General features: G+C 35.0%; 8 protein-coding genes, 1 long non-coding RNA gene, 1 other non-coding gene and 1 pseudogene across 12 annotated transcripts; 8 read left to right on the top strand and 3 right to left on the bottom strand.

The window, feature by feature from the left end:
* Positions 1-25,723: 25,723 nt before the first annotated feature.
* LOC133284843 (uncharacterized) lies at positions 25,724-26,809 on the top strand. Its single transcript, XM_061481954.1, has 2 exons — positions 25,724-26,022; positions 26,572-26,809. The coding sequence occupies exons 1-2, from the start codon at positions 25,724-25,726 to the stop codon at positions 26,807-26,809; spliced, it is 537 nt and encodes a 178-aa protein (XP_061337938.1).
* A 12,022-nt stretch (positions 26,810-38,831) lies between these two features.
* Positions 38,832-40,970, bottom strand: LOC133284852 (transcription factor MYB83-like). The gene is made up of 3 exons (XM_061481961.1): positions 40,699-40,970; positions 39,039-39,495; positions 38,832-39,002 (listed from the first exon to the last, which is right to left on the bottom strand). Exons 1-3 carry the CDS (start codon positions 40,968-40,970, stop codon positions 38,832-38,834), a joined length of 900 nt encoding a protein of 299 aa, XP_061337945.1.
* An 11,081-nt stretch (positions 40,971-52,051) lies between these two features.
* On the top strand, positions 52,052-65,468 carry LOC133284844 (origin of replication complex subunit 1A-like). Its single transcript, XM_061481955.1, has 16 exons — positions 52,052-53,013; positions 53,131-53,266; positions 54,084-54,236; positions 54,342-54,485; positions 54,571-54,722; positions 54,800-54,899; positions 55,021-55,143; positions 55,226-55,387; positions 55,477-55,534; positions 55,709-55,887; positions 56,015-56,129; positions 56,845-56,915; positions 57,489-57,584; positions 63,014-63,090; positions 63,284-63,367; positions 65,402-65,468. Exons 1-16 carry the CDS (start codon positions 52,091-52,093, stop codon positions 65,466-65,468), a joined length of 2,640 nt encoding a protein of 879 aa, XP_061337939.1. The 5' UTR covers positions 52,052-52,090.
* LOC133284869 (small nucleolar RNA snoR28) lies at positions 54,144-54,221 on the top strand. The gene has a single exon (XR_009747943.1). It is a non-coding gene; the product is annotated as a small nucleolar RNA snoR28 (small nucleolar RNA).
* A 2,172-nt stretch (positions 65,469-67,640) lies between the features above and the next one.
* LOC133284816 (polyadenylate-binding protein RBP47B') lies at positions 67,641-71,232 on the bottom strand. Of its 2 annotated transcripts, none has more exons than XM_061481920.1 (6): positions 70,430-71,232; positions 70,137-70,299; positions 69,849-69,945; positions 68,324-68,479; positions 68,132-68,226; positions 67,641-68,028 (listed from the first exon to the last, which is right to left on the bottom strand). In XM_061481920.1, exons 1-6 carry the CDS (start codon positions 71,085-71,087, stop codon positions 67,935-67,937), a joined length of 1,263 nt encoding a protein of 420 aa, XP_061337904.1. In that variant the 5' UTR covers positions 71,088-71,232; the 3' UTR covers positions 67,641-67,934. The 2 variants fall into 2 exon arrangements, with proteins under 2 accessions (XP_061337904.1, XP_061337902.1); XM_061481918.1 differs by having other exon boundaries at positions 67,642-68,028; positions 70,137-70,341.
* A 4,879-nt stretch (positions 71,233-76,111) lies between these two features.
* LOC133284868 (uncharacterized) lies at positions 76,112-76,951 on the top strand. Its single transcript, XR_009747942.1, has 3 exons — positions 76,112-76,137; positions 76,294-76,393; positions 76,685-76,951. It is a non-coding gene; the product is annotated as an uncharacterized LOC133284868 (long non-coding RNA).
* Positions 76,952-82,359: 5,408 nt separating this feature from the next.
* On the top strand, positions 82,360-83,524 carry LOC133284847 (uncharacterized). The gene is made up of 3 exons (XM_061481956.1): positions 82,360-82,470; positions 82,578-82,691; positions 82,793-83,524. The coding sequence occupies exons 1-3, from the start codon at positions 82,360-82,362 to the stop codon at positions 83,258-83,260; spliced, it is 693 nt and encodes a 230-aa protein (XP_061337940.1). The 3' UTR covers positions 83,261-83,524.
* Positions 83,525-88,472: 4,948 nt separating this feature from the next.
* On the top strand, positions 88,473-93,876 carry LOC133284848 (1-acyl-sn-glycerol-3-phosphate acyltransferase 3-like). The gene is made up of 11 exons (XM_061481957.1): positions 88,473-88,553; positions 88,893-89,015; positions 89,772-89,811; positions 89,941-90,014; positions 90,866-90,925; positions 91,479-91,556; positions 91,684-91,842; positions 92,017-92,142; positions 92,793-92,885; positions 93,031-93,117; positions 93,655-93,876. Exons 1-11 carry the CDS (start codon positions 88,473-88,475, stop codon positions 93,874-93,876), a joined length of 1,143 nt encoding a protein of 380 aa, XP_061337941.1.
* Positions 93,877-95,622: 1,746 nt separating this feature from the next.
* On the top strand, positions 95,623-112,067 carry LOC133284826 (xanthine dehydrogenase 1-like). 2 transcript variants are annotated; one of them, XM_061481935.1, is made up of 14 exons: positions 95,623-95,932; positions 96,230-96,329; positions 96,441-96,549; positions 96,754-98,238; positions 99,024-99,266; positions 100,632-100,946; positions 101,803-102,042; positions 103,505-103,789; positions 103,878-104,099; positions 105,271-105,432; positions 106,129-106,263; positions 106,727-106,963; positions 110,621-110,794; positions 111,553-112,067. In XM_061481935.1, the coding sequence occupies exons 1-14, from the start codon at positions 95,794-95,796 to the stop codon at positions 111,793-111,795; spliced, it is 4,089 nt and encodes a 1,362-aa protein (XP_061337919.1). In that variant the 5' UTR covers positions 95,623-95,793; the 3' UTR covers positions 111,796-112,067. The 2 variants fall into 2 exon arrangements, with proteins under 2 accessions (XP_061337919.1, XP_061337920.1); XM_061481936.1 differs by having other exon boundaries at positions 96,236-96,329.
* Positions 112,068-118,546: 6,479 nt separating this feature from the next.
* LOC133284849 (extensin-2-like) lies at positions 118,547-120,577 on the bottom strand. Its single transcript, XM_061481959.1, has one exon. The coding sequence runs from the start codon at positions 120,575-120,577 to the stop codon at positions 118,547-118,549; it is 2,031 nt and encodes a 676-aa protein (XP_061337943.1).
* A 16,909-nt stretch (positions 120,578-137,486) lies between these two features.
* Positions 137,487-140,713, top strand: LOC133284850 (factor of DNA methylation 4-like; annotated as a pseudogene).
* The last annotated feature ends 3,466 nt before the right edge of the window (positions 140,714-144,179 follow it).

A 144,179-nucleotide genomic window follows, 5' to 3' on the forward strand; every position in this document is an offset into this window, starting at 1 on the left:
CAATTAGATGATTTGCGTAGAAAACAACATTGTTTGTTTGTTTCCTTTTCTTTTCTTTTTTCTTTTTGGACTTTGTTACACCTTTAATAGGTGTTATCTCTCCTCATGCTATTTTGGCTAAATGTATCTGAAAGTTAGGACTATATTCATGACAAAACTTGGATCCATAGATGTTAAGGCCTAACATTTTTCAAGTCAATACTGGATACCAATTTTTAGAAGGTGAGATTTCAGCAAGAACATACCTAACATTTTTTAAGTGTACGGAGAAATTTTTTATTATTGAGAAAAAAAAAACTCGGAATATGGTGAATTTTTTTTTGCTCAAATAAGTTACAAAAAAGTGTTTGGTAGGCAAAAAACTTTTCGAGAAAGTTGGGTTATTTTTACTAATATTATGTTTGGTTGATGATAAAATAATAATAGGAATGTGTAGTGAAATTACTCTTATGTTAAAATATTGAAATTACACCGTCATGTTTAAGGCCACAAATTTTTTTATCACATCTATCATGTTTCACACAAGTTGTACCAAAAAGTAGACTTTTTCAGGAAAATACGTTTCTTCATTCATGGGATTAAAACAATAATGGTTCAAATGGCATTTTTTTTTTGTCATAGCCTAGTTCAAAACGATTTTCACATGAAAAATAATATACTAGTATTTTCTAACTTCAACTCATATCAAACATAGTAAACATATTTTACCTACCCCACTTTCCCAAGATTTTTATCAGATTCTCCATACCGAACACCACCTTAGTTTCTTAAGTGGGAAATATGTTTCTCGTGACATAAAAAAATGAATGAGACCCACTAAAAAGAAGAAGAAAAGAAAAAGAAAAATAAGTTTCACTCACTTTTTTATGTGTTGTACGAGACAAATTGTTTCATTAGAAATATATTCCCCTTTTTAAATATTAGTTATCCATAGAGCGTTTAGCTTTAGGCTTTAGCATGACTTCGATACGCCACATACGGATTTTTTAACATGGTCCCGAACCATGATAAATTTGGTGGTCCTTTACCAAAAAAGAAAATATTTTCTTCCATTTATACCCCTATTTTCCTTCTAAATTTCCTCCCAATCTTTTTTCTCTCCTATTTTTGGAAAGGGAGCACAAGCTCCTGGTCCACCGAAAATAAGCTCGCCACATACAGCTCGAAAGCCAGCAGTATTTGCAATTGTTTGTAGGATACTATGAGTCATCTCATGTTTGTTGATGGCATTATCTTGTTTGTAGAAGCTTCTATGAGTCATCTGAATTCTGTTATTCATTGCCTTGATACCTTCTCCAAAATGTTCGATCAATCCGTGGGTATTGAAAAATCTTGTATCTACTTTTCCAAGAATGTCCTTGCTGACCTAGCTGTTGAAGTCCATGATATTAGTGGTTTCAAGAAAGTTAATAACCTTGGTCGCTACTTAGGCTCTTTGATGAAACATGGCAAAACGAAAAAAGACCATTATGCTGAAGTTATTGTTGCAAATACGCCAAGTATACCGGTCGTACAAGTAATAAAGTGAATGAGTAGAGTATCGTTCTCACGAGGACTAATTACAAGAAATAGTTTCATCGTTTTTATCTAAGTTAGACAATTCAAAAGTGATTCCAACAGGTAATCAATATCTAATTAAAAATTCAATTAAAGATGCAGACTAAAGAAATTGATTTAAAAGATGAACTTGAAATTATGTATAAAAACGCAGTTAGATTTACTTAACCTTCGATCCCCCTTAATTGGTTTAATTCAATTCAATAATATTCTATCTCAATTATTTCAAACAATTCATCATCTAAAATTAATTGGTTAAATCCTAATGTCTCAGTTCTTTAACCCTTTAACTCAATCAGAATCCTATGTCTTAGAAATCCCTTTTAGATTAAGCTTTAAGCATGATGAACTATAAAAGTTCGAAATTCCTACAAACCTATGTTTAGATCATGTATGAATTGGTGTTCTACCCCTGTCTAGATAAAGATCACAATATGTCTATTGTAAATCCTAACCCTCTTTATTCCTATACAATTGTCCAAATCATACAAGAATTTAAACATGCAAATTAAGGTAAACACAAATAATTGGAGACAGTTTATTAATGAAAATAATTAAAACAAGGATTCAGGTCAGATCAATATTCTTAACCATTAAGAGAAATTAGTCAGACATATCTGGCTTAAAAGAAATAATAAAAGAAATTAAAATAAATAAAGTGAGTAAAAAAAGAATAACGGTTGATCGCCAATGCAAAACTTTAATCTTCCTTTAATCTTCGACTTGAGCTCTAAAAAATAGGATTCTCCTCTGGTCTCTATGTTCCTCTCTTTCAGAATGTGCAAGCCTCTGTTTCCAAGAATTCCCTTTTAATAGTGATGAAACCATATCTTTTAATTTCTCATAAGATCTTCAATGGAATCTTCACTAGAATCTCTAATCATGTCTTCAATCAAACCGTTAAAATCTTCCCTTTTATCTTTAAAGGAAAACTTTCCTTAAAAATATTCAAGAGAGTATTCAATAAGATCTTCAATCAATTATATGATTCAGAAATCCTGAAACAAATCCACTTGAACTCTCTAATTTATATTTTTATTGAGCTTAAAATATACGAATTTTTATGAGAATATTACAGAGAATAAAATAACACTTTAATTATAATGCTCATAACTTTTAATTATTTTTAAATCAATTTCATGCTCAAATTAACCCTTAATTAGCAATAAATTGGAGACTCATCAATTATCAAATTACCTCTCTATGGCTTGTAGAATTACTCTGGCGAAGAGTGTTATATCTGCCATTCTTAGCTTTCACATGCAGAATAATGTCCTCCCAACCCATGTCTTTTAGGATATTGAGCTATGATGCACGGACACGGACACGGGACACGACACGACACGACACGACACGCCGACACGTTAATTCTAAAAAATGTCATATTTGGACACGTTGGGACACGTTTTGATATTAAATAAATTTTTAATATATATAATATAATTTATATTTAAGACATATAAGAGTCCATAATAAGTCATATAACCAATCAAATATTTAAATTTCATAACATAAATATAAATATAAATAATTTTTCGTACTTTGTTAATTTTTCATGTCAAATTTCATAACAGAAAAAAATTAATTTATAAATTATTTCTTTTATATTTAGTTAACAAAATAAAATTAAGATTTAAAAAAAAAAAAAACGTGTCCGAGCGTGTCCTAGCGTTGACTGCGTGTCCAAAAAAGTTGACTGCGTGTCCAAAAAACGTGTCGGAACGTGTCGGAGAGTTGACCGCGTGTCCCCAAATGTTGACCACGTGTCGGACGCGTGTCCGAGCGTGTCGGAGCGTGTCCGTGTCGGACACGTGTCCGACACGCAAAATTTTGTTTGATCAGCGTGTCCGTGCTTTAGTGATATTGAGAAGCTCTAGTGTGATTTCATTTGGGGTTATACGGAAACTGCCCGTGTAATATCCTAGAAAAATAGTAATAATAATAATAATAATAATAATAATAGTGTGTACCCTTATGTATAGTGTTATAGGCATTGATTGCTAATAGTGTGTCATAATTTTACTTTAAAATTGTAACCTTAATTAGTGGTGGTTTTAGTTGTAACGTTCAGCAGTTATGGTAAATGACAATAATTATTTTTATTTAATTTTGTAACCATTGAGATATTATAATTAAAATAATTATGATGACCTTTGATTTTACTTGCAGTTTTTATAACTAAAATAATGTGATGACCGTTGATATTACCTGTAGTTAATGTCTCGGTTTCAAAACTACAACTATAAATAGGAGCTTAACCTAACCAAACCAAGTCAATTCCAATCCTCAGTATTTCTCCATTTCTCTTTTCCTCTACTTTCTCTCTTCTTACTTCAAATTTGTTTATTTTATTTTATTATTATTTTCCTTTGGTTAACAACTGATTTTCTTCCCCAAATCACTTTCCCAAATCACTTTTTTTCTAGAAGGTAGCCAACACGGAGAGCAGGTAATCCTAATCTCTAGGTATTTGTAGTTTATCTCTTTTATATGAAATTTGGGCATAATCCTTATATGTAATCCTAATCCCTAGAGAGTCAAGGGTTAGCTTTATATGATTTTTGATGTAATCCTAATCTCTAGGTATTTGTAGGTTGTCTCTTTTATATGAAATTTGAGCATAATCCTTATATGTAATCCTAATCCCTAGAGAGTCGAGAATTAGCTTTATATGAATTTTTGATGTAATCTCGATGCTTAGGGCACTATAGTTATGTTTTCTATTAAATTTATTAGATGTGATTCTAATCTCCATGGAATAATCAATTAATTTATTTGAAATTTATGTAATCCTAATCCCTTGGTATCCTAATCCCTAGATGCTCTTAGGTTAGTTTTACATGAAATTTGTTGGGTATAATCCTAATGCTTTAGAAATAATAGATCAGCTTTTATAATAAATTTTGTCTAATGTAATCCTGATTCTTATGTCATCTTAAATTATTTTTAGATAAAATTTGGTATATGTAATCCTCTAGGTGATCGTAGGATAATTTTATATTAAATTTGTTAAATTTAATCTTAATCTTTGGGAAATTTTAGCATGTTTCATATATTATATGTAACCCTTAGGATATTTAAATTAAATTATTTTAACCTCTAGAAATAATTGGATTAATTATTGGATTTTGGCTTTACTCTAATAGATGTGAATATTTGAATTATGATTTGGAAAATTATGATAAAATTATGAATATGAAAATTATGATATTCTTGGATAATGGATTTGAAAATTATGATGGATTTAGAAATTATGAAATTTTTGAAAGATTGAATTTGGAAATTATACTCTTAATTAAATTGATCTGGAAATTATGAAAATTGTTTGAGGAAATTTCCAATTATAAGGATTGTGACAAGATTGAATTTTATTGATTATGTGTGATCGAAATAAATAATAGTGGGAAGATAGCTTTTGGGATGGTACCTCCTGAAAGTGATGAACACAACCTTTGGGCTTTATGCCTTTGATATTTATTTGATGTGACAATGATGTTTCCGTTCTTCCCAAAGTGGTATTTGCCAACAGAGTTTTCCGGGGTACTAGTAACAACTTTGGGAAGAGGTGTGCACACTAGGATTTGATATTTTGATGATGGCCAATTTTGATTATATGTGGCGGGCAACAGGGTTTCCCGGGTCACAGGGTAGACTGGCAACCGGGTTTCCCGGGTCTACGATGGTTCTCTTCCCACTACATACACTAAATAAACTTAATGAAGATAATGAATAATATTTGATTCGATGTGAATATATATTAAAGTTGATAATTTGATGTAATTATGATGGGAATATATATGATGAAAATTGAAGTTGATATTTGATTCAATTGTTATGTAATTATATATTTAATTTGATTACTATATTTGAGTTATGTAAATTGTGTTTTTGATTAGGATTACCAGCTTTGCTGACTGTTTGTGTTTGTGGCCGTGATTGTTTGTGTTTGTGGCCGCAATGATCTTATTGGGGAGCAGATTTTAGATTAGCTTTAGATTAGCTTTAGATTAGCTTTAGATTTAGATTAGCTTCCGCAATATTTCTATGATCATAAATAAATAAAACGTGAATTTTGGAAATTTCTTTATTATAATGTTTCATAAATTGTTAGAAATCTGGGATGTTACAGCACGCTATTATATTACTTGGGACAAACTTTGCCTTCCAAAAAATTATGGGGGCTTAGGGACCATTAACTTGAGAAGGCAAAATAAGGCTTTTACGCAAAAAAAAATTGCGTGGAATTTTATCCATAATCAACAAAGCCTTTGGGCCCAAGTCCTTTATGGAAAATATGGGAAGAATTGTGATCCTACGCAGAATATTTCAGAAAAAAATAGCGATTCAACCTTATGGAAGAATCTTTGTAAGGCCTGGCATAACATGTATCCCCATCTTGAATGGGACATAGGAAATGGTAGCTCTGTTATCTTTTGGACAGATACTTTGGGTGGTTTTAATAATAATCTAGTTTAGACTGCTATAATAAGGCCCCCTGATTCTAATTTGAATATGAAAGTTTGTGATTTAGTGAACTATGTGACTGGTGAGTGTAACTGGCATTACCTTTCCCAATTCCTTGGCCATGAGACTATTCAGAGATTGAGAGCTATTATTGCCCCTCTTCCATTTGATAGCTCTGCTTGTCTGAAGCAGAAAAATGCACGCCCAGATCAATCTATTGTAAAAAATGCTTATTGCAACACCATGGGTTTTTCTTCAGGTGGAGATAGATTTTGGAACTCTCTTTGGAATTGGAAGGGACCTTATATAGTTATAGTTTTCATGTGGATGGATACTCTCAATAAACTCCATGTTCGTGATAGAACCTGCCACTGGAGTGGTGGCTAGCAATTCTGCCCTTTTTGCCTCAATCATTCTGAAACTATTATACATGTTCTTCGTGAATGTGGCTATGCTAAATCTGTTTGGCTAAACTGGTTTGCTGGAGTTGTGCCTCTAAACTTTTTTACTCTTGATGGGGAAAGCTGGTTTAGACACAATATTTTTAGGTATTTTCATTTTAGCAGGTTGGCTAAGTGGAAGGATATTTTTTATGTTACTTGTTGGTATCTTTAGCAATGGAGAAACTCTTCTATTCATGATAGTTGTTTCTCCAAACGTACATACTGTTTAGCTACTATTCTTGTTTTCTTACAGGGTATGGAAACAACTAGTAGTTGTCTACATAATATTGTTTGCTCTCTTGACTCTAATCTGAATAGGGAAACAAAATCCTTTTCTCAACAAATGGATGCCTTCTTATTTATAGATGGAACAACTTGTGTTTCTAGTTCTAAAAGTGCTTGTGGAGGTTTTATCTGTGACTCTAATGGTAACTGGTTGGCTAGATTTGCTTATAATATTGGGTATTGTTTAGCGTTAGAAGCAGAGTTGTAGGATTGTATGCATGGCCTCTTTTTAGCTTGGAAGCTTGAATGCTTTAATCTGGTTGCTGCTTGTGATTCCAAAGAAGCCTTATTGTGTATATCTGGTGAAACAGAGACTGGTGGCTCATTAGCTTTGGTGTGTTATATTACAATTATAACGTAAAAGGTCCAATCTGTCCATCTGGTTTATATGCCTCATGACAATAATCTTTGTGTTGAACTTTTAGCAAAAAATGATTTTGATGTTGCGCTTCAATGCTCCCCCTTGTAATATTTTGCCTGCTTGGAATGTCTTTATTTCCATTTTTCTTGCTAAAAGTGCTGCTTTAAAGCTGCAGCAACTTTCTCTGTAGTTGCTTTGTTTGTTTTTTGGGCTTTGTCCCTCTACTATTATCAAAAGTAAAATAAAATTATGTTCACGTTCGATGAATTTTTTTTATTAAAAAAATTAATTTTGTATAATAGAAAACTTCTTTTACGGAAAGGCAGAAAATTGAAATTTTTTATTTTTTATTTTGTAGATAAAAGGGGCCAAGCCCCAAAGAAAACAAATAGAAAAAATAAAAGAACCTAAGACATCAAACAATGCCTATGTCTACTAACTATAGCCATATCTTCATGAATTAAGTGTGCAAGACTAGGAGGAGGGGACTCAAACTAAATAAGGCTGACTTCCTGGTTTTGCTCCACAACATAGTTCGCAAGCCAGTCTACGCAAGCATTCCCTCGCGGTATGTGTGAGACAAGTGAATTGTCCAATCTTTTGCAAGCCATGCCCGTATCCGAGTCGTAAAATGAGACTCATAGGCTATGGTACCTTTATTAGTAAACAAAGTGATTACGCTACTAGAATCACTTTTCAAGATTAATTGCCTCTAACCTTTATTCCAAGCTTCTTCCAACCCTTTGAGAATTCCCTTCATTTCAGCACGGAAGGCATTGTAGGCCCCAAAACTGTATGCGAAACCACCAAGCCAGCCACCATTATCATTCCTCAAAATACCACCACATCCAGCTTTGCCATGACTACCCCTGGCTGCACCATCCGTATGAATCAACTTGATCCATCCTACACGAGGCACATTCCACCTGATGAGTTTCACTCCATATTTTGCAATAGGTCTAGTTCCAGTATCCCTCATCCAGCACTGATGCACCTCCTGAACTGGCTTCATGATCATATTGAGTTTCCCATGCTCATCCATTATGAACTACTTGATTGCGCCACCACCGGACCAACCAGCAAGTACAAAGGAAAATGGTTATCCATGGGATACTAGGACTACCCCCTTGCCTCTTGCTGATATTATCAACAATCCATTCATCCAAATTAGATGAGAAAAAAATGTTCCAATCATTGTTGGCTATGAGTTGTCTCCAAAGGCTGTTGGTCGAGCAGCAATCCCGAAGAGCATAAATAATTGATTCGCTAGATCCATTGCAAATAAGACAAACCATACTTTGATCACTCCACTTTGACGTCTACTCTTTAGTTGGGAGCCTTCCATGAAGCACTTTCCAAGCAAAAATCTTAGTTTTTTGGGGGCCTCTCCACTGCCACACTTTCCAAGCATCATTCATAGTCGAGAGGTTTCTTAACCCAAACCCACCTACTTCCTTCGAACTAGTAATTACATCTCATTTGATTAGATGACATGATATTTTATTCCCCAGGTCTCCCCATATAAATCTTCTTTGAATGCACACAACCTCCTCACAAATTGATCTTGGGATCTTTCTACTTTGCGAATGAAAAAATGGAATGGATGCTGTTATGGACCCATACTTGAGGCCCACTATTGTTAATTTCAACAAGGAGCAATCCAAGCATAAATCAGACATAATTAAGGAAAGATATCCATCAAGGATACCAATCCTAATACGACATCGTAATACATGGGCTTGGGCCGTTAGCAGAAGCACTCAAGATCCAACACCCAATACCCACAGGTAAACTCTATAAATAAGAGGTAAAACCTACAGGTACACACTCTCTCTTACTTACTGTTATGTTGTCACTGTGCATACACACACCCCTTTGACAAAGCTGTATATTATCCTTTGGTGCACATGATCTGCTTGACTCATGGGCATCTAACTCATAGATATCTTAGAGATGGCATCTAAATTCAAAAGTAACATATTAGTCTATTAGGTTAGACATCTCTGTCTTTAAGACACAACATGTGCCAAAATAAATAAACAAATAAATTATCTAAATGCATACAAAATTTATATGTTGAGGATTTTCAAATAAACACCGTACGTAATTTGGAAAAAGTTAAACCACCCAAAAAGTGATATTTGATTGATGATATATATATTTTTTTTTATTCTTTTATGAAGTTTTTGAGTCTTATTCCTATGCTGATTGTAACATTCAAACTTTTAAGAACCACATACTAATAACAAGGGCAAATTAAAACCGTTCATGATCACGAATAATCTCATTCTAAATAATCTCATTCTAAATAATGCGGAAATCCAATAAGCCAAGTATCTCAGGTGGGCCATTAAAATTTGGGTTTGGTGTTTCTCATTTTAAATGACATAAGTTATGTCATTTTAGGAGAGAGATAAACAACTTAAAAACGGAAATCATGGGAGAGAGAAAGTGAGTGATTTTTTTTAATTTAAAATTCTAATTTTCTGTGTCTGTATCTCTCTTAAAATAACATAACTTTCTATCATTTAAAATGACAAATATTTTTCCCTTAAAACTTAATAGGGTTTGCCTTGCGCTTTCCTTTCATTCATTTTAGTTATCATCGCTATAAATATTGGCTGAACTGATAATTAAAAATGAAGTTTTATTGTTGTATATAAATTATGGGATTTATATACAACTATGTGCAAAAGTATAATTTCCTGCCATAGACTCATTAAACTATATGCCTAATTTTTTTTATTTTAAAAAAACGTGGGAGAATGTCTCTCTTGCAGAATCTCAACCTCTATTGTCACCACAGATAAAACCCCTAAATTATTTGCTGAAATTATTGTAAGTGTTTCTTGAAGCTCATAACATGGAGCGCATTTTCTGTGCTTCAGGAATACATACTCTTGCCATAAAATGAAAAAATATGAGATATGAGTGAAAATAAATATAAAGACAAGGATATTATAAAAATATTATTTTTTTACTATATTTGATAAAATGAGTACCAAGTACTTTATGTTTATGAAGTATCGAAAATATTTTCTATACATGCTCCGACTTTAAACAAGTCAACCTTTTTTTCCTTAATTTTTATCATCTAAAAAAATAAAAACCTCATTTAGTTAATGTCTCTTGTATATTATATTACATTAAATTTATTTTTAAAATATTAAAAAACAATACAATTTACTCATTCTTTCTTGTAAAATTTGTACCTCTTGTGCGTATTCAGTTATTTATGAGAAGTGGTTTTTTTTAATGTTATTTGTTCTACAATTCGTTTATTTATATAAACATTAACTTTAATGTAAGGCCCGGATAAGTACGACACCTTTTTCATAAAAGGGTAATCTATACATAAATATTTAAATTTAAAATTTTCTATAATAACCTCTAACGATAATTTTTTATTATATAATAAGTCTTTTTCACCATAAAATACGGTAGCTTTATTTAAAAAAGGCGCAATGTCCATAAAAAAAAAAAATGTACGTTACACTTTTACCGCTTTATCAATTTTAAGACTTTAATCGCTGATATGGGAAGGAGCGGTAGAATATTATCGTTTCCGAACGATTTTATTTTTTAATTGTCGAGATTGGAAATTGCATGTTTAAAAAAAAATACATTTTTATTATGGCATAAGAAATTGTATTTATTTTTTTCATGCCTAGAGTCAGAATTCCAAGAGGAGAAATAAAGAATGAAAATTAATTAAGATTCTAATATAATAATATTAAAATTAAATAAATAATGTAGACATAAAAAATAAATAAAATATCTTATCTCTTATCTCACAGCTTTTAAAAAGTAAGTAACTTTTCAAGAGTTATGTATATACAAATAATAAGCTTATATAAAAAAGAAAACAAGTGGGAATAAAAGTAAGAGAAAAATGATTCTGCAGTTAATGTAGATAAGTTATCTACATTTATTCTCAAAACGACGTCGTTCTGGTATTAAAATCTTAAAAAATTATAAAAATATGTTATCAAAAAAAAAAAAAAATTATAAAAATAAAGACTATTATAATCCTGAAATAAATTAAAATTACAAAAATACTATTATTTTCGTCCCAAAACGACGTCATATTAACTTACTGCAAATAACTTATATGCAGTAACTACAGAAAAAAACGAACCCTAAAAATAATCAAGTGGCACTTCTCTTCCCAATGACGCGACTTTTTGACTTATTTAGTTTTAAAATTAAAATGTTTGACCTATCTAAGCTTATAGTTAAACTATTTGTCATCCTAATACATGGCAACACGGTGTGTCAGCAACCGTTTTCAGACAGGGAAAGATGATCAACGTTTACCAAAACATCACCATGTGTAACGTGTTAAATTTGCAGAGAACACATGAGTGACCCAAACGTTTTCATTCTCCTAAAAAATACCGTGTTTATGGACATTAATTTTATGTGCTTTTCTGCTTCCTGAAAACGTCACTGCAGCTGCCGTTTTTTATTCAACAAGAAAACGGTACAATGCATACCGTTTTTATTGATGTCAAATATAATAAATTTGGCAACAAGAAATTATAGTCAGTTTTGTTCTAAATTATTATATTGCAAATAGATTTCACATTTACATAAAATATAGATTAATATAAATTTCTAATATAACATGTACCGTACTATTAATATTTAATGAATATAATTTTTTTAATACAAAAAATTTCAAAAACTTAATGATATGACTAATAAACCAGGTTTAAAAAATGGATACCAAAAAAGGAAAAAATTGGCAAAAATTGTACAAAAGTGATCCGAATAGAATACGAAATCTTATTAATACAATTACAACATTAATATAATTTGTAGATTTACTGTAATTTTAACCCAATGTCCATATATATATATATGACAATATACCACATTTCTAATATTTAGTATAGATTTTTTTTAAAAAAAAAATTTGTCTTCAATATGCATATAAATGTAAAGTTTTATAAAATTCTAAATTTTTTGGGCTACTCTACGTTAACCAAATAAAATAATTATCATTATTATATTTACTTTATCATGTTATGAATAAATTTTTTTCATATGATTTTAAGGCCAGCAGCATTCTAATTTTTTAATATTATTAACATAACATTCTAGACCTACTTCTCCCTAAACCCAAACTTAATAAATCATTTAGAAAAATTAGCAATGTCATGAGGGTCCATAAAATAAGCTTATGAAAAAAAAAATTATAAAAATGGATCAAATAGGAGATGGCAAACTATGAAAATTTTGACTTCTACGTAAAAGATCAACAAATAAAATATACATGCAGCTAACACTACTTACTTGGATTGGAGGATTAAGCTCACGTGATGGGAAAATGTTGATTTTGCTATATGTCCACAAACTTCCAACTTGATATAAAAAATGGACAATGGTAATTAAATTGACAATGAAAACTCACACACCCATTGAAGCAATTAGTGAACTCACCAGCGTGTAAGAGAGAGAGAGAGCTGAGCTCCAAAAATATGACTGAGACAAAATAACTGTGGAGCAGGTACCGTTTTAAGCTTGCGTGGGACACTGCCGGTCAACTGGATGGACCTGAACGCATCACTTCACCTGCCGTTTTCCAGTTGCATTGTCACTTCGGGCTGACAATTTCAGTTGAACAGGAACGCGCCACTGCAACTGCCGTTTTCCAACTGCATTGTCATTCAGTGAACAGGGACACGTCAGTTTAATCACCGTGTTCTTTGCAAACTAAACAGGTTACACATGGTGATGTTTTGGTAAACGTTGATCACACTTCCGCGTCTGAAAACGGTTGTTGACACACCGCGTTGCCATGCATTAGGATGGCAAATAGTTTGACCATAAGCTTAGATAGGTCAAACATTTTAATTTTAGAACCAAATAGGTCAAAAAGCCCAATGACACAAACTCAAATCCGACCACCCTGTTAGAAATATTGTAATTAGGTTTTCCTTATTTTGTAATTAGGGTTTCCTTATTTTGTATTAGGTCAGATTACATTAGGTTTGGGCTTAGCTCATTAGTTTGCTTATATATTGTGCATCCCTCATTCGTTAAATACACACAGTATTATTTCAAATGTTCCTCTCTTCTCTCTCGTTATTTAACATGGTATCAAGAGCCTAAGGAACGTTTGAAATTTTTTTTTTTCCGGTGAACCTACTGTTCATCGTCTTTTAAATTTTTCCGGAACTGTCTCGCTGTCAGTTTCCGGTACGCTTTTTCTTCCGCTTTCACGTTCAGGCTGCTGTCTTCGTCAACCACCACCGTCCGGTGGAGTTTTCCGGCAAACCATATACCGACGTTCTCGTCTTGGAAGCGCGATCCCAACCGCACCGGTCGTACCTCCATCGAAGCCCTCGCTCGCCCACACGCGCGCGTACAATCTCCGGTCATCCTCTCCCTAAGGCGGCGCGTGGGACCTCCTCTCCGGCCGCGGCTGGTGGCGTTCTCCTCGTCTCCCTGTGACGGTTCTAGATCTGGTCTTGGTTCTGTGTTTGGACTTCGTTTTGTGTTGACGTCAGATCCCTCTTCTACCGGTTAGTTGTGTGATATGTCCTTTTTTGATTATTTTTTCTCTTAATTATGGACCCTCCTGTCTCAAATGACTCTGGTACTCCGGCTGAGGAAAAAGTCGGACTCTGCTATTTTTTCAAATTATATCCTTGCTCCGTTGAGTGTGGATAAATTGGATGGGTCCAACTATGACACTTGGTCTTCCGATCTGCGACTTTGGTTGGATGGGCAGAATTATACATCTCATCTCACCACTAAGGCTGAATCTGTGGCGGAAAAGGAGCGCACTCGGTGGAAGATGATTGATGCTCAGTTGTGTAGTCTCATTAAAGTTACTCTTCATCCGTCTATCAAGCAGATTTTTCGACCTGCTGTTACTTGTGAAGCCATTTGGAGTCAGGCAAAAGCTTTTGTGACTTGGTGGTCTGAGAAGCAAACATCAGGTCCTACTGCATCCATTGCTCCCATTGGTAATTCTGGTAATTCTTTTGCTGGCATATCTCAGTTGCACTCTATTGGCCCTTGGACTCTAGATTCTGGGGCTTCTGATCACATTTCTGGTAATAAGTCCTTATTCACTTCCTTTTGTACTACTGGTTCTTTTCCCACTATTACTATGGCCAATGGGTCTCTGGTTCAATCAAGGGGGATTGGCACGGTTCTTCTTTTACCTAATTTATCTCTGGATCATGTTCTATATGTTCCCGATTCTCCTTTTAACTTACTTTCTATTAGTCGGTTGACCAAATCCATTGACAATATTGTTTCTTTTACTAAAACCTCTGTCATCTTTCAGGATCGGAGTTCGGGGAAGGAGATTACCAAAGGATGTGAGTCTCAGGGCCTCTATCAACTAGTTCCCTCTTCTTCAGCCTGCTCCACTGTGGATTCTCCTCTTACTATCCATGCTCGTCTGGGCCATCCTAGTCTTGCAAAGCTTCAAAAGATGGTTCCATATTTATCGTCTCTTTCTACTTTAAATTGTGAGTCTTGTCAGTTTGGGAAACATACTCGTAGTACGTTTCCGAGTCGTCTTAGTCGTCAAGTTGTTTCTCCTTTTTCTGTGGTCCACTTTGATGTTTGGGGACCAAGTCGTCATTCTTCTACTTTGGGTTTTAAGTACTTTGTTACTTTTATTGATGATTATTCCAGATGTACTTGGTTATTTTTAATGAAAAAGAGATCTGATTTGTTTTCTATTTTTCAGTTATTTTATAATGAAATAAAAACTCAGTTTGGTATTCCTATTCGTACTTTTCGTAGCGATAATGCATGTGAATACATATATCATCAATTTCAACAATTCTTTTCATCTCATGGCATTCTTCATCAAACATCTTGCCCTCATACACCTCAACAAAATGGTGTAGCTGAGCGCAAGAATCGCCATCTGGTTGAAACCACTCGTGCCTTGTTAATTGATGGTAATGTTCCATACACATTTTGGGGTGATGCTATACTTACTGCATGCTATCTCATTAATCGCATGCCATCATCTGTTCTCAATCATAAGGTACCTCACTCTATTTTATTCCCCCATCACACTTTATATCCTTTAGCTCCACATGTGTTTGGTTCTACGTGTTTTGTTCATCATCTTGGTCCAGGTTTGGATAAATTGGCTCCCAAGTCTCATAAATGTGTTTTTCTGGGTTATCCTCGGTCTCAGAAGGGTTACCGTTGCTACTCTCCCACTTTACGTCGGTACTTTATCTCGGCGGATGTCTCCTTCTTTGAATCAGTTCCCTTTTTTGGACCATCTACTACTCCTGTGGATACTGATTTTGTGCAGTCGTCCTTCCCGGGTGATCTTCTTTACCTTCCGCCTTTACCCGTCCATGTTCATGACTCTCCTTCTATCACCTCTCCTGCTGATGAGATCGAGCATAGTTCGTCAGATGTCTCTGTGGACTCACATTCACTTGCATCTCCTCCCACGGCTTCGGTCCACCTTCAGATAGTGACCTTCCCATTGCTCTTCGGAAGGATACTCGTGATACTCGCCCTCCGGCCAGGTATACAGTCAATATTAGTTATCATCGTCTTTCTCCATCATATTTTGCTTGCATTTCCTCTTTGTCCTCTGTCTCTGTTCCTAAGACTACAGGTGATGCACTTTCACATTCGGGATGGAGACAAGCTATGATTGATGAGATGAGTGCTCTTCATCATAATGGCACATGGGATCTGGTGCCTCTTCCTTCTGGCAAATTTGTTGTTGGTTGCAGATGGATTTATGCTGTTAAGGTTGGACCTGATGGTCAAGTGGATCGTCTTAAAGCTCGCTTGGTAGCGAAGGGTTTTACTCAGGTCTTTGGCTTAGATTTCATTGATACTTTTTCTCCTGTGGCGGAAATGTCTACTGTCCTCCTTTTTATTGCTATGGCTGCTATTCGCCATTGGCCTCTCTACCAACTGGATATCAAGAATGCTTTTCTCCATGGTGATCTTGAGGAAGAAATTTATATGGAGCAACCTCCTGGATTTGTTGCTCAGGGGGAGTCAGGTCTTGTTTGTCGTCTTCGGAAGTCTCTCTATGGCCTCAAACAATCTCCAAGAGCATGGTTTGGAAAATTTAGCAGTGTTGTTCAACAATTTGGCATGTCTCAGAGTGCAGCTGATCATTCTCTCTTTTATCAGTATTCTGCTTCTGGATCTATTTATCTGGTGGTATATGTGGATGATATTGTCATCACAGGCAGTGATCGGCATGGGATCACTCGATTGAAACAACACTTATGTCATCACTTTCAGACTAAGGATCTTGGGAAACTTCGATACTTCTTAGGAATCGAGGTGGCCCAATCTAAAACTGGTGTTGTAATATCTCAGAGGAAATATGCTCTGGATATTCTTGAAGAAACTGCTCTGTTAAATTCAAAATCTATTGATACTCCTATGGATCCAAGTATCAACCTTCTACCAAATCAGGGGGAGCCCTTTTCAGATCCTGAGCAGTATAGAAGATTAGTTGGAAAATTGAACTACCTCACAGTCACTCGGCCTGATATTTCCTTTGCAGTTAGTGTTGTCAGTCAATTTCTCAATTCTCCATGTTAAGAACATTGGAATGCAGTCATTCGTATTCTTAAGTATATTAAGGCATCTCCAAGAAAAGGCCTTGAATATGAAGATAAAGGTCATGATAAAGTGGTTGGGTACTGTGATGCTGATTGGGCTGGTTGTCCAGCTGATAGAAGATCTACTTCCGGGTACTATGTCTTTGTTGGAGGCAACTTGATTTCCTGGAAGAGTAAGAAACAAAGCGTAGTTGCCAGGTCAAGTGCTGAAGCAGAATACCACTACATGGCGACTACTACTTGTGAGCTCATATGGCTTAAACAGCTTCTCAAAGAGCTTAAGTTTGGAGACACTGGAGAGGCAACTCTCATTTGTGATAATCAAGCAGCTCTTCACATTTCATCAAATCCAGTGTTTCATGAAAGAACCAAGCATATAGAAATAGATTGTCATTTTATTTGAGAAAAGGTTCTTGCTGGTGAAATTAAAACTAGCTTTGTACCCTCTAATGAGCAATTAGCAGATGTGTTTACAAAATCTTTGAGGGGCCCTCGAATAGAGTTTATATGTACCAAGTTTGGTGCATATGACCTATACACTCCAGCTTGAGGGGGAGTGTTAGAAATATTGTAATTAGGTTTTCCTTATTTTGTAATTAGGATTTCCTTATTTTGTATTAGGTCAGATTACATTAAATTTGGGCTTAGCCCATTAGTTTACTTATATATTGTACATCCCTCATTCGTTAAATACACATAGTATTATTTCAAATGTTAGTCTCTTCTCTGTCTTCTCTCTCTTATTTAACACAGCCATTCCCATATTAGTTTCAGAATCAACATAATGTTTTAGTGAGTGATATTGCACCAACGACCAACCAGCGTCTGCCAGTTAAATGTTTTAGTAAACATTTAATTTACTCTTTAAAAGGTATATATTAGTTAAGTTAGTTTTCAACGTCATTAACTTAAATATTTCTTAACAACCAACTAAATACATATCTTAAATATTTATTTATAATTTAATTTTTAAATTAATATAACTTACATTATATGTTTAAAATTTTAATTTGATTATTTATTCAAAGTAATGGTAAAAAAAAAATGTAGTCCTATCTATTCCATGTTGGATTCCAGAAACATCCTTGAAACTCGAGCATGGTGGATCCCAGTTTACCACTTGCTCTATAACAAAACATTTCTGGCGTCACATCTTTGATTTAAACTATGGTAAATAGTATATAGGTTTTGAAAAAAACAATAAAATAAAATTTGCCACTAGAAAAATACAGTTACATATTTTCTTTTAATGAAGAAATTAGTAGAAAATACTTTCCCTAATTCAAGAACATGACAAACACTTACTTAAATAAGGATTCACAGTGAGTTTTTATAACATTCCTAAAGGTGACGACAATTTTCAACATGATTTGTTAATATTTACAAAAAAAAAAAAAAAAAACTCTCAAAATAGCTCAGTTGGCAACTGAGTTTCAAAGAGTTCCTTTAAATCAAGCAAATTTTTAGAAAATTTTTAAAGATCATAGAACGCTTTCTTCGAATGAGAGATTGATCTTATCCTTTCTTCGATGACAAAACTCAATGCATCTACCCTTCCAATAAAGGGAAAACCTTTGAGCCCGCACTCTTAAAAATGAATCAAAAGAAATTATATTGTGTTACGTGTAAACTCATAAAACATGTCAACTTGAATTATCGCCCTTATTAACTTTTTTAAATGAAACATTTTTATATAACATTCTTTTGTAATTTGTTATTTATTTGCTTAGATTTTTCAATTCTACTGCTAACCAAATGAACTAACATTCTAATGAATTATGTCATCTTCCTAACTTGAGTTATATACCCATGCCTGCTATATCTGCGCCTAATGGGTAGGTGTCTAGGTGATATCATCATTGTTATTGCACCGATTAATGTATCATAAATTAAGTGTAAGCATGATTATAACTTCCAAAAAATCAAAATGGATACTTATAACTATTTAAATCATAAAAGTTTCGTAAATACAAATTTTGATATCTTTAATTGTGATAAAAAAAACTTTGAAGCCTTAAATTAAATAGAAAGAAATATAGTGCAATAGATTGAAGAATTTGTTTCCTCAGGACATATTAGATGATCCAATTTTGTTTTAATAAGAGTTAACTCGGAGAAAGTTGAAAGATTATTTTATAATCATGACAAATACGTATACCACAAGATCTTACTAAACTCGGCTTGGTTATTGATCCAATTAAAGTACTGAGCTATTAAGTTACTGATTTAATTAGTGGGTTACTGATTCAATCGTATGACCCGATAAATATATGTGAATCTATAATTTATATTAAAAAATTATAAATATATTTAAAAACATGTAAAAAATATACCAATTTCAAATATTTTAATAGGAAAAATAGGAAAAACTTCATTTTCACCCATTGTGATTTTGTGATTTATTATTTGACCCCTTGTGATTTTAAACTTATCGCTTAGACTCATTGTGCTTAAAAAATTTATCGTTTAACCCCTCGTGGTTTTAAACTTTCACTTAAATACCTTGTGGTTAAAAAAATTTCACTTAAATCCCTTGTGGTTACGAAAATAAAAAATTTAAAAATAAAATTTAAAATAAATATTCTCTTTTTTTATTTTATATACTCACCTGATGCATTTAGGGTTTAAAAAATAGTTTTTTAGGGTTTAAAAAATAGTTTTTTTTTAAAAAAAAAATCACTTATTTTTATCAAGAAAATAAATTCAAATCAAATATTATTTTATTTTATCTATTTTTTACCCGATATCGCTATAAAATTATCTAAAGAAAATAAATATCTTATTTTGATAATACATATTTAATTTGTCTTAAATAATATTTTTTTAATTTCAAATATATTTTAAAAAATTAAGATAATTTATAAATTAATTTTAGAATAAATAACATGAAATATTTTTTAAATCATAAATACATTCATTACATAAGGATATAAAATAAAAAAGAGAGGAAATTTATTTTAAAATATTTATTTTTTAAACCACAAGGTGTCTAAGTGAAATTTTTTGTAACCAGAAAGAGTCTAAGTAAAAATTTGAAACCATAGGGGGTTGAATGACAAAATATCTCAGCACAGTGGGTCTAATTGATAAGTTTAAAATCACAGGGAGTCAAATGATAAATCACAAAATCACAGGGGGTGAAAATGAAGTTTTTCCTAAAAAATAATAAATTACATGTCATTGTCCAACAAAAAAACAATCAAACATATAATACTTCTGATACTGGTATTTCAGGTTCAGTAGATGACTTTTCTAACTATAAATTAAATCAAAATTCCCTGCATATTGCATAACCAATATAATATTAGTATTGTAGATACATAATCTATGCAACTTAATAAGCTACAGATTACTCAAATATCTCAAAAGAAAACAAACCATTTGTGTGTGTGAGTGAAAAAAATAAAGGCACCAAATGATGAGAATAAATCATTTTTTTATGAACCGGGTCGGGTCATCGATTTTTACAAAAACCAATCGGGTCACATCAATTCTATGACATGACTGATCCAATATAAAAATCGGACTGATTACATAACAGGGTCGACCCGATTTTTATAACATTGATTTTAACATGATTATATAAATTGAGGAAAGTGTATATATATGGGACGTTGATATAATAAAGAGAAATATTTTTCACATGTTACATAAAAAAGCTTATTTTATGTTACACACTTATCAAAATCTAAGCCAACATTTCTTTTTTTCTTTTTCTTTTTTTTAGTTGTGAGACCTACTTAATTATGTCTCTACGTAAGAAAATATGACAATGTTATGTAACATGAGAAAAACATAATTATAATAAAATGGAAAATTTTACTCTGATATGTGTTCTTCTTTTTTTTGCTTATTTGATACGTGTTCTTTTACTTTATCTTTTTATGAAATCGTAATGTATATTTTTTTTAACTCTGTATTTAATACTATTTTATTTTAAATAAAAAAAATATAAAAAAAACTCATATGCTGTTTTCTATACCGTCTTAATTTTGTAAAACAATACTTAATTTTACAATATTTTCTTCCATTTCTGTTGTCATAACCAATGGGCTGGGCTGCGTTGCTGTTGTTTGAAGCTTTAGCTTATGGCAACCAACCAGCGACCAATATAAATAAGAAAAAATGTGTATTATTTTGAAAGATATAAAGTTGTGTCATTTTAAATAAGAGAAATAGATAAATTATGAGAAAGAAAATAAATGAATTTTTTTTTAAATGTGTGAATGTCATCTCTTTGTGAAAATGAAATGATATAAGGTGTGTCATTTAAAATGACACACCTTTTTCCCTATACATAATAAACAGACTCCGTCGCTAGTTAATTGACACTCATTTAGCTCGTTATTATAAATTTCTTTCTTTCACAATGGGCCGTGGCTAATGTTATTGATGCTCCAAAATTATGAATAATATTTTCATATTTTTCTTATTTAAAAAATAGAGAAAAATAAAAAATGATGTAAGAATTCGGGAAATAAATATAAAAATAATGTCATCTCTTTAACTGATCAAACAAACAAAAACATTTTGTGTGTGGTAACAGAACGAACAAAAAATTATATCTCTATTACAATTCCACCGAATTTAATTCAGGTTTAATTACACCCTTTTCTACCATAAACTAGTTTTTTTAACAAACTAAACATTTTTCTTAGTAAACTCGCAAACCATAACACTGTTGGGACTAGGTTCCTCAAATGATTCGTGCGGAACCATTTGCCGCTTGGCACAACTAGCACGACAATTCAATCTTACCGCTCGGTACAACTACTCGCTCAGCACCATGGCAGTTAAAAGGCAGAGATTGAGTTTAGATGTTTGAGGGAAAAAAAACTAATCTGCATTTGTGATTGTTGAAGCTGTCTAAACACGTAACGGGAATTTCTTTAGCATTCAACTTTGACTGGTTCATAATATACTAATCTATTTATTGGGCTATGACAAGTGGGCCTAAGTCCAGCAATGCAAAAGAGTTCATAATAGTTAGTTAGAGTAGAGAGATGTTGTTATATAAAGTGATTTAGGGGTGGGGTTTTCTTTATGCATGTATTCAGAATATTTGGAGTGGGGTTTTGGGAAAGAATCTCTTGGGATCTCTTTGGCCTAGGTATATTGACTTTAGAGTGAGTGAGGTCTTTTGGTGTTTATTTGCTGAATTTAATCTTGAATTAGTGTTTGCAATTTCTTGATTTAATAAATACATAGTTATAATTGTTTGGGTTCCATCAATTAGGTATCAAAGCACTACAATCCTGGGAGTGCTCTTTTAAACACAGATCTAAAAAAAAAAAATACAGATTTACAGCTGTTCCAAAATTCTTTGGAGAAGGAAGAGATCACGAAGCTTGGGGATGGCTAATCGATTCAGAACAATATTTCCAGATCGAAGGAATCAATGAAGATAAAAAATATAGGGAAGCTGTGAGAGGCATTGTACGATAGCTTGGGCATTAGTGGAGTTTTAGTACAACAACAGTTTTCAGTGGTGGAGTTTTCGTACAACAACAGTTTTCATGCTAGCTGGGCATGGCACCCTACGAGGCGTTGTACGGTAGGAGGTGTCAGACTCCTACTTGTTGGTCGGAGATTGGAGACAAGGAGTTGTTTGGCTTGGACTTTGTCCAAGATACTACCCAGCAAATTCAGTTGATCAGAGAGAAGCTGAAACAGGCGCAGAATCGTCAGAAGAGCTATTATGATGTTAAGCATCATCCGCTGGAGTTCAGTGAGGGTGAGCACGTGTTTGTGAGACTTTCACCTGTCACTGGTGTTGGTCGGGCCCTCGGAGTGAGGAAGCTGAGCCCGAGATTCATTGGGTCATACCAGATTCTTGGTAGAGTAGGACCTGTTGCCTACCGGCTTGCCTTGCCTCCGAACTTGGCCAACGTCCACAACGTGTTTCACGTGTCTCAACTTCAAAAGTACATAGCAGATCTGTCGCACGTGGTGCAACCGGATGATCTGGAAGTTCGGGAGAACTTGAAAACTCACGTTGGACCACTCAAGATTCTCGACCAAGGCGAGAAGAAGCTTAGGAGCAAGATCATTCCAATGGTCAAAGTGCAGTGGACAGGAAGAACTCCTGAGGAGTGTACTTGGGAGCGAGAGGACGAGCTTCTCGAAAGTACCCGAGTTTCGGGACATGTATTTTTCTAATTTTGCGGACAAAATTCTTAAAAGGTGGGGTGAATGTAAGAAACCCGCACCGTTAATTTAGGAAATTAATTAATTAATTATGAGATTAATGAAATAATTCCATAATTGACCCTAATAATTATGATAAGGATTAAATAATTAAGGTAAGTGATTAATAATGTTGAAATTCGCTTTTCTGACGAAAAGTGCAGATACCGGTTCTGCTCCTCGGTATAAATGTCTACCGATGAAGTATCCCGAAAAATTATGAAAAGTATGTATATGTTACTAGAATAATATATAGGACTAGCATAACAAGTTTCAAGTCAAAATAATGAGGATTAGTGTCAGAACTGATACTGCCTTCGTAAAAGCGCGTACCGGCAAAGTGCTGCGAAAAATAAAATAAAAATATGAAAAATTCTATAAAAATGGCTAGGTTCAGAATCCCAAATTTTAGATTAAAATGATAAACGTAGCTATTAGAGCTAATACAGTGTGATTAAAGTTAATGAGCCTATAAATACTAAAAGGCACAAAGCCTTAGGCTGATACTCAGCCATTTTCTACGTGACCCTTGTGCCTCCCTTTTCTGACTTGGTGTCTTCTCCTCTTACCACCACCATTCTCTCCATTGAAACCTTTAAAGTGATCACCTTTGTTCACTCTTCCTCCATCAAAGTGGTATAGGTGAGTGAGAGCAAGCTTGTGAGAGTGTGTGGTCTCACATTCAGAGTTGTGTGGTTGCTGTTTGGGTGAGTTGGGGGCTGTATTTCTGAGTTTGGTTGAGTGGAGCCTTGTTCTTGTCATTTAAGGCTTTAAGAAGCCACCTTTTGGTGTAAAGGACCAATCTTGTAGTGCATTTTTGTGCCCTTGCATGGTCAGCACCTTGGGACTGTGTTAGGAGCTCCAAGGAGAAGTCTTTTTCTGAGTTTGAGACACTTGAGGTATTCCATGATCACCTCTTTGTCATTTTCATGATTTGAGCTTGTTTAATCAATTAAAAAGTGTAACTTTGATCATTTGAGCTAAGGACTGAGATTATGAGTCTAAAATATGTTAATGAATATCTGTTGTTGGAGTTATTGGACTCCAGATCGAGTTTGGATCATTAAAATAGGACTTATGCAGAGAATGCACGAATTACTGCATTCTGTCTAATAAGTATTCAAATACTTTTTGTGTATTATTCGAATACTTATCCCTTGGTAGTTGAATACTACTTGGAGGAGTATTGGGATACTTTTCTGGGAAGAAAAGTATTCGTATACCGTTGAATAAGTATTCGGATACTGATTAGTATTCGAATACTGTGGTATTTGTATTCGGATACTTGGTGGTATTGGGATACTTGAGGAAAAGTATTTGGATACCTTGTGGTATTCGAATACTTAAGTGAAAGTATTCAGATACTTTCTGGAGACATGGAGTATTCGAATACTCATCGAGGAGTATTCGAATACCTCCTGCAGATTTAGTCTTAAATCACTTAAAATGAGTTGGAAAGCCTTAATCACTTAATGGAACCCTTGGCAATGATTATTGATGATTAATCATTGTATAAACAGACTGTGATTGTGCTGTTTGGTGATATTGAGCTTGTGTGGACTTGGCTTGGATTGATTGCTTAAGAGGTAAGCTTTCATGTCCTCGGTTTAGCCATTATTGGTTCCACCATACCCCATGGGGGGTTGGTTTATATGCATGATGTGTTTTCATGTATTGTTTTGGAAATGCTGTTGAGCTGTTATGTGCAAGTGCCTTATAATATGCATGTGTTGTTCCACCTAGAAGGTAAGCCTATGTATGTAGGAGACATGTCATAGGGTGATTCTGTGGGTGGGTGCAAGTGGTGTCTTGCACTAATGTAGGTAATAGACGTATGCAAATCCTGCATTTCTCTGGCCAGTAGAATAGTTGACACACATGACATGATTATTCTGTTGCATTGCACTGATTTTGGAACTTATATTATATTACTGCTTTTGAACTTATATTGCACATGTAAGTGAGCTTGGGGTGGAGAAATCCTTGAGGACCCCTTGTCTTACTGAGATTTCTGTTTAGAGATCTCACCCCACGTTTGGGGCACATATTTCAGGTTCAGGTAACTCGGGGGTTGAGACCTCGGGCGGCAGGAGGCCGGAGCTGAGTTAGATGTCTGCTGTTATGATGATATGTTGGTTGCTGACTTGTTATTTATTTGATATTATGTTTTTTGATTTGAGACTCTGTTGGGCCTTGTTGCCTTATTTGGTGAGTATGAGGGTTGTCCATGCCACATTGATTGACTATGTCTTATTTTAGATTCGAGTTGTTTTAATGTATCAGGATGTTGATCCAGACTACGTGTTGAAGTTTCGTGACTTAGATACTCACTCATTTATACATGAGGTTATTCAGTGTCTTAAGTTTTATTGCAATTTACATACAGACAATGTTTTATTATAAATGATTAAATAATCAACTTGGTAATGTTAATGACGTCATAATTGAAAAGAAAAAGTTATTCCGTAATTTTAATTAAGCGTAGCTTAATACGATGACATGATAACAAATCGGGTATACACGGGGTGTTACATTTTATGGTATCAGAGCAATTTATAGGGAGAAGCCTGTATGTATTGCAATAACTTAGGATGTATTGCTGGGTATCTTGTCTTGTGTGTTTTCTCAGTTGGGTTTTGCTATAATGATGCACGTGTGACCACATTGCGTGGGCCTGATGAACTCATTCTTTGTGTAACTTGTGCAGAGTCATGGTAATGCCTAGGAGAAACCGAGAGACGAACGAGGATCAACCTGATCCTGTCCTGACTGCATTAGCTGAGATGCAGGCGGCTAGACTAGCCGATCAGGAGGCTGCTAAATTGGCCAACCAGGCGATGATGGACGCCGTCCGACAGGAGAACCGGAACGCCAGGGAAGATGTTCTTGAGGCAAACAGGCTGACGAACATGACCATGATGAGGGTCATGTTGGAGGAAATGAGGGCTGGCCGCAATAAGGGTCAGTTTCCTCCACCACCACCTCCACCCAATCTTCATGACGATAGTCAGAGTCACACTGAGGGTTCCAGTCAGCGTACTGGGGTGATAGAACCCTACCATGAGCCTGTTGAGGATCGTGATGTGATTGATCGCCGGCTTAATGCTTTCTGCAAGGATAAGCCACTTTCTTTTGATGGGTCCTATGATCCTATTGCTGCTGCGAGATGGCTTCAGGCGTTGGATAAGATCTTCCGAGTCATGCAGTGCACTGATCCGCAAAAGTTGATGTTTGCGACGTATATTCTGGAGGACGATGCACATGAGTGGTGGATGAACACCTCTCACGCCTATGAGATGCAGGGTCATGTCATGACATGGCCATTCTTCGAGGATTGCTTTTTGGGAAGATATTTTCCTTATGATGCTCAGGAGAGGAAGCAGGGAAAGTTTGACAGATTGGTGTAGGGCTCGTTGTCTGTTGACGAATACTTGGCTAAATTCAATGAACTGGTAAAGTTTGCACATTTCAGGATCGTTATGCCTACTCCGACATTCTTGGCTGCTAAGTTCCGTAGGGGACTTAATGAGGAGATAGCTGATCGCATTGCTGGAGCTGCTTCGAGAGACTTTGGGACACTGGTACATCAGTATCGGGACATCGAGGATGTATGTATTGTGAGCACGGCCAAGAGGGCCAAAGTTGCTGAAGTTAAGGGAACTGGTGGTTCCACTTCCTGAAAGGACAGGAAGTTTGCTGGTAAGGGAAAGAGAAAACAGTTGGCTGCTAGGCAGGCGCCTAGTCAGTTCAAGAGGACTTCTACTCCAGGAAGTACAACTAGACCTTCTACTCCCAGATGCTCGGGATGTGGGAAGTTCCATGTGGGGTCGTGTGCTACCGGAAAGTTGATTTCTTTTCAGAGTGGCCAGGCGGGCCACTATTCCAGAGATTGTCCGTCATCGACCGCAAGAGCTGCAGCGGTTTAGGCAGTTTCACTTCAGATGGTTCCCCTACCACCTACAACGGCACCTATAATGCCACCTGCCACGGGTCGTGTTTACACCTTGGAACGGCAGCAGTCGGACCGAGCTCCAAACCTTGTCAGAGGTACTGTTTCCATTGGTGGATCTGATGTTGATGTCTTGTTTGATTTCGGGGCTACGCATTCCTTTATTGCAACCCTGATTGCTGTGGGGCTTAAGTTGCCCAGTGCTGTGCTTTCTCCACCATTGCGGGTGACTACCGCCATCGTAGAAAAGTGTGATACCTCCACTATACATCGAGATTTCGTGTTTCAGTGAGATTGTCGTGATTTTTTGGTGGATCTGATAGGATTTCTGATGGCCTATTTGGAGATCATCCTTGGCATGGATTGGTTGTCCAAGAATTGTGTGATGATTGATTGTTGTGCCAAGCGAGTGGTGATGTCTCTGTGTGATTCCACCGCCAGTTCCTCGCCTTATATTTCAGTGTTGCAGGCTAGGAGAGCCTTGAGAGCAGGGGCATTTGGATATGTCATGTTGGGAGGTTTGGTGAGGGGGACACAGGAGGATATCGCTGACATTCCTGTGGTGAAGAAATTCCTCGAGGTGTTTCCTAAGGAGATTCCTGAGTTTCCGCCACAACGAGAGATAGAGTTCTTCATAGACTTGTTGCCTAGTGTGGGGCCCATTTCATTAGCTCCATACCAGATGTCGCCACCAGAGTTGGCGGAGCTGAAGAAACACATTGAGGATCTTTCGGCAAAAGACTTCATTCGATCGAGCGTGTCTCCATAGGGAGCACCAGTTATTTTTGTGAAAAAGAAAGATGGGACTATGCGATTGTGCACTGACTACAGGCAGTTGAACAAGGTGACAATCAAGAACAAGTATCCACTTCCTCATATTGACGATCTGTTGGAGCAGCTGAAGGGCGCTTGTGGGTATTCAAAGATTAATCTCCGATCCAGATACCATCAGATTCGGGTTAAGCCGGAGGATGTCCCGAAGACCGCGTTTCGCTCGAGATACGGTCACTATGAGTATTTGGTGATCCTGTTTGGTCTCACCAATGCACCCGCAAAGTTTATAGATTACATGAACCGGATTTTCCAGCCGTATCTGGATCAGTTTATGATCGTCTTCATTGACGATATTTTGATTTACTCCAAGACGGAGGAGGAGCATGCTGAGCACTTGAGGATTGTGTTGCAAGTGCTGAAGGAGAAAAAACTTTATGGTAAGCCTTCCAAGTGTGAGTTTTAGCTCAAGTCAGTGAAGTTTCTTGGGCATGTGATTTCTGCTGAGGGAGTTGCGGTGGACTGAACAAGATTGAGGTCGTGTTAGATTGGGAGAGGCCCAAGACGGTTACTAAAGTGAGAAGTTTTCTGGGTTTGACAGGTTACTATCGGAGGTTCATCAAGGGATTCTCCATGTTGGTTCTACCATTGACTCGCCTTACACGGAAGGAGACTCTGTTTGTGTGGACTCACAAGTGTGAGGAATGCTTTCAGGAGTTGAAGGAGAGACTGACGACTGCACCTGTGTTGGTCCTTCCTGATCCTGCTGAGGAAGTTGAGCTTTACACTGACACCTCCGGAAAGGGGTTGGGCTGTGTGTTGATGCAGTTGGGCAAAGTGATTGCCTATGCTTCGAGGTAGTTGAAGCCTCATGAGGAGAACTACCTGAATCATGATTTGGAGTTGGCTGCTATTGTTTTTGCTTTCAAGATTTGGAGGCATTATCTTTTTGGCATGAAGTTTGTCGTGTTCAGTGACCACAAGAGTTTGAAGTATCTGTTCGATCAGAAGGAGCTGAACATGAGACAGAGGAGATGGATGGAGTATCTGAAGGACTACGACTTTGAGTTGAAGTACCAACATGGCAAGGCCAATGTGGTAGCTAATGCTTTCAGTCGGAAATCCGTGAGTCTATCAAGTTTGACGATGGGTGACTATGATATAATTGAGCAGTTTCGAGATCTGAAGGTGATCTCTTTTTTTGGGGTGCACTTCTCAAAATGGAAACTATGCAAGTTGAAAATGAGCTCATGGAAAAGATTAAATAGGCGCAGGTGCAAAGAGAGTGCCTGGATTACGTAAAGAACTAAGATGGTGTGTTTTAGAATGAGGATGGATTGTTGACATTCCAGAAGAGGATTGTAGTTCCTCGAGGTCCTTTGACTGAGGAGGTGATGACAGAGGCCCATAAGGGCCAGTTTACTGTCCACCCTGGTGCTACAAAGATGTACCAGGACTTGACGAGAAATTACTGGTGGTCGGTCATGAAGAAGGATATAGTTGTTTTTGTGTCCAAGTGTCTAATTTGCCAGAAGGTGAAGATTGAGCACCAGAAGCCGTCTGGTAAACTTCAACCGCTTGAGATTCCAGAATGGAAATGGGAGAACATTTCTATGGACTTCGTGGTGGGATTGCTGAAGACTCGGGCTGGTTGTGACTCTATCTGGGTCATTGTGGACAGATTGACGAAGTCTGCCCATTTTCTTCCAGTGAAGGTGAGCTTCACTACTGAGCAGTTGGCAAGATTTTATGTTCGCGAGATCGTGAGACTTCTCGGGGTGCCCGAGAGTATCATCAGTGATAGGGACCCGAAGTTCACATCTCGATTCTGGGAGGCGCTGGATGGAGCTTTTGGTACTCAGTTGCGATTGAGTACAACCTATCACCCTCAGACTGACGGACAGACTAAGCGGACCATCCAGACCTTGGAGGACATGTTGAGGGCTTGCACATTGGAGCAGGGTTCAGCATGGGATAGGTACCTGTCATTGGTGGAGTTTTCGTACAACAACAGTTCTCATGCTAGCCTGGGCATGGCACCCAACGAGGCGTTGTACGGTAGGAGGTGTCGGACTCCTACTTGATGGTCGGAGGTTGGAGACATGGAGTTGTTTGGCTTGGACTTTGTCCAAGATACTACCCAGCAAATTCAGTTGATCAGAGAGAAGCTGAAACAGACGCAGAATCGCCAAAAGAGCTATTATGATGTTAAGCATCGTCCACTGAAGTTCAGTGAGGGTGGGCACGTGTTTGTGAGACTTTCACCTGTCACCGGTGTTGATCGGGCCCTCAGAGTGAGGAAGCTGAGCCCGAGATTCAATGGGTCATACCAGATTCTTGGTAGAGTAGGACTCGTTGCCTACCGGCTTGCCTATCCTCCGAACTTGGCCAACATCCACGACGTGTTTCACGTGTCTCAGCTTCGGAAGTACATAGCTGATCCGTCGCACGTGGTGCAACCGGATGATGTGGAAGTTCGGGAGAACTTGAAAACTCCCGTCGGACCACTCAAGATTCTCGACAGAGGCGAGAAGAAGCTTAGGAGAAAGATCATTCCAATGATCAAAGTGCAGTGGACAGGAAGAACTCTTGAGGAGTGTACTTGGAAGCGAGAGGACGAGCTTCTCCGGCAGTAACCCAAGTTTCGGGACAAGTATGTTTCTAATTTTACGGAAAAAATTCTTAAAAGGTGGGGTGAATGTAAGAACCTGCTCCGTTAATTTAGGAAATTAATTAATTATGAGTAAATACCATTTTTGGTCCTCATCAAATTTCACGATGCCCGTTTTAGTCCCTAGCAAATAAAAAGGCCCATCGTGGTCCCTAAGAAATTCAAAATGGACCCATTTAGTTGAAATCGTGGTCCCTTACAAATTCAAAAATAACCCATATTAGTCCCTAAAAGGACTAAAATGGGTCCATTTTGAATTTCTTAGGGACCACGATGGGCCTTTTTATTTGTTAGGGATTAAAGCGGGTATCGTGAAATTTGCTGAGGACCAAAAAGGATATTTACTCATTAATTAATTATGATATTAATGAGATAATTCCATAATTGACCCTAATAATTAAGAGAAGGCTTAAATTATTAAGGTAAGTGATTAATAATGTTGAAAGTCGCTTTTCTGACGAAAAGTGCATATACCGGTTCTGCACCTCGGTATAAATGCGTACCAATGAAGTATCCCAAAAAATTATGAAAAGTATGTATATGTCACTAAAATAATATATAGGACTAGCATAACAAGTTTCAAGTCAAAATAATAAGGATTAGTGTCAGAACAGATACCGACTTTATAAAAGCGCGTACTGGCAAAGTGTTGCGAAAAATAAAATAAAAAATATTAAAAATCCTAGAAAAATGGCTAGGTTCAGAATCCCAAATTTGAGATTAAAATGATAAGCGTAACTATTAGAGATAATACAGTGTGATTAAAGTTAATGAGCCTATAAATACTAAAGGGCACAGAGCTCTAGCTGATACTCAGCCATTTTCTGCGTGACTCTTGTGCCTCCCTTTTCTGACTTGGTGTCTTCCCCTCTGACCACCACCATTCTCTCCATTGAAACCTCTAAAGTGATCACATTTGTTCACTCTTCCTCCATCAAAGTGGTATAGGTGAGTGAGAGCAAGCTTGTGAGAGTGTGTGGTCTCACATTCAGAGTTGTGTGGTTGCTGTTTGGGTGAGTTGGGGGCTGTATTTCTGAGTTTGGTTGAGTGGAGCCTTGTTCCTGTCATTTAAGGCTTCAAGAAGCCTCATTTTGGTGTAAAGGACTAATCTTGTAGTGCATTTTTGTGCCCTTGCAAGGTCAGCACCTTAGGACTGTGTTGGGAGCTCCAAGGAGGAGTCTTTTTTTGAGTTTGAGTTTGTCATTTTCATGATTTGAGTTTGTTTAATACATTAAAAAGTGTAACTTTGATCATTTGAGCTAAGGACTGAGATTCTGAGTCTAAAATATGTTAATGAACATCTGTTGTTGGAGTTATTGGACTTCAGATCGAGTTTGGATCATTAAAATGGGACTTATGCAGAGAATGCATGAATTTCTGCATTCTGTCTGATAAGTATTCGAATACTTTTTGTGTAGTATTCAAATATTTATCCCTTGGTAGTCGAATACTCCTTAGAGGAGTATTGGGATACTTTTCTGGGAAGAAAAGTATTCGGATACCGTTGAATAAGTATTTGGATACTGATTAGTATTCGAATACTGTGGTATTTGTATTCGGATACCTGGTGGTATTGGGATACTTGGGGAAAAATATTCGGATACTTTGTGATATTCGAATACTTAAGTGAAAGTATTCGGATACTTTCTGGAGACATGGAGTATTCGAATACTCATCGAGAAGTATTCGAATACCTCCTGCAGATTTAGTCTTAAATCACTTAAAATGAGTTGAAAGCCTTAATCACTTAATGGAACATTGGGCAATGATTATTGATGATTAATTATTGTATAAACAGACTGTGATTGTGCTGTTTGGTGACATTGAGCTTGTGTGGACTTGGCTTGGATGGATTGCTTAAGAGGTAAGCTTTCATATCCTCGGTTTAGCCATTGTTGGTTCCACCATACCCCATGAGGGGATGGTTTATATGCATGATGTGTTTTCATGTATTATTTTGAAAATGATGTTGAGTTGTTATGTGCAAGTGCCTTATAATATGCATGTGTTGTTCCACCAAGACGGTAAGCCTGTGTATGTAAGAGACATGCCATAGGGTGATTCTGTGGGAGGGTGTAAGTGGTGTCTTGCACTAATTAGGTAATAGACGTATGTAAATCCTGCATTTCTCTGGCCAGTAGAATAGTTGACACACATGACATGATTATTCTGCTGCATTGCACTGATTTTGGAACTTATATTATATTACTGCTTTTGAACTTATATTGCACATGTAAGTGAGCTTGGGGTGGAAAAATCCTTGAGGACCCCTTGTTTTACTGAGATTCCTGCTTAGAGATCTCACCCCACGTTTGGGGCACATATTTCAGGTTCAGGTAACTTGGGGGTTGAGACCTCGGGCGGCAGGAGGCCGGAGCTGAGTTAGATGTCTGCTGTTATGATGATATGTTGGTTGTTGACTTGTTATTTATTTGATATTATGTTGTTTGATTTAAGACTCTGTTAGGTCTTGTTGCCTTATTTGGTGAGCATAGCGGTTGTCCATGTCACATTGATTGACTATGTCTTATTTTATATTCGAGTTGTTTTAATGTATCAGGATGTTGGTCCGGACTACGTGTTGAAGTTCCGTGACTTAGATACTCACTCATTTATACATTAGGTTATTCAGTGTATTAAGTTTTATTGCAATTTACATACAGACAATGTTTTATTATAAAGGATTAAGTAATCAACTTGGTAATGTTAATGACATCATAATTGAAAAGAAAAAGTTATTCCGCAATTTTAATTAAGCGTAGCTTAATACGATGACATGATAAAAAACCGGGTATATACGAGGTGTTACAATGTCGATGTTTCAGAAAAGGAAGAAAATACAGAAGAAGAAAATGTAGAAGAAAGAGCAGATCGAAACTCAAAAAAAGAAGCCAAATATGACGGAGAAGACAGATCCAAAAAACAGAGGAAGAGGAAGGAGGAAACGAAGACGAGTTCCGCGAAGAAGAAGAAGATGAAGAGATCAGCAACAAAGAAGGAGATGCACTGGTTCCAGAAAGGGAAGATGAAACAGAGGTTGAGGAAGAAGAAGAAGTCAATGAAGATGGACAAAAGGCGGGTTCAGTCTCGATCAAGCAGATGCTGCCCTCGATCAAGCAGATGCTGCCTTCAACGCAGGTGGAGAAAGAACGTGAAGCGCTGCTGGGTTATGTGGGAGCTATGGTGGGTCATGGAGAAAACAGGGCAGGAACCAGTAATGGATTATGGGTCGACCCGCTTTAAGAAACAAAGATGAAAGTGATGGGCTGCCACTTAATGTAACAAACATGCAAGTTGGGCCCAATATGGTAACCCAAAGTCCCAATACTTAAACCTGCCCAAATCTTCCTTCAGTAGCTATGGGAAAGGGAACACACCCTAATTATGGAATTTTGGATCAACATAACATGACAGGGCAGACAACCAAAGGTGGAGCCATAGTGACCAACGGCGAGGCAGAAGGGTGGTGTGGGTCACAATTTGAACAATTAACGCAAGAATGGGTCAATGTTTGACGAAAACGAAGCTTGTGCTTTAGAAACTATGCGCTGACCTCTCCAGATCACGGGAGTCAGAACCTGCAGTTGAATGCAATGCCTTTGGGTGAGGGAAACACAGAGTCTCGCGGAGAACTAACATTCAACGAAGAAGGAGAGGGTGTAAAGGTTGATCTGCTTCTGCCACGCGTCCACCGTGTAATGGGTATGACGTCTAATCGATCCTTAAAGTTATGGGGATGGGTTAGAGGTCGAAGGGTGGTAGTACTCACAGATACATGGGCTTCTCTGATTTTTTTGAAAAAAGAAGTGGTTGAGTCGCAGTTACCAGTGGAAGCCACAATGAAATTTTTGGAAAAAGTGGTAAAGGTTGAAGAAGGAGAAATAGAAGAGAAAAAGAAAAAAAAAGGCGTACCAGTTGCTGTTGCAGTGTGCAAAAGACGCTAAGATGAAGGAGAAAGTGAAAGCAAGGGCAGAAATGGGATTCCATAAGTGGGGACAATTTTTTGACCTAACGGGCCAAGCCCAACAGACATGTGAGTCACCAGTAAAAGATATGGGTTTTTCCAATCAGTTCAAATCATTTCAACAATTATATTATACCAAAGCCCAAGTTCTACAGTGACTAAATGTAATGAAAATATGCTGAAAATCGTAACCATTGAAAATAGAGTAACATGCTTTAGGCAATGGGACCCAGGAGGAAGCTTCTCTCACATTATTTGTCCTCTTTCTTCATCTTGAGGACAAGGTGAGTTTTGGAAGGGGAATATTGTTGGGCTATGACAAGTGGGCCCAAGTCCAGCAATGCAAAAGAGTCCATAATAGTTAGTTAGAGGAGAGAGATGTTGTTATATAAAGTGATTTGGGGGTGAGGTTTTCTTTATGCATGTATTCAGAATATTTGGAGTGGGGTTTTGAGAAAGGATCTCTTGGGATCTCTTTGACCTAGGTATATTGGCTTTAGAGTGAGTGAGGTCTTTTGGTGTTTATTTGCTGCATTTTATCTTGAATTAGTGTTTGCAATTTCTTGATTTAATAAATATATAGTTATAATTTTCTGGGTTCCATCACTATTGCATAGCCCCGAAGGACCCAGTTGAATTTTTTTTTTGTACTTGAGCTGATAGTTTACCTAAGTAACTCATGGAATGTTCTATTCCCAATAAGATTATTCCAGGTTTAAGTTGCCTTGCTTTAACTTTTTTCGTTCCCCTTCAGAGGCGGTTTAGGAAGAGGATGATTGTATTGTTTGGTCGTTGAACATCTAGGTTGACTGATGCATATGATATGTCTTTTAAGTTTTAACAATATACGAGTTTACTTATAATTTTTGTTGGCACTTAATGTGAACCTACAGACAACAGTTGATATCATTGTGCTAGTGGATTATTAGCTAAGTGTACATATGCTTTGTGTGATTGTGCGGATATCGTCCCTAGTGGCATTTATATCAGCATCATAATTTTTTCCATCAAAGTATTTTATTAATATACATGCAATTTGGTCAAGCTATCATAAGAAGCTCAATAAGGGTTCTTTGTTATGGTTAACTTTGGTCTAATTTTCCCGAGAATGATGTAATACTACTAACAAGTAACCCTTATTAAAAGAGAAATTCTTGGGAAGAAATAAAAGAAAGGCTAAAACCATGTGTGCAAAAAGCCTTCTTTCTTGCCTCGGGTAACCACCAAATTATCTTTGGCTAGTTTTCATCTTCTACCGACAAAATAGTTTACTAATTCAGCATCATCAAACTTTTCGGCTGAGATTAGGTTTAATCTCATGTCAGACACATGCCTTACTTCTTTCAATACTAGTCGATATCTAACGTCAGTAGTAAGGGTAACTTCACCTACTACAACAATTTTACTGGGAAATTTCTTCAGTACTATGGGAGTACCGAACTCGATACTTCCTTTTACTAAAAAAGGAAATTATTTTTCCATTTTAAACCATACTTTTTTGTATAATTCCTTTTAAGTCCCTAGAACCCCCTTTTTAGTATGTATGTACCTACATCTGTTGCACTAAAGGTTTTCTCATCTTACTGGTGACTTGGGTTTCCAATTTACAACTCCAAAATCACCACTTTTATAGGAAGAGAAGAATCTCTTGTGTGTGGTGACGTGGAAGGAGGCACATAAATCAATAATCCAGGCACAATCATCATAGGCTATATTAAGAAAATTATCTTCACGAAGAAGGAAGATCTCGACATCAAAAATTGCAACCACAATTGTGGTGCTCTTGTCCTCTTTCTTCTTCGTTTCAATCTGGTTTGGCTTAACGTTGCCGGTCTTCTGGTCCTTCTCCAGAGTTTGGCAATCTAGTTTATTGTGGTCGAGCTTCTCACAGTAGAAGCAAGTCAGTTCATATTTAGGCCTCGACCGATCTCTGGACTTGTCACTAGCGTCACGATCTCAACTCTTACTTTTTTCTCGTCGGTCGGTCCTACCTATGCCCTCAACAACATTCGCCTCAGACATGCTGGAAACTCCTCTTTCTCTTATCTTGGACTCTTTGTTCAGGAGACTGTCAGTCATAGGCTTACATCATCCATTGTAAATTTTCTATTAGGAGCCAAATTGCTCAATGTCACTACCAAAGCATCCCAGCTTTCTGGCAGTGAACTGAGAAGCAGCAAAGCCTGGAGCTCATCATCAATTTTCATCTTAGCTTTAGAAATTTGATTCACAACCCCTTTGTAAGTATTTAAATGCTCAATCATACTCATGTCGTCATTGTATTCAAGTTTCATAAGTTGGCGAACCAAATGGGCTTTGTTCCTAAGAATCTTCTTTTGAATCATGGACTCCAGCTTCATCCACAACTCATTGGCATTGATGAACTCTGAAACATGCTCAAAGAGGCTTTTGTCAACGTACTTCCTGATCGTAGCCACAACCTTTCTGTTTAGGATCTCTTATTCTTTTTCATTCTTTCCTTCATGCATGCCGGTTGACATTGAGGATAAGCTCATACAAATTTTTACAATACAAATGATTCCTCCACATGACGATGTCATGTTTTATTTAATACGAGAGTATCCACTCCCTTCCAGCAAATTACACTTGATAAATTCTTTTCTGATTAAAAAAAAGAAGAAAAAACCCATTGTACATTTCTAGTAGCTAGTGGCATTGCATGTTAGCTTCAAAAGTCAAAACTATATGATATGAGAATATGCATAAAGTTAAAGAACAGGAAGGCATAACAGATTATGGTTAAAATTCAAACTACACCTACTTTCAATCGAAAAAATTAATAAAAACACGTTAGTTATGGTATGGGTGGGAAACGATATCAAAAAGCACTACCCCTTTCCTTATCTCTCTGTCGACGAGCCAACTCTTGTTACTTGTCCATATCTCAAATTAAGTTGCTTTACATTCACTTCTTGATAATTATCCTATAAAACTATTGCAAATTTTTCGTTGCACTGATCATTGCCAATATAATAATTATACTTTGTTCTCTTTCAAGACTTGAAATCAAAAGCTGAAGTTATAATTACTTAGAATTCAACCATTTAGCTTAATTAACTAACTTCAATATAATATGATGAACCATTGACAAAATTAAAATTAATCCAACGGAGTACCCATTAACCGTGATTTTCCTACCAAGTGGACTTACTTTTATGATTGATTAAGCCCTCCAAGTATATTAACAATCATGGAATCTGATTGCTTCCAAAATATTAAGATCAGAATCAGTTATTAATTATTTTATGAACTTAATGGCATTCACTTAAAAAAACGGGGAATATTATAAAAGAAAGCTTCTAACCACAGTACTGTATGTGCATATTTTTGAATTTTTTTACAATTTACACTGTCTTCTCCCGGGAGAACATAGTGTAGTTTGTAAACAAAAACGTTTGTAAATATAACTTGCCCCATATATATATATATATATATATATATATATATATATATATATAAGGTAGGATCCTTTGACACCGGTGTCAAAATTGAAGTTTGACACCTCATCTGAGAGCCGTTAGATCAAAAAACATCAATGGTGTCACATGCTTACAAATCAGAGTCGTTGATCTTTTTTGATCTAACGGCTCTCAGATGAGGTGTCAGACTTCAAATTTGACACCGGTGTCAAAGGATCCTACCTCTATATATATATATATATATATATATATATATATATATATATATATATATATATGAAAATTGTTTGTAAAGTGATTGCACCTAAAGATTGGTGTCATTCACTATGTACTCCCGAAAGTACATAGTTATAATAAATATTACAATTATGTACTCCTAGAAGTACACCAAATTACACCATTCTTCTCTGATGTATTTTCGGGAATACATAGTTATAATATTTATTACAACTATATATTTATGGGAGTACATATATAATTGACCGCACTAATTCTTAGGTGCAGTTACTGTATATCCACTAAATCATATATATATAGTAAGAATCATTTTACGGCGGTAAAAATTATACTCTCAAGCTTGATTGATTGTTGATCCTATTTATATTTAACAATTCTGATTTATCAAATATTTAAGCTGTTAGATGTAAGTAAATCAATATTCAAGATTTGACGTAACCTATCTCGTGTGTGTATATATATATATATATATATATATATATAACAATAAGTAGGAGTAGAACCCCAAAAAAAGTCGAACAGAAGAAAAAAATGTATAACAATCTATATATTCACATCTCCTTTTACAAGTATGGAAGATTATTGTAAACTAGACTGGTTTCCGTATAAGGAGTGATGGCCTCAATATCATTATCATGATATTACCCAAATTAACTTGCAAGACTAATTACACTATCACCAATGGATACCCAGGAATATATATATGGTGGACTTTTATTTCAGACCTACCTGCTTGTTGATTTGTGAACAAGGTTCTATCATGTGGTATAACGGGAAAAATACGAATATTACAAGGTTCTAAGGAGATCACCCAGTGTGCCAAATTAGGTTCATAGGTTATATGGTGGTTTGGACTAGGCCAATGGGAACCCCAGAAGATTCAAAAGCAAAATGAGAAGAGAGAACAATTATTGGATCAGAATGAAAAATCAAGAAACGGAAAGGAGGAAACATCTTTCATCAACTCCTCAAAGTCCCACTCTCCCATGGTTAACTCTTCTTCAAATAAATTCTCCACACCAACCCTATTTTCAGCTCTATTATTGTCATCAAAGTAAGTATTGTTAGTTTCTTTCTTGCACGTACTCTCAACTCTCAGGTTATGATTAGTGGTAGTGCTAACATTCTCTAGAGGAGGAACAAACAAATCAACTTCTACCCCAATATTTACACTCCCAAATACTCCATTTTCTATATAAGAACCTTTGTTGTCACCTCCACTTTGTGAGAAGCATGCCCCTGTAGTCCCGTTGAAGTACCCTCCAGCACTTGGCATGTTTGTTCCATGCTCCAGCATTGGAAACCTTTCAATCATGCTATTGAAAACTGTGGTTTGCATTGATGGTGATGGAGATGAGTTGAACATAGGCATAAAGCCTACATGTTGGTATTGTGTTGAAATAAACCCTCCCATATTGATGTCTTTATTAAGCTCAGACGTTGACTCGCTTGCATTTGGTGAGGTTGAGGTTGTGGTCGTGGTTGACAAGTTCTTGAGCCTTTTCTTTATAGTTGAATTCCAAAAATTTTTGATTTCATTGTCAGTTCGGCCAGGCAAGCGTGCCGCTATTTGTGACCATCTTAAAAAGTGAAACGTATTAAAATGTCAGGTCAATGCATAGCACAAATTGATTTGAAATAGGTGTCTAAATGTTTCTTTCCGTTGATAGCTATAAAGGAATGCTTTGCATGGAAGTTAATAAAAAGCGTTAATATACATATATGGAGTGTCTTCAACTCGAAGTCCTTGTTACCTAATTATATTAATATTTTCGTCGACATGTTTTTAGTTGAACTTCAAAATATGTGTGCATGACATACATGTCTTGGACTAAGGTGAGCGAGATTTTGACAACGAGAGATATCTTTAAAATAAGTATTTAGTCTTCTTACACGCTATTCTTTTCTCTCTCTTTTTCTTGTTATTTTTGCTTTATTAACCAAAAAAAAAAGTGAGGTAAAAATGTTTAGTGAAAACAGTGTACAAACAACATTATTGTTGATTAGGTGGGAAAAGTGCAAGTCTTTAGACTAGAGATCATTTTATGTATATAAGGTGTAATTGCAACTTCCATTGACACTTGAATTAAAAAATTATTTTTCTCTCCTCTCCGTACACACATCACAAAAAATGTCTTATCTTGATTGGTCTGTTGCATCGAGTTAATGGTACGACGGATGTACCATAAATATTTTGCTCTATGGATTTTGCAATTAAAAAAAGGGATTTGCATTCAACATTTAACATGACACAAAAAATTTTTCTACACACACAATATTTTGTGGGACTCACACTTTTTGAAGCAAAAAAAAAACAAAAAAAACTACAGCATGCAAAACGAATCTCTATAACATTACACAATCACTTTTCCTACAACATAACTCATATAAAACCCTTAAAATAATTGAACTTAAGATATCTTCAAAATTTGTATTCAAACCTACAAATATAACCCCACTAAAATAGTACCATAAAGAATTCATTCTTCTTTGAATTCCGGAGTTCCAACTAACATCAATCACTCTTCCAGGAAAAGGTAATGGCTAAGTTCTTTATGGACCTTACTTTGATTTTTATGAAAATATGAATGTGCTCAGTGGCTGAGTTCTATAAAGAAACAAGAGTTTGAAAAGCATTATGATATACTATATAATAGAGAAGTACTGTTTAGTTATCAGTTCTTCTTATTGTTAACGATGCATGGACCTAAATTTGGTAATTAAGATGGATATAAACTCATCATAAATGCATGGGTGATGGACTAGAAAAGATATAGATGAACCTGTTGCCAAGAAGGGAATGCAAATGGATGATGAGTTCCTCTTCTTGGGGTGAGAAAGCACCTCTTTTAAGATCAGGCCTCAAGTAATTGATCCATCGAAGTCGACAACTTTTCCCACACCTTAACAAGCCAGCATTTCTTGCCACATCACTCCAACAACCTTGTCCATTGTTTAGCATGTAGTTCATGAGCTTGTCATCCTCTTCTGGTGACCACAAACCCTTTCTAAGCTTGTTGTTGTTGTTCTTACTAGATTGCTCTGGCTTCCTCATTGTACAGATATTCCTCTGATGGACAATTTCCTCTCCCAATTAACTGGTTGATGATGTAGATAAGAAATGATTTATAGAGCGAGAAAGATGAGAAAAGAAGCTTCATGTGGAGGGAATTAATAATGATGATTGTGATGGTGGTGGGGTTTGCTTACAAAATAGGGAAGAGTGAGAGAAGAGAGAGAAGTTGGTTGATGAGTCTAGTAGAAAACGGTTTGGAGAGGGACATGGGGGATGGAGAAAGATGGGTGATCGTCTTGTCTTTGACTCCATGGCTATGTCTTTTTCTTTTCTAATTTTTCTTCACTCACAAGGTAATCATAAACACATGAATCATAGGGTGCCAGACAAAACATATAATAAATGTATATACGAGTTTGTTTTATAACCAAGTCATGTTATTTGCTTCCACTTCACATAATCTCTCTCTTCTTCCACACGTGTAATTGAAGATATATATATATATATACACTACTAGAAAAATCTTATATAGCGAGGGAATTGCTATGCAAATTTCGTCGCTAATTTCATCCTCGCTACTACTTTCCCTCGCAAATTCCCTCGCAAAATCGTTTGCGAGGGAATTTGCGAGGAAAAGTAGTAGCGAGGATGAAAATAGCGACGGAATTTTCATAACAATTCCCTCGCTATACAAGATTTTTCTAGTAGTGATATACTGGACAATAATTTGGGCATTGCCTGTCTGTATATATTTTGTTTATTTAATTTTTTGAGCATAAGATCCACATGCTTAAGCTTTGCCGACTTAAAAGAAAAAGTAAAATAGACTCAAATATGAGTGAATTGTTACATTATACACGAAGTGACAAAGAAGATATATTTTGAGTTTTCCGGCAATATCAATTTGCATAAGTACGTTCATATATATGTTAAATCCACTAGCTTGTACGGCTGAAGAATTGAACTGAAAGCAATCACAGCCATTAATTAGTAACTGTCTTAGTTGATTATTAAGCCAATTTAAATTAGGTTTAGTGTGTGTGATTCAAAAGGACACAAGTTGTGTTCTTTTAGTAACTTACACAGAGTATGATCGGTCATACTATGTGTAATTCTGAAAAGTTACTTTTTTTTTTTCACTTTACACGTCAGCGATGTGACTGAGGAGAAAAAAAAAATAGTTTTTCAGATTTACATAACCGGTCATACCATGTGTAAATCATCTAAAAGGATACAAATTGTGTGTCTTTTTTCCCATTTAAATTAAGTAACTGCACGGCTACTTTCACCTGCCAAAAAATATTAAGGTTCCTTGTTTATGATCTATTTGTATGATTGGTTTAGTAAATGAATTTATATATTTAGAAGGGTAGTTTACTCCAAGGGTCGTTTCCAAACAAAGGTGAATCTTGAGAAAAAGAAAGAAAGAAATGGTGCAACAGATCATTGACTTCTCAAGCCATTTTTTTAATGCAAGGACAAAATGCATTGACAATTTCAATTTTCTTGTGTAGGATTACAAACTGCAAAACAAACATTAATGGGAGAGACAAAATTAATCTACTTTGTTTTTGGTACATATGAAAAATATCATGCCGGTTAGATTATTTTTCACTTTACTTCGTTTGTGAATCAGCTTCTGGCAAAAGCTTGGAATGTATCAAAATGAAACACCCCAAAACCCTTTTAGCAAGGAGTGAAGTAGACCCCCTCCTGCACGAGTAAAAGGAGAATCAATTTGAATAAGGATAATGGATACCCTTTCCATGGTCATTCTGGAGATATTATTTATGATGATTGTTCTTTTTCCTTTTATCACATTGCAAGTTCTACAAACTCAGAAAGGCCAAAAGGGTTCTCAAAAAGTTCAAAGATCGTACAATGAAAAGTTAAAAAATCCATGGTTTAATAAATCGGCACCCCGTCAATGGGACCAAATGGGCAAGCGGGGACGAAGAATGCTACATTGAATCATCAAATAATGTACTTAATAGAAACATGAAGGTGGCATTGCAGGATTTGACAGGGTGTAGGTAGAATAGATAAAGTTAAAAGAAGGGAAGGAAGAAATATTACCATTTGTCCACCTCAGAGTTCCAATTTATGATATCCTTACTAACACATTATATTTCTTTGACTTCAAATAATACAATGATTAATCACAGTTATAGCTTATACCATTGGCGGAACAGTGACGAAAAGTATCATTTTTTGGCAAATTTTTTATCCAAATGCCACGCGAAAAGTATTTTTTATCATACTGTCACGCGATGTAATTCGCTATAACAGGTAACGAACTTCGTCACCTATGATTTCGTAACATGTGACCACATTGCGTACCAAATTCGCTATCATTAGTTGCGAACTTCGTCTAGTCAGCTTTTTTCTGTGAAAATATGTCACGTGTCACACAATCATTAGCGAACGTAATTTGCTACCAATCGTAGCGAATTACGTCATGTGAAGCATTGTTCGTGTGGCACTTGGAGAAAAATTTGTCAAAAAGTAATATTTTGGTCGATGTTCCACCATTGGCTCTGCATGTAAGAGAAATTAACACCCCAAATTAATTATAAAAGCATTTCAAACACGAGAGCGCATTTTTAGAGTATTGGATGCACTGAAATAAGAAACAGTGCATCGTACTATGTCTTACCAATAAAACATAAGGTAAAGTATAATTTTATTTTTATTTTTCTCTCTCCAATACAATACAAAGCTGACATGGCGCACTCTCGTTAACTCAATGTACCTGTGTACGTAGTACAATAGATTTTTTGCTCAAATATCACACATAAATTCAAATTATAAGAATTGACTCATGCTTGAAGTTGCTTCAAGATGCATCCTCGTTCAAACATAAATGAAAAAGTGTGTGTCATTTCATAAACACAAAAAGGTGTGGATTTCACTAGAAAAAAACAAAAAAAAGATATGGTTACCTCTTTATATTTATGAAATAACATAATTTATATGATTTAAAATCGCACATTTTTTTTTCGATATAAATTTTAGGCCAAACACAGACAAAGAAACTTAGAAGGGTACAATTAAGGTAGAGAGGAGGTAGACAAGCGAGCATAATTATACCTTAACATTATGACTAAACCGATTTTGAATTTGCTTCCTTATACGAACATCTATTGAATATTATTAGCTATAATTAGAACTTAATTCCAAACTCTGAAAAGCTTTTCCTATGCTTTCTCTGTACTGTTCTCTTTCCAAAGCTTAGCCCTGTCCGTGTTGATTACCTCAGAACTAAGCAAGCAAGAGTTTACTTTAGTTAGATAAGATGGGTCCTACCACACCATATAGGTTTCCTTTCCAAACCTAGTAAGAAAGTGCAACCACCAGAGTTACGGCCTATACCTGTAGGGCAGGTGGCATATAATTGTTCATCGTTCAAATAATAGAGGTACAAAATTGACATGGAAAATCAGTGGAGTTAGTGCGTATATATTGAATGAATATGAGAATCAGTATTTGTGTAATATGGATTTAATTGTATTTTCTCTTTTGGCGTTAAAAAACTAAAAGTTACGTCACGATGACAAAGCATAGTGAAAAGATTTTATTAAAAGATACAAAACCATGAAAAAGGTTGCATTATATTTTCTTTATGGGAAGGAGATAGTTAATCATTATAATATCTTCATTTGTATTTATATTAAAAAATATACGAAACAAGTTACTAAATATAGCTATGAATATCATAAGTATCTTGATATAGATACACCTATAACAACAACTTTGAAGTGTACATATAATTCTTAAACGGTAGCTCTGAAGAAAGCGATACACAGAGAGATAAGACTATCTGAAGTGAAATTGTCTAGAAAAATTTGTATCCATCTTCGGTTTAATTTAAAGTATATTATGATTTTAACTCACTATAGTTTTTTTTTTTTAAATATGCTTGTTTACTTAATTTACAAATGAGTTTATTTATTTTTCTTATAATCTTTTCCTTCTAAATTCACCTTTAACATTCATTAAAAAAAGGTTAGTATGCCCACAATTATTGATTCCATTGATAAAAAAATTATTTTCCTTAATCAGAATTCTCAAATTCGAATATTAGAAATAAAAAAATTAATCTTAAAAGAGTTATCTCTAATATGGATCCAACCAAACTAATTGGTACACTTAAAAAAAATCTCGAATTTTTTTTCCATTGAGTTTCATTCTCATTTGCATAATGCGCTGCTGCTCTATCTGTCTTTGTCAAAGTCATTTATCACCCATACTTTATTGCCTTATATAGGTTTCCTTTTGCTTCTTTTTTTTTTACCCTTTTGCCCCTTTTTTATAATAAAAATTATCATTATGCTCTCATATATAAATATTTTACTTATCTACCCCTGCATACCCGAGTATGGACCCAGATAAAGTATCTGGGTTCATACTTGGATATATGTTCAAAAAAAAAAATTATGGAAATTTTTCAACACGTAGCTCTCGAAAAGTTATTTGAAATAAAAAAAAAAAGCATCTGAGTTGGACACCTAAGTCAAAAGTCACGGCTTTTCGAAGTTTTACTTTAAATTTTTTAAAATTTTGTAATGCCAATAGGTTTTGTGATATCCACAAAGCTCATCCACAAGTTACCCGAATCAAGTCCAATATTATGAGTATATGACTATATAAACTTGTTTGATCCGAAAAATATGATGTTAAATTTTTTTCACGAGATTTTACGGTTAAGTATGGCCACCCAAGTGGTTAATTTTTTTTCCACAAGATTTTTTGAATCAAACAAGTTTCTATAACCATATATTGGACTTGACTCGAGTAACTTGAGGAGGAGTTTTGTGGGAATCACAAAATCTATTTGCATTACAAAATTTTAGCAATTTTAAGATAAAACTTCTGAATGCCATAATTGTTTACTCAGTTGTCCAAATCAGGTGCTTTTTTATTATTCCACGTAACTTTTCGAGAGCTACACGTTAGAAAATTCTTGTAAAATTTTGTTTGAACATACCCGGGTATGGACCCAGATACTCGAGTATATTGCGTGAAACAACACATACTCGAGTATCTGGATCCGTACTTATAATAACTCGCACCATTAAATTGAATAATTAGAAATTTTCCATAATTAAAAGAGATAGATAAGAAATCTAATTATTCAACAGGTTATTCCCGAAGTGAGAACGACATTCAACAAGTTATTCCCGAAGTGGGAACGACGTTTATTAAGTTATTTTATGAGTGGGAACTACATTTAAAAGGTTGTTCCCAATGTGGTAACGGGTTCCCAGAGAGGGAATGACGTTCCCAGGTTGAGAACGCCATAAAGTCACTTTTGGGAGAAAAGCACAAATATTGAGAACTTTCGGGTAAAAGTGGAGTTTTGCAAAAGTTACTAAAAATCCAAAAATAATATTGGGGAAACTATTAAATCACTTTGGTAAATTTAAAATATTGATTAAATGATTAAATTATGAATTAGAAGATATTAGAAATAAATTCATTAAGGACAAGTTGGTAATTGGCCAAAATAGATATTTTGGGTTAAAAGTCAAAGAAGACCACTTGCTAAGTATGCTTAAGACTTAAGCAATGTTCATTTCTCTTCATCTTTCTCGTTGGAGAACAGCTCCAAAATAGTGAACTCCATTTGAGAAAGAACTTGAAACCTAGTTTGAGTTATAGTGGATGAAATCCAAAAATGCTTAGAATCCTACCAAGAACAAAATCCACCAACTAGTTTCCTTTGTGAGGCTTTGTAGAAGGAGATCTTCTCTTCCTAAAGCTTAGGGAAAATCTCAAAGTTTTGGTGTTAAGAGGGTTTCAACCCATAAAAGCTTAGAAAAATTTTCTCCAAGCATTTTAGAGGGATTTGTGGTAAGAAAACACAATTCATTTCACGTTTTCATGAAGATCCGACAAATCTAGGTTCTTGATGAATAGTAACTCATGAATAGTGATTTGTGTAGATAGGTGTTTAAAGAGTGTTTAAGCTTGTGGAAGCTTGAAAATCAACCATTTCATTAATCTAGTGAACCTAGTGGTGAGTAGACTCAACCTATTTCATCTTATATGATATATCATGAAAATTGGGTTTTTGATTAATAGTGTCCACGAAATTTGTTTTAGAAAATGGAATTTTATGGTGGATTATGGCGTTGGATGCTATAGTATGGAACCAAGGGTATTTCAAGTGGAAGATCAAGTGATCGATAAAGCAATATAGCATGATTTTGATTCTTGAGTGATCTAAGAATTGGAGTAAGTTACTAATTAGATTTATTGTTGAAATGGTAATTCGGAGCTTAATGATTATAGTATGATGTGTGTTGTGATCATACTTGCACATTGTGATAGGTAGTATTAGTGAGAAACTAGTGTGGACCTTGTGTTGTGAACACTTGGATTGATTGCATGAGCTTGAAGCAAGTTTTGCATTGGAAGCTACTTGAGGTAAGCTTTCGGACTTTGAGATTTGTCACTTAATTTTTCCACCAAGACCGTGTAGGTTTTGGTTTATGTGGTTTATGAAATGAATTGGATACAATGCATTTTATGTAATGCTTTGTGTGTTTTCATACAAGATGATAACCCTTTAGTATGGATGTGATTCTATACAAGATAGTAACTCATGAGTGTGGGGTATAAGGTGATTCCTTATACTTTTGGTGGGTTGATTGATTGTGTAATTCTTGCGGTACGTTGCATGGTTGCATAATGCATACATTGTTCTCTGGTCAGCATGATTATTTGTCTAGAGCATCATGTCGATGGTGCGAGGCACTAGGAGGGATATTATACTTCTATTTGCACACTTTGCATGCATTCATATATTCTACGTTATGTCATTTATTGTTGTTGTATGCCTGAAGTGAACTTTGGGATAAAGGAATCTTCCAAGGACCCCTAGTTTACTGATGTGTTATCTTACCCTGCGTTTTGGGGACCCTTTTCAGGTACTGATGGTGCTGGAACATCTATTAGGAGGAGGCCACAATAGATAGCTTGATGATAGCAGGTTTTGATGTGTTTTGGAGCATCATGTATATATATGTTTAGAGGAACATGTATAGGGTTTATGTCATAATAACATTTGAATGTCATGATGCATTGATGTAATGATGTAAATGTTTATGCTGATAAACAATGTTGATATATGAATTGTAAAATGGATAGCCTATGCAAGGGATTGCTATGTGAGCCAATGAGGAATGATAAATTGATGTATGAAATATCACACATTGTCAAATAAGTTCAAGATGAGCTTGGAAAATTATCCCATCATGCTTAAATACGGTCAAGTACTGTCAATTTTAATGCTGTCAAGTATGATCAAATTGGAACGTTCCTAACTCCTTCGTTCCTTAACGGAATGAGGCATGTTGTATGTCATTTTAAAGCCGTAGGAGTTTAGCTTATTGTCTCCAAGTTTGAGAATTTTCTGGGCAGTGAAACACTCTCGATTTGAGTAGGAACCAGAGCTGCCAGGAAGCTAAAATATCAAGATTGAAGAGTTGTTCCGCTAGCAGAGGACGAGAACACCTCATCTTCAGGGAACGAGAATGTCTTCTATTCTGGGATGGGAATGTCCCAAGTATCAGGAACGAACAATGTATGGGGGAACGACCCATATATATATATATATATATATATATATATATATATATATATATATATATATATATATATTGGAACGACACACAGGAACGTCAGTAGAGAACGTCACATGTTCCCAGTTTACGCTTGGCGCAGTAAAATGCGCATAACTTGAGCTATAAGGCTCCAAATCGAGTGAGGTTTGAACTTATGTGCAGCTAACACATGGAGCTACAAACCTGTAAAGAAGTAGGATAATCAGGTATCTGGATCATTCCCAATTTAGTTTTAAAGTCGCTGCCATGTTTGTCAGAAGTTTGAAGCAGTTGGCTTCTGACGGACGTATCTTGAGTTATACAGATCCAACCGTGGCTTATGATATGCCGTCAGAAAGCTCAAGACTTATAATTTAACATAGTAAAATATGATAATTTTTGGTGACAAATGATAGTCCCAATTTTGGGAGATGTAAAGGTTGTTGGTAAAAGTACAAAAGTGTCTTATACCATGTTAGTCTATGGGGCCTACTTGGTGAATGACTCAGAGTATGTTTTACACCATTAGGCTTATGGTATTGCCTAATAAGGGAATGTAAACTAAATTGAAAGAAGCTTACGAATTATGTTTAAGTTATAATTACTGTAATTGAATTAATTTAATATGAATTTTAATCATTTGTAGTAAATAGAAAGGAAAAAGTTTATCCGTTACTCTAATCAATTACTGTGATTGTAACTGCGTTTAATATCATATTTGATGATAACAAATTGGTCCGGTAACAAGGTGTTACAATACTTGGGTATATGTTAAAAAAAAAAACCCAAAATACTGAAATATCTAGGTCCATATTCAGGTATACAGGGACAGTGAAGTGAAATATTTTTGATACAGAAGCAAAGAGATAAATTTATGGCGGTGGTCAAAAACCCATTTCTAGCTCTTTCATTACTCTCTTTGCAATTATATTTTTGTATTTTTGTCTTTTTTTTAATTTATTTTTCTTTTTCTTTTTAAAAATAATTTGTAAAAATTGTTTCTTTTGCATGTAAGAGTGATTGTTGATTGTAAGGAAAAGCGAAAATGTATAAATGTTTTTCATAATATCTTTGAGGGCTTTTTAATTGTTTTATGGTGTTTGTGTTTATTGTGATTATTAAATTGACTGATCATGCTGTATACTAGCAATTTTTCCCAATTCGCAATTTGAGATGACGTGTTTATTGAAATTTCTTGACTCATTATTTCGTGCAGCTTGAAGCAACCGATAATTTAGCCTATATTGATACGTTTTGGTTATGAACACGTGGAACATCGAATGATTACAAGAATAGGCCTAAATAGATAAGCCTAATTTATATAACAGATTAGTAAAATAATTTTTGATAGTATTAAATATAATTTCATGAAAAAATTATTTATTATTTTAAAGGATACAACTTTGTGTCATTTTAAATGATAAATATTTTTCATGAAAAATATTATAAGCAAATTACGTGCAAAAAGTATAAATAATGTAAATTTTAAAGTTAATTACTTAAGTAATACATTTTTTAAATTATTTTCCAAAATAATACAATCAATGACGTATGGAAAAGATATGCAATTTGTTGTGTAAAGAGGGTGTGCAGAATTGTTTCATGGCATTACCAGGAGAATTGGGCACAATCCTCATAATCACTGGCGCACCCAGCCATGGGCAAATGTCCGCAAGTGTCCACATAAAATTTTGGATTTTTTTTTTTTTTTTTTTATAGCTTTGTAGGTATTTATTTATATGTTGATTCAATATTTATATTAGGAGTAAATATCATTTTAAGTTTCTAATAAAAAACATGGTCCCCACTTTAGTCTCTTATCAAAAATTAGTCTCGAGGTCCCTACGAAATTCAAAGTGAATCAATTTAGTTAAAATCGTGGTTCCTCACTAATTCAAAAAAGACCTACATTAGTTACTCAAAAAGACTAAAATGAGTTCACTTTAAATTTCATAAGGACTAGGTAACTATTTTTTTTTATAATAGACTAAAGTGAGTACCAAATTTTTTGTTGGAGACCAAAAATGATATTTATTCTTATATTAGTTAGCAACGTACGGAGATGATTAAAATAACGTAGCAACGCTCTCTTCCTCCCCTACCATGTACCCATTCTCATGCTCTCTTCATCTCCTTTGTTTCCTTTCTAGACAAGGCCTTCAGTGTGATTTTGCTTGTCTTCTGTACAAATAGTGTTGACTTTTTTATTCACCACTATAAAATAGAATAGAATGATGATGTATGGATGTACTTAAGTATATTTTCATATTTGTTTTGGAGGATTGGTAAGATTTAAGAGAAAAAATGATGGGTCAAAATATTGCCTGCAGCTTGTTATGGAAGCAACTAGATTATGAGCGAGTTTAAGCGTTAACTTAAACTTTTTTTACAAAAAAAATTTGGGAGCACCCGCCACTAAATGTGCGGACATAAACAAATTTTTCTGGATTCGCCACTGCTCATAATGAACTCTCGGTCGGAATTGTGCCATGCGGTATGATCTTTAAATTTTATTACCATGATCATTTTTATATCCTTAATCAACATAGATATTAATCAATGTCCTAAATACTTGGGTAGTCAAATCATAACTAATCAGCCATGATTTTTTAAATCCTTGCAAATAAAACATTAATTTTATTACCAACAATTACAATTTGATAATTATATTTTTCATTTTTAACAAAAAAAAAAATATTAGCTGAATGATAATTTGTATTATTTAAAAAAAAAACATTAATCAAATCATGATTGATGATAATAAATTGGGAAAAGTTCACCGATGCCCCTGTGGTTTACTCTAGAATCACTTATGCCCCTGTGATTTTTTTTTTTATCACATATGCCCCTGTGATTTCTTATTTTTTACAAAGCACAGGGGTATATGTGATAGGAAAAAAACCACAAGGGCATGAATGATTTTGAAGCAAACCACAAGAGTATTGATGAACTTTTCCCTAATAAATTTGTTACCCTCAATCATGATCTAATATATTTTTTTTCATTTTTGCTAAAATAATTTAAATGATATGGTCACGTTAGTTGTGCATACGATATGTACAACTCACTTTTCACTCTACACGCAATTAGTTGTGCACCCCTTCAATATAATATAAGTAGGATTATATTGATATTTTTTTTTTTTTACAAATTTATAAACTATACTATGTGACCGGTAACACTCTACTTAAGAGTGTCTTACCGGTCAGACATAGTGTAATTTATAATAGTTTGTAAATAAAAAAGTTTATAAATATAACCTTATCCATGTAATATATAATTTTTTAGTTAATAATAATAAATTAATAATTGTATACAAAGCTATTTACCAAAAAAAAAAAAGAGAAGGGATGAAAAGAAATGGATTGGACCTATAAATCATTACACACACATACAAAAAAGAAAAGAAAAAAGAAACTGTTGTTTAAAAGGCAGAAAACAAGAGGGAACATTTGGCGCCATTTCCCACTGTTCTAAATATCCTTCTCTTCAACCTCGCCTCACGCCTTCACCGAACCCTAGTTGCACTTACCCTGAGTCATTTCTTCATCAATGGCTGCAACTCCTACCAACTCTTTTCAAACTCCCTCAAAACCTAAGTTGCGATCGCAATCCAATGCTAAATCCTCACCAGCTATAGCCTCCTCCGTTACCCCACAACCCCTACCTCCTCGCAGATCCACGCGCCCAAAGTCCCTTCCATTCGATTCTCCCAAAAATTCTCATGGCGTCAATGCATCTTTTGAAAATTCACGAGCAACTCCGAAAAGAGGGAAAGCCAGGGAGAATCTCGATCCGGCTAGGTCGAGGACTCGTCGATCCATCGACTACGTTGATGATTCTGGTAAGGACAAAGTTATAACCCGTACTAGTGCAGCTAGAGGAAGTGGTTCGGTTGATATAGGTGGATCTGGCACGAAGGGTGAAGCATTGAAGAAGAGAAATGGGAAGGGTGCAGTTGAAGTCTCCTTCGCTCCAGTGTCCCCTGATAAAAAGGAAGCTAAGAAGAGGAATAGGGAGGGTGAAAGAACGGTTGTTACTAGAGCTTTGACTGCGAAAAAAGGGAAATCAGAGAACCTGAAAAAGAGTTCAAGGTCGCCCAAGAGCCGTGTGTATTTTAAAAGAGTTGTTTATGATGGGGGCGAGTTTGAAGTGGGGGATGATGTTTATGTGAAAAGGAGAGAAGATTCAACCTCGGATGACGAATATCATGAAGTGGAGGAGTGTAGATTGTGTTTTTGTTCAAGCAACGAGGTCATGATTGAGTGTGATGCTTGTTTAGGTGGGTTTCATTTGAAATGCTTGACGCCACCATTAAAGGACGTTCCTGAAGGGGATTGGATATGTGGGTTCTGTGAGGCTCGTAAGATGGGTAAGGAGGTTAAATTTCCAAAGGCTCCAGAGGGTAAGAAACTAGTTAGGACAATGAGGCAGAAGCTTCTTTCAAGTGATTTGTGGGCTGCTCATATTGAGAGGTATGGTATATCTTTTATTGCCCAATGGCATAAACTTTCTAAACTGCTTGCTAAATACTAATTATATTGAGGTCAGAGGGGTTTTGCTTTCTCTAATCATTGGTTTAATTTGAGCAGTATATGGAAAGAAGTAGATGGCAATTATTGGTGTCGGGTACGGTGGTATACAATTCCCGAAGAGACTGCTGCTGGGCGACAACCGCATAACCTGAGCAGGGAGCTCTATCGAACTAATGATTTTGCAGACATCGAGGTTCTGGATGACAACATATTTGATTATTACACATTGATAATAAAGTGCTAGCATGAGTGAAAGTTTTCTAGTTGATCATCCTGTCTACCAAGCTTAATAAGTTGAACTTAGCATGTTTTAATGGTAATCCTTGAAATGTTTTGGTACATTTAGATGGGTTGAGTTTTTTTCCATACTCAACTCAAGTCTAGTTCTTATTCTGGAAAAGTAAACTCAAGCCATCTAGATGTACCAAAATATAACAGAACCGGACTTGAATTTAGTAGATAATAGCTGTCAATTATCTTTTGGTTGATTGCTTATTGTGAAAAACTGAGTAGATTCTTGATTAGTTTAGGATATCTACAATCTTGTATCTGCAAATAGGTCAATTTTTATTTGCGTTCAAGAATCTTATCTAACTTTTATATACTTGGGTTGTTTAACTTGTTTCTGATCATAAGAAATGGAAGTTCTATTTTCTTCCTAAGCCATTAAGTTAGAATATGATGTGCAATTCCTCAACCATTTTAATTTAAGTAATCAGAAAAAAAAAGTCGAACTATTAAGTTCCATGGTGTTCTGGGAAATATATTCATCATTTGTATTCACTATATTAGATACAAGAAAAAGGAGAATTACGTAGTTATAATAATGAAACAGCTTGTGCCGCTAACGCCAATATTATACAATGAAGTAGAGAACTATTGCCTAAAATGTAACATAACTACGAACTTTTTGTATTTCATGGCCATTTCTATAGCCTCAGGCTTAATGTTTAAGGTAGTGGGAACTTATCCTCCTTTAGTTCATCATGTTGTTCCTGTGTTCACTGCAGATGGAATCTGTCCTTAGACATTGCTATGTCATGATCCCCAAAGAATACGCTAAGGCTGGCAATGAGGGAGATGATGTTTTCTTGTGCGAATATGAGTATGACATCCATTGGCACAGTTTCAAACGTCTTGCTGATATTGACAATGAAAGAGAGGTAATCATGTCAGAAAGAAGATTAGAAAAAACATTTAATTCTTCTCATTGAAGGAGTTAACCATTTAGCAGTGCTAGTACTAATGATTTTGTTCTTACATGGTAGAATGGTGAAGAGACTGACAGTGACGAAGACTGGAATCTTTACAAGGAACCAGACTCTGATTCAGATGAAGAAGATGGTGAATATGAAGAGGAGAATTTTAAAAATGTGCAATCTCAGCCATCAACAGGCCATCAATTAGCCGCAGTATGGATATCATTGTTCACTTTGTATTTATTATTTTTTTAGTATTTATGATTTCCTACAAAAAATAAATATGTAAATGATACAGAATCTGCACAAGGGACGGTTCTTTGGACTTCAGAAGATAGGCACACAAAAAATTCCACAGCATGTAAGGTCTCACAAACAGACAGATCTCGAGAGAGCAAAAGCTACACTGTTGTTAGCATCGTTGCCTAAATCTTTACCTTGTAGAAATAAGTATGTTAAACTTTGAACACACATTTTTATTATTTTATATCTCAGAGATTATTAATCAACGCATGCTTTTATTTCAGAGAAGTGGAGGAGATAACTTCATTCATTAAAGGTGCTATTTGTGACAATCAATGTCTGGGGCGTTGCCTCTACATTCATGGTGTTCCGGGAACTGGCAAGGTACTATATTTTTATCTTCAAGAACTAACTATATTGTTTTTAGTCCAATTTAATGAGACTTTAGCTTAGCTATCGTGGAGCAAGTCTTGTTTTTTAGTCTTTTATCCATATGTAACTGCAGACAATGAGTGTACTAGCAGTAATGAGGAGTTTGAGGTCAGAAGTTGATGCGGGAAACATCAAACCCTACTGTTTTGTGGAGATAAATGGTCTAAAATTGGCATCAGCAGAGAATATTTATAGGGTAAAGTTAATGAATTATACACTGTTTTTGGTTTTATATGACCGCATTCCTTGATTATTATCTTATAGTTATATTCTTTCAGGTCATATATGAGGCATTAAATGGACACAGGGTCAGCTGGAAAAAGGCTCTCCACTTGTTAAATGAGAGATTTGTAGAAGGGAAGAAAACTGGAGAAGAGGCTGACCGGCCATGTATTTTGCTTATTGATGAACTTGATCTTCTTGTAACCAGAAACCAGTCGGTAACCTACAAATCTTGTTACTGAAACGTGTCATTAGGTCTACATTGTTTAACATGAATTACATTGCGATGAACGTTATTTTTTTACAGGTTCTGTATAATATTCTTGACTGGCCTACTAAGCCACATTCCAAACTAATTGTGATAGGTAAGATAAAGCTCATTTCAGTCTTTCCCCCCCTCAGTATTATGATCTTTCAGCTTGGCAGAGGTAATTTAAAATAGGGGGAAAACAAGGATCTTCTGTATAATGATTATAACAACTGTGATGCCTTTGTGGACTGCTAAGACTTATGCTTTAGTGATAATGTAATAAATTCAGGGATAGCAAATACTATGGATCTTCCAGAGAAGTTACTTCCTCGTATATCAAGCCGAATGGGAATACAGAGACTTTGCTTTGGCCCATATAATTATCAGCAGCTTCAAGAAATCATTTTGAGTCGTCTCAAGGGAATTGATGTATTTGAAAAGCAAGCCATAGAATTTGCTTCAAGAAAGGCTAGTCTAGCTGTCATTATGAATGTTGATTTCCTCTAAACTTTGACTTTTATACACGATGGACATGTGTTTTGGTACAATATCTCATTGATTTACATCCAAAATGTTCTTTGATTTAATTATTCAGGTTGCAGCGATCTCGGGAGATGCTCGACGCGCTTTGGAGATATGCAGACGTGCAGCTGAAATAGCAGATTATCGTATGAAGAAGCTAATTTCGAATCCTGATTTTGTCACTGCAGGTATATGAACATGCACAGTAGTTTACATATCATCACAGTAGAGAGGGAGGATCATGAAATGTTCGTTACTGTATATGTTATTTCTGGGCATTGTCTGGGGTGTTAAAGAATGTCTCTTTTCTTTGTCAATTGTCTTTTTAACAATGTATTTGCAAATTTAAATTATCAAAGGTTTAAGATGTACGAGAATGCTTGCTTTTTGGTTTGGTCCAGGCAGATCCTTCTTCATCTTCATTCTTTAATCACACTGGTAATTGATGATATACGAGAGAAATAGCATATGACCTTCAGATGCATTGCTTGCTTGGTAGTTGGATGGTTGCTGTTTTATCTTACTGTACACACTGGCAATAAAGTAACTATCACTCCATCTTGTATTATAGGGATACCAAATTAAAACAAAATTCTGTGGGCTCTGCTTAGAAACTGCATGTGCACTGGTACTTGATGTCATATTACCATGAAATTGTAAAAGCCATTCAAACCGGAGTTTTTCTTCTTCCAGACTTGTTATTCTGTAGTTGCCGTTGTGTGCACTGTGCAGGCTTGATATTGATCTACAATTCTAACATTGTTTCATCTTCGGTCTCCTATAATAGAATATTTGGATTACATGTTATTTACTCTAATTATGATCAGCATCACTTGTATGCATGATTTCCTTGCTTCTGAGGTAGTGTTACTGTCCACTAATTCACTTGCATTTGCTCGATAGGAAAGGGACTTGTTGGTATGGCAGATGTTGAAGCAGCCATTCAAGAAATGTTTCAAGCACCTCATATTCAAGTGAGTTAAAATTTGCTGTGCTAATTTATTTCTTGACGCTTTATGTTCCAATTTTTTTTTCCCTGAATGGTAGATGATGCATTAGAATGTTAATCAATTCATGAGACGTATAGGCTAGTAGTGACTAAATCACTTTCAATACAAATTTTGATGATGTAACTAGATATGTACTTTAGTAAATAGCAAACATGAGCCATTTCTTTAATTGAGGATTATAAACATGAACGAAGACTTTATTCTGTTTTATAGGACTTCGGCTTTCAGTTTTAGGGCAAACCCCAATTCACAAGCAAGGCTCGAAATGTGGCTTTGCGTTATCAAGAAATAATATGAATGCAGTTTTAGTTCATCAAACAAGACTGCTATTTTATGGGACCAATGATCATAGGGCGTGGTAAATAAATAAAATAGGAAATCAATGTTATCCTGTCCTTTAACATTTTCTCGCACAGTCCATGAAATTAATTGGTCGGTACAGTCATAAGCACCCTTTTTGTTTTCATTTACCTGACAGAATGATGCTAGCATTTTATTTCCGTCTTACATTGTATACAACATGCTTTGTCTTGAAAGGTGATGAAAAGCTGTTCCAGACTTAGCAAAATCTTCCTGACAGCTATGGTGCACGAGCTTTATAAAACAGGAATGGGGGAAACCACTTTTGAAAAGGTTAATTCTGAAGTTTCTTATTTATTCTCGTTTTTTGTATTCAAGTCATACTGTTGGAGATTATATGTAACAGTATATTGTTTGAATTCTTTGTAACGTATATTGTTTGAATTCTTTGTAACGGCAGGTTTGAATTCTTTGTAACGTATATTGTTTGAATTCAATTCTTTGTAACCGTAGGTTTGAATTCTTTGTAACGTATATTGTTTGAATTCTTTGTAACCGTAGGACTGTTTAGATAGAGTATTTATTTGTTTTAGTCTGTTACGTTGTTACTATTTATTGTATGTTCGCCTATTTAAAGGCTACCAATGAATGAGATAAACACACAGTTGAAATATCAAGTTTATCTTGGTATCAGAGCAATCCTAGTATACACGTTTCTGCATTCCCTTTCAGTGCGGAAGCTGGTTCATTTAACATGGCACCAGGTGGTGGCAGCAAGTCCAAAACAACTGATCCTAGTTCGCCATTTTACTTGGCTGGATCCGACGGTCCAGGTCTCTTGTTAACGACTGTCATGCTGCGTGGTGAGGCCAACAATGACAACTGGGCCAAGCTCATGAAAAACGCATTGAAGGCGAAAAACAAATTGGGTTTTGTGACCGGTTCAGTCAAGAAACCAGGAGAGGATGATGCCGAAGAGTGGCGCGCCTGGGAGATGTGCAATTCGATGCTCAATGGTTGGATTCACAACACCATTGATGCAAAACTTCAACCATTCATCAAGTGCTTTGATGACGTCAAGGACTTATGGAATGATCTAGAGGAAATGTATGCAGTGCAAAACTTTCCAAGTATCAACTGAAATCCAGTTTAGCCAATATCAAGCAACATGGAGATAGCGTTGGTGATTATTACACCAAACTCAGGGCTGTATGGGACGATCTGGAAGGCAGCAAAACTCGCAAGTCTTGCGATTGTGGTGATAAGTGTGCCATTGCCAAAGCAATCGAGGAGGAGCAAGAGCATGATCGCGTTTATCAATTTTTGATGGGGCTGGATGAATCTACATTTGGCAATCTGAGATCCCATATCCTCAACACTTCTCCTCTTCCTAGTGTCAACAAAGTGTACGCAATTGTCACTCAAGAGGAGACCCATCGTAGTATTTCTCGCGTTCAAGATGAGAGGAGTCAGGTAGTGGGATACTCAGCCCAAACCGATTCCATGAAGCAGTCAGACACGTCCATGCAGCAACGGATGGTTCCTAACAAACCATAAGACATAATACCTTGCCCTCATTGTGGCAGGACCAATCACGACCCTTCCAAATGCTGGAACGTTCATGGTTTTCCACCAAACAGGAGTGCTGGTCGCGGACGAGGAAGGGGAGGACGTTCGGCAGGACGTTATACGCATGCTCATGCGACGTTTGCAATGGATGCCTCACACCCAGTTGCTGCTAACTCTCTTCCTCCAGACGTCTCCCATTCTGCCTCTTCTCAAGTTGCTGCACACTCCGTTTTGACCCCAGAAATTGTGAACAAACTGTTAACATTGGTAGACCAGCCTCAGTCACATGAAAAATTATCTGGTAAGCGTATTCATTCTCAATGGCTCATTGATAGTGGGGCCTCACGTCATATGACAGGCACTTTGGCTTTATTAGCTGACATTACACCTATTCCCCCTCTATCTGTGACTCTACCAAATGGTTCTATTACTTATGCTGCAAAACAAGGCTCGATGGTGTTTAATACAAACTTCAGCTTGTCAAATGTTTTATATGTGCCTAACTTACGCTGCAATCTCATCTCTGTTTCCCAATTGCTTCACTCCAAGAGCAGTAGCGTTACATTTACTGATAAAAAGTGCATTTTGCAGGACCAAGTGCTGAAGAGGGAGATTGGTTTGGGTGAACTTCATGAAGGAGTCTATGTGTTTCAGCCTTCATGTGCTTCAGCTTCGGCAGTTCAAGCAGGAGAGTCAATTGACTTGTGGCACAACAGGCTAGGCCATGCATCCTATGATATCTTATCTCTGGTTCCAGAATTTAAAGCTTTGCAAAATAAAGTAGTATGTAAGGCATGTGAAGTTTGTCATCGTGCCAAGCAAACTAGATCAATGTTTCCTATAAGTTTTTCTCGCAGCAAAGAATGTTTTGATTTAATCCATTGTGACACTTGGGGTCCTTATCAAAATTCTTCTTCTTCTGGTGCACGTTATTTCTTAACTGTGGTGGATGACTATAGTAGGCATGTATGGGTTTTTATGTTGGCCGATAAAAGTGAAACTTATGATCGGATGTGCAAATTTCTTGCTATGGTTCTGAACCAATTTGGTAAAACCGTAAAAATAATAAGGTCTGATAATGGTACTGAGTTCAAATCTAATAACATGGTGAAACTCTTGAATGAAAAAGGTATTTTGCAACAAACAACTTGTGTTTATACGCCTGAACAGAATGGGAGAGTCGAAAGGAGGCATAGACACATCCTTAATGTATCACGTGCCTTACTGTTTCATGCAAATCTCCCTGTTGATTTTTGGGAGGAGAGTATTCTTGCTGCTGTTCATATAATTAATAAAACACCTACAAGAGTTCTCCAAGGCAGGTCACCACATGAAGAATTGCATGGAGTTAAACCAGATTATACATACTTGCGCACGTTCGGTTGTCTGTCATTTGCTAATACAAGACCGAAACCAACTGACAAGTTTGCTCCACGTTCGCGACGATGTGTTTTCATCGGATATGCAATAGGGCAGAAAGGTTGGAGATTGTTTGATATAGAAGCGCAACAAAGCTTTGTGTCCAGGGATGTAAAATTTTTTGAAAATATTTTTCCTTTTCGCGAAGCTCCAGTACAATCTGTTTCTGCACCAAATTCTCGTGTGCCTACAGAGCCAAATTACTTTGACGAAGGCCAAATTGTCCATGACGGTTCTGATGCATCAAATGACAGCCCAACGCCTAGTGGATCATGTGTTCCTCTGGACGATAGGGGGAGTGTTTCGCTGGAAGCAACACCAACTAACGAAGTTGCCGCTAGGGAGTCCTCCTTACTAGAAAGAAGTTCGAGTTCTCTAGTGATGCATCAACCCAACAGCAGTTGCTGGAAGCAAATCTGCGTCAAACAGTCACACGCCAGCACCGTAACAGGAAGCAGCCATCTTATTTGCAGGACTATGCATGTCAAGTAGCTGAAACACACACTCCTTCATCTCTCCCTACTCAAACCAATGTCACCTCAGGTACTCGGTATCCTATGTGCAATTATCTTAGCCTCACTAACTTTTCTAAGCAACATCAAGATTTTGTTGCAGCTATTGACACAGGTCATGAACCACGTACATTTCAAGATGCTATGAGAGACTCCCGATGGGTGGAAGCCATGAGGGCTGAAATCACAGCCTTAGAAGACAACCATACATGGTGCCTCACGGATTTACCTCCAGGGAAGCGTGCTCTTCCAAGCAAGTGGGTGTTTAAAATAAAATATCGTTCTGATGGAACGGTGGAACGGTATAAGGCAAGATTGGTGATTGCAGGTAATTATCAGATTGCCGGAGAAGATTACAGTGAGACTTATGCACCAGTGGCAAAGATGGTGAGTGTACGTACATTGCTTGCAGTGGCTGCAGCAAGAAACTGGGAGTTGCACCAGCTTGATGTTCATAACGCATTCTTGAATGGAGAAATAAGTGAGGAAGTTTACATGAGATTCCCCCTGGATTCAGTACTGGGTCTAAGCATAAAGTATGTCGTCTTACAAAGTCATTGTATGGTTTGCGCCAATCACCCCGAAACTGGTTTTCCAAACTCAGCAGTTCGTTGACGGCATATGGATTTGTTCAGTCAAAAGCTGATTACACGCTCTTTACTATGCAAAAAGGGGAGGTGTCTCTTGCACTTTTAGTTTATGTCGACGACATCATCTTAGCAGGTAATAATTCACATGCTTGTCTTGCAGTCAAGGAGTATCTGAATCAGTGTTTTAAAATAAAAGACCTGGGTAGTCTGAAATATTTTTTGGGTATTGAAATTGCCCGCAGCAAGAAAGGAATATTTTTATGTCAGCGTAAGTATGCCCTGGATATTCTTTCTGATTCCAGGCTCAGTGGATGTAAACCGACGATTTCCCCCATAGAACAGAATCATCGTCTTGCCTTGGATGACGGACCAGTATATGAGAACCCTGAACGGTATAGAAGACTCATTGGTAAGTTGATTTACCTCACTATCACAAGACCCGACCTGAGCTATGTTGTTCATATCCTTTCTCAATTCATGCATTCACCGCGCCTAGCTCATTATGAGGCTGTTCTCCGGGTTATTCGATATGTAAAGAGAGATCCTGGTCAAGGACTTCTCCTCAAATCGGATTGTGACCTAAAAATTCATGCCTATTGTGATTCGGATTGGGCTTCATGTCCTCTTACCAGACGATCTCTCACTGGTTTCTTTATTATGTTGGGTTCTTCACCCGTATCCTGGAAGACCAAGAAACAAGTAACGGTGTCTCGCTCTTCTGCAGAAGCAGAGTATAGATCAATGGCTGCAGCTAAAACAGAGATTGTGTGGCTCAAGTCGTTTCTCACCTCTCTTGGGGTCACTCACTCAAGTCCTATGGAATTGTTTTGTGATAACCAAGCTGCTTTACACATTGCAGCGAATCCGGTGTTTCACGAGCGTACCAAGCATATTGAGTTAGATTGCCACTTTGTACGTGAACATATTCTAGCCAAGCATATTACAACAGCTCATGTGCCTTCTCGTTCCAAACTTGCTGATTTGTTTACTAAAGCCTTGGGACAACGCGAGCTTCTTAGTTTTCTTCCTAAGTTGGGCATTTCATCCTTACATACTCCAACTTGAGGGGGAGTGTAGATTATATGTAACAGTATATTGTTTGAATTCTTTGTAACGTATATTGTTTGAATTCTTTGTAACGGTAGGTTTGAATTCTTTGTAACGTATATTGTTTGAATTCAATTCTTTGTAACCGTAGGTTTGAATTCTTTGTAACGTATATTGTTTATTTATTTGTTTTAGTGTGTTACGTTGTTACCATTTATTGTATGTTCGCCTATTTAAAGGCTACCAATGAATGAGATAAACACAGTTGAAATATCAAGTTTATCTCATACATAGATTTCTTCACTTTCAAACCTCAGCCCTCAGCGTTTTAGTCGGACAGCATTGGATGAATTTTTTTTTATACCTGCATATTTGACTCAAAATCTGCGGGAAAACTTAAGAGGTTAAAATTTCTACCAGAATGGCGTTAATTAGTATTAATTGATCTCCGTATTGGTTTACCAATATATCCTTTCACATATGCTGTGCCTTGCCAAAATTTGCAGCCCCCTCCCCATATATACATGCACACACACATATACATACATACGTTTATATGGGAATTGAAGGCGTAAAAGTTAATTTGTATTGGCGTTCTTATGTAAGGTTTTATTTGACAATGCAGTTGGCAATGGCGGTTTCGTGTCTCTGTACCAGCAACGGAGAAGTGTTTCCTGGATATGATACTCTCCTGCAAGTTGGGTAAGACTACTGATATTTTCTTCTCTACATGCACTGGAGATGATGTTCTGTAGAAGGGGAAAACGGGAGAAACTGTCTTGCTTTCTACTCGAATAGCATTAATGTAGAAACACAATAAAGGCTAAATGTATGTGATCCATGCTAATTCCATATCTATTGTATCTGAGATGTCTTTATACCAATTTTTTGGCAGCTGTAAGCTAGGCGAATGCAGGGTTATTTTATGTGAAGCTGGTTCCAAGCACAGGTTGCAAAAATTACAGCTCAATTTCCCGAGGTCAGTTCTCAAAGCCTTTATCAGCTTTTCAGCGACTATAGAAACAACTGATGGGGTTATGGGGTAGTGTCTTTTTAAGTCCAGTAAACCAAACTAGTCAGCATTATCCTGCAGTTTTCATCTAAATTCGATTTTGCGTTCCTTTCCACGTGAGCCACGTACATGCATCTTCAATGTCGGAGAAATAAGTATTTTAAAGTTTCGATGATTTTATTTTTGAACTAGTAGACAAGTTTTCAAGTTATTTTCAACTCATTAATTCTCAGTACTTTTTTAAAAAAAGTTATTAAGTTGGTCCTTCCGGTCTTAAGTCCTCGATTTATTAGAAGCATGTATGGTATAGCAAAGTTAAACATTTAATAAATCAACAAAAGATTAGAACTAAAAGTAACAAAATTATGTTTTAAGAAGGAATTATGGTAGACTTGAGAGTAGTTTAAGTATATTTTTTGAATCAATTAAAAATATGGCAGTTTGACCTATAAGTATGTATGGAAACAATCCGTGCCTTTTAAAAGATTGACAGCTCTTATGGGTAGTAATGGTTCGAGAAGTTAACGTAGTTTAGTGAGTATGTAAATAGATAAATAGGAAGCAACTAGGATTGGTATGGTGAGGGATTTGAGTAGGTTGTATTATGTTATGTATTCAATTCTCATTTTGTATAAAAAAAATAGATAAATAGACTCTAAAGTGAGGCGCAATCGAAATAAAAGTGGAGTTTTATTTACTAGAGTACAAATCAAGAAACATCTAGTATCATCGAACACTAAGCTAGCTGACGAAAAAGGAACACGTTTTTTCCTCACTGGGTAATAAAACTCTCATTAAACCGGTCACAAAATGTCCAAAGAAGTTATGTTACAGATGTGATCAGGAGCTTCTTCAGTCTGGGGGAAAAGTTTGGGAATGAGAATGCAATCCTAGCTAATTCATGAGCCACCTTATTTACATCTGACCATCTCTTCTAACTTTCATAAAAGAGCAAGATCTGAAAGTAGTAATGGAAAGGGAAATCCAATCCTCAATACGTAGACTATATAATAGATGTTCCAATATAAAATTTATGACTGTACACTATCACCTTCAAGGTCCATGTTAGCACTCTCAAAGAGACAAGGAAAGTAGGCGAGAAAGAAATAAGATCACAAGAGAAGCGAATTGGGCTTCTTTTGACTCTGTTTGGGCCCAGATGGGCCAGGCTGGCCCAGCCTAGTCTACAGTCCGGCCTACATTAAGCCTGACTTGGCCCGGCCTTTCAGAAAAATAGAGTAGACTTTGACTTTTAAGAAAGTTTTTTTAACAAATAGGCCGTAGGCTAATTTTGTCAAGCCTGACCCAAAGCCTTGTAGGCTGACCTATTTAATTTATTAAAAATGAAATAATAAAATAATATTTATTTTATGTGGCATGGCAAAGTACCAATACCAATTCTAATTTTTAGATGAATGATATTCTCTTGTAGACTTTATTTCAGCACCTAATAATTGTATTTTTCTTATTTTTCCCATTTCTTTGACTCTATTCCTCTATGATATACATTCTAAAGCTGGGGTATTATGTTGATTCTTTCTTGTTTGTTATTTTTTTCTTATGAGAAGTACTAGTGCATTCATAAATGAAACTTTCTTTGCTCTATACAATTATTTTCTTTGCTTAGTATTTACAGTGTAGGCCTACAAGGTCTGTAGGCCATGTCGGGCTTTCTTATTTTTAAAAATAGGCCGGGCTTGGCCTACAATTAAAGCCTTTGATAGGCCAGATAAACTGAATTTTTTTTTAGTAGGCTTGGGCCAAGAAGGCCAAAGCCAAGCCCAGCCCATTTACACCCCTAGTTGTGGCCCTTGATGGTTTGGGTGTTGGGTTGTGGGCCGGATCAAGGGGATTCCTAACAGTCCATTTATCTGAAGCACACTTCTGGGGCAAGAATGAATGTATTTACACGTGAAGCGTGGCGAATAATTTTTCTGTTACTACAATTACGAAATTGACTTGATTCCATTAATTTGACTGGTTTCTTCTAATTTTTGGCAGCGATGATGTTTCCTTTGCGCTGAGAGACGGCAAAGATGTACCGTGGTTGTCGAAGTATTTAATGTAGCAATAAATATTATATTCTGTTTATGTACCCAAAAAAAATTGCATTATGTTCTTAAAGAACAATTTTTACCATAACTTTTCGTTCAATTCTTTTATGACTTGCATAATTGTATTCATTCCTTGTACTTCAAAGTAATTTAATCATTAAATTGTAGAATTTTTTAAAAGGTTTTTTTACCCGTTCATTGATTACTCCATTGATTATTAATCTGATCGAGTTGTCAGAATCACAAAAGTGAGAAAAAAATTCCTGCTAAATTTCAAATATATCTGTATATTCAGAATTTAAACACGAAAGCATTGGTTAAATTGGAACAACCTTCCACCTGCTTGTGGTTCGATGTTACATCTTCTGTTCAATAAAAAAAATGAGGCTTTATTGTACCAAAAAGAGAGGCTTTTTCTGTTTTTTGGAAACAAGGGTTAAGCCTGAATCACAAGGGGGGATACAGGAAATTGCTATAACCCAAATTATAAACTGCGCTTGGCAAGGCAGACAGTTACCCTATTGCTTTCTTTATAAATCAATTTGATCTTCATCAGTCACCGCACGCTATACACTGACGAGCCCAAAGATATTGATTATTGTCCACCAAGTTGATTGGAAGATGAAGCTTGACATAGCCCTCTCTAAAACCGTATATTTACCGTACTAACTGAATATGCTCAAATTTATTTATTGTCATAATCTCTACTTCTGTTTATTTTGTTTTTGTTTTTCCTTCAGTTAGGGGAGAGGGATGTAGGTGCCATAGGGAATCTGAATATCAACATTCTGCTGAGACAAGCTTCATACTTGTTACCAGGCCCAACGTTTCCGCGAGAAGGGTTTTTGGCCCAGCACCCATGATCCAGTTGCGTCACGCAAGACTCCATCGAAAGCAGTAGAAAGTTGAAACCATCTGCATTCGGTTTCAAACAGTTCTGGGCGGAGAAACTACATAAAAAACAACCTCTTTTGTTGTTGTCAAATGCTGATTCTCTCAGAAGATGAGAGTTTTAAAATCGGCATACACGAGTAAGTCGTTATCCATTGCAACCTGCAGCTTAGCATTGCATGGTTAACAGTAACTTTTTAAACCTATTATATGTAATAATGATAAGTTTTATGTTCAATTTTGATTTCTAAATTATGTTAAGAAGTTTGAGGTCTCTGCGCAATGCACGGACATATATATAAATTGGCATGAAGTCATAAAATCCCCAGATGAACGTAGAGGTTTTATATTTTGATGTTTGCTTTTTACTAAAATATCATTAGTAACAAGCTAATTGATCGCGGTATTGGTTTATCAATATTCCTTCACCGATGCTAAGCCATACTAAAATTTGCATAAATTCGTTTTTATTTCAAATGTATTTATGGGAATTGAAGGCGAAAGTTTAGTTTGTATTCGCCATTTGTTCTTGGTTGGGGAGGGAAACATTGTAAAATGTAATTTGTACTTAAACGTCGTAACGAATTTATCTTTTTACAACATTTAAGAACTATGTGACTTGATTTCCTTAGTTTGACTGGTTTCATTCTACTTTGTGGCAGCGATGATGTAGCAGCAGCTACCTTGGTTTTCAAAATAAGAGTGAAAATTGCATTCTCTTCTTAAATTAGAACAATTTTGACAATACCTTTTCATTCAACTCTTTTATGACTTGGATAATTGACGCTTTTTCTGGAACTTCGAAATCATTCAAGCATCAGATAGTATATCTATAGATAAGACTTTTTAAAATTTGTCTTGGAATCTAGGGTTAAATACAAAACTACATAGGAATCTCAAGGGAAAATATCGGTTATAGTTCATCAATTTTTCCTCTAGAATGAACCATTCGCTTCAGAGGAATAAATTAGAGATTTTGAAGCGTACATCAAGACATCAACATACTGATTACGAAACCAGGGACAGGTGCAAACCAGGTCAGCTAATATGTTGCATTATAGACCAGTATGTTCTTCACCAGTCACCACATAGTGGCGAGGCGAAAGATGTTGAATATTGTCCACCATTCTGGCTGGATTATGACTCAAGACACAACCATTTAAAACCATATTTACAGTAGTACTAAATTTTCTTAAATTTGAGTTATTTTTTTGTTATAACCTGCCACGACTTCAAGAAGATGAAAAGATCAACATTCTGGATAAAGTTTAAGTCCGGTTGATTCTCCCCACAACTTTAAATTCAACTTCTCATAATCAAGGTTATACTTCGCAAACATTATTGATAACATTTTTCAAATGTTCAAAATCAAAAGACAACCAATGGGATCGATTTGATCAAAAACTACTGTCTACTGATATGCTAATTTCCATATCTTAACACCACCCAACCGTGTTGAAGGAAAAACCATTGGGATCGACTCAAATATGTTACAGCAATTTAAACCTAAGCCGACATAATTTATAGTTGCAGTTACAGAATATTTTGAAATATAATGCCCATAATTGATCGGGCAGTACAAATAGATCCTAAGCTTGCTGCAAGGATGCCGAATAGTTTTTGTGCCAGAGGGACCGCCCTAAAATGGCACTTCCGTGTACTGAGAGATATGCAGCATTTAACCTGGCAAAGTAAACAAGGATCTGTCAGAAATACACAAGAACCCAATATGCTCGTGTACATGTCTCTGTCTCCCAAATTTTAAAAAGGAAGGGGGGGAAATTACTTATCAACATCAGGCATTGCCAGGGGATCATACAACTCCTCCCTTTGTTCCATGGTAGGCATAGACATAGCTGACATGTCTTGAGCCCCTTCAACCTAAAAATAAACAATCCATGTGAATGAGTAGCCCAATAAAGTTATTATCTGCAATTGGAACCAATATGTAAACTAAATTTGAAATTAGATAACTTACCTGTTGGGGGTATTGTGCATAGCCAGCATATGCCCCATATGCATACAAAGAAGGATCTTGAGTAGCCCCATAAGCATAGGCTTCATAACCCTGTCCATACCCATAATAGGCACTCCATTGACTTGGATCCATCTGTCCCCAGCCACCAGGTAAGTCCTAGAACAATTTGGGCCCAAAATTTTGTTATTGCAAATATAATACTCCAACATGAGCTACTTACTGAGCTAATAAGAGATATTAAACTCATTCATATATAACATTGAATAATAGTAACATTTAGATAAAATCTATCAAAATGGAAGTCCGTAGTTGTCATAAGAGAGGTCCATATTACTAAGCTTAGATTCCAAATATCAGTGATTAACTACATAAACATTTCATGAAACACTATTTGATATTCTCCAAATAAATATTTTCCCAAGTAGGATCCATCATTACGGTCTTTCTTTGCCCTTTAATGACCATATGAGTACATATGACTCCTACAATATCATTTTTTATTTCATTCTTTTCTATTAGCCAATTTAAAAAACTCACAATGTCCCAATCGGGCATTCACACGGTACCTGTATCATCTTCACAATCTCAAGATTGTTCAATAGAGTCAAGACTCATCATCCAGACATCCCCCTCAACAGACAAACTTTTTTCTACAGCAAAGCATGGAAAGACAATAAAAAAAGGGCAACCTAATGCTATAAAGCTTCAGCTATGCACATGGTCCAGGGAAGGGTCCAACCCATGTGTGAGTCTATAGTAGGCATAGTTATCAAATGCGGATTGCGGTTTGATGCGGCCAACCCTCAAAATCGCTATAGTGTTATTGCGGTTTGCGGTTGCGGAAATAGCGGAAAAAATATATATTAAAAAAACAAATTATATATATATATATATATATATATATATATATTTGTAACATAATAAATTATTAAAAAAATAATAACACCTAAAAAAATACAAATAATAAAAAAATATAAAGATAAATATAGGGTTAAAGATAAAGAAGAGCATAGACGCACAACAGAGAGGCAGAAAGGCAAAAATATAGGGTTAAAACTATAAAAAGACACTGTTGCGGCGAGATTTGGCCGCGATTTGGCCACAAATGCGGCCGCAACGGCCGCTATTGCAATTTGGTGCGGTGCGGCGCTGATGGTTGCGGTGAAGCTCCGCAAAGTGCAACTGGCATGGCTTGCGGCACTATTGACTACTATGATAGTAGGCAGACTTGCATTTGCAACAGATAAGAAAGAGCAACAAAAATTACACCGTAATCATGTATTGATGCTATTAGGGGTTTGAGTAATTTGCATAAGGTCATAGGTTCAAACCTCACTGTTATCATTGTATCAAAAAAAAAAAATGTATTGATGCTATGTCACCAACCTAGAAATTCTGGGGGACTAATAATATACATTGTAAGAGTTCCTGAAATTGAAACAAATGCACAAGGCTACAGCATGGAAAACTTCTAAACAAGCATTTTGTCAAGAAATGAGCCATTTATTTCTAAAGGCAAAATCACCTGTCTAGCAGTTAGGGTCCTACCCCAAGAAACTCTGATCACTTGTTGACCTATAATCTTTCCTTGCATTTTCTGAATGGCTTCTTCAGCAGATGCTCTACAGACATCAGATATGGAAAAGATTAAAAAAAAAAAAAACAGTTAAAGATTGATGGAAGAGCTCAAGATGCAAAGCAAAATCATACCACATGAAACTTCCTTCAAAAGGCAACATGTTAAAAGCTTATCATTACTTTTAGTTTCAAAATATTTCACATAAAAACTTCAAATGCTTAAAAAGATGAATACCTAGTCCCAAATTGAACAAAACCACATCCTTTCCCAGCCTGAATTTTGACAGAGACAATTTCTCCAAATTGCAGAAAGGTTTGCTTCAGCTCCTCCTCCGAGACATTAAGATCCAAATTACCAACAAAAATGGTAGTGTTATTTGAATCATAATCTGGTGCAACTGTATTCACCGGTGTAGTATACGCCGGAATTGGATATATCGCTGCCAAGGAAAAAAAGAATAAAATCCATCGGTAAGTAGAAAAAAAAAAGAAAAAGACATTAGCACATTACAATTTTAGAACCCTAACCTTTAGGTGCAGCAGGTGCAGGTGCAGGTGCAGGAGCAGGTGCAGCAGCATATTGGTGTTGAAAAACAGTGGTTTTCTTAGGTGTAGCAGCACTGATACGCATGGGTCTAGTGGAGCAATAAACACCGTTCATCTCAGTCATGGCGCGATTCCTTTCATTCTCATCAGAGAATTTAACAAAGCCATAACCCTTGGAACGGCCCGTGTTAGGATCAGTAACAACCTTAGCACCTCTAACGGAAGGGTAATGGGCCCGAAAAGTCTCCTGAAGGAGATAATCGGTGACGTCAGGAGCAAGATCACCAACGAAGATCGAGTGTTCTGGGCCCGCATCGGGCCTGCGTTCACCGATACCGAAAGAAGCCCAATTAAGCCTGAAAGTTTGTTCAGTTCCAGGCATCTGTGTTCCGTTGTAACTCTGAAGAACCCTTTCCGCTGCACCGTGCGATACGAATTCAACAAAACCATAACCCTCTGGTTGCCCTGTCATCTTGTTGCGTATGATTTTGATCGAAACGACCTCGCCTGTGTGAGCGAAACAGTGACTGAGATAGTTTTCGTCGACCCAATACTGTAAATCCCCAATCCAAAGGGTTCGAACTTCTTCGATAGTTGAAGGTTGATGATAACCCTGCGCTTGCGAAGACGTTGTTGCCATTGATCCTCGTCTCTCTCTCTCTCTCTCTCTCTATTATTCAATAACAAGAACGACAATACATTCAGGCAGCAGTCACAAAGTTAGAACAAGTAGTTGATAGAATAGAACTTCCTCAATACAGGACATGGGTTGAGCGAGACCTTGTTTTTCAGCCCTCATTCATTAGTGACTTTTTTCACAATTGTTCTTTATATCACAATTAAAATAAAATAATATTCACAATAAATATTCTTAGATATTATAAATATTTTTATTATAATATTAAAGAAAGATATTGTGACAACCAAGTTGTGTTACTACCAAGTGACTACCAATCAATCTCACCGTTAGATCAATTATGTTGATCCAACGGTTATATTTATTTCCATATTTGTATGGTCATGATTTCCCATATTTAAAGTGAAAGCATTAAATATGAGAAATCATAACCATATAAAAGTGAAAATAAATATAAAGTATTAAATTTGGGAAGTCATGAACATACAAAGATGGAAATAAATATAACCGTTGGATCCATATAATCGATCTAACGGTAAGATTGATTGGTAGTCATTTGTTAGTAACACAATTTGGTTGTCACAATATCCTTCCCCTATAATATTATTATACTATACATACTTTTTTTTTTAATAAATACAAAATTATTAATCAGATAAGAAAGAATTATTAATAAGAATAAATGAATGATTATATTTATAAATTTTTTGTTTACAAACTCAATTACGTAAGGTAGTATATGGACTCAAAAGCAGTGTTGTTAAACCCAACTCGAGCATCGATTCGGTCAGGGTACTGGGTCACTGGTCGAACCGGATATATATAAATATATATACATATGAATATATACATTTAATTATATTCTCTATATCTAAAATAAGTTAAACAAAGTTCACTAAATAAGCTCAAAAATTACTCAATCACCCTTTTACAAGTTCATGAAGCACAAATAAATGAAAATACATGCTATTACTATGTCAATTTAAATAATAACTCAGAATCCCCACAAGCATACCTCTTAATGACATTGAACTCATATTTTTCAAATTCATATACATTGAAATGACAAATGTAAATTCTCTTAATTTATTGTTCCACAAATTGTTTCAGTATTGAAAGCTGAAATTTGAGGTCATTATAGAAGAATATACTAGCAAATAAAATTACAAATTTTTTTTAAAATGAGTTCTACATTTTGTTATGATAAGATGAATTTTTTTTGGTTTTTTGGTATTTGTTTATAAAAGTGCATGACCCGACCGGGTCACCAATTTTGTCCAGATTTGGCCGAATTTTAACTGAGTATGATACATGATCAGTCCAATATTTGACCCGAACGAGTCCGATAAACAATTTCGGGTCAATCTGGGTTTCACAACTGAATTCTGCCTAATAATTGAGTTGGACCTTAATTGATGAATGCCTAATAATTGGGTTTCACAACCCGATCGGATAACATGTTTGATATTTCATTATGAATGCCATAATCATAGAAAACAAATGAACAACTGAATTCTGCCTAATAGTTGAGTTGGACCTTAATTTGTCCTCTTCGTAAAACCTCCCCATAGTGATAATGGTGTGTAATAAGTGTGTAAAACAGCTAAAGGGCAAAGAATAGGCTCAACATCTTTCATTTTCCCGGGAAAATAATAAACGCAAAACAGTTATTAGTTACGGCACTTCGACCACTTTGTATCCAGAAAATGAAGATAATTTCTAATATTGACTTGGGCTAACTTGTTGACGGTCCTTTGTAAACGTGCTCCCTCCAATAAATAATGAATGGTTGATAACTTATATTTTGAGTAAAAGTTTGCAACTCTTTAACCAAATTAAAAATTTGCAACTGATTACAAAAAAAAATAAAAATTTGCAACTCACTATATATATATATGAGATAAGATCTTTTGACACCGGAGTCAAATTTCAAATTTGACATCTTATTTGTGAGCCGTTAGATCAAAAAAGATCAACGACTCTGATTTGTAAGCATGTGACACCATTGATCTTTTTTGATCTAATGACTCTCACTACTAGAAAAGTCCAATTTTTAGACGGAAATTTTCGACGCAAAATATTCCGTCAAAATTAGAAACGGAAATTTCAACGAAAAACGTATTCCGTTGCAGTTTTTGACGGAAATTATTTTTTGTGAAAAATTTTCAACGGAAATTATTTTCGTCGAAGATTTTTCGTCGAAGATTTTTCGACGGAATTCAGATTTCGTCGAAGATTTTCGACGAAAAATGAATTCCGTCGAATTTTTTTATAAAAATATATGTTAAAGAAATTATATTTATTGATTTTTCGACTCAATTCAAATTCCGCCGAAGATTTTCGACGAAAAATGAATTCCGTCGAAAACGATCATAAAAAATAAATAACAAAAGAAATTATATTTATGGATTTTTCGACGGATTTGGGATTCCGTCGAAGATTTTCGACGGAAAATGAATTCCGTCGAAAACGTTCATAAAAAATAAATCAGAAAAGAAATTAAATTTATAGATTTTTCGACGGAATTCAAATTCCGTCGAAGATTTTCGACGGAAAATGAATTCCGTCGAAAACGATCTTAAAAAAATAAATCAGAAAAGAAATTATATTTATGGATTTTTCGACGAAATTCGGATTACGTCGAAGATTTTTGACGGAAAATGAATTCCGTCGAAAAAGATCTTAAAAAAATAAATCAGAAAAGAAATTATATTTATGGATTTTTCGACGGATTTGGGATTTCGTCGAAGATTTTCCACGGAAAATGAATTCCGTCGAAAATGATGTTAAAAAAATAAATCAGAAAAGGAATTATATTTATGGAAATTTTGACGGAATTCGGATTCCGTCGAAGATTTTCAACGGAAAATTAATTCCGTCGAAAACGATCTTAAAAAAATAAATCAGAAAAGAAATTATATTTATTGATTTTTCGACGGAATTCAGATTTCGTCGAAGATTTTCGAAGGAATTCAAATTCCATCACAAACCATCTTAAAAAAATAAATCAGAAAAGAAATTATATTTATGGATTTTTCGACGAAAATCGGATTCCGTCGAAGATCTTCGCCGAAAAATGAATTCCGTCGAGAACGATCATAAAAAAATAAATCAAAAAAGAAATTATATTAATGGATTTTTCGACGGAATTCAGATTCCGTTGAAAATTTTCGACGGAAAATGAATTCCGTCGAAAATGATCTTAAAAAAATAAATCAGAAAAGAAATTATATTTATGGATTTTTGGACGGAATTCGGATTGCGTCGAAGAATTTCGACGAAAAATTAATTTCGTCGAAAACGATCATAAAAAAATAAATGAAAAAAGAAATTATATTTATTTATTTTTCGACGGAATTCGGATTCTTTCGAAGATTTTCGACAGAAAAGAAATTCCGTCGAAAACTATCATGAAAAAAATAAATCAGAAAAGAAATTATATTTATAGACTTTTCGACGGAATTCGGATTCCGTCGAAGATCTTCGACTGAAAATGAATTCCGTCGAAAACGATCAGAAAAAAATAAATCAGAAAAGAAATTATATTTGTGGACTTTTCGACGGAATTTGGTTTTCGTCAAAGATTTTCCACGGAAAATAAATTCCGTCGAAAACTTTTCATAAAAATAAAAGATAAACAATTATATATAATTTTTTTATTTCATTTAAAAACTATAATTTAAGTTCTTTTGTATTACCTTTACATATTTATAAAAAAATTAATTTTTTTATCTTTTAATTTATGATTTATATATATATATATATATATATATATATATATATATTTTATATTGGTTGTGTATATCTATTTAAAACGTGCTACAATATATATTTTCTTAATTTTCTCTTTCGTGTTGCAATAGTGTTGTATTGACATTGAATTTTTTTTTTTCTAAAATTTTGTTAAGAGAAGATTTCCCTAAACCGGTTAACAAAACAAACCTATCGAACTAATGACCTGTATTAATGGTTTTCAAATTCAATTCAATTTTGTTTAAGTTTTTTTTTTTTAAAAAGTCAAAAATTAAAATTCCAAATAATACATAAAGCCATCATTAATAGCATTTATTATTCCAAACGTTGTTGGCTATCAACTTTGATTAGAAACTCGATTTTTTAATGCATTTACATGAATGACATGACTGTATGATCTTATTTGCCTTTTAAAATTCCATTCAATAAGTTTGTTTAGGTTTTTCTTTAAAAAAATTCAAAATTCAAAACCGCAAACAATACAGAAAGACATAATTATTACAATTAAGATGTGGAAGGATATCTTATTGCCATAGAAATTTATCACTCTTACAACAAACCTAATCACCATTAATTTTTGTCAATCAAGCGGTTATGATTTATTGAAAATTATTGGGTCGTATTGATTATTTAATTATTAATTTCTAATAAATCCTAAATTATAATTGTTTGATTGACGGAAATCAAACGATTATTTTTATAATATCTAAATATTTTCTTAAAATTTTTTACTTCCATAGTTTATTTTAAAATATTGAAATTTGAAACCTTTCAAATTGAAAAAGAGAAATACTTTTAAAAGGAAAAATGAGGCATTAAAAAATAAAGAAATTATTTTAAAATTTGGTAATCTTTCACTTTTTTTACATTTCCTTTTTTTCCAAATTCTTTCCCTCTCTTCTTATTTTTCACCGTGTAAAACTCCCGCTTTTTCTAAGTTTTCCAAATCCCTTATTTCCCAAATAGTTTATTCTTGTCGCTACTCTTGTGAATAGGGGTGGAGGGGAGGCCAAGTCGACGAGGATGCAATCAAGGGGTTCTGTTTCAGGCGCACGCAACGGTCATAGGGGCAGTGATGTTGAGGTGAAGGGGAAAGATGGACCGAAGTTTAGGGATTTAGGTGGAATGAAGGAGGTTTTGGAGGAAAGACTAGCACTTTTACATATGAAGCTGAGTCGTCACCTGATGAAGGGTCTTTTCTTGTAGCAGCAAGATAATTTGGCTTTGAGTATTGTAGAAGGACTCAGTCACGTATTTTCATACGTGAAAGATTTTCTACTTCAGGACAAGTGGTTGAAAGGTAAGCAATCATGAAAACTCATACTCATCCATATTTTCCCCTTTTCAGGGGGTCTGGAAATTTGCTTTCACCTTTTAATTCTTTCAATTCTTGTGTCCTTGTCTTTATTGGTGTATTTAATTTTTAATTTATGTGCTTTTGGGTGAATTGTACAAGGAATACAAACTCTTGAATCTGTTGGATTTCACTAGTAAAAGAAAACGAATGTCCGTGATGAGGAGGGAAAGATTTTTCTTCTTTGCAAAGGGGCTGACAGGTTGGCTTACTGAATCTGTTATTCTTACCTATAGTGCTCATTACTAACAGCAGAATATATGGTGTTAATGACCAATAAAACCTTCTCTCAGATTTTATATTGGAATAAAGGAAATTGAACCATTCAAGCTTGTGGAGTTTAAAATCATTATACCACTAATATACATCATAATCACAACAGCTCCCTGCTTCCAAAGAAGCTTGCAAAAACTTGCATGTATGCTCTCGTAGAGAGATTTTCAACACTCTCTTTAAACTTTGACATCCATTATTTACTTGCTTGGTTATGCAGTATCATATTTGATCGGTTGTCAAAGAATGGGAAAATGTATTTGGAGGCTACTACCAGACATTTAAATGAATATGGAGAAGCTGGTTTGCGAACGCTAGCCCTCGCTTATAGAATGCTTGATGAGCAAGAGTACTTTGCTTGGAACAATGAATTTCAGAAAGCCAGAGCAGCTGTTGGGGCTGACAGAGAGGCAATGCCTGAGCGGGTATCGGAGATAATGGAAAGAGAGTTGATTCTTGTTGGCGCTACTGCTGTGGAAGACAAATTGCAGAAAGGGGTATATAGAAAACTAAGAGGATTTGAATATGTTGTTATATTTAATGAAATGGCTGATAGCCAATATATACACAAGTCGGTTATACAGAATCAAGGAGGATCAACTAGAATAAAGTATATTGTTCAACAAACTATACATGGAATAATAACAAACTATTCTTGCTAAAAACTAGGACTTAGTTGCTAAAGGATAAGATCAAAGGTGATCTTCTCCTAACACGCCCCCTCAAGTTGGAGCATGAAGTGACGAAATGCCCAACTTGCTGCGAAGAAAACTGAATTGCTTCATGCCAAGCGGTTTGGTAAATATGTCTGCGAGTTGTTGATCTGTACGAATGTAGGTAGTAGTGATTGTATTGCTGAGAACATGATCGCGTACAAAATGACAATCAATCTCTATATGTTTGGTACGTTCGTGGAAAACTGGATTAGCAGCTATTTGCATGGCAGATTGGTTATCACAGTGCAACTGCATAGGGTGTGAATGTGGAACATCAAGCGAGTCCAGAAACGATTTGATCCATAACAACTCAGCTGTAGCTGCTGCCATTGAACGATACTCAGCTTCAGCGGAGGAGCGAGACACTGTGGGTTGCTTCTTTGTTTTCCAAGAGATAGGAGAAGTACCCAACATGATAAAATAACCAGTAACTGATCGACGGGTGAGTGGACAGCTAGCCCAATCCGAATCAGAATATCCACGAAGAAGGAGATCATTGTCGGATCGAAGGAGTAAACCTTGGCCAGGATCAGTTTTGATGTACCTTAAAACGCGGATGACAGCATCATATTGAGCAATAGTAGGATTTTGCATGAACTGGGAAAGAACATGGACGGAGTAACTTAACTCAGGTCTAGTAATTGTCAAGTAAACCAAACGTCCTATGAGTCTTCTGTAACGTGCGGGATCCGAGAATGGAGGACTTTCTGTAACTGCAAGCTTATGATTTGTTTCGAGAGGGAAGGCACATGGTTTGCACGCAAGGAGACCAGCGTCTTCCAATATGTCGAGAGCGTACTTTCGTTGGCTCAGAAAAAGACCTGATGGACCGTGAGCTATTTCGATGCCAAGAAAATATTTAAGAATCCCCAAATCCTTGATGTGAAAGCATGACTGGAGAAAGACCTTGACATCGGTGCATAAGGCATCATTGTCGCCCGTTAGAATAATGTCATCAACGTAGATGAGAAGAGCAACAAAGTGGCCATCTTTGTGTAAGGTGAATAAGGTGTAATCTGCCTTGGATTGGATGAAGCCATATGATTCAATGGAAGACCGCAACTTATCAAACCAATTGCGAGGGGACTGCCGCAAACCGTAGAGAGATTTACGTAAGCGACATACTTGATGTGGTTTGTGATGATTGAAACCTTGTGGAACGCGCATGTAAACTTCTTCGGTAAGGTCTCCGTGTAGAAAGGCATTCGTAACATCCAACTGGTATAGGTGCCATGATTTGGCAGCAGCTACCGCAAGAAGTGTTCGGACACTCACCATTTTGGCTACAGGAGCATATGTATCGAAGTATTCTTCTCCAGCTATTTGATTGTTACCGGCAATGACCAACCGTGCTTTGAATCTCTCCACTGTACCATTTGAGTGTACTTAATGCGGTATACCCACTTGCATGGAATGACACGTTTTCCTGGTGGCAAAGAAGTGAGTTCCCACGTGTGATTTTGTTCAAGGGCATCTATTTCTTTTCGCATTGCTACACGCCACCTTTCATCAGTTACAGCATCCTTGAATGTTTTTGGTTCAACACCAGAAGAAATGGCAGCAAGGAATTGTTGATGTTTGGGAGAGAATCTAGAACAAGAAACAAAGTTAGCAATAGGATAAGCCATACCTGAGGAAGGACTGGAAGAAGTAGAAGAAGCTAGTGGATTATGTGCGATGACTTTGGAGCATTCGAAATCTTGGAGATATGATGGAGGACGGCGAGAACGGTGACCACGTCCCAAAGGTGCAGATGGATGTGTGACTTCTGGGGGCTGTTCTTGTCGGATAGAAAGCTCATTGGAGACAGTAGGGGCAGATTCAGGCTGAGCCTGTTCAACAGGGAGAGTGTCTTCAATTAAAGGGACAGGGTTGGTAACAACTTGGGAATCAAAGGATGGGCTTTGTGGAGCAAGGGTTGGTTCGGGTGATATGGGGTTATGGGGGTTTGGGTCGTGAGGAATATCAGTGGTAGGAATGACTGTGGTTGGTGCAAAAGGAAAGGTGTTCTCTTCAAATACCACGTCTTTGGATACAAAAACAATACGTGTTTCAAGGTTATAAAGCCTCCAACCCTTTTTGCCAAAAGGATATCCCAGGAACAGACACCGAGTTGATCGAGCTGCAAACTTGTCCAACGGTTTGGGACGTGGATGAGCATGGCAAAGACATCCGAATATGCGAATATGATCATAGCTGGGTGTGCGGTTGAAAAGACATTCATATGGTGTTTTTCCTTGGAGAAGAGGAGTGAGGGTTCTATTGATTAAATGTACCGCAGTTAGAACACATTTACCCCAAAACTCGATAGGAAGACTAGCTTGAAAGCGTAATGCTCTTGCAACATTCAAAATATGTCTATGTTTCCGTTCAACACGACCATTCTGCTGTGGTGTGTCTACACATGATGTTTGATGTATAATTCCCATATCGGAATAAACCTTGCGGAGATTATGAGCACAAAATTCTGATCCATTGTCGGAGCGTATTATTTTGACCATGGTATTAAACTGATTACGTACAATGAGAAGAAATCGAGTTAAGTATTGGAACGTTTCAGACTTGGTGGTCATTAAATAAACCCAGACGTTTCTGCTATAATCATCCACAATTGTTAAAAAATATCTTGCACCGGTTAGAGAGGTAGTTTGATATGGACCCCAGATATCGCAGTGAATAAGATCAAAGCATGCAGTAGTTTTATTAATGCTAATAGGGAATACAGTACGAGTTTGTTGTGCGCGTAGGCAAATGTCACAAACTGAAGGAGAATGATCCCTATTTTTATTCACTGTAACAAAAGGAAGAAAGCTTAAAAACTGAAATGAAGGGTGACCCAATCGACGGTGCCAAACATCTGCATTCTGTTGAGTGTGAGCCGCACATGCAGTAGAGATGGATTTGTTGTTGGATGAGTCATGCACATAAACACCAGCTTGCAATCTACCCAGTCCAGTCTTGATCCTCGTTATGGGGTCCTGCAATTCACAACCATTGTGAGTAAAAGAAATGATGCAATTTGTATCAGCAAGTAATTGAGCAACTGATATGAGGTTGCATTGTAATTTGGGAACATATAACACATTCTGAAGAGAAATATGAGATGTCAACTTGAGACTGCCACTGTGATTGGAAACAAGTTGATCACCATCAGGTAAACCTATTGTAGTGGGTGGAATAGATGTAACATTGGAGATTAAATGGAGATTCCCTGTCATGTGTTGAGAAGCGCCACTATCCACCAACCAGGTAGAAGGCAGAGTGTGCTTACCAGAAAGGGATGTAGTGTTAGCAGACGGTGTAGTGGAGGAAACAACCATGTTGGCAATTTGCTGTAGAAGCTCAGGACTCAGGTTGGGAATCGAGTTTTGGTTGGACACTATAGGTGTTGTAGCTGCTGTTTGTGATGCAGAAAAATTGAATGGGTTGGGACGCTTGTTATTAGCATTGATATTGACAGCGGAAGAATCTGAATCAGAATCAGTCATTGGGAAAGTGGATCGATACCTTCAAACTGATACCATATAGAAAACTAAGAGGATTTGAATATGTTGTTATATTTAATGAAATGGCTGATAGCCAATATATACACAAGTCGGTTATACAGAATCAAGGAGGATCAACTAGAATAAAGTATACTGTTCAACAAACTATACATGGAATAATAACAAACTATTCTTGCTAAAAACTAGGACTTAGTTGCTAAAGGATAAGATCAAAGGTGATCTTCTCCTAACAGGGTAGGAAGAAGAAGATGGGTAGCACCGCCATCTCCGTCTGTGCAACCACCGTCGCTTTGTTCGCTCTCCTCTTCATCTCCTCCGTCCGCTCCTTCTACCTTCCCGGCGTTGCTCCTCGCGATTTCCAAATCGTATGTTTTCCATTTCTCGTCTTTACTCTCTCTCTCTCTCTCTCTCTATATATATATATATATATCTTGATTAGTGCTTTCCTCTACGTTTGTTCTTCGAATTTCTACGCGATATGCTTCTTCGGCTTCTCGATTACCTTTAATCGTGCATAAAACTACTCGGATCTTGGGTTTTAGCTCTGATTTGTGTCGAATCTTTTGTTTTTGTATATATATATATATATATATATATATATATATATATTGGTAACCGATTTTGTGTTCCTGGAAGAACTGAACTCTTTTTCTGGTTATTGTGGATGATTTAGTTGTTATGAGGTGTTATGAATTTAGATTGTTGTGTAATGTAATCGTTAGTTCTGCAGAAGGATATTCATGTTTCCATTTCCAAAGATGGAATCTCAGGAGATCTTCATTCTCAGTTTCGAGCTCTTTCATCACTGTCTGAGTCCCACTCTTAACTGTTTCAAGGCTCTTCATCCAATTTGACGAGCGATGAAACTTGATTATATTTTGATAGGTGCACGTGAAACTGTGTGTTAGGTTGTGACTTGTGTAATCTAGCTCTTTGTCTTTTTATTTCAAGAAGAAGAAGAAAACTTGTTGCGTGGCATTTGCGATGTTGTAATTGTTGATTTGGGGAATTTGGTAGAGACTGAGAACATTTTATTTCAGTTTGTTGATTTTTTTTTTGGTTTCTAGTTTTATTACGAGTGCTTGAAGATATTGATTTATTGTTTAATCTGTGGGACCAGGGTGACCCTCTAGCTGTCAAAGTTAACAAATTATCATCTACAAAGACTCAACTTCCATATGACTACTACTACTTGAAGTATTGCAAACCCGTTGAGATTTTGAACAGTGCTGAAAATTTGGGAGAGGTTCTTCGAGGTGATCGCATTGAGAATTCAATGTATACGGTGGGCATCTGTTATCTTAATTCTTATCCTTGACACTTAGTTGAATACATGGAGATGATATTCAGTGACCATTGTTTCTTATTTTGTTATGTCAACCTAAAGAACTTTGTGACTTTTGTTTTTTGCTCAGTTTCATATGAGGAAAGAACAGTCTTGTACTGTTGCTTGTCATGCAACTTTGGATGCTGATTCTGCAAAGAATTTTAAAGAAAAAATTGATGATGAATATCGAGTAAACATGTAAGTGATAAATATATTGAAACCAGTGCTTAGTTATATAGTATCAGTTCATTTAATTACTTTTCTAAGATTTGTTGGCAAGTTGACTGCTTGTGTATAGGTTCTTGCTTTGTATTCCCTTGATTAAGAAGCTTTGAATTGAACATACATGATTTTGGATAACCTTCCAGTTGCTGTTCTTAGACAAAGGAGGGATGGAAGTCAATCAACAACATATGAACATGGTTTTCGTGTTGGATTCAAAGGAAAATATCAAGGGGTAAGAATACTAATAATTGCATATGCATGTAGATTAAATAAATGGTAAGCCTTTTTTTATACTCACCGTATTATGTTGTTATTGTTTTATGAATTGATATCACGCAGTTGGCAGATGGGGTCACGGATCTGTCCACTGTGGATTGGGCTGTATTCAAGCATACACACACATCTAAAGATGATCGTGACAGGTGGTGCAATGACAAGGCAAAGGCAAAAGCTGTGAGTAATATTTATTTTTACACCAAATGTTTACTTTAGAAAGCTGATTAGTTTCAGTGTACATGACTTTAACACATCAATACTTTCTATGTAAATTTTAGGATGACTTTACGAGACTTAGGGAAGAGAGAGACAGTCAAGTCACTCCAGGAGTGGATGCTAGCAGTGTTGCCTCAGATAATGATTTAATCTTACAGGCAGCTGGTGGGGTTAACAGTAAAGGACGGGTATACGGTTTAAGTACACGGGGAGGAGTATATAAGCAATCTCGACTCTCCAATAGGCTACCATTTGGAGTGTCGCAGCAGGAGAATGACAGGATGCGCACATTGATTCTACAATTGCAGGGTACAGTTGCACAGCAAGAGGAGAAGGCTACACAACAACAGAAAAAGGTTGACAAACAGGATAGTGTAATGCTTATGATGCATAGGCGAATGGACACCATGGAGAAGCTTTTGCGAAGGGTTCCTGTGGAGTTATTAGATATTGAGGATGACGATGAGACTCAGCCCCCGTCTCAGGACCTAGGTGATGACCACGATCATGCAGGTCATCCACCAGCATGACTTTTGTATCTTTGTTGGATGTATATGACCGGGACTATTGTCCATAGACTATTTTGATTAGTATATGACAGAGACTTTTGTATATGTATGTCCCTGTTTGATTAGTATATGTCTTGGACATTTATACATATAGGACTCTTTTGATTTGTATATGACAGGGGACTTTTGTATATGTATGTCCCTTTTGATTAGCATATGTCTTGGACATCTTTAGATATAGTACTCTTTTGATTAGTATATGATAGAAACTTTTGTATATTTATGTCCCTATTGATTAGTATATGTCTTGGACATTTATATATATAGGACTCTTTTGATTTGTATATGACATGGGACTTTTGTATATGTCCCTTTTGATTAGCATATGTCTTGGACATTTTTAGATACTCTTTTGATTAGTATATGATAGAGACTTTTGTATATGTATGTCCCTATTGATTAGTATATGTCTTGGACATTTATATATATAAGTCTGTTTTGATTAGTATATGACAGGGATTTTTGTACACATAATTATATTAAAATCATATAATTGTGATATATAATACCCCAAACTTAAGCATTTAATTGATTAATTTTAATTAAATAATTAAGCATGTTTTAGTGAGTAAAATTAAGTATAAGGCTTAATTAAATGAATCTGAGTTACTTGGAGTTAAAAAGTGTACTCAGTGAAAATTAAGGGGTATAAATGGGTACAGGCAAAAGTGCCCAAAATATAAAAATAAAAATGAAAATATTCCTAGAATAATATTCCAGACTTTTGGGTAAAGTTTGGTAATTAATGGAGTTGAATAGATAGACGAACCAATACCCGCTTAAAGTCACTTAACCTAAGTTAAGTGACCAAAGCACAAAAGAACCCTATTTCCCATCCCATTTCCGTCGAGCAAGAAAGAGAAGAAAAGAAGAAGAAAGAGAAGGAGGAGAAAGGGAGAGAGAAGAAGAGAGAGGAGGGAGCAAATCCTAACTGTTTTGGGTGATTCCAAAGCCTAAACCACTCTAAATCTTCCCCTCTTTCATAATCCTAGCTTAGTTTTGAGTGGGGAGCATTGTGGAGAGAGATATTGCCTCTCAAAAATTCGGCCCTTTGTGAGATTTTGGGGTTTTGGGAATTTCTACCTCTATGGGAGCTTGAGAAACGCTCCTTGCTTGGTTGTGCAACCATTGGTGGTAAGATTCTACCCCTTGAACCTTATTTTCATGGAAAATTGCATGAGTTAGGGTTTATGAATAGTATTTTAGGGTTTTTATGAAATGTTGAGTAGATTGGCTATGTTCAAGGAAGAATGAGGCTTAGAGTATGTTGTGAAAAATGCTAGGAATGACATTTAATCGGTAGAAATGAGTTTATAGTGTTATTTTAGTATGCTTTGATGTTTGGAGAAATCTAGGCTTGGAACTATGGATTTCCTTGCATTGTTAGCATTGTTTGACTGTATTCCTTGTGTTGATAGGATTGAGGCAAGAGGACCAAGTGGAGTGACCAACCCTTGGGGTTGTGTGCAATTGAGGAAAGCTCAAGAGCAAGGTAAACCTTTGGACCTTGGGGTTGATCCCATTGAGTGTTCCACCATACTCCATTGAGGAGAAATGGTTTATGAGATGTGATATGTAATTATGATAGTAATTGTATGCTCATGCATTGATTCATGCATTGATACATGTTATGATTGATTGATGATTATTGGTTGATGTTTGATTGTTTAAGAGTAATTGAGGAATGGTTATAGAAGTAGCAATAATGAATGAGGTAATGGTTGAGGATTGTGATTGAGGTTATGAGTGATAGTATTATGATGAGGATAATTAGTAGGAACTTCCCTTGGAAACAGCCCTATGTGGATTTCCATGTGGTTAGAGCCTAAGAGGAACAGCCCTATGTGGATCCCTCTTGGAGGTTCTTAGATTGAGGAAAGGACTTCCTTGGAAACAACCCTAGGTGGATCTCCATGTGGGAAGAGCCTAAGAGAAACAACCCTTTGAGGATCTCTCTTGGAATAGATTGAGGAAAGGACTTCCCTTGGAAACAGCCCTATGTGGATCTCCATGTGGTAAGAGCCTAAGAGAAACAGCCCTTAGTGGATCTCTCTTGGAAGTCCATGTGATGCTTGTGGATAAGAATGTGTTAAGCTATTATGATTATGTGTACATCGAAAGTGAACCTTAGGGTGGAGTGATCTCCAAGGACCTCTGGTTTACTGTGATATATTTGTATATCTCACCCGTGTTGTGGGGTATCATTTCAGGTACTGATAGAGGTGAGGTTGATCGAGGCAAGAAGCATGAGTACATTGTACCTGATAGCTGGACATGTTAAGTTGCATGCCATTTAACATTGCTATATGTATATTTTGATGCCACATGATGTATTTTGGAGGACTTAGTGCATGATCATTGTAGTAGTAATGGGTATCTGATACATGGTTACTTGCTTTGATCATGTTCCTTTTGTAGCTAAGTCCTTTGGCATGTATATGAGATTTGTAATTAAGACATGATGTAATATTGTAAGTAATGAAGATATTTGTGTATGATGCTTACTGTAAGTTAAATGCATGAATGTATTTTATGTATTGGACATGTTGAGCTGGAAAGTCAATTAGGTACCTTGTGCTAAGTTGGGAATTGTTGAGAAAACAAAGGTTATGCTGCCCAAATTTTAGTACAAGCCATGAGGAAAAGGGCATGCATGTCCCTTTAGATGTGTTTGTATTATGCAAGAACTAAGAACCATTTATGGAGAGGAATTTATATGATAGATTTAGACCGTGGTGTATGTATGGAAGTTGTAGATATTTTTCTTAGCTTTCCATAGAGATCAATATTGTGTAAATTGGACAAGTACAACTCTATATAGAGGTAAAATACTAAGAATTGGTGAAACCTTTAGGACTTTGGCGCACCGCGCGCCATTGTGCTTGGAAGCTTCTGTTTCGTGGCGCAAATCGCGCCGGCGTTGGCGCAAATCGCGCCGGGATCACCAGCTGGCGCACCTGGCGCCAACCTTGGCGCCTCCAGTGCCATAGTGATTGGGAGCTTCTGTTTCGTTGGCGCCCACCGCGCCACATCTGGCGCCAGTCGCGCCGGATCAGCAGGATTCGCGCACGCGTTTCGTAGAAAACCCATAACTTGGGCTACAGTGCTCCGATTTGAGCGCGGTTTGAACCCACGCGTCGCTAACGAAGAGATCTACAATATAGTAGAAGTTGTGAAATAAATAAGAAGTGAATTAATGGTTTAAAAATGGAATAAGAACATGATGTTAAGCTTGGTTTATCTGATTCCGCAAGGTAAAAGGGTTATGATCACGCAATTGGATATTTTAAATTCGGCGTCGTTTTAAAAAGAAATATTTATCCGGATTTTTAATTGAGCCAAATGTGATTGTAACTGCGCTTAATATCATAATGCGATGTTAACAAACCGGTTCTAGAACGGGGTGTTACATGATATGTTACTTTCATTATATTTGTTTATCAGGTGTGAAACATAAATTGATATTAATTTTGTAGAGAAAAAAATATTCAACGAAATTTTATGAATTTTTTGTCGAAATTTTTTGACGGAATTTGTTTTCCGTCGAAAATTATTAAAAGATTTTTCGACGGAATTTCATTCATTTTCCGTCAAAAATTTTCGAGAGAATTTATTTTCCGTCGAAAATCATTAAAAGATTTTTCGACGGAATTTCATTCAATTTCCGTCGAAAAATTTCTACAGAATTTATTTTTCGTCGAAAATTATTAAAAGATTTTTCGACGGAATTTCTTTCATTTTCCGTCGAAAAATTTCGACAGAATTTATTTTTCGTCGAAATATCTTTTGATTTTCGACGGAATTACATTCATTTTCTGTCGAAATTTTTCCACAGAAATTGTTTTCCGTCAAAAATTGATACAAGATTTTTCGACGGAATTTCATTCATTTTCCGTCGAAATTTTCCAAAGAAATTATTCCGTCGAAAAAATTCGACGGAAATTTGACGGAAATAATTTCTGTCGAATTTTTTCGACGGAATCTCTAATTCCGTCGAAAAATTTGTTACCTACGAAGACTTATTCGATGGCTGCTTTTCCGTCAAAAATTCTGTCGAAAATGTTATTTTCGATGGAATTTTTATCATTTTTGACGGAATTTTTTCGTGGAAAAAAATATATTTTCTAGTAGTGTCTCAGATGAGGTGTCAAATTTAAAATTTGACACCGGTGTCAAATTTAAAGTTTGACACCTCACTTGAGAGCCGTCAAAAAAGATAAACGACTTTGATTTGTAAACATGTGATACGATTGATCTTTCTTGATCTAACGATTCTCAGATGAGGTGTCAAACTTCAAATTTGACACCGGTGTCGAATGATCCAACCTCATATATATATATATATATATATATATATATATATATATAGGGATAAGATCCGTTTACAAACTTTTTTTGCATACACTAAGTACTACCGGTCGTATACTGCATGATTAAAAGTATGACCGGTCGTACTTAGTGTAGTTTGTAAGAGTTCGTAAACAAAAAAGTTTGTAAATATAACATGTCCCGTATATATATATATATATATAAATTTGTTTTTGCAACTCACTCGAAATTAACAATAAAAAAGAAGATAAAATAAATATAAATAAGTGCATTATAATATTTTAATTTTAATAAGCAATGTGTTGAATCTTTTGTATGAACATGAGTATGACAATGGGAAAAAATTTCTGTCATTAAAAAGATACCATTAAATGTGCGACACAAATTAAACTTGACATATTCAATAATACAGAAAAAAAAAAAAATTCTCATGATTGTCCGACCAAAAGGAATATCATAAATTCTTTATTGAATTTTTATCTTCAATCTCATCATACGTACGTACCATGAGCTATTAACAACATTTAGGCACATGGTGTGAGAGAGACATTAGGTTGAGTTTAAAAATTGAAATAACTTACTCACCAAAGTCTAGCTGAAGAAGCGTTACTTAGCGATTCCACATGGTGCTTGTGCTTGCTTAATTAGTCGTCTTATTTGCAACGGTATTTATGGCTGTTTAATCGGTCCTCTATCCACCACTCAGCTGACACACTTATTCATTGATTAACCAATATCTAATTTTTTTCTCCAAATTATTATCTCACACTCTCTCTTGTCTATTCTTCAAAAAGTTTTTTTATTGTCCTCTCATATTTTTGTCTCTAACATAGTCATAGAAGCCATGGCGTTACCCGCTACAATTGCTATTCTTCCTTTAGGCACTCTTTTCATTCTATCTGGCCTCATTGTTAATGTAATCCAGGTAAGATTCAATCCACACTCATTATGTTGTATTCTTCCTCATTTTCTAATTCCACAATTACCATTGATCATTACCTCATTGGTATTTAAAGCACATTTTTTCATAATATTTGAATGTCATGTAAACTAAATTTCTTTGCCTATACGCATCAAGACTGTTGTATTTGAATGTACATCTTGATCAACTCTGCCTTGTTATTATTGTGCATTAGAATTCTTAAAGGAAGGAAACAAGAAGAATTGCTTGACCATTAAAATAAATTTACAAATTCTCATTTTCATTTTAACTTTTGATTAGTTTATCATTTCATCTAATATCATAGTAAATATACATTTGCAGGCAATCTTCTTTGTCCTTGTTCGTCCACTATCAAAGACTTTATACAGAAGAATAAACAAAGTGCTTACAGAATCACTATGGTTGGAGCTTATATGGCTCGTTGATTGGTGGGCAGGTTTCAAGGTTTTTTGTTATCTTAACTCGTATATATTTATTATTTAATCTAACCCTCATGCTTGCATTGTAGTAGAATAAGAGTGCGTTTCTATTGGATTTTTAAAAAAGCTCTTTTTATCACTTTCTTATTTTAAAAGTACTTTTTATAAAAGTTACAGCTATTTAGATTTTTAAAATATTTGACTCTTAGCTTCTGCTTTTTTTAAAAGTTAAAATTTTTAGCTTCCGAAAAAAAGTAGATTTTTGACTTTTTTTGTGACTTCTGCTCCAAACAGACTTTTTCTTTTTTCGAGAAATACTTTTTTTTTCTTACAAAAAACAGTTTTTGAAATAAAAGAAGCTCACCCAAACAGGCTCTAAATATAATTCATGAAAAAGCACCATATTTCTGCATGCTAAAATTTGTGAATGGTAAGATAACGTTATCATATTATGAGGAAAAGAGAAAAGAATTGCATGCATTATTTTTTTGTGTTTAATACTTATAGTGCTTAAAATTAAATAGCTTCGAAAATGAAATAGATGAGGTTATGCATCTTTGGATGCTGAATCATACATCCATGCAGTACATGCTATAAACAATACTGTATCAGAATTCGTGAAAAATGCTGTTCTATTGGTTAGTCTTATTTTCTGGCAATTCAGTAATCATCATTAATGCCTTATTTTGACTATGTTTTGACATGCTGAGGACTTTTGAAAAGTATATTAGTTTTACATTATCCACACTGCAGTCTAACTAGTTGAATCTTTGTGTTGCAGGTTAACCTGTACGTAGATTCAGAAACTTTTCAATTAATAGGTAAGGTGACATTCGTGGTTAAGTTCTTATAAATCATTTTTTTCTTTTTACATTCTGTTGCTGAAAAGAGTGTACCACTCAAACAGAACGGATCTCACAAATTTGCAATTTTATCTGAAAAAATTTTAGGTAAAGAAAATGCACTTCTGATCTGCAACCACAAGAGTGACGTTGATTGGCTTATTGGATGGGTCTTAGCTCAGGTGCCTATTATCTGTGAATTTATTAAAGGGGTTGTTTTTTCTGATGTTACTTTAGATAACTTTATCTAATGTTCATCAAAACGACGTCGTTTTGAGACGGAAATTATGGTATTTTTGTAATTTTAATTTATTTCAGGGTTATAATAGTTATCACTCTAATTTTTTAATTTTTCAATCTCAAAACGACGTCGTTTCGATGAACATTAGATAAAGTTATCTAAAGTAATATCGGAAACTTTTCCCCCTTTATTAAAATGCACAAGTTTTCATGTTATGATAGCATTATTAAATTACATCTTTTTTTTTTTGTCTGAGCACTTTGCTTCCAAGAAGGAAAGTGATCTCAGAGTCATCTAGTTTACTCTGTTCTTAAAATGTTACTTTCACTGCGAGAAGACGCCAGTTTTAAAAAAAGCTCTGCAAAGGATACCCAAATTTCCACCTTTCTTTTTGCCCTTATAAATTGACGGTAGAAGAAGGAAAAGCTGAGGTTAATTTTGCAATTAATAGTTTCATAACATTTTTCATTATCACATAAAGAATTGAAATCATGTATTATTAGAGTAATATAAAATTATTGATGAGCCTTCACTTACCCGCTTAAGTTGTTAGGTGAATTGGTTTTTTATTGTGGTATTACAGCCTATGTGACTACAGTGACATGGTTGCTTATTGAATTTGTTTTTTTTTTTTTTTTATTTAATTTTCTTTGAAATTTAGAGTGTAGCTGTTCTTCTAAACCATTATGTGCACACACAATTGCATGGCTCATGAGCATGCTATTTGTTACCATTTCTGGCTCATGTTTTCATCTTTATATATATTTGAACACATGATTTCATTTGTGACAGCGCTATGGTTGCCTTGGTTGCACTAGAGCCATTATGAAGAAAGAGGTCAAATACCTTCCCGTGAGTTTCTTCAAACCCCACACCTTTGTTCCTTACAAATTAGGAAATGTATCAAGGCTTTTTCTTTTACGTTTATCAGTATTATTATATTTTCCAGTTTGCTAGTTCTGCTTGCTTGATGATTAGTTTTGAGTGGGCTGTGTGCATAAATTTCTCAATCCATTAACAATGAATTTGAAATGGGACTTTACTTGAGAATAATAAGTGACTATGATGTAAGAATAAAGCAGAAAATCTTGTGAGTTCTTGCATAAAGATAGCATAGCATTAACAGTTCTATCTAGTAGTCCAATCTAAAGTAATTTTCAATCTTGAACTTGTCATGACTTAGCCATTGCATCAGCAAACTGCATCACAATTGATCGTGTTGCTGAACTGACTTGAACTTCTGAACTTTATAGTGTTTGAAGCACCAGAAATCGTATCGTAGACAACATTATAAATTCCCTACACCCTAGGACTTTCTCTGATGATGAAATGGTGCTACTAAGATACTGTGATAGAAAATTGATCTTTAATGATAGGGTGATAAATGTACGGTACATCAATGCAGGTTCTAGGTTGGTCAATGTGGTTTGCTGAATTTTTATTTTTGGAAAGAAACTGGGCTAAAGATGAAGCAGCACTGATGGTAAATCTAAATAAATTCTGCTAACTCGTTTAATGTAATATTCCTTATTTGCATTTTTTTCGGTAAATTATTCCTTGTTAACATTTTATTTATATATCTTTTTTTTTTTTTTACTTTTGTGTGACAGTCAGGTTTTAAGAGGCTAGAGCACATCCCAATGCCTTTTTGGTTGGCTCTTTTTGTTGAAGGAACTCACTTTACTCAAGAAAAGCTTTTAGCAGCTCAAGAGTTTGCTGTTTCAAGAGGGTTGCCTATACCCAGAAATGTTTTGATTCCTCGTACTAAGGTGAACAAAGTTGATGCTTAGTATATTAGGAGATTACTATAATTTTCCACTGATATAGTATAATCTTTTTCCTGAACTTTATCCTAGTAGCAACTTTTTTAATTTTTTTTTTTAATTACACTTTTGTAGTTTTGTTTTGGCTGATATATTTTACTGATGATAATCTTTCTTCAGGGTTTTGTGGCAGCAGTAACACATCTGCGGACAACCGTTCCAGCCATTTATGATTGCACATTTGTAGTTCCAAAAAGTGAGCCTTCACCAACAATGTTGAGAATATTTAAAGGGATTTCTTCTTCGGTAAGCCAATTGGTAACCTTGACAAAAGCTAAATTACAGAAAATAAACAAGGGAAAAAGAAGTATCATTGGACACAAGTTGTGTGATTTTAGATGATTTACACAAAATATGACCGGTCATATTTTGTGTAAACCTGAAAAGTTATTTTTTTTTTCTCTCTCCTTAGTCACATCGCTGACGTGTAAAGTGAAAGAAAAACAACTTTTCAGAATTACACAGAGTCTGACAAGTCACACTCTGCGTAAGTCACTAAAAGCACACAACTTGTGTCCTTTTAAACGACACTAAACCCAATAAACAAAAGCTTTTTCTGTGTACCTTCAAAATAAACCGTATTACACAATTATTGCTATTTGTCTACCGTCCATTGGTGATTTATTATTTATTGAACCTCTATGGGTATTGTACTCATCAAAAGAAAAAATGGCTTCTTTTTTCTGGTTTCGTTGGTTGAGATTTTTATTGATCTGTAATGGTTGATACATCAAGGGCTGTGATAATATTTGTCAGACTTTAGTTTCATTAGAATGTCTTTTTTGGTATTGTGACGATGGTTGATATCATGAACCGTAGCTCCATCTTGAAAATGGAAGATATAGTTAACTACCATAATTCCTACAACTAAATATATGTTCCTCCGCTTTTTACAGGTGATGGTTCAAGTTAAACGACACAAAATGGAGGAACTTCCACAAACAGACGATGGCATTTCACAATGGTGCAAAGACATATTTGTTGCCAAGGTATTACAAATAATGTAGAATATAACATGTCGCATTAGTGATCAAACACACCTTTGTACAAATTTTTATTAATATGCGATTCATTCTTCAAAATTTTGTATACTCTGGTCAATGTGTAAACGATGTCTGTTTTCTAAACTACCAGGATGCTTTATTGGAGAAATATAATACTCAGGGTATATTCAGTGAACTAGAACTTCAACAAATCCATCGACCAAAGATATCTATATTGGTAAGAAGACATATACTAAGATGTAGGTAAAACAAAAGAGTACTACTTGTATGCTTTGCTCTGTCATGAACTAATTTTCCTTTTAAGAAGCTTGATATGTCATCATATTTCTACGATCAAGTGATAAAGTTACGGGATTTATATTCATCATGCAACATGATACAATAACTTTTCCTACACACACAACATTTTGTCTCATTTTTTGAAGAAAAAAATAATTAATGCACAGAAAACGAATCTCTATAACATGATATAATCACTTTTCATACAACATAACTTTTATAAAATTCTAAAATTATATATATAAATAATGAGAAATATTTTTTTCATGTTATATGAGAAACCTTATATCATGTTATACACACATCAAAATTCGAGCCAACATTTTTTTTAATTATAGAACCCACCTAATTATGTCTCTACATAAAACAATACTATCTCATGTAACATGAGAAAAACGTCCTTAAATAATTAAGTTTTTGAAAGAGTTGGTTGATCATAATCTTCTAATCTTGTATCATTGTGCTCTTTGAATAGGTTGTCGTTTCTTGGGCTTGTCTCCTTGGCTTCCTTCTTTATAAATTCTTCAAGTGGTCTAAACTCCTCTCCACGTGGCAAGGCATCTTATTTACAGTACTTTTCCTTGCTCTTGTGGCAGTTGTTATGGAAACCCTCATTCATTCATCTCAATCAGAGCGTCCTAAACCCAAGAATTTACCTACACAAGATCCCATGAAGCAGAGTCTTCTTCAGACATGAGCAAAGATTCAGCGCTAACTTAATGTTAATCGCATGTCTCTTATCTCATAGTTGTATATTACACATTATTCCTTCTGTTGTTTTCTGGCTTGAAAATGCAGGCCTTGTAATCACAATTATGTTATATCTGTATCCAAACCCATTCACTTCCTCTAAGCATATAATATTTTTAGTAGGTATAATAAATATACCAGATTAAGTATCAATATATGTTGTAAGTACAGGAAGAGAAATAAGAGTGTGTTTTATGCCTTGCTTATTTTAGGAGTGTTTTTAACAAAATTTAAAATTATTTAGATTTTTTAAAAATATTTTGTTTTTGATAAAAATATTTGACTTTTAATTTCTGCTTTTTTTTATAAACTAAAAACAGGTTTTTGAGACATCCAAATAGACTTTTACTAAAAAATATTTTTTTCACAAGACCAATCCTTGTCGGATGGTTTGACTTTGATTACGAGGTATTTTTATATTTCAAATCGTTTTATTGCAAATAAAATTTACTGACGTGAAGATCAAATTACTAAATGAGTCAAATTTACATTTTTTGAATTTTATAACCAACTCCAACAATACCTCATTAAGCATTTCCTTAACTAATATATAATTCTGGTTAATTCCCTAGTTTCTCCAACCCATAACTTGCATAACGCTAAATTAGGCCAACTATATATTAACATGCAAGAATATTAGCTTTCTTTTCAGCAAACGAGCCAGAATGTACATGATTATTAGTGTAATATATTTAATTTTTTAAATATCAAATTTTATGGTATATATATATATTTTTGACATCCTTAATTTTACAGTTGGAAAAAAGTAACTTTTTAAAATTCTTAAATCAATTATTTTTGAATATATTTTTATATATTAAATTAAAATAATTTTTGCAAATGATATATTTTTTCAATGAACTTTTTTAAGAGTATCATATGTCATTTAAATTTTTTTCTTTTAAATTAAACACTTAAGTTTTTTTTGAATTAATTATATATATTTGTTGAGGGACGGAGAATATTTTTATTAGCACTTTCTTTTACTACTAATTCACTATCTCTTTAATCATTGTTGAATTAGTATTTTTTTCTCTTAAAAATTTCTTGAAAAAAAGAGAAAAAAATAATTTTAATATTATAATTGAGAAAAATATTTCTGCAGTTAATGCACATAAATTATCTGAATTTATTTCCAAAACGATATCGTTTTGAGATTAAAATCTTAAAAAATTATAAATATAAAGATCATTATAATTCTGAAATAAATTAAAATTACAAAAATACATGATTTTCGCCCTAAAACGACGTTATATTGGACTTACTATAGATAACTTATCTGCAGTAATTTCAAAAAAAGCGAACCCATTATAATTATAGGGAAATGATCCGTTTACAAATTTTTTTTTAAATTTTTTACAAATTATACTATGTTCTTCCGGGAAAATACAGTGTAACGAGTGTTCTCTCGGGTGAAGATAGTGTAGTTTGTAAACAAAATTTTTTTTACATCCACAAAAAAACAAATTTTTTTATAAATATAAGGTGTCCCATTATTACATATTATTCGAAGTGTATAATTATAATAGATTGTGATGGAAAAAAGTGGCATGAATATCTGTTGCTAGCACACGTTTATAGACTTATCCAACGAGAGTATAAGATTTGAAATGATCCAATCTATCCGATTCACGTATTTAATTAATTAATACATTTGTGCCTTTTGAAGGCACTTTTGGTTCGAGTACGAGTCAGAAGATGAGTCAGTTTCTTTGGTTTTTTGTTCTGATGAAAAACATAATATAGTAGTCGAAAGAGTACAAGAGTTGATTGTTCCCAGTTCGGCAGTTCGCAGTTACAGTAAAAGAAGAACGCGTTTCGTTTCATTTCATTTTTGCATAATTTCCAACTTCTAAGCACTGAAATGGGATCATTGAAGAAGGACGAAAAGGTTGAACTAGATTTGAAGGTGTCGTCGGATGAGCCTATCTTCTATGTTAACGGTGTTCGTAGAGTGTTGCCTGATGGATTCGCTCATTTCACCCTTCTTGAGTATCTCAGAGGTATCAATCCCTGTTCGATTCCTTTTTCTTTTCTTCTTCTTTCTAGAATTCAAGTTTAATATCTTACTTTACATGCTTAATTATGGCAACTTCTTAAGCTGTTAATTAGGTACAGGATCGTGAACTGAAGAACTGATTTTTTGTTTTTTTTGTTTGGTGTTTGCAAAATCAAAATCACTTCATGATTCAATTATTTTCATATGTGCTCAATTTTGGCTCCTATTTTAAAAAATTTCTTTTCTCCTTGGTGAAGCTAAACTAATTATAGTTTTTTTTCACCTTCTTTGGTGTAAAAAGATATAGGTCTGACAGGGACTAAACTAGGCTGTGGTGAAGGTGGTTGTGGAGCTTGCACGGTTATGGTTTCTTATTATGATACAAGATTGAAGAAATGCTTGTAAGCGTTTCTTTCTTATCCCATACTGATTTAATGCTCCTACATGTGAAACGCTTCCTTCTTGTTTCTTAACATCTAACTTACTATTTTCCTTTGAAAATATTCTCACAGACACTATGCTATCAATGCTTGCTTAGCACCTCTGTATTCTGTAGAAGGGATGCATGTGATTACAGTGGAGGGATTGGGAAGCTGCAAGCGTGGATTGCACCCTCTCCAGGTGATACATGCTCATACTATTTTATTTTATTTTTAATCATGGTTGTCTTCTAGTTGCTTGCTATTGTTTCGAGTGTACTTTTTTTTTTTTTTGGTTCTCGTGTTGTGATACATTTATTTATGGGCTTCGGCTATGAGCTTTGTTTTTGTTTTAAATTTATATTTACCCATCAATACTCTGAACTCACCCTTGTAGTCTCTCCAGGAATCTTTGGCACGAGCTCATGGTTCACAATGTGGATTTTGTACACCCGGTTTTATTATGTCCATGTATGCGTTATTGCGGTCAAGTCAAACACCACCTAGTGAAGAACAAATTGAAGAATGCCTTGCGGGAAATTTATGTCGATGCACTGGTTACAGACCGATACTTGATGCATTCCGTGTCTTTGCCAAAACTAGCAATACCTTATATACTGGCGTTTCTTCATTGAGCCTTCAAGAGGGCAAGTCTATTTGCCCATCGACCGGAAAACCCTGTTCATGTAATTCAAACAATGTAAATGATAAAGATGCAATCAGTGATGATAGATATAGACCTACTTCATATGATGAAATAGATGGGACCAAATATACTGAAAAAGAACTTATTTTTCCTCCTGAACTGTTGTTAAGGATACCAACATATTTGAATTTGACTGGATTTGGTGGGCTAGTGTGGTATCGGCCTTTAACACTTCAACATGTATTGGATTTAAGAGCCAAATATCCTGATGCAAAGTTGATAGTTGGTAATACGGAGGTAGGAATTGAGATGAGACTAAAGAGAATACAATATCGGGTTCTGATTTCTGTTATGCATGTGCCAGAACTAAATGCTTTGGATGCAAAGGATGATGGCTTAGAGATAGGTGCGGCAGTACGACTATCTGATCTCTTGAATTTTTTAAGAAAAGTTCTAACTGAGCGAGCTGCTCATGAAACTTTGTCTTGTAAGGCCTTTATTGAACAACTGAAATGGTTTGCTGGAACACAAATAAGAAATGCTGCATCAGTTGGTGGGAATATATGTACTGCCAGCCCAATATCAGACTTGAATCCCCTATGGATGGCAGCTAGAGCAGAGTTTCGAGTTATTAACTCAAAAGGAAACATCAGGACAGTACGAGCAGAAAATTTCTTCCTGGGTTATCGTAAGGTGGATTTGGCAAGTGGTGAAATCTTGCTGTCGATATTCTTGCCATGGAATAGGACATTTGAGTTTGTGAAAGAATTCAAACAGTCTCATAGAAGGGATGATGATATTGCAATTGTAAATGCAGGTATTCGTGTTCATCTTCAGGAACATAGTGAAAACTGGGTGGTTGCTGATGCATCAATTTTTTATGGTGGTGTGGCTCCATATTCACTTTCTGCAACTAAAACTAAGGAATTTCTCATAGGAAAGATTTGGGACCAAGATCTGTTACAAAATTCATTGAAAGTGCTACAAAAGGATATATCACTCAAAGAAGATGCTCCTGGTGGAATGGTAGAGTTCCGGAAATCTTTGACTCTAAGTTTCTTTTTTAAATTTTTTCTCTGGGTGTCTCATCAAATGGATGGTATCAAAGAGTGTATACCATTATCCCATCTATCTGCTGTGCACTCAGTCCACCGCCCACCAATTACAGGATCTCAGGACTATGAAATTATGAAACATGGTACATCTGTGGGTTCTCCTGAGGTTCATCTATCTTCAAAACTTCAGGTTCGTTGTACTTGTATGGTAAAATCACATCCCAAGTTTATCAATTATGCATTCTTACTATTTGTTGTTAAGTGTTTATAATTATTCAAGCTTGCTTGCATCTTCGTGCTTCCTGCTTCTCTTCCTGTTTAACTTTCAAAGATATTATATTATGAAGGATTAGATCCTTTTACTTATCTCTACATGGAGTGGTTATTAAGACTATGGCAGGAATTTGTTACTATGTGATCCAGTAAAGACGTCACATCACATGTGAAACCTGAGGTGCATCCTGAAGAAACGTGTATAGTCTGTACTGTCCCCACATATCATATACGCAAAATGCAACTTCTATGTTGGTTATATCTACTTTTCTCCACTATTATTCCTTCGTTTTGGCATTTTACTGGTATTGATGATTTCTGGGGCCATTTGACACGGATATAGACTTAGTTTCTTATACAAAAATTATAAGCTTTGATACGAAATTCCTTTTTGTTGCTACATGTTTTCTAAATTGGAAGTATATGAAATCATAAGTATATTTTACTTGTATCTATGCATTACTTGTATCCTCTGTTATCTGCACAATTATAATTTTTTTTAATTTCACATTTTCATATAAGGGTAAAGCTGCATACAAGGATTTTCCTCATCCCTACCATCACAAATTGGGTTTTCGTGGGGAGAGGTTTATTCTCTTTGTCTTTCTATAATGTTTGGCATATGCGGTCTCTTTCAGCAAATTATGTCTTTTGCTTTTCAGCAGAGTGCTTGGCTACATGGTTAATGTAACTTTCGTTCAGGTTACAGGAGAAGCAGAATATGCTGATGACACACCAATGCCTTCTAATGGTTTGCATGCTGCCTTAGTTTTGAGTAGAAAACCCCATGCCCGAATACTTTCAATTGATGATTCAGGGGCCAGGTCTTCACCTGGATTTGAGGGCATATTTCTGGCTAAAGATGTACCAGGCGATAACAAAATTGGAGCAGTTGTTGCTGATGAGGATCTTTTTGCTGCAGAATATATCACTTGTGTGGGTCAGGTATCTAGCTTATTGAATAATATCTCACATATGATTTGTCTATTATAATTTTGAACTTAAAGGGAATGGATTTCTTGTGCTCCATTTTTATGGCATTTGCAGTGTTCATCTGTTCTTAACTGATAGAATTGTGGTATGAAATAATGACTTGCAACATCACTTGCAAAAGAAAAAATGATACAATGTTATGCTTGAGATGTCTATATATATTGTGCATGTATGTGAATTAGACTTGCCCTGCATACTAGAGCTGGTTAGGAGACTTGCATTATTTTGGTATATAACATTTCACATTAGAATTTCTTTTCAGCCTTATGTAAGGCATGCTACTACTTCTCATCATTCAAGTGGTCCCAGCTCATGTCTCTTCACCCTATGACTTCATTCTTCACACAATTCATTTGTCTCTCTTTGTGCCCTGCATGCCTCGCCTCTTCTCCTTTTCATGCGAGCATACAATATGCATAGTTATTGTTGGAAGTTGTTCCTCCTTAATTACTTGGATGGCTACAATTTCCAACACTAAGAAGTGCAAGTCTCCATGCCTACAAAACGCCCCCCAAATAATTAAAGAACAATCTTGCATGAAATAATGAAAGGTTGCGTTGAAATTCTCCACATTAAGTGGAGAAGATTCTAGAGCATGGAAGAAATCCCTCCTAGCCAACTATAAATAGGGGAGAAACCAGAATTCTTGAGGTAGAACAGTAGTGAGAGTGTGAGATTTCCTCTTCTAAGAAGAGATAGTATTCCTCTATCGTGAGAGATAATTTTTTATTCCATCCTTAGTGTGGGTGAAGAATTGTTTGTAATCTTCTAGTGATATATTAGGGATGAACCTCTTGTAATCCTACTTTATAGTGGATGTTTTTCTAGACTAGGTCCCGTGATTTTTACTCCTTGCATTGAGCGGTTTTTCCACGTTAACATCGTTGGGTGCATTTCTTTCTTCTTTTTCTCCATTTATGCAAATTGATCGGCCAGATAATTGGTCGACTTCCAAGTTCCGAGTTGCTGAACTCGACTTGACGACTTTGTTGCTTCTGCGCTAGCTAGATGGACCTCGTGCTCGTCCCATTAGTTATTTATAGATCTATAACTTAGTTTTGCTAAACTGAGTTAGAGTCTCTAGAATAGTCTACACTATTAGCTTATCATCTAATCATAAAATAAATTCTACTTCAAGATTTCACTTAATATCATGAGAATTGCCTAATTCACTGTGCCTACCTATTCCCAATCACACTGGAATGCTCACTTGGTCTCCTACTAATGACTGTCTTTCACTTCCTGTGTAAATTTGACTTAATCTCAATGTTGGTGTATGATCTTTACAGCGTTGGTTATTTATATGTATGTTTCCAGGTTATAGGAGTAGTTGTGGCCGACACTCATGAAAATGCAAAGATAGCAGCAAGAAAAGTTCATGTTGAGTATGAAGAGCTTCCAGCCATCCTGTCAATACAGGATGCCATCTATGCTAAAAGTTTTCATCCCAACACAGAAAAGTGTTTGATTAAAGGTGATATTGATCACTGTTTTCATTCGGGTCAGTGTGACAGAATAATTGAAGGGCAAGTTCAGATAGGAGGTCAGGAACACTTTTATTTGGAGCCACATAGCAGTTTGATATGGACAATGGACGGTGGAAACGAAGTTCATATGATATCATCTACTCAAGTAAGTTATACATTTTTGTAGTGAATGCCTAAAATTTATAATATATGTATCTTTGGGAAACTAAAGTTTGAAATCTTTAGCTTGTTTTATTGTATCAATGTCTTTAGGGAAAGAATCAGCCATGTATGACTGAACCACTTAAGGGTTCATATACAATTAAGTATTGAGAACAGCAGATCAGTATAATGATGATTGAATCAATGGGCAAAAAGTAAAAAGGAACATGATCAAGAATATAACTTATTCCTTTTTTGCAAAAGGTCTTTGGCATAGTAAGTCTTTCTTAACCACTGCATGTTATTTTGTATGCTTTTCAACTCCAAATGGGATACAGAGACCGAATATACTGAGATGGGAGTTGAATAAAAGAGCTTGTTTTTATGTCAGCAGTTTTAATCTAAAGCTCTTTGGACAGGGAAATGGAATTTTCCTTGAAGAAAACCATCTTAGGAGCAGGTGTTTATATGGAAATTTTGAAAACTTTATTTTATGACGATATTGGTGCTGAGAAGGATTCTCAAATTAGACAATTTGATAAAGTCGATTATCAGTATGCTCAGATGGCTCCCTTGCTTCTACGTTAACAGGGTGGAAAACGATTAATCATTTACTCCTGTGTTTCTATTGCAAGATAATTGTGTGAGCTGGTGTTTTTTTCATTCTAAGTCTGTAGTGTTATGCCTAGATCTATCGAAGGAAGTTATTATTATTATTATTATTATTATGTCATCACGGAGAAGAAGCTTCAGCTAGGTCCAGGGATTGTGGTCTGGTGAACGGTGCTGGCTTGTGTTACTTGTAATTTGTGGCTTGAAAGAAATAACTGCATTGTAAAAATAACATTGTGTTATTGCAGGCCCCGCAGAAGCACCAGAAATATGTTTCTCATGTTCTTGACCTTCCCATGTCAAAGGTAGTTTGCAAAACAAAGCGAATCGGGGGTGGATTTGGGGGGAAGGAGACAAGGTCAGCCTTTATTGCTGCTGCAGCTTCAGTTCCATCATATCTGTTAAATCGGCCAGTGAAAATCACGCTCGACCGAGATGTAGACATGATGATAACTGGGCAACGGCATAGTTTTCTTGGGAAGTATAAGGTATTGCTATAGTTAAATACATAGATTTAACTGGTGTTTTTCTTCATACATTGTTATTTTATTGTAAAACTAACTCCTGTGAAATTTCCGTTTTTTCTTAAAATGTATTATAGACAATACATAAGATGCACTCTATTTGTGCCACAATATGAGTTTGAGAATATATTCTCTTGATATTTCTGAGTGATGTTTGATATGCTGGCACATAATAGACTGTCTAACACCCTAGTTTTCCTTATTGTGATGTTCATTTGGCCCTTGTCTTGCTATCTTACAATAGCAACAACAACCGAGCTTTATCCCACTTGATGGGGATTGGCTAAATGGATCACTCATTACCATTGAGCTTTATCAAAAAACTTTTAGTAAGCCACAATACATGAATGGTTTTATGTTACATGTCTAACACATCCCCTCATGTAAAAGTCCTTTGGACTTGAAGTATGGATAAAGCACGGACCCATCATGTCGAAATTCAACTTTTTATCAGGAGAATGGGGTGACAAGGATTGAATTCTGGATCACTTGATCATAGACACTCTAATACCATGTCATGAACCAACTATCCCAATAGTTGTTAGGTGAAGACACAATAATGGTTTTATATTGCATTTCTGATAGTTTTCTTTGGTCTTCTACCTCTTTTAAATGGACTGTCATCCATTTGATCCTCCATTTTCACTGTAGTCTTTATTGGTCTTCTTATCACATGACCAAACCACCTTAGGAGAGTTTCCATAGTTTCTCCCTCAAGAAGTGCTACTCTAGATTTCCCTCTGATACATTGACTTAATTTTATCTCTTTTTGTTTGTACACTCATCTACCTCAACATCCTTATCTCCGCCACACTTATTTTTTGTTCCACTCTCTAACATTCACTGCCATAGAACATCACTAGTCTTGTAGCATGTATTTCTCCATTTCCCACCTAGCTTAAATCCTATGTGTAACATCATCATCAATATCTCCATCACTCCGTAAGATATATCCAAGATACCTTAACTATGCAGCTCCTAGTATGATTGTATCACTTTTCACCTCCAAAACAGTGATAACTCACACCTTTCAGAACTTACATTCAATATACTAAGTCGTACTCCTACTTGAGAAAAAATGCTTTGATTCCAAAGCTTTTCTCCACAGCCTTGAAGTTTAGAATTTACTCCTCTCAAGTCTCAACTCATTAACTTGGACTGTAACACCCTTCCAAAAAAAATAAAAAATAAAAAATTAAGCAGTTGCTTTTGGATGTGTCCATTGTATGAATAACATAAAAGAACGTGAGAATGAATTAAATGCTTGAAAAGATCTGGCAGAGAGTAATCAACCTTGCTTTGCTTCTTGCTCACCCTTGATTTTGTATATCCAAACGTTCGTGCCAATTGTTTTGAGATGAGTAACAGCATTTTTTTTTTCATTTTTCATGTGGTTGAATAATTATTGAGATATTATTTGATTCAGGTTGGATTTACAAATGAAGGGAGGGTGCTAGCACTTGATCTTGAAATTTATAACAATGCTGGAAATTCACTGGATCTGTCACTTTCTATCCTTGAGCGTGCTATGTTTCATTCAGATAATGTGTATGAAATACCAAATATGAGGATAATGGGAAGGGTTTGCTTCACTAATTTCCCTAGCAACACTGCTTTCCGTGGATTTGGTGGTCCTCAAGGCATGCTTATTACTGAAAACTGGATTCAAAGGATTGCTGTGGAACTCAAGATGAGCCCAGAAGAGATAAGGGTATTATATAAATTTTTGGTTTATTCTCTTACTTGAGTTGTACATCTGAAATTTTCCTGTCATCCCACTTAACCAAGTTTCTTTCTAGGAAATTAATTTTCAAGGTGAAGGATCTGTTTTGCATTATGGCCAACAACTTCAGCACTGTACACTTGCCCCGCTGTGGAATGAACTTAAGTTATCCTGTGACTTTGGGAAGGCACGCAAAGAAGTTGACCAATTCAATGGTCATAACCGCTGGAGGAAGCGTGGCATTGCTATGGTTCCAACTAAGTTTGGCATATCCTTTACAACAAAGCTTATGAACCAGGTAATATTTGAATTCTATCACTTTAAGTTTGGTTCCAACTAAGGGCCGGCTTGGCTCAGCGGTAAGCTTGCTTGCCGTGGTGTGTCAGGTCGCGGGTTCGAATCAGCCTCTCTGCAAAAAGCAGGGGAAAGACTGCCTAGAGTATTCCCTTCCCCAGACACTCACGAAGTGGGTATTTGAACTGGGTCGGCCCTTTATCACTTTATTTTGATTAAAAAAAATGAAAAAAGAGGCAGTTTGTCAAGATTGTTTTCCTTCAACTGAAGTTCAAGGAAATCCAGCGAGGAATAAGAGGCAGTTTGTCAAGATTGTTTTATATGTTGTTCTGATAACAAAGTTTCAGGCATAAGACTGGGTAGCTGCTGCTAGGGATAGGTCCAGAACTTGTTTCTAATATGGGTGTCTCCTCATTCAGTTTCTTCCTATTTTTTTTAAATAAATTTCCTCTGTATTTCATTGTCTACTATCAGTGATCAAGCTTTCTTAAAACAATTGTTTCCCTTAAAAATAATGCTGCCCCTTTGAGCTCTAGCTAGTGTACCACATCTCTAAAAAAGTAAAAAGGTTATCATTTAGTGAATGATTGAAGTTTATGATTCCTTAAAGCACTAGTATACTTTATTAGACCTCTCTTGATGCTGAGAAAGTAGATAGAGAGAAACTTCTTAACAGAATTATGCTTAAGAGCAGGGAAAATTGTTGGAAATTAGGGTTCTAGGGTTATAAGTCACTTCAAATCTGAAATTATAACATTTGATGGCTGAATACGGGATCTTAAGGGTAAGGACCATTTATACTAGATTAAGTATATATTACTAAGCCCAGCCCAAAATACAAATATGCTAGTCATGTGACTACTTAATACAATAAGAACCACTTTAAAACAAAACAGAATGGAAAACAAGAAATAATCCATAAATCAAAAGGAAAAGAGCTTAATGGGGGTTCAAAGCCACGCGTAATAGTTTCTGATATTTTGTTTCAAAAGTTCATTTCAGTGATTGGATATTGATTTACATTATTTGGTTAATAATTTTGCTTTTAAATTTTCGTGATGTTTTTCATTCCAAAATTTTCTTTTGCTTTATATTCCTATTTTGTTAGTTAGGAAAGAATTGCATTATTAGAATAGTGATAATCGTGTACTTTCATATTTTCTTAATAACTGTAGGCAGGTGCTCTGGTTCATGTCTATACAGATGGAACTGTTTTAGTTACCCATGGGGGTGTAGAAATGGGGCAAGGTTTGCATACAAAAGTTGCACAGGTTGCTGCATCAGCTTTCAATATCCCCCTTAGTGCTGTCTTTATATCAGAAACAAGTACTGACAAGGTACTAAGTTACTTTATTTAAGGGTTTATGTTATTTTTCTTCTTGAAAATTAGTGTCTGCTAGATCATACTAGGTAAATAAGTAATATATTACTTACTTTCTCTCCTTCATAGAACTTAGGTAAGGTAGGAAGGAAGTTGATTTAAATAGGCGGGAAGTGTACAGAAGGGTTCAACTTGGAATGTAGTTGGTGTAACTGAGTTTTCTCTCTCTCTCTCTTTCTGTCTCTCCATAATGGAAATCAAGTTCTCCGTCTCTTTTGTTTCTTTCTCTCCCACCCATTCTTGCAACCCTTCTTCTATTTTCTTACTTGTACTGATCAACTTCCTTCCAAAAGAAAATCATTAAAGTTAATTTCAAGGTTAAGGACTCCAAACTCCATTTGGTAATTTTAGAAAGTTGCACAGGTTTGCGAAAAAAAAAGGGGGAAAAAAAAAACTCAACATTAGCATAATATTTTTATAATGAATCTTCATCAACTCTCAAAAATAATTTTGAAGAACAACAACTAAAGCTCCCAAGAAAACATATAAGAAAGCTTTTGCAACCTCGCTGTTTATACATATCTTGAATATAATGTAAAGCTTTTCTGGTTCATTTTGGATTATCCTTTTCTTTTCTTTATTTCCCCTTTTTACCCTTTATTGTTTCTGATGCTAAATTGCTATGATGTCTTCATGCTTGCCCCAAAATTAGGTTCCTAATTCTTCTCCAACAGCAGCTTCTGCAAGTTCTGATATGTATGGAGCAGCAGTTTTAAATGCATGTGAGCAAATAATGGCACGCATGGAACCTATTGCTTCACGACATAACTTCAACTCGTTTGCTGAGGTACTCTTGCATTTGCAGTTTTTACTTCTCGGTCTAAGAAGTGATCCACTCAGAATAAATGACTATATATAAGCACATTCGTTCATTGTATTTATGGAAGTTATTTTTATATAAATTTTATATAGATGCTGAGGAATTGAGAAGTGTGAGAGGAAAATAAGAAATTATTGAGGCTATTGAGAATTTCTGATAAAAGAAAAGTATTTTGCTAGATCTTAAGATATTTTCATATGAACATCTTGGGTTTCAAGATGGATAAAAAAATAGAAGTGATTACAGTAGTTTGAAGATTGTATAGAAATATAATCTATATTCATAATCCTACTGAAGATATTGTTGCATAGGTTTTATCAACGATTCTTCTGTTCAATCACAAATAGCTTTTATGATTGTCGCTGCTGTTACAAGGTGCCTTGTGAAACTATCTTCTAAACATGTTTTGTTATGCTTTTATTATTTTCAGCTAGTTTGTGCCTGCTATGCAGAGCGAATAGACCTTTCTGCCCATGGATTTTATATTACGCCTGATATTGGCTTTGATTGGAAGACGGCTAAAGGAAAACCTTTTAGGTATTTCACTTATGGGGCTGCATTTTCTGAGGTTGAAATTGACACCTTGACTGGAGATTTTCACACAAGGGTGGCAAACATATTTTTGGATCTAGGTTATTCTCTGAACCCAGCAATAGACGTCGGACAGGTGCTTTTCTTCTGTAGTTGTTTATTATTTTTGTTTTTTATTATCATTTTCAGAACAGACAAGGAAGTTAATTAAAGATGGAGAAAGAACACAAAAAGAGAGGACAAGAATTCCTCTAAACGGAAATGAGAAAAATTGATAGAAAAGAGCTTTATTCAGTTCCTTATATTTAATAGTAGTGAATAAATTTTGGCCTTCATAAATAATTTGAATACTTATATACATCTTTTTTTAATTAGAATGCTCGTGATGACATTTTGGTTGATGGGAGAGATTGCGAAACATTATTTGATCAGGATAAAATAATGTTTGTTAAATATGAAATTGGCTTCCTGTAACATCCCCGTCTCGAGCCGGTTCAATTAACATACATATGATATAAACAGATACAGCGGAAGACTTATCTTACGGAAATACGGGCTAACTTTTTTTCTTTTTCTTCTTAGCTTCATACAAAGTATAACCAAAAATCGGACAGAGTAACCTCTGTAAATCGGACAACTGGGGATTTTCCAATCCCACTCCCAAGAGTTCCTGATAGACAGTTTCAATAATATTCATATTCAAAAGTACCAGTCATGCAATATAATCAGATACCCATCCATGGGCGCATGCAGAATTTGGCACCGTGCCACTAATCTAACAGCATGCAGTCCAATACAGAAACATAACTGAATACTACATAGTCATATCAACATGCCTGAATACAAAAGGTACATGCATCCACTGAATGACATGTACAAGACATATACAGGCCATATACAAAATTCAGGATCTAACATAATGATCCATCACTACGGAAATACGAAATACATAGGTACACTCCAAAAAGATTAGTAGCCTACAGCTACTCAAAATACTGATCCGTCAAACGTCTCAGCCCCGTGTCGTGTCCTTGCCTAACGAAGGCTCACCAGAAGTCTGTGCACCTGAAAATGTTGCCCCAACGAGGGGTAAGATTTCAAATCTTAGTAAGCTCCAGGTTTATAGAGAATTCTCCATACCCCTGGCTCACTCCTGCATGAAAGTCAGATACAGAGTATACCAGTACAACATATAACAGATATCATAACAGAACAGAACATATAACCATATCATATCAGAGGTGTGCGCTGTAATTCCCAAGGGATGACCCCAAGCGGAATTCAACGCACGTGTTCCCAAGGGATGACCCCAAGCGGAACCAGAGTATCTCAGAGGTGTACATAGTCAATCTCAGGGAAATCCTAAGAAGACATCAGTGTACCAGAAGTCAATACAGAATTTATATCAGAACCAATCATATCATATCATGTCATATCAGATCATTTCATATCATATCATATCATATCATCAAATAACTCTATATGAATGCACCTATATAGAGTATCAATACAGTCATAGAGTCCAACCATAGTCCACTAACTATGGTGGAGCACTCAAGTAGGAAAAGACTCCTTAAACATAGAGCTTACCTCTTGAAGCTTTACCAATACGCTTACTTGTTGCACAAGTTACTTATATGTCTTCAAGAGATTCCGATCCTTTTTAGTCCCTAGGTACACCTAGAGCAAGAATCCACAAATACAAATCAATAAAATGCTATCATGCCTAGGCTTTCCATAAGGCATACATTTTATCGCTTATCTTCCTTTCTTTGTATTTTTGCCAATGTTATGCCAATACACAAGTCTAGACCACCTTATACTCGTTAGCATTCTTTAATTTTAATCAAGTATTCACTTGAGAATTTTCAACATCATTCATGCCATTTTCTTTAAGAGGCCGTGAACCTACCCTTAAGGGACTCAAGGTATTTTTCAACCCTTTTTCAAGCCATTTCACTTCTTAAGTCATCCATTTTATACAACGAATTACAACACATTTTATTAAAATAAAGTGCAACAAATATATCCCTAAGCCACCCTATAGGTCGAATTCTACAAGGACAATAGGCAAAATGGTTCTTTTCTTTTTACTTATTCTTTCTTCACTTAGTTTTTGCAACTTGCACCTACATGCATATATTATGTCCAATTAAATTTTGAACAAATGACTCCTCTATGGCACCTCATGGCCGAACCTAGAGGCATAATACCCCAATATTTTTCTTACTTTGGTATTCTTAATAACACATCACATACATAATTATATCTCTACCAATTACACAAACTAAATTTTTTTGCACATCATCCCCTCTATACCCTCTCATGGCCGAACATCAAGGGACACAACACAAGGGAATTTTTTTTTCATTTAACACATGTAAAAATGCTTATTTTTACACTATGACTTCCTATACACAACAAACCATCATCACTTTCAAGTTTTATACTACTTTATTTCCTACCCATCCATGCTCATGACTTTCAAAACATTATTCACAATAATAAAGCCATAGGGTTAGAGTTTTGTTACCTCCAATGAACTACCCAAAGCCTAGAAGGCCTTCACCAAGCAAAGCTCCACCAAAAATGTCATTTCTCCTCCTTGATGAATAGTAGCTCGAAAATGGGGGAAGGAAAAACTCCTCACACACTCAACTATAGCTCAAATTGATTGGTGGAATGGATTCATTGAGTGGTTTCCAATCAATTTCATGTGGTGGGTCTTTGAATTTGGAGAATGGATGATTAAGAAATCAAAGAAAGGAAATTTGGAACCCTAGCCCCTTCTCCTCCAAGTGCAGCTCGGCCATGCAAGAGAGAGAAGAAGAAAATCTGAAATGAATAGTGTTTCATTTAAGTGACAAGGCTATATAGGCACATGTGGCCCCTTTCATCGGATGTTTTTCTATCGCGTATTTTAACTTAAATTGACCCGGAACTAACTTAAAGCTACAAACATATTTTTATTTTTCTAAAATCATTTACATTAATTTTTATTTGTTACAAAACAATATTCATAATTCACAGTATGGTTTCTGCACCGTTTTTGACGAAATGCACTGTGAATCACTAACTGTACTTCGCTCACTTCTGAACTTAGAACTTATAAACTTATTATTTTCTTGGGCTTATATTGACTTGCTTGGCATATATTGGACTTTCTTATTCTTATTTCATCAAGTATTTATTTCTGGACTCTACCGGTTGCTTAAACAGCGGTACAAAATACCCGGCAGAAAACACTATTCACGAGATTTTCACGGAAAGTGCCAGACTATACAATTTTTCGTTCTGAACTCATATATGGAGTCAGAATTGTCAAATTATGTTTCTAAAATCATTTTACTCATTTAGGCTCTACCGGTTAATTCACAAAACTGTAAATTCTCCGGCAGAACGCACTGTTCATAACATAGTCATGATTACAGTCAAAATACTCGAAATCACTCACTGAATCTAATTATGGCATTTAAATCCTTAAATTAAATCTCTAATTAAGATTTACCATTTAGGGTCATTATACTTCCCTTGGTGAAAATTGTGAAAATTTTCTAAGACTTTTTTTTAGGAAAGCCTTTATTGCAGGATGTTTGGTTCTGGATTCTTGGGGGTCAGATTTTTTGGGGGGGAAAATGAAAAATTGTCTTCCTTGTTTATGTAGAATATTAAACACACTCTAAAATTCCTTTGACTTACAACGTCCTTATTTTTCTCCCTATTCTTGAAAATCCTGTTTGACGTATATTTGCATGAGATATTCAGATTTTGTTCTTGCTATTTATTTTCACAGATCGAAGGAGCTTTTGTTCAAGGTTTGGGTTGGGTAGCTTTAGAAGAACTTAAATGGGGAGATGGAGCGCATAAATGGATCCCCTCTGGGTGCCTTTACACAAGTGGACCTGGAGCTTATAAAATTCCTTCTATAAATGATGTTCCCTTGAAATTTAATGTCTCACTTCTGAAGGTATGTTCCTGAATCCTGAACAATTTTTAAGTTCTTTTCTTGAGGTATGTGGATTGGAGAGTGGATGATGCACCTGGAAGTGATTCCATTGTGCTACATTGCGGTGTGGCACCGTGGAGTGATGAGTGTAATCCCAGACATAAGAGTCTTGGCTGATGTAAAATGGAAAAATTAACAAAGACGGGTTATATATGTATTTAACAAATGAGGAAGTACAAGTACTGACCCAGCTCTGATAATGGGGAAGCAGGGAAATAATAGATTTGATGCTGTCTGTAAAACAATCCAAGTTGATTGCTGCAAGCCACCACCTGGGAGTCTGGGATATTAAGGAGATAGATGATACTTTTTCTTTCTCCTTATATTCGATTGAGTTGTTAAGAAATCTTGGACCTAATTTATGCATGGAATGTGAGAGCTGTGTTGACTGTTTTTTTTAGTATTTATCAGAAGATAATCGCTGCCTGTTTATCTTTAACATGTTCATTTTTCGTGTTAACTTCTCAAAAATTGCTTTCATATTTCTTTAACCTCATTTTCACGTCTTCACCACGCTGACATGGTCACAAGATTAATATATTGATGGGTTGTATGGCGTTTAATAGTGTTACATGTCATCATCTCATAGATTCGACATTGTCATTTATTAGTTACTAACCATTGGCTATTCCCTGTGCGTACCACATATTAATTCACAAAAATTGTAGACAGCAACATGTTAACTTACCTTGTCTATTGTTTTGTTTGCTAACTGTTAGGGTCATCCAAATGTTAAGGCCATCCATTCGTCTAAAGCCGTTGGTGAGCCTCCATTTTTCCTTGCATCAGCTGTGTTCTTTGCCATCAAGGATGCTATCAGAGCTGCAAGACTTGAAATGGGGCGTGATGACTGGTTTCCTCTTGATAGTCCAGCAACTCCTGAGAGAATTCGGATGGCTTGTTTAGATGAATTAACATCTTCGTTTATTAACTCAGACTTCCATCCTAAACTTAGTGTTTGATACTCTGCTTTTTCACTTGTTAATTTCCTAACACATCAACATGTGAATGAATGCGTCGCATGCATACACTTGATAATTTATAGGGCCTTAGGAGCACTAAATCTCATGGGCTCAAACCTCGAGAATGTCCGAATTCCCACCTCTCGATATGATGATGCAGTTGCAGCCTGGAAGCATAGCAATAAGCAACTTAATGGCTCTGTCTTATCTCTCTCTGTATTATTTTATCTTAGGAACGTATTAGTTTTTTCTTTTTTTATTTAAAAAAGTTATAGTCAAAGTATTCTAAACAATCTTTTAACTGTTTCGTTTTTTAAATACTAAATAAATGAATACAAAAGAAACTATAATCTTATGAAGTATAATAATTAGATTCATTTAAATTTAATAATTATATGAGTTGATATCATTTTTTATTTAGTATTTTTGTGTATTTTTTAATTTATTTTTTTGTAAAATATTTAAAACATGCATGTTAATTAAGTTAATGGATAAAAGTAATGAAAAAATTTCGTTTAAATTTATTTTATGTTATGAGAGTGCTTTTTTATGTCAAAAAAGCATGATTTTTACCTTACGTCTTCTTTTATTTAATTTTTTTCTTTTTCTTTTAACTTTTCATAAAATTCTTTTAAATTATAAATACATTAATACCATGTAAAAATTATTTTGTTTTAATATCTTAAAATTTTTAATATATATGATGCAAGAATAATTTAGTGTAAGAATAATGTGTGTTACACCTAATTTTAGTTGTGGATCTAACAACTTTGATGTAAGTAAGATCAATGACTAAGATTGAGTGTAATATTTATATGTAAATATGATTAAATTTTAATATTTCAAAAGCTGGTTTTTTATAATACAAAACAACATTGAAAGTTTTAAAATTATTTTTTCAAATAAAAATTAATAATTGATATTGTCACTAATGTTTGTCAAGCTAATTTTATTTATACTCATATACATATACATAATGTAACCATGAATAAAGATTAAATATAAATATCAAACTTGGTTAATTAGGTTACCATTATATATTATGTTTACTTTAAATTTTAAGGCAAGTGTAAATAATGTGTCTATCTGTGTTAATAAATTTTATAATAGTTTATTATTTTTATTAAAAAAAGGAAGTGATTATGATCGAACTCGTGATCACTTACTTAGTCATGTTGGCTCTGACACTTAGGATGAAATGAAGAAATTGACTTTGGGAGTAGAACCACATAATGAAATGAAGAAATTGACTTTGGGTATAAAATCTCAAGGTGAAAATGACCCAGGGGGTAAAATTCCAGGATGAAATGAAGATGGTGTCGAAAAGTAACTCCAAAGAGAAAAGCATCTTCCAAAAATCATCATCAACCTTATGATTTTCAAGACTATCATAGAACAAATTTGAAAGTCTAACTCTTACATCTCATCAACTTTAATAAGTGAAGCATCGAGTTGGGGAACAACTTATGTGGAGTAATATATTAAGGCCTATTTTCACACTCTTCACCATGATTAAAGCATCTTCAAAAGGAATTCCAGTCAACGAAGGCTACTGATATTTTCTATTCCTCTTGCAAATTTATCTTTAAGTCACCTATACAAAAACCAATAGGGAGACTTTTGTTACCTCACTCACTTGTTGGGAACAAATAAGGGTATTCCCCAAAGTTGGTCATTGTAACACCCCGTGTTAACCTGGTTTGTTAACAAGTCATCGTATTAAGCCACACTTAATTTAAAAATGCGGAATATCTTTTTTCTCTTCAATTATGACGTCATTATACTTAGCCAAGTTGATTACTTAACCATTTTCATAAAAACATCACCTGTATGAATATTGCAAAAGACAACTAACTGAAATACCTCATTAATTAATATCATAAATATGTCTCTAGTCACGGAACTACAACACGTAGGCCGGACCATCTATTAGTTTATACAACACAGATAAACTTAAACCAAACGGAAATCAAAGTGGCATGGACCAACCCCATGCTCACCGAATAAGACACAAGCCCAACAACAGTCTCAACTCAATAATCATAAATGACAGGGAACATAAACAACAACCAAGTCCACATCATGTCAGCATACATCATAATAACATGATAACAACATAATCTAACTCAGCTCTGGCCTCCTGCCGCCAGAGGCATCATCCCCCAAATTACCTGAACCTGAAATAAGCGTCCCCAAACGTGGGGTGAGATCTCTAAACAAGAAATCTCAGTAAGACAAGGGGTCCTCAAGGATCTTCCACCCCAAGCTCACTTACATGTGCAATATAAGTTCAAAAGCAGTTTAACAATATAATTTTCAAAATAGTGCAATGCAGCATATAATCATGACATGTGTGTTAACTATTCTACTGATCATAGAAGTGTAGGAATCCATAAACCCATACGGTACTAGCCATTCACTGCACCCGCCCACAGGATCGCCCCCTGGCCTCCTGTAGGCGTAACACTACATACATATCATAAGCAATTGCACTTAACAGCTCCATAGCATTTCAAATAAACAGTACACGAAAACACATCATGCATACAACCATCCCCCCATGGAAAATGGTGGAACCAACAATGACTAAACCGAGGACACGAAAGCTTACCTTTTAAGCTAACTATCCAATTCAAGAGTCCACACAAGCTCAAAGTCCAAACACAGCAGAATCACAATCTGATTTGGACCAGCAATCATATCAATAAACATAGCTCATAAGCATAAACATAAAGACAACGCTTCTCTTTTACGTTTTACGTCTTAAGGCTTCTCACAAAGCCACAAGCCCTTAATCACTTAGATTCTTACTTAGTTAAGTTATTACATAAGTTCAACTTCATCAATCTAGGGTCCACAAACCCCCAATAGCCTACTGTATGAACAGTGCAGCTACTGTTTTTCGAAATCCCAGAATATCCGGATATTTGTCAGGGACATATCCGGATATCATATCCGGATATCCATATACGGATATCAAAGGACCCCATATCCGGATATCATATCCGGATATCCATATCTGGATATTTCGCGACAGAATGCAGCTTCTGCATTTCACGAAGATATCCATCCAAGGTTCCATTTTTAACACTTCCAAACGTCAAAGCATGCATTTTTATTCTGTTTTAAGTTCATACTCAGATTACAAACTTGCTTAACTCATTAAACATGCCAAGACACTTCTTTTACTCAACAAAACTCATGATCAAAGGTTCAACACTTACCCAAGGCTTCAAACTCAGCAACGGAAGGCTCTTGGAGCTCACTTGAAGCTCCTAAAGATTCTGACTTGAAAAGAAAACGAAAATGTAAACAAATGTGGGTTCTTTGCACTCACAGATCACTCCTTGGAGCATCAAGTGCCATGACAATGGCTCCACCAACCCCAAACAACCAAGTCAGCACCTCAACACAAAAAGAACAACACCCTAAACTCAGAACAAGGCCACCAACACACTCCCAATGCCCACTTTCACTCACCACAAGTGTTTAGGAGAAGTTTTCAAGAAGAAAATGACCTCAAACCTCAAGAAATAGAGAAGAGAAGCCAATAGAACAGTATTTCTGGTCAGCCACCCTCAACAAGTCACGTAGCATGAAGGAGTTGTCTAGGGTTTTGTGCAAATAAGAGTATATATAGTCACTTAACAATTAAACACACAGTATTAACATTAATTGCTACGCTTAGGATTTTAATCCCAAACTCAGGATTCTTAACCTACTCAATTTTTTAAGATTTATCATATTTTTATAATATTTTTCGGAGCACCTTTCCGGTACGCGCTTTTCATAGCCAGTATCAGTTTCTGGCACCAGTTCTCATTATTGTAACTTGAAACTCGTTTTACAAGTCCTATATATTATTCTAGGAATTATCATGTACTTATTATAATTTTCCGGGATACTTTTTCGGTACACATTTATACCGACTAGCAGAACCGGTATCTTCACTTTTCGTCAGAAAAGCGACTTTCAGCATTATTACCCACTTACTATAATTACTAAAGCCTCATAATAATTATTAGGGTCAATTATAGAATTATTTCCTAATTTAACATAATTAATTAATTAATTAATTTCCTTAATTAACGGTGCGAGTTCTTACCGTCATTCCTCACTATAAATACAAGTGTTCCAAACAAAGGTACACATCCTCTCCAACGTATTAAAATTTGCTTACACAATATCTGACTCGAGCTTCGAAGTGTCTTGGAGGTACATCCTCACCTTGTTCCATTAAAGACCCATGGGTAAAACTACATCAAATCACCAGCAAAGGAAGCTTTATCAAATTATGGTCATCTCAGGTAAAATTATTCTGATCAGTACACCTGATTCAACCCTAAAGATATATTTTTTAGTCTTACAATAAATTTTATTAGTTGGTTATTGATATGAAATATACAACTTTTATAATGTTTCATTAAACAATTTTGAATGATGTTGCACTACAACCTGCCACAACATTCTCATATAAGCTTAAAATATATTATATTTAAATATTATTTTATTTTATTTTGTGACAAGAATGTATTTGCATTTAAGTTTTAGTTTGTTAGTAATTGCCATAATTTATGAAAATTAACTTTTTAAGAGTATTTTAATGGCCTCAATTATAATTACATTGGTATTCATATATGTATTTTTTAAAATTAAATAAAATTCAAAAAATAATTTGAGAAAAAATAATTTTAAAGGAAGTACGCATAATTAATTTATATATAGTCTTAAGAATATTAATATCAACATCAATATTTAATAATATTTTTATTCCAAATTAATTAAGATCAATGATTAGTGAATCCAAATGAAAAATTGAGGGAAAAGATTGAGGCATATATAGTCTTAAAAATATATAATATAGAAATTTTTAAAATTATGCAAAAGATATATATAATTAGTTCAAAAATTTAAATTTAAAATTATAAAAAATAAAAATGAAGAAAAAGTAGAATTAGAAGTTAAGCCACACCTAAAAAATATACTTTAATTTAATATATAAAGGTGAATTTTAAAGTAATTAATTTGAGAGTATACACAATTTAAATTTATAGGGAAAAATTAGCATAAAAATAATAATAAATGATTAATATGAAATATAAAAACGAAAATGAGGAAAAGGAAATTTGAACATAAAAAAATTATTGAATTTAAATTTTTTTATTAAACAAAAAAATATTTTTCAACAGTAAAATTACATATCTTAAAGAAAATAAATAAATCAAGAAACTGTATGAAGCATTGTTGTTAAACTCGACCCGGGCATCGATTCGGTCGGGGTACTGGGTCACTGGTCGGACCGGTGGGTCACTGGTCGGATCGGCTGACCCGTATATATATAGATATATAAAAATATATATAAATATGAACATATAAATTTAATTATATTCTCCATATCTAAAATGAATTAAACAAGGTTCACTAAATAAGCTAAAAAGCATGAAGCATAAATAAATAAAAGTGCATACTATTACTATGTCAATTTAAATTGCAACTCAGAATCCTCATAAACATATCTCTCAATGACATTGAACTCATAGTTTTCAAATTCAACTACATTAAAATAACATATGTCACATTCTCTAATTTATCATTCCACAAATTACTTCAGTATTGGAAACTAAGAAGTCATTGTAAAAGAGTATACTAGTAAATAAAATTACAAAAAAAAATTAAAATGAGATTTACATTTTTTTGATAAGATGAAACAATTTTGGTTTTTTTTTCAAATGCATGACCCGACTGGGTCACCGGGTTTGGCCGGGTTTGACCGGGTTGATGCATGACTGGTCCAATGCTTAACCTGAATCAGTCTGATGACTGGTTCACCGAGTTCCGGGTTGACCCGGCCTGGTCGGGCCGGGTTTTACAACAATGGTATGAAGAATGAAATTTATTTTATTATATTAGATTAATTACTTAATTCATATATATTCCAATCATAAGATGGAAACTACGACATAAATTAGGACGAATTTTGATTGAGTTCTTCTTAGGTTGAAATTTCATAATAATCATTCCTTTTTCTAGGGCATTCATCATGTTGTTTGTATGAGTAATTAGTTAATGTTTCCAAGTTATTGGGAGAGAGATATTTCAAAATTTTATACATAGTTTCATATTCGCCTCAATGTCTCTTCATCAGTTTCACCAATGTATTATTTAAACAAATGTGGAAATTGGACAGAGATAATGGTAAGTAAATAAATAGAGAGAGACAGCTAATATTATGTAGAATAGTAAAGTATTATCAAATAAAATTTTTATTTTGAATAGGATATAATGCAAACAAGGAAATGGAAAATAATGCACAACAAATGCAAATATATAAAATTACATGAAAAACGTCTAGAACAAAAATAAACTTATAAATGAACACTGACATAAGAGGACTAAGCATAATCCGGATTTGAGCTGGGTAGAACCAAAAGAGCGACAAATCTCTCAGTACCAAGTTTTAACACAACTGAATACCAAAGATCAGAACTCAAGGCCACTGGTGAAACTGGAACAACTCTCTGTCAATTGATCCATGTGTTTGGTGGTCACAATAAGACTCTTTAGTGTACACCTTATTATAGTGAAGTCCCAATTACAAACCGCAATAATGTGTGACATGATTAATTTTATTGAAACAATTTAAGTTGGTTTAACTAACTTAATAGACTTTTGGAGGAAAAAGTGGTGAGGTATAGAAGTAGGAGAAGTAAAATGGTGAATTTTTGTGGACATAATGTGGAGGCGGAAATGATTAATAGACAAATGGTGGAGGAGGAGATTTATAAATATAGGGAGGTGGTAGTGATGGTGAGTGAGGTGGAGGAGAAGTGTAGATATACGGAGACTTGTGAGCATATGGTGGAGGAGGTGAAGGTGAAGGAAGAGGTGGAGACTTGTAGACATATGGAGGAGATGATGAATGAGATGGTGGGGGAGGTGACTTATAAGCATATGGAGGAGGTGGAGATGGAGATGGGGGTGGAGGAGACTTATAAACATATGGTGGGGGAGACGAAGGAGATGGCGGAGGTGGAGACTTGTAGACATATGGAGGAGGTGGTGAATAAGAAGGTGGGGGAGGAGACTTATAAATATATGAAGGGGGTGATGGAGACTTATAAGTATATGTTGACTTATGAACGTATGGTGGCGATGGCGAGTGAGAAGATGGGGGAGGAGACTTATAAATGTATGGAGGAGGTGGTGATAGTGATGGTGGTGGTGGTGGAGATTTATACACATATGGAGGGGGTGGTGATGGAGATGGTGGTGGTGGGGATTTATACACATATTGAAACTTGTGAACATATGGTGGGGGTGGCAAAAGAGATGGAGGAGGTGGAGATTTGTAGATATATGGGGGAGGTGAATGAGATGGTGGGGGAGGAGACTTATAGACATATGGAGGTGGTGGTGAAGGAGATGGAAGTGGTGGAGACTTATAGACATATGGTGGGGGAGACGAAGGGGATGGAGGAGGTGGTGAATGGGAAGGTGGGGGAGGAGACTTGTAAACATATAGAAGAGGTGGTGGTGGTGGTGGAGACTTATAGGCATATGGTGACTTATGAACATATGGTGGAGGTGGCGAATGAGAAGGTGGAGGAAGAGACTTATAGACATACGGTGGGGGAGGCGAAGGGGATGGAGGAGGAGGAGACTTGTAGAAATATAGAGGGGGTGGTGAATGAGAGGGTGGAGGAGGAGACTTATAAACATATGGAGAAGGTGGTGGTGGCAGAGACTTATAGGCATATGGTGACTTATGAATGTATGGCAAGGATGGTGAGTGGAAAGGTGGGGGAGGAGACTTATAAACATATGGAGGAGGTGGTGATGGTGATGGTGGTGGTGGAGACTTATACATATATGGGAACTTGTGAACATATGGTGGGGGTGGCGAAGGAGATGGAGGTGGTGGTGGCTTGTAGATATATGACGGAGGTGGTGAATGAGATGGTGGGGGAGGAGAGTTATAAACATATGGAGGGGATGGTTTTGGATATGGTGGTGGTGGGGACGTATAAACATATGGGGACTTGTGAACGTATGGTGGGGGTGGCAAAGGAGACAGAGGAGGTGGAGACCTGTAGATGTATGAGGGAGGTGGTGAATGAGATGGTGGAGGAGGAGACTTATAGACATATGGAGGTGGTGGTGAAGGAGATTGGTAGACATATGGTGGAGGCGGTGAGGGAGATGGAGGAGGATGGGAATTGTAGATATAAGGAGGTGGAGGGGACGGAGATGGTGGAGGAGGAGATTTGTAGACATATGGAGGCGGTGGGGAAGGAGATGGAGGTGGTGGAGACTTATAGACATAAGGAGGGGGTGGTGATGGAGATGGTGGAGGAGGAGACTTATAAACATATAGAGGAGGAGGTGAAGGAGATGGAGGTGGTGGAGACTTATAGACATAAGGAGGGGGTGGTGATGGAGATGGTAGAGGAGGAGACTTGTACACATATGGAGGTGGTGGGGATTTATAGACATATGGAGATGATAGAGAAGAAGATGGTGGTGGTGGTGACTTATAGACATAAGGTGATGGAAACTTATAAGCATGTGGAGATAATTTGTGATCATAGGGTGGGTGTTCTAAATGCTTTGGAAGTGATTTGTAATGGTAAGGTGGGTATTCTGCATGCTGTGGTGGATAGGAGTAGGTTGGCTGGGATGCATGGTAAGGCCATTCATCACCAGCGACATTGATAGCAATTAGGCAAAATGCCATTGCATAGATGAGTCGAGGCCAGTGCCTCGCCCCTGCTAAAGTTCCCATGATCTTGTGTCAGTGTGCAGCACTTGTCCTCCCTTATAAGATCAACTGTCTATGCTTGCTTCGCTAAGTATGAATCGCAACCCTTTATATAGTGTAGGCCTTCAATCATGGATGAGAATATTACTTTGTTTAATGCATCAACAGTCTGGATTAACGATTTAAATTATATATGCTGAACATTACCCTTTTGTTCAAAGCATTTTATATTTCAAGTTGAAGTTGTGGTTTTCCACAATGTGAGTTCATATTTCTCACAAGATGGACCGGGAACAAAGGAAGAGGATTGGTAATGTCATGGCTGGATATAAGTATTTGTCAGATTTGATCAAATATTGAAAAAGCGTGTCAACGCAGCCAGCTCTGGTTATTATCCATTAATTTTTAGCAAGAACCCCTGATTATGATCGAGAAAGTCCGAGGTATAAAACACCAAGTGAAGTCAACTGCCATGGTTGCCTCTCTAATTTGTCTTTTCCTAGCCAACTAACTTGGTTCTTGGAAAATATTTCAGGATTATAGAAACTTATAATTAGCTTTACTGCTATTTTATGCTCTAATAGATTGTCGGTTTATAGAAACCTATCAGACATCCTTATCAATAGGCTAACTAACACTCAAGACAATGATTATATTTAAAATTATGACAAAGATAATGTAACTAAAGAATTTAGTTTTGACTTTGTATAATTACTGTGCATGTATTCAGGTTATCAATGTTTTAATTAATGACATTAGTTACGTATACCATTTGCGAGCTTTTCTCATCTACACAAGTTTGGTCTTATTAGTGGGGTAGCCATATTATAACATGGTAGTCCCTTGCCACTACTACCTTTGTTCCAAATTTTTGTACAAGGTAGTTCAACTGGCAATTGAGTTCTCAAGGATTTGCTTGGGTCAAGGGTTCAAACCCTAACTCAAGTAAATTTTTGAAAATTTTTTGGGGGCCAGAGGAATCGTCTCTCTCCTCGATGGGGGATTACTCCCATCCTTTTTCCGGTGACAGAGCTCAATGCACCTTCTGTACCAATGAGGCTCTTCGATGGAGGATTAGTCTCATCCTTCTTCCGGTTGCAAAGCTCAATGCACCCTCTGTACCAATGAGAAAGTAGCCTTTGGGGCTGTATTCCGAGGACAAGGTGACTGGAGGAGGTTGAATGAGGATACCTCCAGGTTCATACCAAAAAAAAAAAAAAATTGTACTTATTACATATAATTATATAGTTGATTATAATTTGGCCATGGCTAAAATTATAATTTGACACTGCCTAAATAAATATAGCAAAATTATAATATTTTTATCTTTTTCCTCATTTTTTTAACCACTCATTTGTCATTATATATATACTCATATCTCCTTAGGACAATGCTTGATTCATTACGTATTATACTGTTGGAGGAAAGTAAAATTCTTATATTTGGAATACTTACAGAAAATGTTAATGCATTTTTATATGTTTGTTTTGATATATAATTATTGACAATTGTTCATTTGAATTTTTAATGTTATATGATACTATTTAGTAAATAATTTAGATAAATATGTTAGAATTTATAATAAATTTTTTTCCTGAAAAATTTGTGTAATTAAAATAAATATTTTGATAATTTAATATGTTAAATTTTTTGGCACTATCTCAATTTTTTTTTTCCTGACGCCCACTGGGTCTTATGAGCCTTTGATCAATTACGCCATCGAGTGTTAAGTTGGTTTGGGAGTTCAATTGTTAATTTAGTATAATGGTAACTCAAGTGTCACGGTGCAGGTTTACTTAATAAAGGTTGGTAATTTTTTTTTATTTACTAATTATTTAGAAGATCTAATATGAAAAATGCAATATGGATTTTGAAAGAAACAGCAGCAGCAGCCAATAAGACATGGGTCTCTTATGTTATTGGATTTCTGCTGAAGTAGAAAGGAAAGTCAAAGATATGAGTGTGAAAAGATGTTAATTATCATATTGATTACTTGGGTAACATTGAGTATATCCAACTTCTAACCCTTCCCACACCTTACAAAGGTGGAAGCTTCGTGCTATGAGCCGGGTTTTTTTTTTTTTTTTCTTAATATTTCAATCAGTTCATCATTTTGTGATTAGTCTAATTCAAAATGGGTCTTGAAATTAAAATTTTAAATCTCTCCCAAATATGATATTAGGGAGAATCAAATATATATTATTACTCTTACTTGCTCAGATTGTTGATGCCAACTAAGCTATTATCACTTTATACAAGCCGCATTTTTAGTTGGTTCCCTCCCCCCGTTGTAATTTTCTTTTCTACAATTTTTATTGCATTTGTAGTCTAGTACAAATTATTCAGATATTTTCACTCTACAGTGATTTCATTATACTTAGATTTCGGAGGCATATTCTTCATATAAGGTGATCCATCCGTTGTATTTTTAAAGTCATTTAATTGCAGAGCTCAACGCAATTTGTCCACTCATTGCTCTTGCTGATTCACGTTTAATATCCGAAATCGCTTTTGTTATAGCAGCATTGTTGTGCCATCAAATTTGAACACGGAGTGATTATAGTTATATCATTCTGCTAAAACAAATTTTTACAATAAATTTCAAGCTGGGTCTTAACGTGCATGTCCATGTTAAGTATTGGTGGCAGTCATAAACTCATGCCTGAGGAGCTTTGGAGATTCATTCTCTATGTTCTTGGTAACTTAAGGCACAAGCTTCCAATAATGAGTGACCTTTACGGTACATCTTAATTAACGTTTATTCAATGAATTTTTCTTCTTAATGGTGTTAGTATCTCAGACATTTTCCCTCAATTTTACAAAGTTAATTGTAATATTTTTTTTATATATAATGATGGTATTAAGGTTTGAACCTAAAACCTTATATGGATTATTCAAATCCTTAACCAAAGTTAATTATAATATTAGTCACTATATATATATATGTGTGTGTGAGTAAGTGTGTATGTGTGTCAAATAAGAGTTGTTAGGTAAAGGTAAAATCAACAACTCTATGAGGTGTCAAACAATCATGTATATATATATATATATATATATATATATATATATATATATATATATATATATATATATATAATTAAAAAGTGATAGTTTGACAATAAATCTTAACCATTGATTTTGTGAATCAAACGATTCTAATTTATTAAGTCACACTTATTAATTAATTATTAATTCTCAATAAATTATAGACATTAGATTGACAGAAATCAACAAAGTTTGATATCAGTGTCAAAAGATCATGTCACATATATATATATATATATATATATATATATATATGTATATATATATATATATATATATATATATATATATAGACACACACACATATATAGTGGCGGAGCCACATATAACTTGGGTGTGGTCTCGGCCCGGGCTAAATTTTAACAAATTATATTTATTATATATAATTATATAATTAATTATAATTTGGCCCTATCTAAAACTTAAAATATTTTTTGTGAAAGATTTAAGTCAGTTGTATTAGGTTATGTGTTCAATTTTCACTTGTATAAAAAAATTAAAATATTTTTACTAAAATTAAAAAGTATTTAATAAAATTATAACTCTTCTTGGTATTGCCTGCTCAGATGCTCTGTATTTAATATAATTTAAATATATTATGATATGAACTAACTAAAATTAAGAAAAATAAATACACATATAATTTTTTGGCCGGGCTCAAATTGGAGCCCGGCTCTGCCACTATATTTATATATGTAGGGGAATGTTATATTTATAAAAAAATTTTACAAACTTACAAATTACACTATGTCTGACTGGTCAAACTTCACTCAATAGTGTATTACCGGTCAGACATATAGTATAGTTTGTAAGAGTTTGTAAACAAAAAATTTGTAAATATAACATTCTCCATATATATATATATATATATAATATATATATATATGGATTAATATTTCTAATATTGTAAGAGATAAAATTATTTCCTATACACCCATAAAAGTGTGTGTGATCCATGTGAAGAGAAGAGAGAAAAAAAATAACATGGCCCCACACATTTTTATGTATGTATAGGAAATAAAATTATCTCCTACAACATGAGAAATAATAATTCATATATATATATATATACATGAAAAATTGTGTGTCATTTTAAAGGATGTAAAATGTCATTTTAAGTGAGAGAAAGAGATAGATCATGGAGGAGAGAGAATGGACAAAAAAATAAATAAAGGTGTGGGTATCATATCTTTGTGAGAGTAAAATGATCCAGATTGTGTCATTTAAAAGGACAAACACTTTTCACACGCACACATATATATATGAGTAGGATTATATTTATAAACTTGTTATTTACAAACTATACTATGTACTCCGGGGAGCTAAGAAGCACGGGCATGCATATTCTTGAAAAAATTGCGTACTGATACGTTTCGACACATTCCGACACACGGTTAACTTTTTTTGACATGCGATCAACGCTCCGACATATTTTTCAACACATTCTGACACTCGTTCGACACGCAGTCAACGTTTTCCGATCTTTTTTTTAATCCAAAGTTTATTTTATTTTATCTTTTTAAATAAACATGAAAAATTAATTTACAAATCAAATATTTTCTATTATGGAATTTGACATGAAAAATTAACAAAGTATGAAAAATTATTTTTGCTTTATATTTATGTTATGTAATTTGAATATTTGATTGGTTATATGACTTATTATGAATTAATATATGTATTAAATGTATGTTATATTGTATATAATAAAATATTATTTAATATCAAAATATATCCTCTCGTGTTGAAATTTAACATTTTTTAGAATTAACTTATCGTCGTGTCGTGTCCTATGCAGTGTCGATGCAACATAGCCGATGAGTATAAACACTTAAGTGTTTACTTTTCGAAGTATATAGTGTAATTTGTAAATATAATTTATCCCTATATATAGCATGCTTTTTATTATATCTATTTTCAATTATCCCATCAATGAAGTCTTTTTAATGACTTTCAACGTATTATTATACCTAATTTTTTTTTGGTGACAAACGTATTATTATACCTAATTACCTATTATAAGCTTCGTATTGGTGAAAGTTTTGCAGCTAGAACATCTATTCATTGAGAAATTTTTGTGTGTAGCGGATGTATGTACATCCCTACAAAAAAAAAAAAGATTTTGGGATATGAAAAAAAAAAAAAAAAAAAACAAGAATAAAAATGGTAAAAAATTTCATTTGGTAAAATGATGTATCGAAGTGGGTACATCATATGTATTTAAAAAATTTCTCTATTCATTTGACATGGTACGGGTAACCTCTGCTTTCTCATTGGCTAATAAAAATTGTTTCATGTTGTTTACTTTTACATTGGAAATGGATTATGTGTAATTTGTTATGTTTATGTTACGTACCAGAGTAAATTCTCTCGTACTAAAATTTTATGTGATCTTATGTGAAATTTTTATATTTATATTTTTCTTTATATGTATTAAATAAATGAAGTCTACTTATAAAAATAAAAATAAAAATAAATAAAATCTAATTATTATTATTAAAGAAATAAATAAATATAAAAATTTCATATGACTAAATCATATGAAATTTTAACACGAGTGTGATGAATTGTTTAAACCTTTGAATATCTGACTTCAAAACTCAATAAATTTCCTTGGCAGTGTCAGTATGTCGGTGTTGCCAGCTGTTGGAATGAAAATAGTATTTGAAATTTAGAGGGAAGCCACTAATGCTCTTCCTTCCCCACATGTTCATGTTCTCCTGAGTCGTAAAGGACAAAAAGATCAAGGTGTTATCCTAAACGACAAAAAGATCAAGATGTTATCCTAAACGACAAAAAGAGTCAACAATATTGAAAGAAAAACAAAAATAGCTTGCAAGCATGTTTGTCAAACAAAGGCAACGAACTACATGGCAAGAAAGTAATTTCAGTAACCATCAATTATTGTTAAGTATTGCGAGTATTTTACTGCAGTTTTTTCTTCTTCTTTTTTAAATCATTTTCATAATGTAAAGGTTATATGTCATTTCAGTTTTTATAAAGAGATCGGTCCAATTTTACACAAGAGATGTGAAATATAATACTTTGCATTTTACAGTGTCTAGTGAAAAAAAAATTAAAGGAGAGGATGTCATGTAATACATTTATTTAATTAACATTCTCTGTAACTAGATAAAAAAAATCTCTGTAAAAAAAAAAAAAATCGAATATGGATACTCAACAAAAGACAATCTCGTTGTTTAGGCATATTCATTGATATGCAGATCTCAACGCATATTGTCCCTCCTGGCTGCATGCAGCTGACTTTCTTATTAACGGAAGTTGGTATAAGAAATACTATTTAGCATTCATACTTCAAGATTTTCTAGTCACGATTTTTTAAAGGAAAATTTACACTTCTAATTTAATATATTGTTCTTAATTTTATATAAGTTCATGTTAAAAATTTGTTATGTCTACATGTACTTTTTTTTTAGAGTAAAACACTGTCAGAAACATACAGGAGCATGGCAATGCCTTTGTGTGCAGTGGCATACGCAGAGGCATAGGATTTCTTGTTTCTTCCTCACTTCATTTGAAAGTTGAAACTAGAGCCGGCAAAACAGACTCGGTTCGGCGGGCCAACTCATCCAACCCGTCAAACGGGACGGGACGGGTTGAATTTTTCAACTCATCTCAAAAGTGGAGCGGATTCATTTTTTGGTGGATTGATGACGGACATAGACAGATCGAGGCAGGTGAGTGTAAAATAAGCTCGGACTGGCGGGTCAACCCGCCCAACCCGCAAAACGGAACGAAGCGGGACGGGACGAGCTGACTCATTTTTTGACGGGGTTAGGTGGGACGGAGCGGGCCGTCCACTTTACCACCTCTAGTTAAAACCCTAATCTGCTTGTGGTTATGGTTGAACAAGTGAAGGGTGACAATGTTGTAAACTTTAATGAGACAAAGCAAAATGTAAAGCAACTTTGATTTTGATGTATAAAGGAATGGTGAAAAGAGAAAAGGGCAGGTTATAGTTATAATTTTTTTCCTACAACTTTTTCCAATTATTTGTTTATTATATTAAAATTTATTCAACGACTCTTAATTGATATTATTTTATTATTGTTGATTTTATTTAATTTTGATAAAAAAAAAATATAAGGGAAGAGAGGCCACCTACCACCATTAACTGTAAGGGAAAAATAAGATGTAACTATAACCGGCCTAAAAAAATTGTTAAAAAATGAAAAATAATTTCTGACTTCAAACACCAGACACCCATTAAGGAAAGATAATTGCTCACTTTTTGGTTTTTGACCAAAAAAAATGTAAATTTCAAAAAAATTCACTGTTTAGTTCATTGATCAAACATTTTATTGGATTAATGCAGGAAGACGCGTTTCAGGTGGTTACGCGTTCAGTCGCGTACCTGACACATGCGCGTTTCTGACAAATCTGAACACGTCTGTATCAGGTACGTGTTTGAACATGTCTGTACCAGGTGCGTGTTTATGACAAATCTGACGAGCACAATACTAAGATGCGTCATATTCAGGAACGCATTCCGTGGCATAGTCGCGTCACAGTCAAAAACGCGCACATGGTACAGACGTGTTTAGACACATACCTGATACATACATGTTCAGATTTGTCAGAAACACGCATGTGTCAGATACACGACTAAACGCGTAACCACCTAAAACGCGTCTTCCTGTATTAGTCCGATAAAATATTTGGTCAACGAACTAAACACGTGAATTTTTTTTAAAATTTACAGTCAAAACCCCTCACTTTTTACTTTATTAGAGAAACAATAAAGCAAAGATAACTTACCACTATTTACTCAAGGATACATGATTGAGTGTGCTTGGCGCAAAAGGAAATTGGAAAAATTGGAAGAGGTTTATTTCAGTTCCTAATTTTTATTAACAGTGTAATAACGTTTCCATTACATTTCCAGGAAAGAAACGATTTGTCCGGAATTCTGCTTTCGGAAAAACTCGTATTGGTTTGAGAAAGGGTTCAGGAATTCTTCTTCTAGTTCAGCAATCCTCCTCTTAGCTCTTACATTGTCACTTAATATTCTTCTCTGTTTTTCCAGCATAGGGTATTATTATTATTATTATTATTTTATTTATATGCTAATCGCCGCCTCATCACTTTCTTCTTCTTTTTTTGAAAAATTTCGTTCAATTTTTAGCTTTGATTGAATGAAAGTATACGAACAAGGACAAAAGACTTTTTCCAGAGGGTGGTCAGTTACATGTAAAAATAAAATTTTTCCTTTTAAGTATCTTCTTTTCATGGTTAATAAATTTGAAATCAAAAATTAGATAAGTTATTTTTATATTGTTCGGGATTTAAATCTAAAATCCACGCAAGTGATTATCATCCTTAAAGTTGAAAAAAGGCTAAAAAAATATATATGTATGAACATTAATGATATCGGGTATCATATTTATTTTCCTTTATATATTAAATTAGATTTCACTCTCTTCAAAATGATTAAATTTTTTAATCTATATTTCCTTAAACAAATAATACATCTCATTCTTAACTTTAATTTTTTTTTATTTTAAATTAATTACGTATATTTTTATTTATCATTCAAATATTTTTCTATTTTAGTCTATATTTTTAATATTTTACTTAAGTTAATCACTCGTATCTCATTTATAACTTTAAATATTTTTATCTTTTATATTTTATATTTTACTTGAATTAAAAAAAATATTCGTAGAATAGAATTTGAGGGACGAAATACAAATTTTGAGTGGCCATTAATGGCATTGTGAGATGCAGGACACGTTTTTTTAAAATAAATTGTGTGTCAAGACACTTGTGTCGCACCTTCCGACATGCGTCTGACACTTGGTCAATATTTTAGAACACGTTAACTCTCTTTTTTTGACACACGATTTTGATTGAGTCCGAGTCCGACACGAGTTCAACATTTTCGGACACGTTTGTAGTTCAAATTAGAATAATTGTGAAAAAAAAAATATAAGTATAGAACAAAGTTCCTGAAAAGAGAGGGGGGATCACAAAGTTACAGAAGTTGTAGTCTGTCTCTAGTCATCTTCGCCGTCTTCGTCACAATCACAGGTCGTCGCTGGTCGCTAGTCTTCGCAGGGGAAGGGGTTTGTCGAGGAGGGGGAGTCACGGTCAGCGCCTCCGCCTTTTCCGTCTCCTCGGCTGGTCGCATGTAGCCGCTGGTCGTAGGTGGCCGCTAGTCGCCACAGGGGAAGGGGTTTGTCGAAGAGGGGAAGTCACGAAGAGGTTTGTCAAAGAGCAAGGGGTAGGGGTACAGATACTTTAATTGTTGAAAGACAAAAGAATCGTTAAATTATTACTGTTATAATTTTAAATAGAGAGCAAATATGTAAACTTGCACATCTAAGAATTTAAAAAGGATGAGACGAGTAGGAACCTGATTGAATAAGTGGAGAAGAAACGATTTAATAAAAATTAGCAAAGTGATATATTTTAAAAATTATTCATTAAAATAAATATAATATATAATTTGAATGTAAATAATATTATATATATTAACAATATTATTTAATATCAAAACAGGTTTCAACGTGTCAAAATTTAACATTTTTTAGAATTAACGTGTCAGAATGTCGTGTCGTATCTCATGTCTCGTGTCGGTGCAATATATTGGCATTAACTTCATTTGCAATCACTCCAAAATGCGAGTCGCCAATTATGGCTCCATGATTCCTTTTGGATGGTTTTGGTTCTCCATTATTATGCACGTTAAATGCTTCTCCATTCGGCCACCGTTTGGTCACCAACATTTATGGTCTCTGGTTGTTGTTCAGTTGTGGCTTCCGAGGTTTTCTGATTAGCACTACCCTCGGTATATATACTCAGGCATAGCTGCTTCCGCCATACGTTAATCTTTATTGTAGCCATAACGACCACATGTGAAGCTGAAAAACACTGTTAGCAATCATAAACTTTGCAGGAAACCTCTCCTGAGATCCACCTCCACACAATGTGTGCAAATCAACCTCTCTCTGTAACTTCTCCTAAGTCTCCCCTCCTGATAGAGTTCCTATCAATGAGGAGCGTTCGTCCGAAAATGTTACCAATTGTTGCGATTTCGACAAATATACAGATCGTTTCAAGTAATAAAAGTGGAAGTAAAGTATCGTCCCACGAGGATTAAAGCACCGAGTATTATTATAACTAGTCGCCTTAATTTGGAAATTTTGAATTGGTTTGGAAAATAGATTTTGAATTAAAATAAAAGTAAATAAAATTAATTGCAGTAAAAATCAAGAACATTCAAGAATATTCAAAAACGCAAGAAGAGATATGAGTAAAGAACTGTAAGAAGGAACTGTAGCCAGGATGCACTTCACCTTTATCCTCCTTTATAAATCTCAATTAATTCTTATAATTAATTAAGTCAATAGTTTAGGCAATTCATATTTCTCAAATCAATTAGTTAAACACTAATGTCTTAGTGTATTTAACCCTTTAACCCAATTAAAACTCTAGTTTCCTAGTAATCCCTCTTGAATCAAGCATTAAGTTTGATGAATTAAAAGTCTGCAATTCATACAAGCCTATATCTAGATCATGCACAAATTATTATTTAACCCCTATCAAGATTAAAATCTCAATATGCCTATTGTGAGCTCTAACCCTCCAAATCCTATAAAATTGATCAGATCTAATAAAAATATAGAAAGTTAATTCAAATTAAAATAAAACTTATTGCATTAAAATAATTATAAAAAAAATTCAGAATTCATAAAAGGTTTCACATTGGATCCATGATCTTAACTACAAAGGAAAACTAGCCAAACATAGCTGAATTTTTCACCCTTTTGCCCCTCATTAATTATTTAATAACCATTTTCCCCTTACTCAGAATTATCTACCAATCTGCCCCTCTTTAATCGATTAAGCCAAAATTTTAATCGATTAAATGGTCAAAATAGGCAAAAATCGTTGACTTGAAGATTTAATCGATTAAATCTCCCTATTTAATCGATTAAACCTCCCATACATAAGGTTGTTCTTCTGATAAAAAGGAAGATTTAATTGATTAAGTTAAAGATTTAATCGATTAAATCTTCATTTGACAATTTAATCGATTAAAGAGGGGCAGATTGGTAGATAGTTCTGAGTAAGGGACAAAATGGTTATTAAATAATTAATGAGGGGCAAAAGGGTGAAAAAGTCAAACATATCTAGCTTAAATAAAATAGAATAATAAAAAGAATTCATTAAGATGGAAGAAAAGAAGAAGAAGAAGAACCAGTTGTCTTCAATCTTCAATTTCTCTAAAATCTTGATCTCCAGCGTAAGCCTCCAAGAATTCTCTCAATTTCTTGATCTCTCCAAAAGTCTCCCGCCAAAGATGACCAATAAGGGTTTACATCCCCTTTTTATAGTTTAATGTCAAATCTGCCCAAATCTTGATCAAATCTTTGAGGAAGAATCCTCCTTAAATTGTAATTTGATCTACATTTAAAATTGGTCACATGTTTCCCGCGCTACTAGCGTGGATCTCGCGCTACACTAGCACGACAAATATAACAAAGGTATATGAATCCCGCGCTACTAGCGCGGTAACATTGTGTGCTTAAGATTTTCCCCGTGCTACTTGCGCAGTATTGCTGTGTTATGAAATATTTTCTAGCGCGACAACTCTGTCTTCTGAGAAATTTCTCGCGCTTGTAGCTTGGCAACTCTGTCTTTTGCTTTCTCTGGTGCTTAAAAACACGTTTTTTTCTAGTATTTTTTCCTACAAAACAAAATAAAATCAGTGAAAGAAGAATTAAGCATAGTTTATCCACTTTATAACAAATTTAAGCCTTTTTCTTTCAAAGTGGATTAAATCCTTGCTCTTTTTAACTTAGAAAACTATATATGCTGAGGCATATCACCAATGTTTCATAATTGATGGGAGGTATAGAACTCTCCCTATCCACACGCCAACCTTTTCATATTATCATTATACAGATAAAAAAAATGGTCTCCAACCACCACATAATGATCAAACACAACATGCACACAGTTACCTGTAATGTAGACCATTTGCAAATTTTTCTCATCTACACAAGTTTGGTCATATGAGCCTCTAATCAGTTATGCCATGTGCCCGGGTTTTCAAAGCATATAAGTGTTAAGCTGGTTTGGGAGTTCAACTGTTAAAGTAATATTATTGTAAATTTGTAACTCAAGTGTCATGGTCTAATAAGAAAAATGCAATATGGATCTTGAAAGAAACAAAATCAGCAGCAGCCAATTGTAAGGCAAGAGTCTCTTATATTATTGGATTTCTGCGAAAGTAGAAACGAAAGTCAAAGAAATAAGGGTGAAAATACTTTAATTAACATATTGATTACTTGACTAGTGTTTCTTTTAACTAGGGTAACATTGAGTATATCCAGCTTTTAACCCTCCCCATACCTCACAAAGATGGAAGCTTCGTGCCATGAGCCGCATTCTTAGTCGGTCCCCTCCCCTGTTTAGAGGGAGGAACATTCGGAGGCAATCTTTGAATATCTGACTTCAAAACTCAATAAATTTTCTTCGCAATAGTTGTGAAAGTGGGCCGAGCCAGCCTACGGCCTCGCCTATATTAGGCTTGGCTTGGCCAATTATATAGGCATATAGAATAGGCTCGGGCTTTTAAGAAAGTCTATTTAGGAAGCATGTCTTAGCCTTTTTTTACATGCCGAGCCTATAAGCCTACAGGCCGGCCTATATCATATTATTAAAATAAATATAATATTATTTATATTAGTACCAAATGGTAATAGCTCAGTTTATGCATATGAGCTGAGTAGGTGGTGGAAGGACCTAGGTTCTATCTCCACCAATACCATCTTTGGGAGAGGAATAAGATCTGTACCAATCTCTGTAGTAGCATCAGAATCAACATTTAGTGCTGGAAGAAGAGTTATTTATGCTTGTCGTTTTAGCTTGGCTGAAGATACCATCCAAGCTTAAATATGTGGGGGAGATTGACTACGTAATAAGTATGGCTTGAAGAAAAAACAAAAGGTATAAAAAGGTTTTTTTTTGTTTCTTAATCTTACTTTCTTTCTATTCTTTAATCTTGTTTTTTGTTTTCTACATTTACGAATTGTTTGCTAACTTATGTAACCTTGGTATTTGCACGGGAGAGAAGATGAGAAATTTTTGGCTATTACAAGCATCATAATGTGTTTGTAGGATTCATAAAGTTATTTTAATTTATATAGTATGGATTGGTTTGCTGGATCTGATGAAATATATGTTATTTAGTTTGGTATTTTATTTTTGAAAGTGACTTAAATGCAAATTGTGATAAGTTGTTGTTGTGATTCATGGTTCTGTTGGGATGTTGAAATTGTGATTTTTATTTTAACAACAGAATTTAAGTATTTTGTTAAGTTGATTCATAGTTCTGCTTGAAAGTTAAAAATTAAAAGGCTATTGGGTCAGGTCAGGCCATTTGTTTTTTTATAAATGGGTTAGGTCAGGATAACAATCAGACTCGCACTATACTATCGGGCTAAGTCAAATAGAAATTTTTTATAAATGGGTTAGGTCAGGATAAAACTCAGCCTAACCCAACTCACTTTTACCCCTACTTGACAGTGCCAGCGTGTCGGTGTGGGAAAGAAAATACTATTTGGAATTTAGAGGGAAGCAATCAATGCTCTTCCTTCCCCACATGTTATCCTAAGTCGTAAACGACAAAAAGATCAATATGTATCCTCAACGACCACAAAAAAAAAGTCAATAACATTGAAAGAAAAACAAAAAGAGCTTACAAGAAGGTTTGTCAAACAAAGTCAACGAACCACATGGCAAGAAAGTAATTAATTTCAGTAACCATCAATTGTTAAGTACGGTGAGTTTTTTTTTTTTTTTTTAAGTCATTTCATTCTTTATAGGAAAATACTAGTCTCATATTATAGGAGACTAATATCTCATATCATAAATATAAAATATATAGAACCCACTCTTTTAAGATAAATAAATGAATAAATTTCACATATTTTATGTCTATAACATAAGATATTAATGTCCTATAACACAAGACTAGTATCCTCACATGCTTTTGTAAGTTACAATGTCTAGTGAAAATAAATTAAAGGATAGAATGTCATGTAATATATTTATATTTCATTATTTAATTAACATTCTCTGTAACTAGATAAAAAAAAAAACTCATTACACAAAGATGTGAAATTTATATAATACTTCGCATTTTACAATTTCTAGTGAAAAAAAAATAAAGGGAACGTATTGTAATACATTTATATTTCATTTATTTAATTAACATTCCTTAAAAAAAAAAAAATTAGTATAGATACTCAACAAAAGACGATGGCGTTGTTTAGGCATATTAATTGATATGCAGATCTCAACGCATATTGTTCCTCCTGGTTGCCTCAGCTGACTTTTCTTCTACATGGCAGTTAGTAGGGGCGAAAGTGGACTGAGCTGAGCTGGGCGGGCCGAACTTTGTTTCGAAAAGTTCAAGTCTAAAAAATTTATTTTGGCTTAGCCCAAACCTAGTACAATTCTAACTGTTAGTCTGGCTTGACCCATTTATAAAAAAAAAAATGGTCTGGTTTGGCCCGTTAGTCTATTAATTTTTAACTTACAAGAAGAACCATGAATTAACTGCACAAAATACTCAAATTCTGTTTGTAAAACAAAAATCACAATTTCAATGTCCCAACAGAACCATGAATCACAACAAAACTTATCACAATCTGCATTTAAGTCACTTTCAAAATCAAAATGCTCAAACTAAATAACATATATTTCATCAGATCCAATTAACAAATATATACTATGTAAATTCAACAAACACATCATGATGTTTGGAGTAGCCAAAAACTTCTCTTCATCTTCTCTCCCCTACAAATACAATTCTAAGATTACATAAGTTGGTAAACAATTTGTAAATGTAGAAAACAAAAAACAAGAATAAAGAATAGAAACAAAAAAAATAAGATTAAGAAACAAAAAATCTTCTAATAGATTCATATAGGCAATCTCACGATGTTGGTTCCTCCTACATAAAAAATAAAGTCAAATTTCTATTAAAATTTAATCTAATATAATTAAATCATAAAATAATTTCAAATTTATACTTTTTATTTTGTTTCTTCAAGTCATACCTATTACGTAGCCAATCTCCGCTGTATATTAAAGCTTGGATGGTATCTTCAGCCAAGCTAGAACAATAGACATCAATAACTCTTCCTCCAACAGTAAATGTTGATTCTGATGGTATTGTAGAGATTGGTACAGATCTTATGGTACTCTCAAAGATAGTATTGATTAGGGAAGGAACCTAGATCCTTCCACCACCTACTTAGCTCACATGCACCAACTGAACTATCACCATTTGACACTACTATACATAATATTATTTTATTTTATTTAAAATAAATAATATGATATAGACCGACCTGTAGGCTTATAAGCCCAGCATGTAAAAAAAAAGTCTATCATCCACTTTCTAAATAGGCTTCTTTAAAAGTTCGGGCCTGTTCTATTTCATTATATGTGATAGGCCAAGCCCGACATGATATAGACTAGGCCGGCCCACCCCTAGAAGTCATCCCTGGGAGTTAGTATAACATATACTATATAGTATTTATAATTCGTTTACCAAAAAAAAAAAAATTATAATTCAAGCTTTTTTAGTCACCTTTTTTAAATGAAAATATACATTTTTAATTTATTAAATTTGTTCTTAATTTTATACAAATTCATGTTAAAAAATTGTTATGTCTACATGTAAATTTTTTAGAGTAAAACACTGTCAGAAACATACAGGAGCATGGCAATGCGTTGTGTGCAGTGGCATACGCAGAGGCAGAGGATTTCTTGTTTCTTCTGCAACAACTTTAAACCAAAACCCTCTCTATCATTTTCCCTCATTTCATTTGAAAGTAGAAACCCTAATCTGCTTGTGGTTGGGGTTGAGTCAAGCGAAGGGTGACAACGTTGTAAACTAATGAGACAAGGAAAAATGTAAAGCAATTTTGATTTTGAGGTAGATAATAAAGTAATGGTGAAAAGAGAAAAAGACAGGTTACAGTTACAATTTTTTTTTTCTTATAACCTTTTCAAATTATTTGCTTATTATATTAAAATTTAATCAACGACTTAACTGATATTATTTTGTTATTATTGATTATATTCTATTTTAATAAAATATATAAGGAAAACGAGGCTACCATTAACTGTAAAGAAAAAACAAGATGTAATTATAACCTGCCTAAAATAATTGTTAAAAAATGAAAAATAAATTCTGACTTCAAACACCCAGACACCCAATTAAGGAAAGATAATTTATCACCTTTTACTTTAGAGAAACAATAAAGGAAAGATAATTGACCACTATTCACTTTGAATGATTCATGATTGAGGGTGCTTCGCGCAAAAGGAAGTTGTAAAAATTTATTAACAGTGTAATAATGTTTCCATTACTTTTCCAGGAAAGAAACGTTTTAGCTTCTGCAGAGTTGATTAATGATCTATCCGGAATTCTGCTTTCGGAAAAACTCGTAGTGGTATGAGAAAGGGCTCAGGATTTCTTCTTCTAGTTCCGCAATCCTCCTCTTAGTCTCTTACACTGTCACTTTATAATTATATTCTTCTCTGTTCTCCAGCTTTGATCCACGTCAAAACTCGTCAGCATCATGGTGAAAGAGTGTTCTTCCAGCACAAGGTATTATTATTATTATTATTATTATTATTATTATTATTATTACATGCTAGAACATAAGAACAAGGACAAGAGACTTTTCCCACTGGGGAAGGAAAACTTATTGATTATAGACAAACTGGAAATATCACTGACCATAATAAATAATCGTTTCTGTTTTTATTTTTCCTTGGCTTCTAGTTATTTGGCATAGTCTCAGTACATAGCTCCTCTATAGTGTTAAGTGTATATGTGATGTTCTACTTCATCGTACAACTATCATTTGCAGATGTCCCTGCAATCAGAACGTCTGACTTGAAGTACTACGAGCATAGACATTATATAGAGTTGAAGAATGATTGCTTTAAATTCAAAATCTCCAATTCTCCCTTTTGCCTAGACAGGCAGCATTACTTCTTTGGAGAGCTTTTGAAACATGCATCAAGATTTGTCAGGGGTTCACATAGCAGGGAGCTAAAAGATATAGCAAAAGCACTCTGCTCTTCAATTATACATTGAAAGGTACCTTGATATGAATATTAGATCAGAACCTGTTACCGAGGATCAGTTATTTGTCTGGCCTTGGATGGGTATTGTTGCAAACATTGCAACGGAATTTAAAAACGGAAGGTATGTCGGAGATAGTGGTACCAAACTAAGGGACGAGTTTACACTAAAAGGATTTAACCCCTTGAGAGTTCATCCACTATGGAGCTCTAATGGACATTCAGGCTTTGCCATTGTCGAGTTTAACACAGATTGGGATGGTTTTACCAATGCTATGAACTTCGAAAAGAGCTTTGAAGCAGAACATTGTGGTAAGAGGGATTACTACAGATCAAGAAGCCGAGGGGATAGACTGTATGGATGGGTTGCCCGCGATGATGACTACCACCTGAAGAATATAATTGGCTATCACCTTCGTAACAATGGGAATTTGAAAACTATCTCTGGGAAAGAAACTGAGGACAAAAGGAAAACATCAAAGCTTGTCTCAGGTTTAGCTAATATGTTGAAAATGAAGAATAAGGAATTGGAGCAGGTACGAAGCAAACATGATGAGATTGATTTGTCCCTGAACAGAGTGATGGAAGACAAAGAGAAGATGATTAAAAAATTTAATAATGGTATGTTGAAACTTTTAAGTGAATAGTTCTAGTTCACGCTTTTTCCCCCACCATAGCTTACTTTGTGTTTCACTGAGTTGAGATATGAAACATTGTCGTTTGTATGATTATATCTATCCTTTCATGATAGCTTACTATCTTTTTATTTTAAAAGTAAATTATTCTAGTTCCTATAACTTTCTAATCTTTAATGGTAGCTTACTCTGTGTTCCACCCTGTTCCATTAGACATAAAAAAGATGCAGCAAAATGACCGGGATCATTTGGAGAAGATTTATATGGATCACGAAAAGACCAGATTGCTTCTGGAGGCAAAGAAGAAAGAACTGGAGAATTGGGAGAAGGATCTGCAAAAGCGTCAAGCACACAATGAAAATGAAGGAAATGAGCTAGATCTCAAGAAGAAAAATGTAATTTGTTTTGCCTATGTAAATCTATGGATAAGCTAGTCAATTGTGTCAAATTCCAAACACGACCCCCTCTTATGTTAATAATTTTAAGACTGGTGAACTTTGATCTTCATCTTTGTTGTTTGCAGAATGAGATGGCAATAATGGAGCAAAACAAGGCTGATGAGAAAGTAATGATGTTGGCTGAAGAACAAAAGGCACGAATTCGACTTTCTTGTATCTACAGTAGTTAATTCAGTTACATGTATCATTTAAAGATTTAAATTTTGACTTGATCATTTTGAGGCTGAGCGTTGCAGAAAGAAAAGAAGAAACTGCATAAAAAAATTCATGAACTACAAAGAGAAGTCGATGCTAAACAAGCATTGGAATTGGAGATTGAGCACCTGAGAGGAGCTCTTCAAGTAATGAAACACATGGGGGAGGATGAAGATGTGGACGAGAAGAAAAAAATGGATGCAATTAAATTGGTTCTGCAGGATAAGGAGGAGGAATTGGAAGCAACGAAAGAACTTCAACAAACTCTTATTGTCAAGGAGCGTACAACCAATGACGAGTTGCAAGATGCTCGCAAGGAATTAATAAGTGTATATATATTTTTCCATACATGAATGTGAATCTCTTCGATGTGATTATGTGTATAGGCTTTTAACTCATTCAATGGTCTGAAAACCAGCTTTGAAAGGTCTTCTACAACTAATCATTTTCAAAACCAGAATAAAGAGGGCTGTATTTGTATAAAATATGTCGTAAACCTTACCACACATACAAGGTTGCTTGCATTTTTTAATTGACATATAACTGCTTGTAATTTGTTAACATTCAAATCATGCAGTTGGAGTCATATTCAGGGTACACTGTCATAGGTGATTTGCTATAATAACTTATAGCAATCTGGTTGCATGTATTTGCAATGCAAATGCTTTACATAATGTGTTTTTGCTCCTGTTTCTATATTTAAGGAATTTAGGTTTTTTAATGGTTCCATCCTATTCTGTGAATCATGTGGTTGCTTGGTTCTCCTTTGTCGATTTGCCATACAATTGTGTCCAAAGGAGATGATTAAAAGGTTTAACATTTTAGGTAAAAATTGGTTGAATTAGGTCAGTTAGCTTGTTGTTGTGTGCTACCATGGTTTGGTTGTTTGTATTTTGAAGTAATCTAATTTCCTTGTTCGCAGAGGATAGAGAAGACAAAGAGGACTCGGGCTTTTATTGGTGTGAAAAGAATGGGGGAGCTTGATAGTAAGCTGTTTGTGAATGCAGCTAAGAGAAAATTTTCTGATGATGAGGTGAATGTGAGAGCTGTGGAGTTGTGCTCACAGTGGGAGGCTTATCTTAGAGATCCAAGCTGGCATCCATTTAAAATTGTATCAGATAAAGAAGGAAACCCCAAGGTACAATGACTTTAAGAATTACATGTGTTCAAATGGAAGTCATCTTTTTTATCTGTTGTGGTCATTTTAATTGTGGACAACACCTGATTGCCTTATTATACATGCTAAGAAATATTTAAAAAACGCAATGCATCACTTCGTAATAGTTACAAAGCAAGGTATGTTGTAAGTGTTGTTTTAAGGATCTATTGTCAGAGCAAGGTGCTGGTCATCTCTTTAGCACTTGATTGGAATTTTTCTTTCCCTGATGCTCCGTACACGGACCATGACCTAAATATATGTTGGATATGCAGGAAATTTTAGATGAAGAAGATGAAAAACTAAGAACTTTAAAAGATGAGTTTGGTGATGAGGTCTTTGGAGTGGTGGCTACAGCTCTGATGGAGTTGAATGAGTACAACCCCAGTGGTAGATATCCATTACCGGAGCTATGGAATTTTAAGGAAGGAAGGAGGGCTTCGTTGAAAGAGGGTGTTTCACATATAAACAAGCTATGGAAATCGTTAAAACAAAGGAAAAACCGGGGCTTTGTTTAGGTGGTTTGAATTAGAACTGATATGCAGAACTTCAATTTAAATTCTTGTTCTAGCGTACTCGGATTTAGTTCAGAAATATAATGTAAATGTTAGATCATAACGTGACTGTTACTTATAATACTAATGATATTATTTGTGGATATTTTTATTTGGAGCAGATATTATATAGTTATTTTATTTAGATCTCTAAATATCTTCATTAGCAGTAAAAAGTATCTTTAAAGTATCTTGAATATAATTCATGTAATTTTATCATATTTACGTTGAATAGAGATCAGGGAGGGAGAACGGTGTACTTTTACCGGATTATGCAGTTTGTTCTCATTTAAAGATTATGTGAGACAGGCAGCGTTAGATTTTTGGTCCATAAGTGATGGTAAATTTGTTCATTTATTGCCTGTGCATTTACAAATTCACAATGATCCACCTGCCTGTATCCATTACTTATGCATCTATTATACTTTCCAAGTGAGCTGCAATCTATGGACCCATGGTCTGTTCTATTGTGTAGGATTATGATCGGCAACTTATCCTTCTTAACCTTATTCTAAGAAGGCTAAACAACGTAGAGTTTCAGCAGAGCCAAAAAGACATAATTCTGATTAAATTAGACCTATGGAACAAACTTACTAGCAGCAATTTCTAATCCCTAAACATAAATTTGGTTCTCGAAGAAAAAAGAATTTTTTCAAGGGCAATTAGTCAGCTGTGAATTAGAGTTAATGAAAAACTTCACAAGGCAGAGAAGCAACGATTTTGAAAGCAAGACTCATGAAAAGAAAATGAACATAATGACTGAATGGTGAAGAAATAAGACAATTACATTGGAAAAACAGAAACATAGTCTTAAAATCCAAATATTACCTCTCCTCTCGTGACTTTTCCTCAAGAAGAAACCACACTTGCACTTCGAAATTGGAAGCAAGGAGGTCTGTTCTTGGGAGAGACCGCGGCTCTGAGTTCCAACAACCTCAATTTTAGCCTATATTTTAAGATTTTACTTAAGTTAATCACTCGTATCTCAATTATAATTTTAAATATTTTATATTTTACTTGAATTAAAAAATAGTCCTACAATAGAATTTACAGGACGAAATACAAATTTTGAGTGGCCAAAGAAAAGGTAATTGTTAGAATTTCATAGTGTAGTTCCCTTTATTTAGATAGATGATAAGGCATGAAAAGGAAGGAAATGCAATAATAAAAGAAATTTTCATTTCAATTAATGGCATTAACTTCATTTGCAATCACTCCAAAACGTGAGTCGCCAATTATGGCTCCATGATTCCTTTTGGACGGTTTTGGTTCTCCATTATTATTATGCACGTTAAATGTTTCTCCATCTGGCCACCATCTGGTCTCCGGTTGTTGTTCAGTTGTGGCTTCCGAGGTTTTCTGATTAGTACTACCCTCGGTATATATCCTCAGGCATAGCTGCTTCCGCCATACATTAATCTTTATTGTGTCTATAACGATCACATGCGAAGCCGAAAAACATTGTTAGCATTCTTAAATTTTGACAGGAAACCCCTCCTGAGATCCACCTCCACACGATGTGTGCAAATCAACCTCTCTCCGTAACTTCTTCTCCTCAGTCTCCCCTCCTGATAGAGTTCCTATCAATGAGGAGCGTTCGTCCAAAATTGTTACCAGTGTTCCGTAATTGATGGGAGCCTAGGAGGTATAAAACTCTCCCTATCCACTCTTGCCAACCTTTTCATATTATCAACTTCGCCTTTAACCCAAGCTAATTGAGGTCGGTGGTAGATGAATCTAATGATAAATAAGAGGGGATTAAAAAATAAAAATAAAAAAATAAATAAAAATAAAAAATTGGGAAAGGGGAAATAAGATAAAAGACAAGAAGGGGAAAAGAAAGAGAGGGGGAATTGAAGAGGAAAATGATTAAAAAAGGACTATCTGGAACATAGTAATAACAACAAGTTTAACTTTCCACCCTGCTTATAGCTCTTCTCCATTCTGTCCTAAGACACACGGTTGAAGAAAAATAGAATATTCATTCATTAAATAATTCACTCCATCCTATTCCCGCATTTCCACTCCCAAGCATTTTCAATCTCCCCATTTATTCTATAGAAAATATATCACGATTTGCTATTATTCTTCATCGAATCACATGAATAGATTTAGCAAAAATGGAATTTCTGTTCTTTTTACTGAATCACATGAAATTCTGCCAATCTATATCCCACTCCATTAAGTCTTGTTTAACTACCTTTCCCCCGGTAAGTTTCGATCTACCTCTACCTCTCTTTTTGTCGAGCTCTTGGTAACAAAAGTTTGTTCTTACAGGAGCATCCAGGAGCCGTCTCATTACGTGCCCAAATCAATCTACGTTCCCTCATCTTTTCAGTTACCGGTATTACTTCTACCTTTCGTAGAATATCTTCATTTCTTATCTTATACATCCTCGTATAACCATACATCCGGACTCAAGAAAATTGCTCTATGTCCACCTGCCCCCGAATTTTTTTTTGTAAAAAAAATATTAAATTAACGCTTGAACCCGCTCATAATCTAGTTGCTTCCATAACAAAGGATGAAGAAATCATGGGAATGGGTATGTGACAGGGGAGGAAGAATAAGTTTTCTCTCTAATCAATTTGCGTTGCTATGTTATTTTAATCATCTCTGTACGTTGCTACGTTGCTAACTAATATAAGAATAAATATCATTTTTGGTCCCTAAAAAAAAATTCGGTTCCCACTTTAGTTCATTATAAAAAAAACAGTCACCTGGTCCTTATGGAATTTAAAGTGGACTTATTTTAGTGTTTTTGAGATTAATGTAGGTCTTTTTTGAATTTGTGAGAGATCACGTTTTTAATTAAATTGATCTACTTTGAATTTTTTAGGGACCTCCTCGAGACTAATTTTTGGTAAGGGACTAAAATGGGGACCACATTTTTTGTTAGGGACTTAAAATGATATTTACTCCTACTATAAATATTGAATCAAGAGACAAATAATAACCTACCTGACTAAAAAATAAATAAATAAATAAAATCCAAAATCTCATGTCCGCACTTGCGGACATATGACCCAACCTGGGTCCGCCGGTGACCTTAACATCCTCATTTCCGTTACTTCCATTTTATACTCGTATTGCCAATGTGCTGTCCAACATTAAGCTCCATATAAAATTGAAGGTCTTACTATTGTCCTATAGAAATTTCTTTTTAACTTAAGGGGAATTTTGCAGTCACACAAAACCCTAGATGCACTCCTCCATTTCATCCATCCTGCTCTGATTCTATGATTTACATCCTCATCAATCTCACCATTTTTTTGCAAAATTGATCCCAGGTATCTAAAAACATCTTTTTTGGGTAACTCTTGACTAAGTAAATGCACGGGGTCTTGAGCTCCATCTCTTACTATAGAAAACTCACACTTCAAGTCTTAACGTGAAACCTTTAGACTCCAAAGTGCTTCTCCACAATTCAAGTTTCCTATTGAC

Source organism: Gastrolobium bilobum, unplaced genomic scaffold (assembly GCF_033153095.1).
Source record: "Gastrolobium bilobum isolate Gb01-03AN ecotype WA unplaced genomic scaffold, APGP_CSIRO_Gbil_v1 utg881, whole genome shotgun sequence".
In the NCBI taxonomy this organism is placed as follows: domain Eukaryota; kingdom Viridiplantae; phylum Streptophyta; class Magnoliopsida; order Fabales; family Fabaceae; genus Gastrolobium; species Gastrolobium bilobum.

What these genes read in the sequence shown, in the direction of transcription:
- LOC133284843 (XM_061481954.1), top strand. Translation starts at nt 25,724, where the DNA reads ATGGACGCCGTCCGACAGGAGAACCGGAACGCCAGGGAAGATGTTCTT. An exon ending in AAGCCACTTTCTTTTGATGG is followed by an intron (nt 26,023 to 26,571) that starts GTCCTATGATCC and finishes CTGAAAGGACAG; the next exon opens with GAAGTTTGCTGGTAAGGGAA.
- LOC133284852 (XM_061481961.1), bottom strand. Translation starts at nt 40,970, where the DNA reads ATGAGGAAGCCAGAGCAATCTAGTAAGAACAACAACAACAAGCTTAGA. An exon ending in CATTCCCTTCTTGGCAACAG is followed by an intron (nt 39,496 to 40,698) that starts GTTCATCTATAT and finishes TCACTTTTTAAG; the next exon opens with ATGGTCACAAATAGCGGCAC. An exon ending in TTGTTCCTCCTCTAGAGAAT is followed by an intron (nt 39,003 to 39,038) that starts GTTAGCACTACC and finishes CTGAGAGTTGAG; the next exon opens with AGTACGTGCAAGAAAGAAAC.
- LOC133284844 (XM_061481955.1), top strand. Translation starts at nt 52,091, where the DNA reads ATGGCTGCAACTCCTACCAACTCTTTTCAAACTCCCTCAAAACCTAAG. An exon ending in ATGATTTTGCAGACATCGAG is followed by an intron (nt 53,267 to 54,083) that starts GTTCTGGATGAC and finishes TGTTCACTGCAG; the next exon opens with ATGGAATCTGTCCTTAGACA. An exon ending in TTACAGCTCAATTTCCCGAG is followed by an intron (nt 63,368 to 65,401) that starts GTCAGTTCTCAA and finishes AATTTTTGGCAG; the next exon opens with CGATGATGTTTCCTTTGCGC.
- LOC133284816 (XM_061481918.1), bottom strand. Translation starts at nt 71,087, where the DNA reads ATGGCAACAACGTCTTCGCAAGCGCAGGGTTATCATCAACCTTCAACT. An exon ending in TGCACCTGCTGCACCTAAAG is followed by an intron (nt 70,342 to 70,429) that starts GTTAGGGTTCTA and finishes TTTCCTTGGCAG; the next exon opens with CGATATATCCAATTCCGGCG. An exon ending in ATGCACAATACCCCCAACAG is followed by an intron (nt 68,227 to 68,323) that starts GTAAGTTATCTA and finishes GTTTATTTTTAG; the next exon opens with GTTGAAGGGGCTCAAGACAT.
- LOC133284847 (XM_061481956.1), top strand. Translation starts at nt 82,360, where the DNA reads ATGATTTTGGATAACCTTCCAGTTGCTGTTCTTAGACAAAGGAGGGAT. An exon ending in TCAAAGGAAAATATCAAGGG is followed by an intron (nt 82,471 to 82,577) that starts GTAAGAATACTA and finishes GATATCACGCAG; the next exon opens with TTGGCAGATGGGGTCACGGA. An exon ending in ACAAGGCAAAGGCAAAAGCT is followed by an intron (nt 82,692 to 82,792) that starts GTGAGTAATATT and finishes TGTAAATTTTAG; the next exon opens with GATGACTTTACGAGACTTAG.
- LOC133284848 (XM_061481957.1), top strand. Translation starts at nt 88,473, where the DNA reads ATGGCGTTACCCGCTACAATTGCTATTCTTCCTTTAGGCACTCTTTTC. An exon ending in TTGGATGGGTCTTAGCTCAG is followed by an intron (nt 90,015 to 90,865) that starts GTGCCTATTATC and finishes CATTTGTGACAG; the next exon opens with CGCTATGGTTGCCTTGGTTG. An exon ending in TTAAAGGGATTTCTTCTTCG is followed by an intron (nt 92,143 to 92,792) that starts GTAAGCCAATTG and finishes CGCTTTTTACAG; the next exon opens with GTGATGGTTCAAGTTAAACG.
- LOC133284826 (XM_061481935.1), top strand. Translation starts at nt 95,794, where the DNA reads ATGGGATCATTGAAGAAGGACGAAAAGGTTGAACTAGATTTGAAGGTG. An exon ending in ATCTATCTTCAAAACTTCAG is followed by an intron (nt 98,239 to 99,023) that starts GTTCGTTGTACT and finishes ACTTTCGTTCAG; the next exon opens with GTTACAGGAGAAGCAGAATA. An exon ending in TGAGCCCAGAAGAGATAAGG is followed by an intron (nt 103,790 to 103,877) that starts GTATTATATAAA and finishes GTTTCTTTCTAG; the next exon opens with GAAATTAATTTTCAAGGTGA.
- LOC133284849 (XM_061481959.1), bottom strand. Translation starts at nt 120,577, where the DNA reads ATGGGAACTTTAGCAGGGGCGAGGCACTGGCCTCGACTCATCTATGCA.